Here is a 141,318-nt window from a genome sequence, read left to right on the forward strand (position 1 = left end):
TGTGTCTGGCTGCAGGAGAACCATCCGTATGTTCCCCCACTTGTGTATGTCAAACCAACAAACACAATGGCTATCAAACCATCTCAATTTGTGGATTCCAATGGAAAAGTTTACCATCCTTTTCTGCACGAGTGGACTTATGTATGTTCATTAGCATCAACTTTCATCATTTCTCTCTATAACTTATGGATTAACCCTGTAATTCCCAGGAGTGACCAACACTGAATTACTCCCTAAAAGATCAATACTATATATGAAGCAGACAGTGATGAGAATAAAGAAAAGTATCAATTGGGGAATTATTTGTTGATCCAATATTACTTCCTGCAAACTGACATTATAAGAATTGTTTGTAAAAATAATAGTAAGGAGAGTCATCAATAAGATCAGGAAATGATCAGGTTAGACTGCTGAAAATGCATGTTGCTTTTCTAGGATCATACATGGTGATAGGCTTGTTTTTTTTCTCAGGAATGATGATGACATGTAAGCATCTAACAGTAAGTTTTCTTCTCTTTCAGCCCAAATCTGATCTTGCTGCCTTGCTTCAGATTCTCTGTGGTATTTTTGCACAGCAGTCACCAGTTTATGCAAAAAGTGCACCAACACCACCACAACCTAGTAGTTACAATATGCCACAACAGCCAAGCTACCTCCCTCAGTATGGTGGTTACTCCCCCAATCCGGGGGCCATGCCACCATACCCTGTTGGAACATCTACAGGAATGCCAATGCCACAACCTGGGCCAGTCCCAGGCAAGTTTACACCAGTAGTTATGATAAAAATGTTATTTACTTATTTCATATTTAGCACTACATGATTACTGTTTCAAATGAATTACATATGTCAGTGATCATCTGTGAAAATATTCTGCATCATCCCTTGATCTTTATGGAGGAAGATTAAAACACTTCTCACTGTTATTCAACCTTAAATACAGAAGACTCAGTACTGAACTAGGACTCACACAACAAGACAATGGTGTCAAGAAAACCTATCCTGTCAATTGTATAGAATCAGTCATCTGAATGCAATTTAATACCACCTGAGTTTTATCAAATGGCTAACTGACAGCTCAGATAGACATTTGAATGGAGTGACTGAGCTCAGCTCAGCAATTATTCATTTACTGAATGACTGACTGGTCAACAGAGTACATGAAGCTACTCATACAGGAAACATTGTTTTTTTTTCTTTAGTGATTAGTTTCATTTGTCTTTGTTGCTTAGGAAGCAGCCCAGGTAGACCAAGTGGTGGCAGACCTCCATATCCCCCTTATCCTCCAGGAGGTGGGTCCAATATGGGACCATCTAATCCCCCATACCATGTGCCAAATCATGCAAGCTATCCCCCTAGTACACAACCATCTTATTCTGGTCCAGCTGCCAGTATTCCACATGTCACTCAGGCTAATTTGGACACAACTAACAGCACAACTGCAGTGAGCAGCACTTTGAAGGATGAAGAAATTAAGCTATCACTACGGTCTGCAGTGGAAGACAAAATAAGAAGAAGTACAAAGGCATTGTTTCAGCAAGCACAGGTATACATAATCAGATTTGTACTCACTGTAGACTGCTAATCAACATCAGGACCAAAAAGCTTTGGTGACAATTTTGCTCTGTTGTTGACTTATGTTACATTTCAGTTCATATGCATTGCAATCAGTTAGCCCACCTGTTGAGGACCACCTCAAAGTGCAAGTTTGTTTGGTAGAAAGTGTGTATTTATAAGACTACATGATTGGACCACAAGGAATCTTAGCACGATACAAATGCACTCACTAAAACCAGATCCTGGATAGGACAGGAATGTCCTCTATTCAGCTATAGCTTTTTAACCTTTTAACTCCCAAGATCTGATTGTCAATTCTCCCCTCCAGCTGCTACATATTTCCTTGTAAATTAGTTTTGAGAATTTGTTGTAAGATCAAGGCAACAAATTCTAACTGGTAAGTGTGAGTATTCTCATTACCTTTTTGCTGAAAAATGTACAGATGGTGAATGAAGAAGTCACCTGTCAATCTCTTCTGAGAGCTAAAGGGTTAACAGGTAGTACGGAAAAATTCGTCACCTATTTTCGGCTCACTTTTTTTTTGACAGATTGAATTAGATGAGTTGAACAGAACCCAGAATGAGTTAAAACGGGGAAGTGAAAAACTACAAGATATTTTACAGAAACTGGAAAGAGAACAGGTAACAGCTAGAAATATGTTAAAACTTTGTGGGGAGTAAATTCACTTTCCTTCTCTCTCTATTAGTTCAATAAGCTCATTTTCAATCGCTTTCGAGAGATTACTTCGATGAATAATCATGACAACTACCGGCATATACAGAGAGTATATGCATCAAGAATTGACTTCGTTATTAAAATGTGCAGAAAGGGACAATCTCTCAATTTGATTAAATCTTTGATTAACAGTGTCTAATCAAATTTCTTAAGTGATCATCCAGTGAAACTGAGAAATTAACGGATTGAGTTGTGGCTTATTTGCCATATTATCAATCACGCAAGGCAAGGCATATCGCTCCTCTTGCTCTGTGGATGTATAAAAGTCCACTGACATGCTGAAGCTGCGTACAAGGCTGGTACATGGCAATGTGAAAAAGGTAGAAATTGTCTTGCTCCAGAATTCAGCGCAGCTGTCCTCAGGATAAACTAGAATTTGGAAAGTAGGTGGGTAAGGGGGAGCACTTAAAAGAGCTTGGAGAGAAGGCTGAGGTTCCGCTGATGTCTTCCAACCCTGAGCCGGAAAGTAACGTATTAGATCAGAGTAGTAAACATTTGTCAGTACATTCCAAAGTAGAATGTACACGGTCAATATTCGCGTGCTTAACCCCTGTTAAAGCCTGAAGTGTTCGAATGACCGTTCCTTGCTGGGTAACACGTAATCGTTCAAGCAGAATGCTGGAGATCCTTTCTTTCCGCCCCCCGCCCCCCCCCTCCCTTCAATTTCATTCCTCTAGGACCTGAGTGCAACACAACCAGTTTTATGTCATAGATCACTTATTAGTTAAGATTTAAATTCTCGACCGATGTCTTTTCATTCGCTTCGCAGGCGGACGTGGACAACGACATCAAATTGTTAACACAAAAGAGTGAAGAGATTTCTGAGGTTGTCAGCAAGTTAGAATCGAATTCTGAAAATCTTGAAATCGACGAAGCAGTAGTGACTACAGCACCTCTTTATAATCAGTGAGTACACATATTGGTGGTTAGAATGATGCACTGTTTACTTGTGGAACTGTTGGCTCAAAAATTGTTCTCGCCAGAATTCTCAACCTATTTGCGGAGGAGAATGCAGTAGAGGATACAATATATTATCTCAGTGAATCTCTGCGTAAAGAAGCCATCGATTTAGAAGTTTTTCTTAAGGTAAGAAGCCTCCCGGTGATGATTGTGGCAATTTTCAGGGTAACCACAACAGACCAAAAAAATCAAAGGATAATGTCACAAGGAGTTAAAGGCGCCAGTAAGATCTTCAAGCTTTGCATCAGTGTGAGAATGATATAAAAAAAGGAATCGTATTTTTCGATTTGGAGCAGAAAATTTTCACGTAACTTCAGGGCGTGAAATTGCGCCTAATACAGGCGCAAATGCGACTAAATTTTTCACTTTGGCGACCAAATCCTGAAAATTAGTCGCCAAATTGGCGACTAGAATGTTTCATCTTAACCTTACCTAGAGATATAGTGAATTGAAAAGATTTGCAAAGACAAATCCGCCGCAAACTTCCTCGTTAAGTTTGTTTCCAAAACGCAGCAGATGCATCTCGATCGATAACTAGACGCCATCTTGGATTTAGGTGAGCTTAAACGTTGCATATCATCCATCCTAGTGTCCCCTTTGTAGCACGTTAAAGATCTTTTCCCTTACTTAATTTCTAGAACGATGACAGCGAAAAAAAAGGTTTTGTTTGTCTTTCAAAATGGCGACCAACTTTTTTTGAATTGGCTACCACTTTGATGAATTTAGGAGCCAAGTGGCTATCAGAAAAAAAAATTAATTTCACGCCCTGAACTTTGATTTGCCAGAGAAAGGCATAACTCCAGTTTAACGAGTGTTTTCGTGCACTTTTCGCGTGCAAATTTTCTGGCAGGACTACAAACCTTGACTGTGAACAGTCAATGCTAACCCTAAGCAAATATTTTAAAGCAAAGGATTCTGAAATTATTGTTCGGGCGTTTTCAATAAGAGTCCAAATTAAAACTATATAATTAAAGGTTATTTAAGGTGAAATATCAGGTAGTTTCTGTCTACCAATCAACTCTACGTTTCACTTAGTGGAACTTAACCTTGTCTAGAGAAATTGACAATTGATGAGTACTTCTATCATTCGTTCTTAGCCCCTTTTTTTTCTCTTTTTCTTTTGTCAGCACGTAAGGACATTATCAAGGAAACAGTTTATGTTGCGAGCCCTTCTATATAAGGCAAGGAAAACAGCTGGATTAACGGAAGTAGCAGGATAAAGTTTAATGTGTCTTTCTAGATATTTAGCCGTGTAAGCTCTGAATTTGCCCGCCTAAGGGCGTTACTTGAGGTTATTCTTTTCTTTTTGTATTTTAGGTGGAGTAATTCTCTTAGATTGCACTAAACAGGACGAGATTATTCCACAATTGAGGAATATTTTAAAGTGAAGTTTCGGTTATTATTCCACAAACCAAATCTTTCGAAGGGCTCCTACTGAGGCCTGTATGCAGCTCGTGAAAAAGTTTGTAGAAGTGAAAGATCACCTCACGTGCAGCTCAATAAAACTACAGCTAATGATCGTGAGACTATTATTTCGTTCTGCTCATGAGGAATTGGTTGGTTCTGCTTATGTAATGACTTGGACCAACTTTTCAATCTAATCTTCGATGCTTTTAGATATGATTTTTGCGGTGTATATGTGACTGAGAAGATGTTTGTAGAGCTATATGAAAACATACTGTACCCATTAAATAACAAAAATTGGACTTTTGGTAGTCGTTATCGCTTTGTATATTGATGTTGAGGAACCTTATTACATAATTACATATTACATACAATTATTTACCGAAGTTGTGGTAAATGTTCATCACTTTCACCAACACTTAGGTTGATAACTTTATTAGCATTTTTTACACAAGCTGAACAATTGACAGACCAAATTAAAACTCCACTCTTACAAAATAATCGCAATCAGTAAGATAATCATCCAGAGCGATGATCATTCCCGTGAACTGTCACACATCAAATCGAGTAGTTGAAGGATGTTCAAGTTGGACTAAGATCTGAGTCAAATTTTTCCCTGTTCCCTCTCATTATTTACTTGTTTCGAAGTATCGTTCTCTTTTTTCTGCTTTCATCTCGCCTACGTCCTACTAATTAACGCTTCTGCCCTGCTGGCGGAAACGCAGACAACACAAGCGTGAGAGAGAGAGAGCTTCGTCTGTGTCTGGGGCGTGTGACTTTTCGCCTTCGCGTACAGGTCCAAAGCACTTGGCGCCCGGTTGAGTAGAGTTCGTGCATGGCAAGCTGAACCTTTCGACCCAGACTGTAAGCTCACCCTAAACTCTTCAGAAAATTTAATTATACTAAGGCTCATGCAGGGATTTTACAATAAATGAGATTCAAATCGCGAAGGGAAGAAACGATATGAGACCCCACCTAGATTTGCTGACACGAATGAACATATCTTGAGTCTAAAATCAAATTTTAATATTAATGTCTGTGTCCTAATCCATCTCATCACGCAACGTACGTGCTCTGCTTAAGGAAACATTTAAATCAAAGAGCTCAGAACGAAGCAACTTCGAAGCTTACCTTGTGAATGCTTTTAATGGTGTACCTTCAATTCCCGGCAGAGCCAGTCAAACGTTTGGCTTACTCATTCAAGGAAAGGACATCATAAACCCTTATAAGCCACAGTTTTGAACTTTATTTTATCGCAATTTTATTGTAACTTTTGTATGACTTAAAGCATTTGTGAGTAAGAATGCCACAGTTAGCGAACTGTGGTTGGGGTCCTTTGAACTTCAGACGCTTCAGCTACCGTGGCAGGAAAGTCGAATCCCTTGTAGGGGACAGACAATAGTGACAATAGTCATAATTATTTCAACTGTCTCATTACTTTGAAGATTGTCTGAGGAAAAGTTGCTGCTTTTATCCAAAAAAAAAAAAGAAAAAAGAAAAAAAAAACCAACAACCAAAGACACTGATGGTAAGCAGTTGGCCCCCTCTACGTCTAAATTTGTCCGAGACATTCAAATTGGATCAAGTGAGTAAAACTATTGAGACCACGTGAAAACCTCCCTTTCGTACGTTAGTTGGCCTGTTCCACATAAAAGGAGATAAGTGTTTGGAATGTTTCACGAGGATGGTGTGATAAGTAAGTAATTCTTCGAATCTCAAAAATAACAAAAATAATAATATTAATATAAATTGATTAAAAAACAGGACATGTGGTAGACCTGTTTACAAAAATTGCCTCTCTAACCAAACGTAATCCGTTTGAGGGTCCATTTCCGTGTTCAGATGTCAAGATTTTATAGTGTGTTGGTCATATAATTTTCCGACTCTGTCAGTAGGGATGAATTCGATATTCATTTTTAAAGAAAAAAAGGCGATAAAATGAAATCTTTCCTGAAGATGAGATGGACCGTTTGCCATCTTGTCATTCAGTCAATCCATCTATTGATCCATCATTTTCAATCTTCTTTGGAAAGATGACAGCTAATTGCAAATCACTGTAATTTGTCATGTACAATAATCAGTTTAATCTAGAAAAGTTTCTGTTTTCTGTTTTTGATAGTTTTTTTTTATACCTGTCTGTGCACAACCCTCCAAAGCATCCCATAACTTGACTCTATATTGTGAGACAAACGAATAAACGTCCATTTATTTTAAAAACCACGATGATGCCAGCTCAGTAACATCGAACTTGCTGACCAGTGAAAAATCTCCTCAATTTCTTATTTCACAATTATTAAACACAAAGACGGGAGATTGATCATAATCAGGGAGCTTACTGTTTTCATGCTAGTAAAGACAAGATAACTCTACTAGCTCATTACGAGTTAACAAAGAAATTGTGTGCATCTCATTCTCACCCCCACCAATTCCTGCCCCTTTTCCACAAAATTTCAAAATCGAATCATTTTACCATGAACCATGAACGAATTCAGAGAATGTAAGCAGCAGTTAGTGATGGCGCTTATAAAGCCAAAATGTCACTTCGTTGTTGTGGTAACCCATTTTAACCAGTCATGAAACTTCTGTTTCATCCATGACATGCTTATTATTCGTTATCTCGAAGATATAGTCAAATCCTCTACAAAATTTCTACTCGCGTCTTACGTTCTTATAATCACCGCCTAACAGCAGACGTCCGCTAACTCTTATGATTAAAAATATGTAAACTCAGGCTAATTTGAATTAGCTTCCACTTTGTCAGTTAATTGTCTCTCAGACAGCTTTACTTAAATAGCGATTATCTCTGTGGCGGAAAAACTGCTGATCTTGTTTAAAATAGGTTTTCCCTGCCAATTCTAGATAAAATTTCAGCGCAAAACATGTGAAAAAATGAATTTAAGATTAAGATGCCGTGACTGAAGCCCATATGAAATATCAAATGATCGTGTGGATTTGTATCTGTCTCAAGACTGCACCTTTCTTTTGCCCCTATCTTTGGTCAAGTACTTCAATGAAAAAGGGAGTAAGCCTAAGAGTGATGAAAATTAAACGCAGTTCATAAGGCAGGCCTGTTAGTCTAACAATTTTCCAATTACGCACCGTGTAACTTTAAAAATTTGCAACAGCTTCAAAGGCGGATTGGCGGCTTTGGTGCTTTATTTGCGGAAATCTCAGGAACATATTTTGGCGATTTCTGGAGACTGAAACTCTGAAAGCTTAATATCAATGCATTAGTTAGAAAATGTAAAGTGTGAATAGTTTATTACCTTTTGAGTTGCAACACACTCTGCTTGGTATAGGCATTTCAATCAATTCCATTAAATGTTCGAGGACAACGTCTTCTTTTTGTCCAGGAGGACATCCACATGACCAAAAAGGTTACGCTTACCCCTGCTGTGTGCAACAAAACGCTGTTTCAGTTTTCAAGGGGCTTGTTTGAGTATTTCCTTTCGTGTTGGGAATTCCATACAATACTGCGCCCCTTATTCCAGGAGTAGTCTTTCAGAGAGACGAAAAGTTTTTACCTCTGACGTTCAATGCACGCTCATTAAGGGTAATACGTGCTCGTTTAATAGTGGATCGTTCGATACGAAAAAAAAAATTTTAAACTAGACAGTGACTAACAACTATTCTTAAGTTCACTTCGTCCCTACATCACAAACGGTTTTTGTTTTTTTCATTTTTCCCAGTATTTCGCCGCTTATAGAGTTACTAAATTAAATTGAAACAACTGTTTGATTTTTTTCTGTATGAGTGTTCCTTGACCTTTTGGACATTTGGACTTATAATCTTTCTTTGAAGTTTTTTTCCCATATAATGTAACTTCATCTCACTTTGAACTACCGCACAGAAAGTAACCTACCGCGCTATCATGCTGTTGATTCCAATTAGTTAATATTTCTGCCCCATCTGAGTCCATTCTGGGTTGCAATACTCCACTGAACGAAACATGTGTCTTTTCAAAACAAATACGGGCATGATTGATTCAACAGTAGCTTGTGCTTTACATGAAACGGAAAGTTTGAAAACCGTAGACGTTATGCAAAACTGATTCTATTTTTAGACTCTTAAAGTTGTTTCCATACCGTAAAATACTGCACGGTTCAGCGTTAATTCTTATCTCTGATACGTCTGTTAGCATTCGTATATATAATGACTTATATCTGTTCACACTTGTACTATTATTAGTATTGCTATTTGTGCAAATCTTATATGATAGAGCCATTCAGTGTCAAGAAAATCGGGCTAGATGCTCTGCATGTCGAACCAGTAAATCCCTTCAGTCGCCAATGGTCTTAGGATCGCAGAAATCGCCTTAGTTGTTTTTAAAATCCCACAGTCATTATGGATCGCTCTATGTCGACTTAAAACGCCCACAATTAGTGGCAACGTTTGGATCGCTTTAAGCTGACTGTAAGCCAGCAAATATGGAGCCCTTGGCGCCCACAGGAGTTCTGTCTTTTCTTCAGGACTTTCCTCATTAGATAGAGACCTCAATTATATAAATAACAGCGTTGAGCCCACATGTTTGCCAATAGCAGGGTGATCATACCATTCTCGTTTTTTACCTTGGGAGATTTGAATTTTTGTAACATTAATTAGTTTACATTCTGATCTAAATTATCCAATCGTCAATTAGCACTAGTTGCTGCAAACAAGAAACAACGCTCTACGGTTTACCTGTATACAAGCTGTAAATCAAGGAAAACTCATTGATCTTAAAGGAAACGAGGAAATTGGTGTTTTTACGCCACCATACTTTAGTTAAAATCTTTACGCCAGAGCATAAATATTCTCCCACTCTTTGATAAATTAACTAATGGAGAATTGTTCATGCCAATTCTGCTTCTCACTGTCGGCATATGTGACCAGCAGCCTAGTGTAGGTGAAGTTTATTTACCGAACACCAAGAACTAAGATGCATGAGCCAACAAGCTTCTGTAAGTCAACCGTCCATCCGACATCTTCCGACAACATCATCAAGCAAGTTGTGAGATAAAAAGACTCTCGAACATAGGATAGTCAAACGTGTAAATTTTGCTGGATACGTGTCAAATGGAAGATGGAGGTAAGCAAGGCGAATGCTGGAATGGGCGTGAATTTCCGCAGTTTCATGGGTGTGCTCCAGTTCATAAGATTAAAATTTAAATCGTTTCCTTAGAACAAGAATGTTTACATTCTCAGTTTTTCTAGAAGTATTTGATCCGCCGTTTCTTGTAGCTCCAGAGTTTTCTTTGATAATTAAACACGTTCGTTCTTACTGTAACTAGTGGGTTTCGATTGTAACTAATCATTCAAATATGAAAAAAGAAAAAAAAACTAACACTATGAAGCTGACTGAAAGCGAAATTTGTAACCTAGGTTAGTGTAAGTAAGAATTATTTAAGCTCCTCTGCAACGCAAATGAAAGCACGTAGTGTGTGTTGGGAAAAGTGGTCTCTGCCTAACGGGTATTCACTTCCATTGCCAGCAGACCTCTAAAAACAGGCGGATCTCATTAACAGGAAAGCAATTAAGATCGTTTTGTCTGATTGGCCACGATTTAAGTGTAGAATGGACCTTGATTCTTCTTGAAGCATATCCGGTTTAGCACGTTGATAAATAAAGACTCGTGGCATTGACAGCCGCCAATGTTGAAGATAAGCTCGAGCTAAACATCGCACCGCCATGAGGAGCATTTACATATCGATTTTGCTAATGCTTGCATTACTGAAGATTATCGCTATTGGCCATCCAATTAAGCAACAAGGAGACCCTGAAGCCATCATAATAATTATGACTGGGCAACGAGTAGAAAAACCAAATATTGAGTCGACTCTCGAGCAGACAGACCAGAAGCCGAAAGACCGATGGCTGAAGCACTGGGTAAAGAGGATATTAAGTAAGAAAGTATTTAAAAAAAGTGAACTTCTTTTTCGATTATTTTTTTCTTTTGTGTCAAAGCTTTGCTTCAAGCAACAATTATTACCGATAACCAATGTCGAATCGCAAGAGAAATCTCTCAGCGGAAAATTAATATTACAATTAATAGCCAGTCTTGTTTGATTTGATTTTTGACATGAGAGGGTGTTGACGGAAGACAGTTTTTAAGAAGATTTGACGTGGCTGATTTTACCATATCTTTCAGACACGTCCAAAAGCCGACTAAGTGACCTTACAGGCCAACTTTTAATCCTTAATAAAAATTTTGAGCATGATAGTATAGTAATAGTATTCCACAGATTTAAGACAATATTGAGACCACAGACAAAGAAAGGGCGGCGTAATGATCTGAAAAGTCACGACCACTGTTATTTTTCCATTGAGAGGGTTTAGACATTGATGAACCTAGAACTACGGAAAATTAAAAATCCCTTTTCAGGCGTTTTTGCAGCCTCCAATTAAATCTTTTATTATTATTGCGGATATGCTTAGCGAAGAAGCTTCTAGACTTTTACACGGTTGACCGACGAACGATCAATTTGCACAGCACCAAAACGACTTTTGTGTGTGTGTGTGTGTGTGTGGAACTAATGCATCTTACACTCTGCTTCCTTTGTTGCCAATAATAGAGAACAAAAATGGCAGATGACTCTCCCGATCGATACAGTGGACCTCGGTGAGAATGCAAGACTTGTGGTGATGAGGAAAATGCGGTGTTTTGGTCTGAAGAAATCCAAACAATATTTGTTTTGCCGACACTGGCGTAGGACACGTAAACAACTCTAGACTTAAAAAGTTTTAAACTTGAATTATAAATTTCATTAGAGGTGTAAATCTAAACTGTTATCGCATACGCTTTCGTCAAGATGATGTTAAAGTAAGCTATTTATAGAATTTTTTAGCCCGTTTGCTAAGCTCGTGTGAGATATTCTGTGCAAGGTCTACAACTACCGTTGTAAAGGGGCGTTCTGATACTGTACGACCGGAAAGAGTCCGAAAGTTATCTGAACCGCATTGCTCTTGTTGATTTATTTGTTTGACATCTTTACAGTTGAGATGAAAAAGAAGAACTGCAGAGAGTGAATTAAACTAAAACAGATGTGGGCCTGTAAAAGAAATAATCACCAACAGTCGCCATGGCCATTTAATATGTCATCAGCCGAAAGACGGCAAAATGCCAGAGCTAGCAGACAGGGCTATTAAAATAGAATTACGCAAACATGTTGTTTGAGTACATGTTATGACCAAGATAAACAGAGATCAGCAGTGTAGGTTAGTATAACATACAGGTCAGTCAAATCTTCTTATCACGCCTCTCCTTAGCACGGAGCATAACACCTCCGCGGAGATAGCAGGCGACTCAGGCAAATACGTTCCCTCCAGAAATTGTCTTCAAAGTGAAATTCAAGCTATCAGTGTCGGTCTGTTCTAAAGAACTCATAAACTGCAAACTCGGACAAAAAGCATGCTCTATTACAGTAGATGCATATCAGAGATTTTTTGCGCCTTTGAGATAGAGGAAAGTATGCGCTCCCTGTAGCTCTCCAACAGTTGAATAATACAGTCCGCTTGTCACAATAATACCAAATTTGGGCATACTGTAGGGCCAGATTTTGACTTTTAAGATTTCATGAGTCCAGCGTTAAGGTTCAGGATGTGGTTTACAAATCGACACTCAGTAATTTCCGTCTGGAAATAAAAAAAACTTTCGTATAGTAGCGCATGTTGTTTTTATTTTCCGGATGAAGCAGTCAAAGTCAGTTACACAACAAACACTCAGCTCGCATCTTTGGGGAAATTAAACCAAGTGTCTGAATTATTATATTATCAGGCACTAGAATGTGTTTGCAGAGAAGATTATTTAAAATTCTTTGCAGTATTTCATCTTCCTATCATCTGCCCCACGGTCAAGAAATAGGGAATTGTGAATTAGTTAATTGCATTATTACCAATCCGGATAAGTGGAATTTTCGGAATTATTTTAATTCACGAACAAAAGTTGCAACATTTACGTATCAGGAATTTATTGTCACAGTTTATGTACCAGAAATACATTCAAAAAATACTTCTCGCCCGATCCCTCACAATTTCACACATTTCAAGTGTTTGTCGTTGCCGAGGTATGGACAGCTCAGAGGGTTCTTTTATGGCAACTGAAAGTTTATTTCTCTTGCGGTTTTACCCACAAAGCAATCAGTGACCAGGGGAAAGAAGGCAAAGAGGCCACATCTTTTCTGTTGGAGTTTCGCGTTGAGAGGGAAAGTGAGAAAGACATGGGGTGATCCATTTTTGTTTCAAACGTCTTTCCCGCTTTCTGCTATCTGGAATGCACAGAACATAATCGATAGCGACCATGTGATCATGTCTCGTGTTCTATGACGACTGTTTTACCCGTGTTTATTTTCTTCCGTCATCAGCTTGTGCATCATCACACGTAGAACACATTTAAAGACCGGACGTATAATACTTAAAAATATAAATGATGATCAATCAGATCATAAGGCAAACAACTATCCGTATATTTCTGAAAATGAACGGCCGCCAGAACCACGAGTTCAAGTGAAATATATGAAGGTATCGCATTAACACGACAGAGCAACGATTCAGTGGATAATCATTTTATGAGCGACTTTCGCAATTAATCGGAGTAAAGTGAATTGGTATTTTTCTGATTTATTTCCTTCCACTAATTTGCTAAAGTCAATCATTACACCCCATCATCAAGCAATTATATTGAATAGCTCTAATGCATTCCTTAATCGTTGGGGAACGGATCTCTCCAAGATGGCATCAAAAGACGTTTAATTTACCGGCTACCCCGTTTTAGCAACGATGTCAAGTAGGCAAAAAGGTGCTTTGATTTTGTTTAATGTGCTTAAACTACTTTGTACCTAAGTTGTTTTGATAAGTGTTTGTTCTAAGACGAAGCTGAAATGGTCTGATATCATCCCAATTACCATGTCATTCTGTCGTCATACAACAGTCGTTTCCTTCATAAATAGCTTCCTTTTTATGATGAAATAAAACACGTAATGGCTATTTTTCTCAAGGTGTATTTTAAGAGATAAATAATCCATTACAGTCAATTACATCTTCGAGTCAAATAAGGCTTACAACTGGCATGAGGTAGCAAAAACAACGTCCTTGAACGAATATCAAAAGATGTATTTATTATAAATAGATAATCATTGTATAACTTCACTTTTTCCGTGTACAAATAAATAACATTCTGATGATGCAAGACTCTTCCTTTTTTCGAAAAGCGTCCCACTAATAAATAACATTTTATCCAGATCTTTCTTGAGCTGGCACTCTATTTTTCAGTTCCTCGCAAGAGTAAACATTGTCATCCTCTGAGTTCATAAATTTCACCAAGAATCTGCTCCAGAAAATCTGCCTTGTTTCGACTGTAAAAGCATAAAAAATCCGTATTAGATAAGAGCAAATAGTTTCGATCTTCTGCATGTGATTTCTTCACCGTCGGAGAGCCGAAATGTACGTGTAACAACTGCCAATTTATCAAACTGCTTCATAAGGAAACCCAGCCAATAACTTTAATTGTTTCATCTTCATTGCGGTTGCAGTTGTTGAACCAGAAACAAGCAACAGGAAGTGTCAGGAATGTGCTTTGCCCTCGTCACTTCAATTTTGCAAACATTTTGTTTTCCCATGTTTAAAATTTCGGTTTTACACAAATTGTGCAGTACAAGGGTGCTAAAGTTTCCCACTTCGTGCTGAGTAAGTTAATTCTTAAGCTTTCAAAACCTGTATATAACAAATTTAAGTTCTTGCTACTGGTCATGCTAAATTTACTGTAACAAATCTGTGAGCCTACTAGAGTTTGCGTTGCCAGCATAAACATAATGTAGAGAGATAACGCTCTGAGCACAGTAAAAGAAGATCAAGGTGTAAAGATTCTTACCTTAGATCTGTGCGTTGTTTTGTATTTTTGAACCCACTTCGATAACTCTGATACTTTTCTTTCCAGCTCCAGTTCTTTGTTCTTCAGTCTCTTAAGCTTTCTTCTCAGCCTGACGTCATCCGATGCTTGCTTTTTTTTGTTCCTCTTAAGTTCATCTCTTCTTGCAGTAAGTGATAAAGCAAACCCCTCACTGTTTCTGCAGAGGGTAGCCAGGACGAGGAATAATACAAAAGAAATCGTCAGCACTGTTGATGTTTTCATCTTTCTCTCAGCGTGTCTATGCAAATGTGTCTCACGATGCTTCTTGCAGCGGTCTTTTATACCTACTCACTTATAAGATAAATCAAATACTTCGTTAATGACTCAAATATGGATTGGAATGATCACGCCCCCATTCCTCGAAATAGAATGATCCAATGACATGGCAAGCTTGAAGTATCCATTCATTTGAATCCAAGCTGTTCTTGGACAACAACGCCTCAGGGCGCCTGGAAACTCCTATAAACTTCTCGCCTCGAATAGCCAAACAACCTCAATTGTAACATAAACAAACAGTTGTCCTAAAAACTTGGGCCTACAGTGATGTTTCATTCAGTCTTGTTACACCCCGTGGCGCTCAGCTCAGTAAGAAAATGCAGACAAATAATGGAGTGGTTGTTAAGGAATATTTAATGACCCATAACGAACAGTTCGAGCGTTTTGACAAGCGGAATGATAGCCACTAAGTCGAGAGGCTACTGAACAAAATAGCAATTCTATCTTAATTACACATCCCGCCTGCTGAAGGGCACTTGCATTTGCACATTAACTCTTAAAAGGACACTCTTCGGATCACAACTAGACATAAACCGTTTATAAGAATGATGAATGGAAAATTCGAAAAATGCAATTTGGAAGCCTTTTATCATGGCGGTAACCCATGGCTGTCGTTTTTACGCCGATGGCATACTGTGCTGCAACCACATAGCCGAGATTCATTCATAGCGTTTGAAGTCATATCATGGATAGTCAAATGATCTTGGTAATTCAGGGTTGGCTACGTTGGCTGAACATGATAATGCGATTTTATGGGGAAACTTCTTTCATTGGGCTTCTTTTTGAACTAAGTTACTGTTTTATCTATTGTCTTGAAGAATTTTCAACGGTATTTTGATGTCGTGATGCAAGGTCTTTGTTGGTCACAAAAGTGTAATAAGACTTTCAAAATTGCCTAAAACATTAACTTTGAAATGAGAGTCATCTACCAAGGATCCACTATTGTTATGTTTGAGAGGTTTTGTTATTATTCTCGCGAATTCTGTGCAACAATACCCTACTCCACTATTTATAAAACAAATGATGCTGACGTTTTTTTATGGTTTAATGTTCCCACAGTGTCTCTTCCTTTGGCCAAACCGAATTGTCGAGATTTCAATGAACTAGACAAGAGGAATTTTAGGTATTTAACAGAAAGTTAAATTACAACACGAACACTTTGTCGTAAGTTCCTCTATTTACCAGGAGCAATGACGATATGACAGTTTTCCTCTTTAATTTTAATTTCAAGGTATCTATCGGCAAAAAATCCAGAATCCAACGGAAACTTTCTTACGCATTTTTAAAATGTTCGGTTTCCGGTATAGAAGGACTTTGGTGCGTTAAGCGAACAAAAGGCACAAACTGATATTATAATTTCATGCTCTGAAGAACTGCGAGCTGAAAAACAACTATCACTTTAAGTAATTTAGGTTAAAATATTTCCAAATAACTTGTTTTTTAATGATTTTCTACCTACTCGGAAGCTCATATTTTATCAATACATTTAGATTATCAACATAAAGAGGGTTTTATCCAAACAGATACCTCGGTAAAATCTCTTAAGAAATTAACGAGATATTTTTTGCAATGATGTAAAAACCACGTTTTCCAAATAACATTCTAAATCTATAAAAATCGATTTTAGAAAACCGGGAAATTTCTTTCACAACTTTATATTAGCCTTCTTAAACATTGTCAGCGTGTAATAGCTTTAATCCCAATTTAGCTGATAGAATACTTGAAGTTTCTATGCATGTCTATATCTGGTCAATAGGTAAGCATAGTCCTAAAGTTTGTGCGTTCGAGATATTGTCAATTTTGTCCTGTTTGTAATCTTTGTGTGAGACTCGTGGGCCTCTTAACTATCGCAGTGCGTGTGCCTCTCTATATAACCAGGATCATGCAAGGGACACCAAAAACTTGCCAGGAAAACGTAGGAAGACGTAAGAGCGAAGATAGCCCATGATAGACCGACATGATAAGGAGTAATAATAACTGCTGTCCAAGAGAAAGCGGTATAGGTTCCATGTAGCATTCACGGCGATTCTGACTCAGGGTGCAGACTTCAACTACAGATTTTAACACTTTTCTGCTCAGTCAAGAATTCCTTGGTGAAAAGCCACAACCTTGGTCACTACGTAGGATTGGAAAATGTTTCAGTCATTTATGACTTTTGTCTCTCTCTGTATCTTTGCAAAATTGAATGAACAATTTGCAAATTTGAGCAATATCTGATTTTGAAAGGGAGAATAGGGGTGTCGAGAACTTATTTTTGAAGGTCGTTATTCAAAATTCGCTTTATTTTTACGAATTTTCTGCCACAATTTTCCAAAGATTGTCGGGGCTCAATGTGGCAGTTTCCACATTTTTGGCAGATTTCTATTATGCCCCAGCATATCGTGGACATCGATTTGTAAGACAAGTAGCGCAAACTTTAACGCAGCCTAAGGAAATGATTCGCGCCTTAGAAAACACTATTCTAGGAAAAGGCTTTTTTTTATGCATGAAGTAATGCCACTTTCGGCCAAGAAAGGGGGTTAAGAAGCGATTTACATGCATATTTGGGGACCTAATTCGCCCAATCTCTAAGAAACTTTTTACCACTGCTCTATTGAGATAATAAATTTTTGACTATTGATATCATTCTATGTTCAACTAAAATTGTGTTTTTTTGCCCAACCATTGCTCGGTGGAAGGGAAACTAGTGTGAGAAATAAAGCATGGCAGCTGTACCATTCGATCCAGGGTGCAAGTTGCGATTTATTGGATAGCAGCAGCCAGCAGGGAGCGTTCCGACCCCCATCTTTGAAACCAAGGTTTGAACCTTGCCTCATGATGTAGCCTACGTATTGTCAGCAGTTTTGTGTGCGCTTTGAAGGGATCTTGTAGCCACAGTTTGAACCTTGTCTCATGATCCAGCCCACGTATAGTTAGCGGTTTTGTGTGCGCTATGAAGCGTTGAGTGCCGGAGCTGCAAATCGAGCGGCGAAGCCACGAGAGGTTCGAGAATCCAAAATACCACCAGCTATACAAGCTAATGAGTTTGTTGTTGTGAGTTTGCTTCCTCGCTCCAAAAGTTTTTCTGAGTTTTCCGGTTTTTCTCGTACGTTAAATCACACTCTTAATCACAATTCGACCACAAAAGACGACCAAGAGCCACGTAAAACAATAAACTTGCCACTGCCAAAACCCACTTTATGATGTATTACATCATTCAGTAATTATGCCTGTGACTAAACTTGTCTTGTAAGTAAAAATGTTTCCTTTTATTTGACCAAATTCTTAGGAAATGACATAACGAGCTCGAATTTCTCTACTGCCACACCTCTGAGTAACAAATCCTTTATCCTCTCATAGATGTTGTAAATTACACAAGGAGGTCGAGAGGAAGTCGCAAAGTATATTCCTAACTAAAAATAGTTTCCATCGAATGTACTGTTTACAGAAGCCTGTCACTGTGTACTTATGAATCGTAGCTGAGAGTCAAACTTGAGACACTCGAACATGTTTCAATCTGCAGTAGTTTTATTAATGATTAGGTCCAGCTCGAGGTGGAGCCCAAATGTCGACAATAATCAATTTGCGCACGCTATAATTTAAAACGAGCATACAAACCTAAAAAAAAAACTCAGTTATTTTCCACAAATATGTTATGTTAAGCGCTTAACTGGTACATAAAGTTTCTAATGAAATTACATAAAAAGGAATAAATAAATAGAAGTTGAAATCTCAACAGCCGATTTGCATCATTTTCACAAATGTACCAACGAGCAAGCATTTTCATTGCTCGTCATTATTTCAACATTTAATGCTGGACGAAGTTAATGAGGCTGATATAATTAAGTCTTGGCAATTTATTTCAGTCTTTTCGAGTGTGTGAATTTACCCTGTTCGAAGAATGCATCATTTATAAATATGACTTTTAACTTAGTTCGCACCAATCTTGTGTTGGATCTTAGTCTTATGTTCGTTGAAGGTGGGAGGAAGTTTACAATCCAACGTTGTGTCTCAACAACATGGCGCATGTTTTCCATGCTTTTCTTGCAGTGTCATTCGTGGATCACCAAATGGGCTTCTTTCTTACGCCCCGATCTCCAACATCGAAACTTTTGCTCTACAAAACAACGACATTTTTAAATTTAGACTACGTGTATAGGCCACCACGTTGTACCATCAGGTTTCCAAGATTACACGCAGTGCATTCACCTCCGTGATTTATTTTTAAACTTTTTGTTTGTTCTTCTCAGTCAGCGAACCGCAAAGAGAAAAGTCAATTTTAAAACGTGCCTTACTTTTCCTTTATCATGACTGAATCTTTCCACCGACTGCTTGTGATGGATTAAGCTTTTCACTGATAATGCTTTGATTGTTTCAGACTCAAGTGCTTCTTCTACAACGACCGAGAGATGTACAAGATACGCTTTTTTTATTTACTGCATGGCGTGTGTTTGCTAATGACGATGTTTACTTCTAATTTGCTTTTTTCTCTCTATCAATAAATTTCATCTCATTCACGACGAAAGTGCTAAGTGTTTGTCTCAGACTCCACTATTCCCACATTCTTAGGATAATCAAGTCGATTTGGTTTCAAATGTTGTCATTATTTAACGCGTGTAGAAGTATCTACAAAATTTCCATAATTTCGAATGCGTAGAGATTACAGTGGATTACACTCACGTTTACACTCACGTTTTCGTTTTCGTTTTCAAAACATCCGCGTCGACCGGTTACAAAATCGCCAAATCAAACGAGGTTGTTACTTCTGCTCCAGCCCCAAACGCATTAAGCATTTCATTGACAATGCTTAAAGACGGAACACTCACTTACTTGTATTAGCCTTGTAGCACTGAATTAATTATTTCGTTATTATATCATAAGTCTTGTGTCTACAAACCAGACTCGCTACTCACCTTCTTGGAGAATCGTGTCAGCCAGCGCCTCATTTCCTTGAGTTTTCGTTTATTTTCTTGTCTCTTTCTTTTCCTCCGATTTTTGTTTCTTAGGCGTGCTTTTCGTCGTTTCTTCTTTCGTTCTTGTTCCCTCTTTTGAACCTTCCTTACTCTGCCATTTGTAAGAACAAAAACAACCCCGTGACTTTCCTCTGGAAACGAGAGCAATATCAGTGTGAGTGTCGTGAGGATGACAAGAAGCGTGAACGTCTTCATTGCGTGGACCACACGAATTACTTCAGGCACTGTCTTCAAGCGCGCTGTTGAATAGAGGCAAGTGCCCAACCACTTCTTTGCTTTGTGATTTAAGCTGTGATTTCGTCTTAATGGGTGGCTATTAAGAATATTGCAGCAAGTGGTAAGAGTGTTTGTTGACCGCTGGGAACGTTCGCTACAGTGCTACGATAGCCTGCTTGGACTGATGTATGCAGTGGGAACCGAGGCATTGTAGCGTCATAAGTGAAATTACCGAGGAATTCCAGGTATGCTGTGAAGAGTCTGAAAGTATAATATATTTGAGAGCCTTGAGGCAAACAACACTATTTGCAGCGTTTATTCTAATGTTGTTCTCAGTTCAACTCTTAGTTCAAACACCCGTGTAATTTTGGTAAATTTTCTGATTGCATTTTTGTGAAATATTGTCAACACCTTGTTAAAGGGATCATAAATCTCTAAGTAATCGCCAATGAACAATGTTGTGATGTGTGATGTTTACAAAGGGTTAATAAAGCTAAGAACGTGAGTTTGCCGAAGCATGACTTAAAATTACGTATTTTTATCTAGGCCGACTTTTTTTCTCACGAAGCAAATATGACAGGGAAATTTCGAAAAAATGCGGTAATCGCCATCACTTATTTCCCTAACAGCTGTGATTTCACAAAACTTGTCTGGTTAGGCAAAAGTGATTTTCTTTGTTATTTGTGGCTCCTACAAGACAATCACACATCCCCTGAGAATCCTAGCTTCTGATCATCTTTCAGGAAAACAGGCTTATCCAGCTGATTGCGTAATATAATGATTGTCTTCGGGAGAGATTTGAAGGATTGTTTGCTTAGTGTGAAATCTTTGCCATCTCGGCACACGGATTGCGGAAATGGCGGCGACTGGCTCGAACACATCAGACAAACTGGTGCGGTTCAACAGGGTGTGGACAAGTAGGTTTAGTAAATGCACAAAAGATTATAGCCACTTAATGTCCTGATCACCATCATTGTCTTAGCCATCTTTTTGTTTGTTTGAATGTGATAAAACACTTTAACTTCGCTTTTGGGAAAAATGCAATTAAATTTGCTTTTGGAGTGGAGCAGGTTAAAGGGCACCACAAAAACTAGTCTTCGAACACGAATTTTGCAGCACCTTAAAAAACTACTTAAAATGATCGTTATAAACCGTCAACCCTTTCCTTCCTCAATTCTCGTTGTAATTTCATCTCCAGTAAAAGTTCTCTTCGTCAATTTCCTTATAGTCTTTAAAAACAGGTTAATATTGTTTTCCTTAAGTTATTGTTAGGATAGATTCTAATTGGAATCCCCCACAAGCTCACATCAACAGGTTATGCGAGGAGATTTCGGAGAAAGTCAGCGCGCGCAAGATTTCGTATGAACGTCTTTTGCTTTTAAGTTAAGGTATAGAGTTATGCTTCTATCAAAGAAAAATTATATAATTGCAATTCCTAGAAAGTGCAATTAAAATTCTCTATCGTCTTTGAACAAAAGAGAATTCGGTAATAGCGACTTCAAGTTGAAAAAGATGGATAAGTGTTCCTTTGTCCATTCTGCATTCTACATATTTTCACCTTCATAAATCAAAAATCTTCTATCTAGACAAACTGTGGTGTTTAAATGAGGTGGAACGAGTGTTCTTGGAATCTGTACCAAGTCACGAAAGCCTTTTATACTCTAGCTCGACTATCGTCATTACCATTCTCAGCCTATATTTTCACGAGATGTTCAAATATTTTGAAAAACCACAATGACGTTTGCAAGGTAGTCAGCGTAAATAATGACGAAAGCCTTTGACTCTTTGGTACATTTCATTCTCTTACACAGTAGGTAGGATCTAAGATCCCGAGGAAAGAAACTTCGATATAAACCACCCATTTACGCAGATCAGTTTAGTATTGCTCTTTATTTTCACGACGTGGGAGAAAAAGGTGGCACCCTATCGATGCCCGGTACTTCGGCAGTATCCAGGCATGCATTCAGAATACTGCTCACAGAAACATCAATGCGTTGTTAGAAACTCTCAAGTTTAGTGTTAGTATTATCACGATAGCCTATAAACGTTCACGCGAACACGATTCCCTTGCTTAAAGATGCTATTGAAATAAAAATGAAGTTAAACAGAAAGATAATTTGTTATGTATTCTAAACAAAATCAAAATCTGTAAGATAGTCCAATTTACCCGAGGCATTAGTTTGAACTTCTCTGCGACAACTAGAGAAGAGCTTGTTCCTTTTCTGGCGACAACATTATGTTTTTCAGACGGACCCCTCATTATTTTGAAAGAGACTACTTAGCTTACGGAAAGAACAGTGAAAGCAAGTCTATAAAACCCATTCATCTCTTCGAATGTTTGGAAGCGACTCGCGACGACACTGAGATAGAAAGACTTGGCACTCTTCTGACGTGTGAAATATACTTTAATTAATAGTGAACCGACAATTTTTTATCTTGAAATAATAGATTGTTGGCGGCGGGAACAGATTCAATTCAGACTTGCCTGATATACAGTTAAACTTTCTGGGCGATTGAGCTCCACATTTCACTAGCAGAGAGACTGAGTGATAAGATAATTTTCCAGGAACATCAGTAATAATTGGAAATGATCGAATGAAAAAGCTTGAAAAAAATTCAGAGCTTCGACGAGATCTGCTCATCTGTGGCCATATAGATACCGTTGCTAAGCTAAAAAGCTGTGTTTTGATGCCACATATTGGAAGTAAGGTCAGGTGTGAGTGTCTTATTAATTTCCACACTCAAAAATAATGAAATCAAGTATGGAAAAAATGGGAAGAGAACATCTCTTATGAGATGGCCCATATTTCACATATTTACACTTTTCATAAATAACCTCCTTATCCTTTAAATTGAAGATTTCTCCTTCGAAAAAGTCCTGGCACCCTCGTGCTTTTCATAGCTCAAGCTTACAGCAGAACTAATTTTGTTTCCCTTTCCCTGGGTTCAAAACGACCAGCCGTTCGGGCTAATTAAAAAAATCAATTATCAGTAACGTCTATCCAAGGCTACCGATTGTGAACAGACATTACTACGACTTTCAGCAGAATTGCAAAGAGATTAATTTGATTTATTTTCGTTTGTTGAGTTCCTAGTTATTCGTTATTTTATCTCGTAATAAGCTATTCGCAAGCTTCTCCAGTTTGCCAAGAATAAACAAAATAATTCAGGCTGATCATTTCCTTCCTCTTTGTTATTGGACTGCAAAATAGTGTCACAGCATTAAGTTCTAACATTGGAAGAGCAAACCAACTTACTTTTCTCGAAGATTTTTTCTCGCAGTTGGCACGCACTTATATTTCCCTCCATATTTAAAGATAGCAATTTCGACTGGTTGAGGTTCACTGATTCAACAGGGGTAGGGATGGGGCGTGGTCTTTTTATTTCTGTTTCGAAACAGAATTCGTTTAATGATCACTACGCTATCCTCTTTATAAAGCTAGACAGCTGTCCTTACCGTACAGTTAGTACCTTACATCACTATACTGTAAAGTAACGCACTTTTAGGCAACCCCATAAATAACCAGAGCCAATCTAGCGGAGTGGAAGAGTCTTGAAATACAATAAGACAGGGATACCTATATAAATCACAATCAGAAATAGAAAAATCAGAAAATAATAGCGCACTACTATTATAAACAAAACGTCTGTCACAGTATTATCTCGATAAATTAATGATATTGTCAATATTAGCAGCAATGCTTCCCGGTCTCTCTTAGTTTTTTCGGATATTGTACTCGACTCTTTCTATTATTTCGGGATCTCTAAAAGTGCGAAGAAGCGAAGGATAACAAAATAGTTTACAGAATTTGTTTAGGAAATTTAAACATTTTCCATCCACAAATAAATGCCGTTGAGAAATTCAATGTCCTGGTGTCTCAAGCCTTTTTCTCGAACTTAATCAGTGGGAAAATTGTTCTTGAGAGGGTAATCTTGCAAAATGGCACCCTGCGTCCCTGCCCGCCCCCCTACGGAGGTAATATCCTACGCTGCTCTCTTCAAAACAATTACATTGCTTTGTCTTAATACCGACATCTATCTAAGTCTTTGTTGGTATCAGCCAGAGAAGCTTTTTGAAAGATTATTCTTGAAAAACAAGGTGTTTTAAATGTGTTTACCGTCAGTGCTGACCACCTGAGGTTGCAAATCGAAATAAATTTGCACTTATTAGACCGATGGAGGGAGACCAAAATTCTAATTTTAGTACATTGCTTCAAGGTAGACAGTTAATGAAACTATTTTGAGAAAGATGCTCATTCTTGACTCATCCTTGACCTTGGCAACGATCGACATTTCGAGATTAAACAAATGATTCTGAGAAATGTCAGAGCTTTTGATCGTTTTGAGGGCAGAACATTCCTCGAAGTTTATAACAAACTTATGCGTCGGGTTTTTTTTTATTAAGTTTTAGGATCAGACAGTTGTATCTATTTACATCAGACCTTATTCCTGGGTAAAGTTCTACTAAATTTAATTAGATGAAGTGTTTGAAAACATTATGAGATATGATCAAACCTGAAGGGCAGAAATGGGCGTTTGGAGTCAGTATTCCTAGACAGCGGTTTAGGAAGAGAAAAGAGCATGTAATTGACACCGACCTGCAACACCAATATCGCATATAATTGAATTGTCTTTATTTACGTAATAGCTAAGATACGGTGATTGCTATTAAGTAACGCACTGTTTCATTTTGCATTAATATAGCGTAGTTGAATTGAACTACGATATAACTTGACAGTTATATGACTTCCTTCCGTTTGTTTGATGCCTGTTCATGGTTGCTATGGAATTTAATTGATCGGGAAGCCTGTCAATACATCTTTTTCTACAATGCGTAAAAATGTCAAACGCGGAATGGTCCTATCCCAGTCTTAACAATGTGAGCATCATTTTTTTCACAAAAGATTTTGGCCCTGGACGTCATTTATGTGTCAAAAAGGCAACCAACGATGGCATCGAAGCGTGAAATATGAGCAAATAACGTAATAAAATCAACAAATAACATCTCCGCGTTTACAAAGAATCAGCACGATTGAAAGTACGTGTGTTTGAAAACGTTTCTGTTTCAAAAGTTGACACCGTTTTTAACGACATATCATGCGTTTAATCACGTTCGTGGCGCTGTTTGCGAAGCAGTAATTCCATCTCTTAAGTTTCCTTTAGTATTAATCTATTGATACGCTCTCAACTCTGCCATTTGAAGCCGGATTCCTTTTGCTTTGTCACTATAGTGATGACTTAGCAATTTAAGAAGGGGAATGGTATTTCAACTGTAGTATACACAACTAAACCAGGTATGAAGTTGGATTCGTTAGCATTTGATCCTCCGTTACTCTCCTCTATTAATGAGATGAAGCTATGTCCTCTCCAACCACAACGATAATGTGCGCACATGAATATTTCTAAGTACTTGAGATTGTATCACTCTCCATCTGAACGGAATTGATTCTCACGCCTCCAACTACTCTTCTGTGATCATTGCGTATATAGCCATTTTTCCGCCTATAAACATGTACGTCAAAGTTTTAAGACTAACAAATATTGAATTTCGCTTCGATCTGGCAGATCCGCTGGAAACTGTCGAAGCCCCTTCTCATATGTCGGCATGGACCGCTTTGGATTAAAGCCCGATACCTTTTAGTCGATAGTAGGCGTATTATTATCACTTATCTCCAACTTCAACTCACAATTTGTGCGCTGCTTGTGGAACGCACAGTCCAGCTACTCATCATTGTCAATTTAGTTTTCAGTCCAGCGATTATCTTGTCTCGCTTCTCAAGCCGCTCTCTTAGGACTTGGTTCCTGTTTTGGACCTCAAGTTTCAGCTTAACATATTTCTCGATCTGCTCCCTGACTTGTGAGATGATGTCCTGCTTGACCCGAAGGCGATCCATCATTTCCTGCATAACACTGTCGCATCTTTGACTTATCTGCTCTTTTTCGTACCTTAGTTTCTCTGCCTGAAGTAAGAGAGTGTCCTGAAAGTCGTGAGAGTTCTTTATTTGACTGTTTTTCTTGGCGAGCTTTGCTTTCAATTCCTCAATTTCGTGATACGCCCTCGCAACTTCGTTCATAATGTCAATTTTACTCCTCTCGAGCGAGAGCAGTGCGTCATTATTGACTTGAATTGTTCTCTCTTGATGACAAATTGTTGCCCTTCTCATGATTATAAAGAGACGACAGAGCGCAATACTATTTTTCCTGATTGGAGAAAAGGACTTGATATATTTCCTTCGAAATACTTTCGAAACGTTCGTCTTCTTCTTCTTTATCAATATATTGTGCCTCGACGTTGTAATTTCGTAGATCTCGAACGACTGATTATAAAAATTCGCTCCCGCCACTGGGTTGCAGCTGCAATTACTTGTTAACAATCAAGTACCAAAATCTTCCTAATGGCATTGATCATTCGCTGAAAGAAAATTTGCGTAGTGCTTATTCCCCAGAGGAAAGTTCTTGTTTTTGTCTTTCAGTAGCTCTAAGACGCCATTGTAATTTTGTTACGTCAAATAGCACCAGAAAGTTGAAGAAACAATATAGTTGATGTGTTTGCTGAGTTTGCCTTCTCTGGCTGTGCAGAAAGATGTTCGAATCAATATGTGCAGCCTTATATACTTTAGCCCCGGTGCAATGAAAATGTTATCCGCTCTTGCAAATATAGCTTACCATTATTCCTAATGTTAATAATGTTTGCCCGCGTAGATTTCTTTTGTTTTTCGTTTGTCTCTCAGCATTGGAAAACAAAAGCGTCAGTTATTGGAAGTCAATTAACATTTGGTTGAAGTTTTAGCTTAATACACGCGAATAACAATTGCTGAGGGAATCATTGTTTGAGAAGATGGTAACGAGCTTTTAAGTTTTTGTACACGGCAGACTATAATTGTACAAAATTGACTGTAGGACAAACTACTTTATAACTTTTGTTCGACGAATGGATAGTAGCTCGTTTAGCCAGTATCTATTCTGCTGTGGTGATATCGTCATCTTAATAAATAATCGTTTACTGTTTAGTGGTAGTCCATGAGTATCCGTCTAAGCATGACGACTTATTTGCAATTGTGTTATCAGTCTGTCCACTGTTGATATGTTCATTGGGTCGTTTTGCAGGCCTTGTCGATATCACCAGAAGTTAAGCACATTATTGACCCCAACCAAACTGAAGTGCAGTGACATGTTAGACTTCCGCTCTAAAGACGCTGGAGCAGTAGACCTGTTAAACAAGACATTCGTCCATAAATGCTAATTACTGACATTTGTGCCTTGCCCTTAATAAAGCAGTGATAGTAATTAAGTCAAACGTGACATGCGTTTTGTTAACTCTACAACCCGGTGACGCATGATTTTGAGTTGGGTGACTTTTGAGTCTCGCCGATTTCCTCAGTAACACTCAGTGTTCATTACATATCATCATATCATCTGAGCTATCTCGTTAGCATCCGTCTAAGGTACTTACATGAAGTGAAATTGACGCCTTTGTTATGACACTTGACGTCTGCGTTAATTATATGCGACGTCGTGGTAACAAGTAAACATTATTTTTTCTCTGGCGTTGGTTAGGCAGAACTAAATTTAATTTGATTTCCTGCCCCTGTCACGAAAAGGGTCGAACAATAACGGTGTGCTGAGTCATAGGATTGAACATCACGATACATGTACTGACTTGAAGGCGACTTTCGACTCTTCAGCCAGGACAGACAACTTTTGAAAAGCCGTAAACTTGAAAAGATTAAATATGGCAGCGGATGGTTTAGTCGCTTCGCTGCCCTCAATTGATCCTGACAACGATTTCGATGGTAGCGAATTCTCGCCTGTAGACGAGAAAACTGAAAGTAAGACTTGCTTTGACCAAAGTCTGATCTGGGAAGTTGCGGTACACCAGGAGTTCCTTGAACCAGAGATTGTAAGAGCGAAGAGTGTTAGTCCACACCGCAAAGTCAAAGTTCCAAGTACATCAACACAGACCGGCAAAACCAGGCGGGGTGAAGATAAACATCTGAGTACAGAACACACTGAACTTCGGCAACAGAATATGAACAGATCTGGAGTACCAAACCGTATGTCTTTAAAAACTCCTTGTCGAGATTCAGGTAATTTGTCAAGGAACGGTGAATTCGAGCTTCCATCCATCCCAGTTCAATCAAAACGACAAAGGGCCCTGACTGAACCTTATCTGTTGTCTTCTTTGAATGAAGGAGTTGACTTCGTAGAAGGCGATGTGTTTCGTAAGAACCTGAGTTTAATGTATCGTCAAGGTAGAGAAGTGAGAAAACTGGAGTATGATAACACGGCATCGAGAAGAACTTTACAGGAAGCACACGACATGATAGGAGATCTCAAAGCCAAGATTGAAAAGAGAAATAAATTCATCAGAGAGAGGAACAAGAAAGAAGGAGACATCGCTCATGTTGTTGAAACTTTAAAACGGGAAAAGGACGAAAAGCTCTTAGAATACAAAACGATACAAAAACGAATGACTGAGGCACTGGCGCTCAAAGACAAAAATCTTGAAGATATTGAGGCAGAGAGGACACAGGCTGAGAGTCTTTATCAAAAACAGTTAAAAGACAACACTGAACTGATGAGAAAAATTGAAGCAAGGGAGAAACAAATCAAGCAACTGAAAGACAAGACAGAAAAAGCAAAAAAATGGAAAGATAACGCTAGAAGCTAACTTAATTACAGTGAATGAAACAGCTGCTCCAATCATTTGGGTGGTTAAGGTTTTCAATGATTTAAAGAGCAGTTCGAGACGGTCACCAGTTCATCAAATTGGAATTAGGGTTTTTTTTTTAAAGGAACAATCAAGTTCGAGTCAGCAATTTGCAATCCTTCGCATGGCCAGAAATCTGTGACAGTCAGCGGTTTGAAACGGGGGCTCGTGTATCGAAAAAAATTCCTACTACGCATGCGTTCTTGCATCAGATTACATACAGCAAATTATGGCGAGCGGCGTAAGGGATTCGAGCAAGAATAGCCGCGGTTTATTTCTTCAATTACACAATGTTTCTTCTGCGGACCTTCTTTGGGATGAAAAAAAAAGTAGAAAAAGGAAAGCTAATGTTTCTTCTGATTATTTTGCCGTGGAAAGGTTAATCTCGAGGAGGACATCACATGGAACGGTGAGTTCACAATTTGCCCTGGTCTACGATGTATGTCATTAATTTTCTTACATGCTAAAGTTTTATAATTAAAATCTTCAGGTTCAATATTTGGTGAAATGGAAGGGATACAGCGCGTTTCATAATAGTTGGGAAGATGAAGATAACTTGACTACCGATCTTATTAGGTATTTATTGTTGTATCATTTTTTCAAACTGTACTTAAATTACCATTACAATTGAACATGCTGAAATACGGAATTAGCAAGAGAGATGCACTCGTATAAGCTCATTCATAGAAAGGTTTATACTTAACTAATTTTTTTCACCAATAATACACGCAGTGATTGCTGCTTTTCTTTTTCTTCTGCCTTTGCATTGCTTTGAGTATTACTTGTTCATAGACAACCCCTCTTACAATGTTTCCATTTTCATTATTTTTCTTACAGAACTTATGACAAGCCAATTGTTGATAAAGAGAGGCTAACTCGAAACGTTGATAATCTGAGATTATCAGTCCTCTTTAAATTAAGAAGCAAATCAAGGTCTAATGCTATTTTGGACTTTGATCATGATTGTTTTCGTTTTTTGTTTTATGGTAAAGGAAGGGAGGGAAGGGAGAAGGGGTATACTTTGTTAGATAAGGATGATTTAAAAAAATGTGATTTACCAGAAAACTGGGATAGGGTTATTGATTGTAATGGGGATGGGGTAAGGGTTAAATATCCATTTAAAATTAGATTGTTTTTAGCAAAATCACCAAAAACATATTCTATTATAAATGGGAAAATTCAAGAAGATCAGAGAATGTTAATTGAGAAACTATCAATTGATTTCAGTCGCCAACCTGTAACTATTCAATCATAGATATTATAAACAGAAAGTGAAATTGAAATTAACTGTAATGGCTTTAGGGACTGTAAGGGGTTCCACCTGAACGCAAAAGCTGATAAGAATATGACCAACAAGTGAGTTGAATGTACAAAATATACATGGCCCCTATCTAATAACCCTAGGCTTAATCCGCAGTATGAATTTGCTTGAAATTGCTTTTATTTACAAAGTTAATTATAATTTTGTTGAGTTGATGTGTTTTCACTGCACTCTTTGCTTGTCATGTAGCTTTTCATGTGAGTTTGTTTATATAATTTTGAATGTGTAAGGGAGTCCCCCCTTAGAGTAACTAAAGCCATTTCATGCTCCCAGAATACTAAATATTCCATATTTTCTCATTGACAAATTTCCTCCAGTTGTTTAATTAGTTCAGCCTTGGTTTTGTTGCTGAATCCTCTTGCATTTCTCTTCTTTAATTCTTCTTTCAATTGCTTCACTGTCATATGAGAACAGCTAGTGTCAGTGGTAGTGGACTCAGGGAGGGGATGTTCATTTTGAGCTTCAATAGATTGCTGGAGAGGATCTTGACTTAAATTTACTCGTGCCTTTTTTCGGTTTTCTTTAATTTCAACATCCCAGTAGCTCTCCTTGCGCTTCATGTAATTGCGTACTTCCCGCTCGTGTTCTTTAAGCTCCCACTGACGTTGCTCTTGTCGCAGAACATCTCCTGCAGAATCCCACTTGTTGGACTTTCTCAGAATTATTGCACGTGCTACATCATTGTTCTTTTCAACTCCTTGCCCTGTAAATATTTTGACTGAGTGGTGGAGCTCAAAGAACTTGGGAATGTGTGCTACCATAATGTGCATGTATGGGGTAACTCTGGCTTTCTCATACCCTTCTCTTTTGCCATTTAGACTGACAAAAAGAGAAATCCACTCTTTGGCTTTCATGAAAAATTCTGTGGGGTCTTTCTCAGGGTTCCAGTCATTGACAACTTTGTAAATTTCTGCAAACTCTGTCCAGACTGCAACCACAGTTGATGCTGTTTCTGGGTGGAGAATGCTATGTAGCTTACTGGGAAGGTCAGCTAAAAGGATCTTTTTGTCTTTTCCAAGGAGACTTGTCCAGTCATGTTTCCCGCTACCTTTCCCATCTGCATTTCTTAGTTCCCACACATCAAAAGAAACACCACAAGATTTGATTACCCTAATAAGGCTTTTTAGGTGTAATCCTGTTGCTGCCCCCTTTTTATGGTCTAAGTCATCATCTTTATCCCAGTCAAGGCACTCCTGCACTAGATTTCCAATCAAAATATCTGTGATTCTCAGCATTAAGTGCAGCTCGTCTACCACTATACGATCCAGTGGTATATTTAGTATAGGTTGTTTATCACAACAGTAATTATCTCTGGATTTTTTAGACATTTCAAACATTTCTTTCAGTGTTCTTGCTAAGGGGGGAGTGTTATAACTTGTATAGTCATTGTTGATTCTCCAGCGATCATTTTTGTGTGTTTTACACCAGGCACAAGCATAATTAGATGTTGCCCCCTTCAGTCCAAGCATCAGTAAAATAAATTTATAATCACCACCAAGATATAATTCAGTTTGAATCTCTTGGCCATCCACATTCATTTTACCTTTGGCAGTCAAGTCATTTACCTCATTGAATAAACTCTGGAATGACTCTTTTATTGTGTGGTAACTCTCGGTTCCATTGACTATGCCAAGAGTTCTGTTTCCTTTTGCAGACATTACGGACTCCTCTGTTTGCAGAATGGAAAATGAAAGTAAAATAAAATTTGAATTTCTTGTCATTCTGGCACCATCACCATTGATTTTGATTTTTATTTTATCATTGATGGGGTCAAAGTCACTGTTTTGCTTCAGGAAATCAGAGATATGTATTTTAAACACTGTTTCAGCGGAAGTTACTTTGGCCCCTTCAAACTTAGCATTTAGAGGTTCAATTTTGCTCATTTTGTTCAGTTGATCACGGCATTGTTTGACCAAGTAGGACCTTGGTAGACTATCAGTGATCATGGAAATTTCATGGTAAAATGAATCCCCCACACAAAATTTGTCCAGTAAGAAAAGGATTTTTTCAACATTCTCTTTTTCATGTGTGGACAAGGTACTATACTTTCTTTCTCCTGCTTGAGTGGGTAAATCTTGACAGTTGGGTTTACTTGTTATGTTGTGAACCACATCACTGTCTGATTCTTTGACAGTTAACCCAACTAGTTCAACACCAAAGGAAGAGCAGAACCAGAGAGCAGCTTCGGCTCGTGAAATAAAAGTTTTCAAGGTCCTGAACTTATTTTTCATAGTTGAAAGAGGTTTTCCCTGGTATGAACTAACTCCCACAGAATTTTCCAATGATGCAATATAATCTTCAAGCTCTTTGTTTGTCTTCTGCAAAACTTGGGTTTCATTTTCCTTTTGGTTCACTGCCAGCACCATTTCCTCATAGATTCTTTCCTTCTCCAACTCTAAATCTTCATAGGCCTTTTTCCAATCTTGTAGCTCATTTTGTATGTTTTCAATTTCTTGATAGAGTTCATGTACAGGTTTTGTTTGACCCTCCATAACATGAAACTTTCGGACTCGATTATCCAACTCTTTTCTTGCCCTGCCCTTAGTTTTTTTGTAATCTAATGAAATTTTATAAGCAATATTTAACAAAGCTTCATCGATTCCATCTCGTATATTTTCATCATCGCTAAAGGCAAAGCATTGCCCGAATGTGCACTTTTCCACCAAATCTATGTAGCTGAACCTTTTTGCCGTGGGTGAATTTTCTGCTGCGCTTGTAGAAGGAGAATTTGCCTCTATCTCTTCACATCCGCTTGACAAATCTTGACCGGAAGTGTCACGCGACAGAACGTTTCGTTCTTGAACAGTTTTATGCCATTCTCTAAAAAGAGGATAAGGAATTTCCAAAGTAAAAAGCACTCTTTTCTCTTTTTCCCTCGCCTCATATCTTAATTCCGGTTGAGTGAATTTGATTGCATCCTTAAAACGCGAGCAACATTGACTAAATTCGTCGCTCATTTTACTTGCAAATTTTCGGATATTGTGTAACGCCATTGCACAATTTATTAAAGGCACGGTTACATAGGTCAAGTAAAGCATTTTGGGATTCAAGATGGAGGACGAAGGGGCTAGAAACTACGGTTGACGGTCGACTAAAAACATGGCGTTTTCCCGAAATTTTTCTTGGGTTTTAAAAATGGCGTCACATTGAGAACTATTTAGCAGTATTTGGGCCGTTTTTCCACCAAGTTTGGAACCGATTTAGTGGCTTCAATGGCTCCTATTTTTGCACTATAAATGAAGTTTAGCATGTGAACAAACCAGTTCGATCTGGAAGAACATTCCTGTGAACCCGTGAAGTGGGTTGATTTTCGACAATTTATGCTACCTTCGGACAGTTATTAAGGAAATGTATGGCGGAGTGCGAGGATTTCTACGTCCAACAAAAATTGCTTCGGGAACCGCTTTAACACATGCAAATGCACACAGAGCACGCAGCGAAAGGTTGTACATATAATCCACTTTATTTTGCGATCTGGAAGAACTTGTCTCCTCTGGCGGTTGTAACACAGGAGCAATTATTAAAAGAAGGTTAGCTGAAAGCGCACTGTTTTCCTTGTAGTGATTTTGCGACTCGTTTGTAACCTAAGACCGAGTTCGACATCGATGCGCATGCGTGGCGGCCATGCTGTCACGGATTTCTGGCCATGTAATTCTCTCCAAACTAAGCCATCCTTGTTCCTTCTCGGTGAATGATTTCTTCTGTTATATTCCTATCTTACTGAACTGATATTTTAGTGGTCTCGGCCATCATGTTGGAGGGTATAGGTAGCTCTGAACGTTGCAAAGAATGACTGAAAATATTGTGACACTGGTTCCTAATAATCGATGATTTATGCATAACTGTTCCGCAAAATAACAAATGGTAAGCAACCAAGTAAGAATGTGTTTCGTGAAGTTATGATTGCATCTGTAATGTGATTTTGTCACTTAGGATAGATCTAACTGTGAGCTGGTACCATCACACCAAAGTTGCTCATGTTAAGCAACCCAACACCTCAAACAATTGGAAAGAGATCCTCTTCTCCTTCGCCAGCACAATGAACGTGATCTCATTCCAATTAGGTTATTCACAGCCTCTATTCCTCTTCACTTCTAACTAACTGAACGCGATGTGAGATTCCAATAAGGGTAGAGCCCTGTTGATAAATTCATCAGTTGGGGGCCTGAGACAAGGCGTGGGGTAGGGTTAGGGTTTTAGGGTTAGAGCATGCACTCGCTCAGATAGACGATAGACCGATAGAAATGATAGATCTTGGGTCCATTGGGCCCAGGTCTATCGTTTAGCCGGAAGAAGAGGCTGTGGATATCGTGGTACCCTTGTGAGATAATTTTCTGATGACAAATTGATGATAGGTGAAAGCCCCTGAATGGACATCAGGGAGCCAATGGTAGTGACATTAGGCCTTGACTCGCGAAGGAAGGCGAGATAGCCGGCATCGAGAAAGCAGCAACGTATAGGCCACGTTAGGCCTCGTTGATTTAGCATAACAAACATAAAATGCCTCTGTGCACCAACTATCCTGGATAGTAGAAGTTTGGCAATGTGACCGTAAGCTATCTGACAGGCGCAGAAAGAAGATACGTTTACTTCTTTCTAGTGGCACGGTTCCTCATGAGATCCTGTTCATTAACAACCCCAAACAAAGTTTGTAAAATTTAATTAACAAAAGGTTTTTTTAGGCTTTGAGCTTATCTGAGGAATGTATATTCTAACAGTTTCTGTCGAGGCCCGTTTTAGCTCGACTGCTTCAGTAAAAGTTGTTTCCGTGCCTCTTATTAAAACGAAACCCCAGAGAGGATACAGTGAAAATGCCGCATTCTGAATCTAATGATTACCTCTTGTTTCAACTGATACCAAATACATATATTGTATGGGCTCAAGTCTCAACTTGAGCTGTTAGCTGTCATGGCTCTCTAAAACCATGGCGACACGGGAACAGGAATTCTGGGAATTCTGCTTTGGGTCGGTACGTAGGTAAAATGGAATCGTGACACTCACTTCCGTACACCCCTCCCCCTCCTCTTTTACTCTGTCTTGCCTTGTTAGCCACTTCATTGTATCGTAGCTCTTCTCGCTTGAAAATTTTTTATCAAATTCCTCTTACTAACCGTTTTTTCTGCTCATATTTATGGCCCAGGTGTAGAGCTCATGGGCCATAATTACATAATTCTATACAAAGGAATATAATATGTATTAATACGAATTAAAGACTAAAAAGATTATTGCGCGCCGGTCCGGTAGCGCTCCCTAGGAATAGCTAACGTTTGCCTGCCAAGAGACTTAAAATTACTACAAGGTCTAAAATTTGCTGACAAAGAATTGAAAAGGGCTGACGCGCTATCCTGGAAAGTGTCAGAGGCCATTGCCTACGTTCTTTCATAGGCAACCAGCCTAATTTGAGAATAGTGTCAATACTGTTTACACAGTGTCCGCAGACAAAACTGGCTGCAGCAATCTGAATGCGCTGTATATCCTTTATAAAAGACAGTCAGTAATTGGACAAAATATTATATCATTAAAGGCAAGGCGGGAAATAACTAAACTTTAAACTAATTTTTTTCTAAGATGAAAGTTAGTAAAGTTCTTGATTGGATTCCGGATAGAGGGGGGAGGTTTCGATTCCTTTAACTTTTAAGTTTGGTGGGCCGTACAGTGAAATACGGCCTGCTACTGATAAACATAATCATCAAAATTTACTTATATATTGGTTTAGTATACAGAAAGTAGTTCATCTACACGCATTAAAACTGCATCAAAGATTTAATTTGAGTGCGTCAAAAGTATTACATAAAATTTTTTTTGTATTTTTATTGTTATTGTACTTGACAAACAATAACAATACGCTTTCGTGGGCTAGAGAGATAAAAGCTTTTAGTCAAAAAATCTCTCTAAATTTTGTTCGATGAAGACATACAATGCAAAAATGTACTAAAAGTTTAAAGGACACGAGTGAAACCAACACCTTCTAGCAAAAGGATAGTTGATGATAATTATATTTTTAAAAAAAAATTGGAAATATTTGGACGTCAGTTTATCGAAGAGGAAAGAAAAATCAATGGACATTTTGGTTATTTCAGGTTCCAAAGTAAATAACGAGAAGGCCAGCAGGATTGGAATATTAACTGTTTTATTATTGCAATTAAATGACGATAGTTGTTCTTAATGATGAAAACAACCAGCGAGAGAAACGGTCAGAATGTTTGCCGACAAAACGTTTAAATAGAAAGGAGTCGTCTGAATGAATTATACGGAAATAAAATTCAATCAGAATTGAAAAAAAAAAAATTTAAAGCAGTTTTAAAAATTATTTTTCAAGTGATGTCAAATAAACATTTGAACTTTTTATTACTTGTTCATTACATATCTTGTGTAAAAAGGATTGACGACTTTGGCCGCGCGAAAACGTTCAAGAAAATTTTTTGTTTAAGCTTTATCCTCTATTCTCCAATACAAGGTTTCCAACGAATATCTTGAGGAAAAGAGCTCAAAACATGAAGTATGATATTCACGAGTAAAATATCTGGCACAACTACATTTATTGAAGCAAAAACTTATGTTAGAAGTTGACTGTGTCAAAGAAGCTAACCTCTCTCAAAAGTATACTTTCCTTTTTCTAAGGAGACCGCCGAGCAAGATTATTGTAAACTATGACCAACATTGTTCTCGTCTTAAAATAACAAACAGCTTTAGAACTGGTGCCGTTTGTCCCTAAATTTATTTGCAATATACCATCAAACCAATCGCGAACCAAAACAATTAAAAACACATTTTTTGATCATCTGTCGCTGTTTTCTTTTCCTTTTTACTGAGCCGATAAATTAACTTGACCGTTCACGTTTCTTTTATGTTTCATATTCTTTTCCCAAAAGAGAATAAAATAATTCAAGACACGTTAATTAAGACTTTGCTATCAACATTCTAGCCGGTGGCAAGTAACCGTAGGTTATCGGTTTAAATTCTCGTTTGCTCTCCTCAAAGTGCGCCGATATCAGGAGAGACGATTATCAACACACATGCAGGTACATGAATACTGCTTTGTTTCTCGAACACAAAAGTTTCTTGAATGTGATCTTAGTTGAGAGATCTAACTTCGGTTTAATAATATGGTAATCACGACTTTTAAAAGACCGAAAACAAAAACCTCTATTTAGGGGAGCCATTAGCATGAATTTATGATCATGAGGTCGCCTTTGTGTCATCAAAGAGAAGCTGGACAAACATCAATTGAAGAATCAGCTGGCCATTGTCTTGAGTCATACGTGCAGGCCAAGAAATTTTGCGATCAAAATTCAAGCCTTAAGCGCACGTCCTTCGCCGTTCCTTCTTTCAACAATAACGAAAAAAAAATTTTGAGTAAAGTTCTCAAATCTTGGCAGAGAAGTCTCCGTCTTATTTCAAACGGTTGCAATAGACAATTCTCTCTGCTTTCTTGAGCTATAGCACACTGAGAGAAAATCATCGCTATGAGTAAACTTATGTTATTTCTATCAACGACACTTTTTAGGGCTGTGACGTATTCTTAACATCAGCCAAGAAATAACAGATAAAATAACAATAAACCGCATGGAAAAACTGGCCCTTTCATTATTTTCATTTCCTCCAGCCGTAACAAAAAAAAAATGATAATAAAAAATCAACGGCTTAGCATAGTTGCTTTCAATATGTAAAGAAACCGCCCACAAAAAAAAATTCAAATTGAAGTTTAGAAATTAAAATTTAATAAAAAGTAGAAATGAATCAGGTCTTTAAACTCGAAACGAAACCGTTTATTTGGTTTTTTTTTCAGGCGATAGTGGAAAGGTGTTGAGAAGTGTTTACCGAGAAAGGTTATTATCATACGTTCATTACAGTTTAAATTTGTCAAGGTTTGAAATAAAAAATTGGATAAGAAAACTTACAACAGAAAAGGAATCAGTTCATTCTCTCTTAATTGAGAAATAGTACAAACTTCAGGACACAATTGGTAGTATCTCAGGTCAACCGAGCGAAAACATTGAATGCGCTTTTTTGGGAAGTTAAAACAAAACAAGAAGGTGCTTTAACTAAAAATACTCTTTCACAAACCAAGTGGAACACTGGCTAGAACATGTTTGATATCATTGTGGTAAAAGTCAAAATTTAATTTCACCAAGTTCTTTAACTAAAGTTTAAAACTTCAGCACATCTCTTCCCTGCTCTCCTTCAGTGCATCCCTTAAATACAGCGCGTGAATATCACTTATACAGGTGGCAATCATAGAGGAATATTAATGACTTTACAGGAAAGTGGTATCTTAAAATAGATCTTTATCGTCGCGCGCGTTAAAGGGTAATGGCGTACGATTTAAAAGATTTAAGCAACACGCGACACTCGTATCGCAAAACAACGGCGCGCGTCGAAAAGGTAAACGGGATGCGCGAAAGACTAAATTGTACATTCAATATGCCTTTTTTGCTCGCTTAGAAGTCAGCTTAAGTCGCGTAGTTTGTATACTTAATTACTAAACGCTTGAAATATGCAAGGACAAGGTGGTACAAGCAAAATTACAATGACAAGATTTTTAAAAGTCAAATAATTTTAGAAATTCGGTGTGATATTTAAAACTTAAGGGGGTCAGTCGACTATAAGAAAAACAACAAAAGAAAAAAAAATTTCGTTCGCGTTTACCAATGACAAGGAAATAAAATAAACAGATTTCAAGGTAAATTTACTTTTTTCCAATGTTGTGTGTTTTTATCCTAACCCAATCTGGTTGACCCTTGGCAAGTTTTTCGCCGAATCGTCTCAATTCTTGTTCTACGATGAGCGTTGCTAAATGCCCTGAAATTAACCACAGTAAGCTTTGTGAATATTCATGTCACACCGCTGTTTCAGTAAAACTCGTAGGACAAAACACTAAGAAGCTTCTCTGGCGTGTCAATAAGATGAGCGGGACAGATAGGATTTTGTAATTCCAAAAACGTCGCAAACTCCGAGAACGAGTCTAAAACGTCCCACTCAACGGTTAAGTTCATATGGCAAGTCGCTATGGACTGTTGAGTCATCAAACTGCCTAATGGTGATCGGTTTGAAACGGCCTCCAGACTGTACCCACAATTGCCACTGTTTTGTAAGATTTCGCTTTTTAGTTCTGTAGGTTGCGCAATTCCATCTTGTCGAGATTTTTTAGTGTTCTCTTTTTCATGTTTTCTGCGGATCTTAACATTAACTTTTGATGTTTTATGACTGGGATTTCCTTGCGGAGATTGTTTCAACTCATGTTGCGTCTCTGGCATTGTTTGCTCCCAAGTCTGTGCCCCACTTTCTGTACAAGGTTTGGGGAAGTCAATGTGATGAAGTCTTGTAGTGTTTCCAAATCGAAGAGCCATGCGATCCAAGTTGTGCTTTAAATTTCCGGTTATCAGCAAAAAACTCAAAATGAGTACTTTGTAGAAGTGTTCTAATCTTTTTGCTTGATCTGATACGGTTATCGCACAGTTCCCTTTCGCCGCTCTTTACAAAACGTGCTTTACAAAATAAGTTCTAAAGTTAGGCCACAAAACATTCAAGGCCAAATGTTTACGACTGGGCGACAAGATCGACACTTAAAAAAGGTATGAAGTCACCAGTTCTTGACTTGCGGTCGAGTTCCCCGGGAATTTCCTCTGACGGATCGCTCAACCCAGAACTGTGGCGTAGTTCGTTGTTTCTCTTCTACAAATCCGTTCGCGTGTGTCGTATCGGGCATAGCTAGCACGTTGTTATCGTTGACTTCCATGAGAAAGAGTAACCGCGAAACATATGGTACCTGTTTGAAACACAACAAGGAAAGTCGAATCGAGTCATTAGTCAAACATCTGCTTGAAGAGACAGTGTTATTGGCTAGCGATTTCTATTGTTTGGAACTCACTTTCTTGCCGTCTTTGTCTAATGCTTGCTAACCGAGTATCAGAAATAAATTAGCTTCTTAAGGACTGTGTAAATGGCGATTTACGCAGTGTTGATCATTTCTTTTGAATGTATTGACTGCAAGCTTCGGGAGCATGACTCGTGGTACAGAGAGAAAGAGAGTCAGCTACTCTAAGACACTCAGGTTGCCCACGTTTTTGCATGCGAAATTATTAACGTCTGTTTGTTTTTCATGATTGTAACTCATTTATTATTCACACAAATTAACCATCACATGGAGAAATTTTCAATTCAGTTTAGCAGCGCTAAATGGAAGAACACTAGAGAGTGCTTGTGATTGTCAGTAACCGCACTGACAATGGCCAAACAGTTATGAAGCGGAGAGATTTAAGCATATGCTCTTCAGCGGGTGCAGAGGTAACCCCGGCCCTTTTCTTCTAGAGCTAGTGACTCATTAGTTGTGTGACAAAGTATATATTTTTTTTCTCTTGTGAATTTTCCCTGAAAAAGAATAACTGGTTATTGTGTGGATTCACCTGCTTTAAATGTTTTCTTGTTGTGACGAATTTACTGAATAAACACTCGCTAACTGTCGTTTATCATCTTATGAGACTTGCGCATAAAGAAAGATGCAAATTTTCGTTCACCTCAGCAGAGAATCTCTAATGTTCAGTTGAACAAATTCGCATCAATCGTTGAGATTTCAACAATGGATGCTAAGCTTTGTTTCTTTGTTGCTGTCACTCCCTTAGCTGAAAATTTCGAACTGTTCAATTTCACCTGGATAACAAAAGTCATGGAGATGCAAGTCGTTTTTTTTTTTTTTTGTGGTTAACATTGTTGGTGTTTGAAATTGTATTGACTTTAGAAAAAGACGGCAGCTCCCTTTGCTGCCTTTAGTTAAAAATAATAATAATAAAAAAAAAAACATCAAATCAAATTATCTTTGTCGACTGTCCTACGGAACCTCGCAAGTTTCATTTTATTTCAATCTGCTTCCAGCCACTTAATTGCAAAAGTTCTGTGCCTTCGTGAGTTAGATTTATAGTATTTCTATTATCTCTTTTGCTATCAAATCACATTTATATGTAAATATTTTCTCGATATCTTCCCTGATCCTCACCTTGAAAATCATCAGAATGGAAATGCTCAAAACGGAATCCATCTAAGCGCTACTTTTCGAGGTTATAAAGATATTCCAACGATAAGTATTTTTATCTCATTTACGCCTCAGGGTTTAAACATAGGAAAAGTCTTTCTGTAAGAAATATTTTAAAGAAGTCCTATTTTCGATAAATCCAGCCATTTTGTAATTTATCAGGCTAATTCGTCAAACGATAATCCAAAGAGTCAGACGTAAACGTGACTTTGTATACCAAGCGATTAATCGCTGTTTTGTCTTATCCGCATTTTTATATAACTCGCTGTCTGCATGACGTGACATCATTTTAGGGCATATATAAGTCGTTCACGTTTCATACTTATCACCGCATCGTTCTTTGAAGTTAATCTTTCAACGTTTATTTACTTTTTAGAGTCGATGTATGAATTAAAATTGAAAACCTAAAATTTTGAGAGGTAGGAGATTAAAAGAACGGCTAAAATCTTCGTTGGTAATATAAACTTGACCTTTAATTTTTGTTTAAAAATATACAGTTTAGATAGATCGTGATTCTTACGATTTTTTCTTTGTAATTTATTTGTTTTTTATCTTTTTTTGGAAATCGCTTTGATTATATAGGAATAGACAACCGCTCTCTCTGCTTAATTTTCTTGATTTATTAGTTTCCCACTAAATAATTCAGAGTAAATGTCTGCAGACCCTTTGAAGACCTGAGACACAAATAATTTTTATTCATGCTTTTCGTCACTTTAATGCGGAAGGGTATGGCTCACTAACTTTTCACGTCTACAAATCATCAATAAAACATCTTTGAATAATGCTTTAGAGTCTTCATATTTTTAATAAGCATGCACTTTCTATCAAATTCAAATGAATATTTTGCACAAGGCCTGACGAACAGGTGCTAAATTATGTATGAAGGACCTTCAAGTCCGCTAAATCTACAATATAATTACAAGTGAATCGGTCAAGGTCGCTGAATCGATTTACTTCTCGCTGTGTTCCTCTGACAAGAACAAAAGGAACTACTTCGGTTACTTCTAAAGCTACAAGCTGGCCATCGCCAGAAAGGTTCATTGATGATACTTTTGCATCTGGTGTGAACACAGTAAACAGCGTGAGTTTACTTTTGCACAGTCTCCAGAAACGAATCGACCGATCTTTCGAATCTAATCCTCCTGCGGTTGTCATCGCAACAGAGCCATCGTTGGTTGTGTAAATCCGATGAATAGCACCGAGGTGCGCATGCTTAAGCCTTTGAACACACGTTCCTTTTCCTACGTCATAGAGCTCCATTGTGCCATCAAACAAACCCAAAATCAAGGTTCTGGTTTCCGCGATTATGGCAACTGAATGAACATGGTGTTCCGTTTTTGATTTAAACAGGAGCCTTCCTGTATGCACTTCATACACAACTGCACTGTAGAGCTGGGTAGCAAGATTGTAGACTATATCTGAAAGGAGATTCCCATCTGCAGCCAATTGCATTTCTACAAAAGCAGGAAATCATTAAAATGTTGTCCATATGAGCAGTAAAGGGCACGATATTATCAATTACTTGTTGAAATTAATAGTGTTCGCAGGGTACTGCAATTGATCACTACTCCCTCTGAACGTGCCACTACTCATATAAAGATCTAATTTAGTCGCGATAAGCTTAAAAACTTGGAATGACCAATCTTACGTGGAGTATAACATTTGGGGGAAGACACCGATGTTTTCATGTAATATGTACCCATTGAACGCAACATTTTAAGCCATTGAACTCATTGACTAATTGTGGAGATTTTCTTAGTCCTATGTACACGTACATAAACGCTTGGTTAACGCTTGCTTGAATTTAGTATCGCCTTGTTCTGATACTTATTCGCTACCCGTGTTTTTATTATCAGTCAAAAATAATTGAAATCACCCAGGCCATCATTGGTTGACTATTTGACACTTGAAATCACTCAGACTCACCACTGAAATCTGCCTGTGATTCTTCCAGGGTAATTCTTTGGATACATGTCTTCTCATTCATATCCCACACAGAGTAGCTATACCACGACCTAGCCTCATCATCATTTACGACGCTGTGCCCAGAGACACAGATTTCGCCATCTTGGGAATGGACAAGTCTTAACATAAAGACAACAATAAATTTTTAAGATTCATATATTTTAATATTATATTTAAGGCTGTCATTCGGTACTAAAATATGAAATGTCAAGAGACCGGTCGATTCACGAGAAATCTGTTTCATATTTGTGTCGGTTTACAGTCAACTCGCCACCACGAAGACTCGCTAACAGCTGGGTCGCCACCATCTAGTCGCCACCAGTAAACTCGCCACCAAGGTCGTTAGCTAATTTGGTCTAAATCCAAAGCTTTTGGCGACTCCTAAGTTTGAGCTTGAGTCTCGCGAGCATCGCCATAACAATGCCATGGGCAATACTATAGAGCCATGCTGAAGGCCTAATTGTTTTCTCAAGATGGGGGAAGGCGTCAAATGCGCGCAATGATCGAAAGCCACCAATTTGATCTGATCAAAGAAGATATCAAACGGAATATCGAACGAAGTCTAACCTTTAAATATTTGGAACGTTCATCAAGTCTTCCTGGTGGTGAGGTGACTGGGTACCTTGGTAAAGGTAAAAAAATTTAACGCTGTTAAAGAGCAAGAAATAATCCTAAGTTATCGTTTCCACTGACCTTCTAATATGTTCACATTCCAGCTGATCTATCCTCTTGCCATCACTGATGTCGAACACACATAGAGACCGCTGATCGTCAGATATGGCAATCACCTGAGCCTGTTTGTAAACAAAACAGCTGTTTGGTAGTCCTCCTTGACAGGTATCCCTATCAAATTGATGGATAAATTGTCTCTCGTTCATGTCAAATAAGTACATCTTTCCAGATGACACCAGAATGACTTCACTGTCGCTAACACAAACCACTTGAGGTTGTATTCCGTTTATAAACTGGATAAAATTTCCTTCTTGAAAGTCTATCAGACGTACTCCATTTTTCTCCCAACAGATCGCTCGGTACCCAAAGACACTGACGACTTCTACTTCGCCCTCCTCATCATTCTCGTCTTCCGGTGATGAAACGTTCCTTTCTAAATCCCACAGTCGAACGATCTTGTCCCGAGATGCCGTAATGACGTGATTAAAATCAACAAACTCCACTAGGTGAATAGTGCTTGGGTAAGTCAACATCTGTGCGGTAATGTCGCCAGATTCCAAGTCAAACACTTTTAATTCAGCCCGGAAAACGTTAGCATTTGGTAAAAACCTTGAGTTTCCCAATGTCAAAGCTTTTGATTTGTCGGACGATAATGCATAGCATCGTACTTTCTCTGACAGGTCTACAAGCTTACGAATTAAAACCTTCTTCGAAACATTCCAAAGTTCCAAAATGAAAAATTTGGTCTGAACGGCGGATCCCTTCCTCGAATCCGGTTCTCCTTCACACATCACTAAAAGTAACGTGTCAAAGGCTGTGACACCAATAAATTGTACCGTAAAGCCAGGACCGATCTGCATCTTCACCTCTACTTTACCGGTGTCCAAATTAGCAGCTCTGATCCAACTTCTTGAGGAAGCAACTCCGGATAATGTGCCCCTGCTCGTGTAGAGAACATTGTGATCATCAAGAGAACACAAAATAACCGGTAATGACATTGCACTTTCCTTTGGTAGCATATCGTCATAAATTTCTTTAATCTGATTGCCTGTATGCAAGTCAAATAGCTTGATGTGTTGGTTAAAAATCGTCACCAACACAACTGTATTATAGCCTTTAAAAACACAAATTGGCGCCACAACTGTAAGCTTCTCTAAGAGAAACACCCTTTGGCCGGTAGAAAGCCTCCAAGCAGATATGGAACCGGGCTTTGAGGTCACAACTGTTGAATTATCAGGGGTTATCGTCACAAACCAGACATCATCACCTAAAAGGCCACAGGAATAAAAAGAGGAACGACTTGAATGAACTATAAAATGTGATAATGACAAGCTAGTGATCCTTGTCGAAAGGCGTTGCGGATTAGAAAAACTACAACGCTGCTGCTTTTGTATCATCATTTCTTCGAAAAACCGGAAATGTCTTTAAATTATTGTAGACCCAATCCAAAATAACTTCAGTTTCTGCAATTTTAATTTTAATTTTCGGGTAAAATATATTTCCAGTTGATGAAGAAAGGGTAAATGAATCTGGATGAAGTTCTTAAGACTAACTCTTACCCCGTCCTCAAGTATGAGTTCTAGGACCTTGGTCATTAACATAGAATCACTTTGTTGCGGTGGCAAGGAAATGCAATGGTAAATGTTTGTCTAGCCTGCAGAGCAGGCCTAATTTTGGCGAGTAAGTGCGCAGCATTTTCTTAGCGAAAGTTATGACCGCCATCTGTTATCTTAATGAGAGCGGAAGGCTGGGGAGAGAAAGAATTTTGTACCAAGGGGGTGGTCGACAGTCAGAAATAAAGAGAGGGGTAGGGGTAGGGGGATGAAGTTTACGCCTGCCCGAGGTCATTGATATTTTTGCAAAACTGCGTTCGCCCACGAATGGAGTTTCTGATTAGTGCGGTTAAGCTCCAGCCGTCAATCACAAGCCAAATGTGTTATTTGGATATTTCGCTCTTGGAGGAAAAAGAGAAAGATTGCGAACTCTGTCGATGAAAAAGTTGTTAGTTTCGATTCGGTTTTTGATGAGGCACCTAATTATGTCTTTCGGAATTTGGTATTTCTCGCGCATTAAAATCGGAACAAAAAGAAGCAATTTCTACACTGGTTTCTGGAAAGGATCTACTGGCCGTGTTGCCAGCTAGCTTTAGGGAAAGCCTATGTTCCAGGTGTTGGTTCGTATGAAAAAATTTATGAGGGAAAAAACGTTGTCGTTTGTCTACTTCGAAGCACCTTATACGACCAAATGGAAGAAAAATCGTCAAACGGATAAACGTACACTCAAGGATTGTCGTTTCGAAAATATAGATTATAGCAAATATCAGCTCATATTTGTGACTGCGGAGGAGGTTTTTTCGATGCCATTTCTTTCCCGGCTGAAACAACTGCCACACCTGTTCAATCATCGGCTCTACGTGTGTTTGTTTTTGTCGGAAGACAGTGCTTCCGGTTTTTTTATTTAACTCATTTTGTTTGGTTACCTGCTACTTTCCGGAATGCAGTGACGCGCAACTTATCAGAGGGTGTCTTGCTATTCAGCAGCCTCCTCGGGCAGGCATCTTTTCGCCTTCCCCGCCCCCCTCCCCCCACCGCCTCTATCTTCAAACAGGCATGGGGGGCTAGATAAACCATCGCGAGCTCTTAACGCTTACTCGCTCTCATAAGACGCCTGCACTGCAGGCTAATGTTTGTCATTTGTTATATTTGTCATATCAATCTAACTCAAGTCAAAAAGGGAATATTGAGACCTTACCTACTCCTTCCAACGCCCGAATCAATCTTCCTGACTTAATATCCCAGACCGAACAAGTTGTATCAACAGAGGCACTCGCTATAAGCTTTCCATCCGCACTTGCACTGATAGCTGATGATGGCTTTAGTTGCCCAGGCATCGAATGAACTAATGGTCCACCAGGTGATGTTAAGCACACAGAAGTGGGTAAAAGACAGGGTTGCCATGGGTGTCGGGCCTGGTCCAGCAAAGCTTTTACATAATTCGATTCTGATGTTTTAATGCGTCCGAGTAGCTGTGTGGCCAGCTGCGCTGGATGTTGTACTAGAGCAAAATTGGAAAGTTGTAAGGTTTCCTTCACAAGTTGGATGTCGTCGTCGACAATTTTCTCAAGGGCAAAATCAAAGTCATCCATAAGGTCCCGGAGGGAACTTGATTCTAAACAGGTAAGAAGGAATGTGAAGTTACAAAGTACTTCTCGTTTTAATGCTTCGACGTTGTTGCACAACACCAAATGATAGGGGAGCTCGTTTATCTTGCGAAAATTGAAATTCTTTGACTCTTTGTTTCCCTCAAATGTCCACGGCTGATGAGAAACAAAACGGTCAGCTTCAAGGACTTGTCCTTTACTCGTCTGGTACGGCTTCCTTTTTCCGTTTGCCCACACACCCAAGAAATATTCACCTAAAGCCTGATGAGTAAATGTCCATTCCTCTTCTTCAGACAAGTATCTAGCTCTTGCGGCCTCGATAAATTGTCTGTGATACCAAGTGATAACACTTGCACCGTCTGCACCTCTGTCCACAAGGTAACCTGCCAAATCACTCCGTATACGGACCCAAAGCAACGGAGGGATACGTCTGATAGGTGGTGTCCAGTACTGATAAACGTCATTCAAAACGCGATCATCACAGGATAGTAAGTCCTCTATTTCAGTTCCAGTCAATCCGCTCTTTGCAGCAGTAATGTAAGCGAGGGCTTGCCGCACCAATACTCTTCCGTGCTGAAGCTCAATCCTCTCAAACAAAGCATTTACAGCGCCTATTTCGGCCAATATAATAGAAAAATCATGACTTGCACTGAATACGTGTTAACTCACCGAAACATCATTTAATGACATCTAGATTGTGGCCTTTAATTGATACCAATATTAGGTTTCGTCTAACAGTTAAGTTGTTATGAAGTCCATTGATACACGTGGGTTTGTCGTGGCTCTACCGAGATTGAAGTAGGTTCAGTTTTAAACACAGTAACATAACTAACGTTTGTTTACCTCTGACTGTGTCTTGAAGTACAGTCTCGCTGGGCGAGGAGTAGGACTTCCATCTCAGGGCTTCATCAAACGCGACTCTGATAAAGATTGGGAGAGAACACTTTTGAAGAGATTCTTTAACAATGACTTCCTGGTTGGAAGAGAGAATTCTGCCACCACCATTAAGCCAATTGCTGAGAATCTGGAATGCGTCTTCTTCCGGTAGCTTTGGGACCTCTATAAAGTTCTCTTCTTTGAGTAAGGACTAGAAATGAAACGAGGTAACATATATGTTATATACCACGCGGGAGATCCTTATGGGAAACAACTGCGCTCGATGCCCAGAGTACAGCCCGTAATTAATCCGTAAGTTTTTGGCCTTCTTACCCTCAACTGACGCATTCCTTTTAAAACACCTCTATGATGTAGGTTACTGCTACAGTACTGGATGAAGAACAGTATTTTGAGCGTGCTTCCCCTTGCTTTAGATATGGTAGCAATTAAGCAGAGTTTAACTTTGAAGATTTCACTTTGGGCCGAATTGATCGTAGAAACCACTGAAGTAAGAATGTTCGTGTTACCTTTCGTTTTACATGATCAGTTGGAAATGACAAACCTCTAAAATTGGAAAGCACTCGTATTGGCCGTCAGGTAAAGTAGACACAACGAGTTTAACGTGGCCTGGGAGAACTGTAGGTAACCAAGTCAGTTGTCTTGCGTTATCTTCTGGTCCAAACTGATCCAAAGAATCAAGGAAAACGAAAAGCGGTTCGTCCGAGTTGGCAAAGCTAAGGCAGGTTATGAAATCTTCCTGCAGCTCTTTCATGTCCTGTGAAAAAAATGGGACAGAAATTTTAATTCGATAATCCATATCGCAGTGAATCGTTATCCGTACATCCATCTTTTAACTGCAATCTTGATATCTTGGCAACCAATCTTTTGAGTCACGAGATTATATTCTCTTGTTTAAGTATAATGTTGTTTTCGCACGCTAGTCAAGACTCAGAAGAATTAACAAAAAGGTCTTGATAAGCAATATGGGGCACGATCAAATTTGAAACACGTCAATCCAAAAAAAGCGCGCCTCTCCAAATTAAATATACACACCTGTCTGATTTTGGTTGGGTCTCGGCCGTAGATAAAGCAAATTTGTTGGCAGACACTGTAAAGCAGAAGACGAACTTGAGAAGAATTTGGCGTTGTTCCAATGTATCGAATGACAATGTTCGATTGACTGAAACAATTCCAGACTTCTTTGGCTGCCATAGAAACCACTGAGGTCTTGCCACACCCTGACTGACCGTGAATCACGAGCGGGTCACATCTATCATCCTAAAAAGTATATATTGTAAAGACCTGGTACGCAATTTTAAGAATGCTGATTGTTGAATTTCTTTGTACTTTTGTTTCCACAAAATTATTGTTGAATACAGTGAAAGGATTAGATGTAATGTAGCGCCAATGCTAGCGCAAAATGTTTACCTGGAGATAAGCTTTGTATCGATCTAGGATTTCTTTCCGTCCGTAAAACGCCTCGCACTTGGTCTGGCAAAACTTTAAATGTTGCACAACTTCCTCGTACAGCGGATCACTAACATCCTCTCTGATTCTCTTGTTTATGGAGTGAATGATCTTTTCTTTCATCAAATATTCCACTTCTCTGCACAAGTTGTTTATATATTCTTGGTGCTCGGGTATCGTGGAGGGAGAAATCCCTTCAGAGTTCCAGTCAACTTCAAATCTCCTGATATTTAAGGCAGGTACGGCCAATGTCACAACGTCCTTAAGATGCTGCAAACGAATTCAAAGGATGGCGTCAAGACTCTTCGACAAAACAGGTCCATGATATACAAGCTATCAAACTCGTATAAAACGAGTATAAAATGAGTGTAACTGCGGCCGTTTTCCTTTAAGATCAATTTTTTGAGGGATGTTACAGGACTTTTCCTTGATGTTCCCCTCCTAGTGTCATATTTCTCCTTCCACGATAGTTAATAGAATCTGGTATAAATTGGAATAACACGCTCCAGTACTCTCATCACCTCTTTGCTTGCATATGTTAACGTTAAAAGTAGAAGGAACAATTTCATCACTTCGGGGAAAAAGATATAAATGATCAATTTTGGGTCTTCTCTACTCTGTTGTTATTAAAAGGCTCAGCCGATGCGCAAACTGTTTACCTGTAACATTTCCTGCGCATCAGTGTCGATCTCCTTTGTATCATACTTGATGTCAATGAAGTAATGGGCATTTTCACTCTGCAAGTTATACTCGAGGTCCTGGATATTTCTATTTATCCACAAGCAATTTTCATCCGGGTTTGGCCCGCATAGAACACCACTGCGAATCTCGCTTTCGGTCACTACAAATAAAATGGGGGCTTTAAGTAAGACACACTCCTTACCATCGAGATATGATCCTCATTCGTGATTCCTTTGTGTATAATCCTCTTAACTGAGATGCAAATTATTCATCTTATGGCCAATGCAAAAAGCCGTTTTAACTGTAAACAAATCCGGAGCCTTCATTCCACGTAAAGCAGTCAGGAATTTTGTGAAATGAAGGGACGTTAAAAGTAGTTAAATAGCCTTAAATGAGATCAATCTCGGAGTGGCTCGAACGAAACTATTCTTTTGAAAGGTTGCCATCGCAGAGAAAGTAATCAAAAAAGGGCCAATAACAAGCTCACTTCCGAAAAGACAGAATTTTAATTTTTTTAACATTTAATTTTTATTGATAGAGCCTCGGGTGAAACTTATTAAATTTTGCCATTTCCACATTGTAGAAACACACATTCCTCTCCTCTAGTCCCACATTTCCACCGCGTCATTATTTCTTATCTAAATTACCTAAACAAAAATCATGATTTCTGCTCCTTCAAACCCTTTTCAATTTGAAGTATTCCCTTTAAAAATGTCGAATTTGCGGATAATCTCCGTTTATCGTCCACTTGACCATAAAGGTTTCTTACCCGACATGAAATACTTGTGCAATTCGCCAATACTTGCAGCTCCATGCAACTTTTTTGCCTCTCGTCTGAGAATGTCCTGAATCTGAGAAAAAACCTGACTCCAATTCTGTAAAGCGACTTTCCTCTGATCAGCATCGTGACAGAGGCTATTAGGAATGTGATAGCTGATTGGCTGCAGAACGTACATCGGTGGTACTGCGTTCATGTCACATTTAAACCACTTTTCCAGCAGCGCTTTCTCCTCTTTGTCTTTCATTTGACTGAGGAGCTCTTCAAATTCTTTTAAAGGTATTTTGGATGGAATCGGGCGGAAACCGTACTTTTGGCCTAGAAATGCCTAATGTTAAGAAAACGGGAAATTAGCAAGGAGTTTGTCAGTCAGTTCAGTACGATTTGTTGGTAAGATTCTGTTGTAAGATGTAGTCGTTAGCACATAGGCACAGACCGAGCGTTTGGTGCGTGCCATGCCAATTTCTATACAATCACGATAGAACCATTTCGCTCAGCATGGCGCCGTCTCAGTGTTCCGAAACAACACTGGAGACTTCACGTATAGGCACATAATGGAATGTAGTTATATTTACCATAAAATTAGGTCCAGTTGAAAGGTCCTGACAGGCCTTAAGTTCCTTTAAGCACAGTTCCAGTGTGGAGTGATCATCAGTGGACTCGTCACGGACACCCCAACGCATATCAACGACCTGAAGACAATAGAGGTTATTATTAGCATTTGTTGAAGACTGAGTATAGAAGCAGTAGCTGTCTCCTCCAAGATTCTAATGGCTCTTGGTCGAGCGCTTAAATTTGACAAACCTGAAACTCGTAACCCTTCTCCTGAGCAAACTCCTTTAATTTTGGATAGATTCTCTCCATCAGGGCGTTCCTTTCAGCCGCCATGTCTAATCAAAGACAGAAGCATTGGAAAAAATTGTGCTAAATATATCAGGGAAACTCTTCGTATAACCATTATAACTCGTCCTCATAAGGATATGGGAAGTTCGTATACTACAGGTCTCTCACATTATTTCCGTTAGGATAGGGTTTGAGCCTGGAACGGTTGATCTGAGCCCTAAAGCACAACTAATCTCTCTACTGCGCCAACTAATCAACATTTTTTAATGCAAACTACCATAATTTCACTAATCGGTTAAAGAAAAAATCTATACGATCCTCGTGGTTTAGTTGAAATGCTTATAACTGCTAAGAGCCAAAAAGAGGTCGTATCACACTGCAAAAAAACAGCGACAACGACAGTATCAATAGTGGTAATGATACCATTCAATTAGTTGATCACGAAAATATAATAGCAATGGCAATGGTAACGACTACGATGATGAAATATTTTACTTTAATGACAACAGTAATAACCTGTAAATGTAGAACTGGTAAAGATGCGGATAATCTTGGCCCTAGCGGTCAAACTTTGTTCCAAGTCTCCACTCATGACTCTTTTATATCGTGCCAAAAGCTCAGGAGACTGGTGCAAAGTACTCCTTGTGGCTGCTGACGAAGCCCTGGACTCTGAGGATGTAGGGTCAAATATGACAGAGCCAGGTGACAAGATCGACATTGCATTCGTTTTGCTGCCAGAATCATTTGATGCCCTGCATAATCAAATTTAATTTATGATCAAGAAACGTTCTTAAACAGTAACCTGCTTACTGAATTTCGGACTCTGCCTACCGTCCTCCCTCTGGTTTCTTTTGCAAACGTTTTTGTGGGTTGGCACGCAACATTCTCCGGCAGCATTGCGTGACATTCCAAAAAAACATTTGCTCGCTGAGGAGAATATCATTTCCCAGATCGAGTCTCCCTTCTCCTAATGCTACGGTCCTTCTTATTTGTCCATTCTGGCAGAAATACGTGCATCAAAATTGCTAGTAAGGATGGAAGGTTTGGATATATGCAGAGGTGGTCCAGATCTCCTTCAGAAGCCTCTTTTATCAAGGATTCTAGAAAAATCAACCATAAGAAGGGCCTTTCCTCATCATGGATAGGCTGTTTAATTGGTGTAAATGTCTTGCGTCAGACTATGAGTTTATTTACCTTGTTGAAGAGGGAGATGCATTTTTATGCTTGATTTGTTTCAGCGAACTTGAGCAAGCTGCACCCATGTGGAGCACTTCTTACGTTAGGCAAGAACTCCTTGACTTATCCAAAATGACCACTAGATTGGATTAGGAAGTGATGGTTTAACTTTCATGAATAATCATCATAAAGAACAACTGTATATTCATGTCTCAAAATCAAACCCCAATGACAGTCTATTTTTCTGCAAATCATTCTCTTGCCCCTACAGTTTTTTGCCAAGCTCAATTTTTTTTTGGCAAGAGAACAGTCCAAGTTATTGTTTAAAAACTAATTAAATTTCTTTTTGAGTTCGGTATCTTCAAAGCTTTGAATTAACGTGGAAATTAACCGTGGTTTGCTTCTGCACACATACTGACAGTAGAATACAACACGTGAGTATGAAAGCGATCTTCGCAATAATGAACACTACTTGAGCAGTACTAGGCCTGAAAAAAATGTTCAGGCCTGTACGGGATTTGAACCCATGACCTCTACGATACCAGTGCAGCGCTCTACAAGCTGATCTAACATGCCAACCGGGAGCTGGTCATTGTGTTGGTTGCAAATAAATCCGTGAGGTGGTGAATAAACGGCTGTGAATATATGAAAGTCATATTTGAATTGCGGATAATGGCGTGAATATGAAAGCGATCTTCGCAGTCATGAGCACTACTTGAGAAGTAGGGAAAACAAGGCCTGAAAAAAAGTTTAGGCCAGTACGGTTCAAATCCCGAACAGGCCTGAACTTTTTTTATCACAGAAGTGATGGGTTCAAATCCCATACAGGCCTTATCGCTCTCATATTCACGTTTTTATCCGCGGTTCAAATATATGACTTTCATATGTCGACAGCACGTTTGAATCTCTAATGCTAGCCATGCATGACACACATTTGGTCCTATGCGGAATTTTCAGATGAATTATGTTTTATCATATATCTTTTCCGTAATCACTCAGTGAATTCATTGCTACTGGTTGCTGCAGTAACGATAAATTGTTCAAATTACCGGTGAAAAGGAGGAAAGGACTGACAATGCTAGACGCCTGCTCCTTACATATAATAAAAGTGAACTACTTGCTCAGTAGTCACATCTAAATCAACAACGGGTATATTATAACTTGAGAGCGATAAAATCACACACATACGCATCATTACTTGTTTAACTACTCTAAAATTCAAGTTCTGAGCTCCTGGACAAACGCAAAAAACTGTTAGAATTCACGTATTTTATTTGAGTAGGAAGAGCATGATATAAGCTATGTTTTGATCGTGAATTGTCTTTTGTGTCGACCGCCTGAAGACCCGTAACTTATCTAACTTACCAGCAGTAACTATTACGGTTTCGTACGCAATCACTAACACCGTTGAAGTGAGAGTAATCGCTGTTTGGAACTATGAATAAAAATCGTTTCTAACTGTTTAACCAGACTGCCTATAGAAATCCCGTTATCTCTCACATGTCCCATGCAGCGCCACTCAATTTATTCCATTGTTCAACATATAAATCCAAAATGTAAACACTTCTGAAGCGTTCTTCTAACAATTAGTCGTGATAATGAGCGAACAATCTAGTTTTTAGATTTAAGTCTTACCAGAAGCTAATGTATCTCTTCATCTTTTCCCACATTGTTGCATTTTAACCACCCAAGCTTTCCACCGGAGTGCATTCCTCAAGCACTTACGATACACAGTGTTCGAAGCGTGAGGCACGCAATTCCGATGGTGCAAATACTGGACACAAGGATTGTTGCTTAGCAATTTCAAGTGTGATGATCAATTGTGCGTGAAAGTGAATTCACAAAAGAGACCTGCTGAGCATAAAAAATGTATATGATCATAACGATCACTGGTAAGCATACCACATCAGTAACGGAGAAAATACAATTTGTTGTGTGGTCAATAATGTAAGAACTGCAGTTGAATCCCAGTAACTCGAATTGTCAAGGAAAATTGATATCGGGGTTTCGAGCTACAGGGGTTTAAACAAATAGACCAGAAACACTTGATTAAAGGTTTTATGCTTCGACATGTTTCAGTGTAAGATTTCTAGGAATGTAAAAGTATAAAAACGACAAAACAAAACAAAACAAAACAAAAAAAGCATGAAAACCACAAGTACTTTAAAGTAGCTGCTTTTCAGAATGTTTAGCGCTAAATCTCACTTTAACGTGTGATGTCGACAAAGGTCAATTTGTCATAATATATAAATGAGATTAAATTGTGATCTTCCGGTGCAAACTGATGTTATGCGGGCTCATTAGTTCACAAAAGTGAAAATCGAGGGTACAATTACTGAGACAAGTACCTGAAGGGGAGTAAAGATCGCTTCGAGTTAGCGGGGTTTTAAGTTATAGAGTTAAAATTACAGTAAATATGCGAGGCAAATCCAAGGGAAATCAGTTTTGTTTCAAGCTAGCGGGGAATTCGAGTTACCAAGGGTTCAAGTTATCGGGGTTCAACTGTAGTCCATTCGTCTCTGTTAAGCCGGTGTATGGCTTTGCGTCTGTTTTTTTCCTTCTTACGTTTTCTTCCCTTATCTGTAAAGAACTTTGATTTTTAGCACAAAAAAAAGCTGTCTTTGAACCGATTTCCTAAACTTGTGCTCTATCGAGAAGTTTTTAATTACTTGAGAGCTACACGCTGAGAACTCACTTCGAGGATGATATCATCTAGCACTGAGTATAAGAACAACTTTCTAATCATCGCCTGATAGAAGTTTAACAACACCACCTTACCAATTATTTCCCCTATTTTGAGTCACAATAAGGTAGGACTGTCTTTAATTGCGACCCTCTTTCTTTCATTTCAATTCATATTTCATTCATCGCCCCTTGCATCTAACAAAGTCAGCAGCCTCCGCTTTAATTTGGTTTGGCAGCATGCGGATCGTTCCACGTTTTTAAAGCTTCAAGCAAAAAGCGAAAGGATTTCCGTATGACCCCACTCTTAAAGAAAAACCCCAATTGATTGGGGTTACACGGAAACCTTTCCCAGAAAAGTACTTGGAGAAAAGAAAATAGTAAGATGTTTGCGCTCAGGTTTCCGTACGTCGAAACAAATCGCCAAGCCACCGAGTAACGGACCAATCCTAGTATGACGGAGCAATACAAAAAGCCATACTGTGTGATATCTATCCAACAGAAGCAAGTGGGTGTGTGGCGTGATATACATAAGTTATTGAGAAAAACACCGACAAGCCTTTTGAAAGAAAAGAAAAAAGGCAATGTTAACTCAAAATCCAGCAAATAAACTTACGCTTTTTCCAACGATCTTTTGTAAGTCGTATTCCTTGTATTATTCCTGCATAGTGGTATGTAAATGGTTTTACCGCACCATCATATCTATTTAGTCTACAACAGGTAGCGTTCGAACGTATCGTCTGTTTAGAAAAGCCTGAATTCGAATCCACTGTGATTATCTAGGAAATGTATATCCAATTCTATATTTATCAAGGCAGTGCCACACTTCAAAAGAAAAACACGGACACACCTTTTATCTTGAATGAGCTTTTGATAAACCTCCCCTCTCTGACAAGTTCCACCAACACTAACCCCCTTTCCCCCCTCCCAGTCTGGCACCCCTCGAAATAAGGCAGTACTGGACGTTTTATCATTGAAACATTTCAATTCTGAACGCAGATGACGTAACACAAGAGCAACGTAACCCCCCCCCCCTCCCAAACTCCACCACCACCACCACCACTACCAACACACGGTTTGAAAATTGAATGATAATAGATTTCACAGAAAAATAGAGACCACAAAAGAAAAGCAACCAACATCAAAACGCTAGATTCTACTTTGTGTGAAGAAATGTAAATGATATAAAACCGAAATGAATAAGCAGACCGGCTTCATGTGCATGAAATACCACAACAAGTGAAGCAAGATCTTTTCTTTTACTAATAAAACTTTTGGGAATTACAAAAGATTTCAACTTCACCGCGAAAACATGTCGAAAATTGGTACTTCCAGTAACGGACGAGGTTTCAATTGGAGTCAAAATAGTGCTATGATGAGGATATCGTTTGACGCGGTTTAAAACACCGACGATTTTCCTTTTTTTTTATCATTACTTCATTGCCCATCTGTGGACGAGATGTACAATATGCTTAGTGAAAATTATTTTGTAATTATTTTAACATTAGGATTCGTGTTGCTCAGCGATAAAAAAATAATAAGACAGTGAAAAAATGCTCATCGTAATACCGGTGAATTAACAATTCACGAAAATGACTGCAGACATTTGTTGCGGTGTAGTCAAGGGATCTTCAATATTCTGTAGAACTGTTTAGATGCTTTAAAAAACTTAAGCTCAAAAATTCAGTCATCTGTAGCCGTCTACCATAAAGTATGCCAGTAATCGCTTTAACTTTCATATTTTTGTTATTTTAAGAAATCCTAATTCAGTTTCGTAGCAAAAATCACCACCAATGAAAGTTATACTGTTCTGGATTACTCTTCTTGCGTACAGAATCAGTGTTTCGGAGCGACGGAGTTCATTAATTCATTTCTACATAATTGGACGGAAACAGTCCCCGACTTCCGTTACATGTTCCCATCCACCATCCTTCATCCACTTCCTCAATGTCAGTGATGACGTCACCAGGGTCAAATGATATCTCATCCTCAGCAGCTAGAAATGAATTGTGGGAGTTAATGGCGGCGTCTTAAGTCCAGACGGTTTGCAGAATGGAAAATCTTGTAAGTTGCGGACAGCTTAGTGAGGAGAAAGACATTGAACAGAAGAGCACTGCACTAAGGTAACCATTTAAACGACCAAGAGTTCAGCTACTAACTTTAAATGCTATTCATGCCAAATTCTAATTAGCTTCAAATTTCGCTTTGCACAAGTTGCCGAAAAAGGTGAACATTTCACTGAGATTTAGGAATTGTGCATTTCAGAGCTTGGCAAAGTGCTCCCTTGTGTGGCGAGAAAAAGTAATAATATCTCAGAAAGAAAAACTTACTTGCTTGATAATCATACAGAGCTGTCGCATTCTTTCCTTCGCCTCCTTCGCTAACCTTCAACGGGTACAAAAAGAAATATTACGCTAATAGTGGATGTGGGAACAACGCGAGTTCTGTCATTCCTTAATTGTAACCGCCTGGGTGGTAATAGTACTGAAAACACTCGCAACTAACAATAGTCCCTTTTACGGCCGCATTCACTCGGGTATTATCAAACTACAGGTTCTCGTAACTTTGCGCTTTTCCGAAATTTGCACCAACTACGTGATCAATTCCTCTTCCATTGAGCCACCTTTGGCTGAACAGTGCAAACTGTAGGGGTAAACTATACTTTTAGCTGTGGTATCTATGTTTCCTTGTACCTCTTCCTGTGTTGTTTGCTGTTCTTGGGTAACTTCTTCGTAGAAATCTGTAGGTTCTGATTCATATCTTGGTTCCCCTGTCTCTTCATAGGTCGCTTCAGCTTCAGTTTCTTCATACTCTTGCTGTGCTTCAGCTTCTTGTTGTTGCCTGGCCGCTTCTTCCTCTCGCCAAGCTTCTTCCTCGGCCTGACGTTGGGCTTCCTCCTCCGCCTGACGACGGGCTTCCTCCTCTGCCTGACGACGGGCTTCTTCCTCAGCCTCCTCTTTGTCGCGTGCCTCTTGCTGAAAATGACAACATACATGTAACACGAATCATAATATTGTACACTCGCCGCATGAGAGCCTTGCTCGACGGCCAGTTCTCTTTAGCACAGTTGGTAGCTACATGCCACAACCTCCGAGGAGTTACTGTAGAATCCTAATGGAGGACTACGATTACATTCGCCCTTTGTTGGTTTTCAAATCTACGATCAGATCTAAAGTCAGACTCATATAGTTAGCCACTTTGCCACATGTACCCAAAGTCGAAATAAGGCTTGGTTGATTACCTCTGCATGCCTTTTTTCGTTGATCTCTTTCTCTCTTTGTTCTCTCGCCTGTCGCCGAGCTCTCTCTTCTTCTGCCCGTCTCTTGTTTTCCTGTAATAGAAAAATTATTGGCATTTTGGGGAAACGGAAAATAATTAAAAGGAACTCAAAATGACGAGAAAACGTAACAGTTCTTTAGTACGGTAATCGTCAACAGACCTCCTCTTGCTCTCGGGCTAAGTTCTCAAACTTTGATTTCAAGTTGCCTGCTGCTCCAGACCCTGTCGAATGCAAATATTGAATCATATATCGAAACAAAAACAAACAAAAAAAAAAAACGGGCCCATAATTGGGACAGTGGTCATATCTTTTCTGCTCCAGCTTTATCGCGATTGCAGTTTTCCCCATTCATATATTTTCTGAACAGGATGGAGTTTATTTGAACTAATACTTTTTCAGTAGGACGGAAGAATTCTCTCTGGCTTTGGCTTTCACAAAGAAATAAAATTGGATAATCTGAAAGCTTTAAGAGTCAACCATCGCCATGATTATTCTTGAAAGGAGGAAGAGTAAAAACCACTAAAACATATTTTTTGCCATGGCTGTCCCCTTCCCCTCCCCCCCCCCCAAAAAAAAAAAAAATTAAATCTTTGGATAAACAACGATACAGCAAAAATTCTTCGTGTTTTTAGTTCATGTCTCCATTCCCCACAAAGAAGAGAGGCGGTTCTTATATGGCTAATGTATTTCCCATAATGTAAGGGGACCTTGTCAGGGGCTTTACTCTGTGGACAAGAGGGTGCCACTAGACCTGGGTGAATTAATTTGGACTTGAGTAGGGAGTTAAAGTTCACACAGCTGAATTGATCGTATTTTTGAAAATCAAAGTATGCTTAGCTAGTTTAAAGTTTCTAAGACAAAGCCTTGTAAACAGAACCAACCTGCACGTGGTTTTGCTGTCTGGTAAGTTGATTTTACTTCTTGCATTTCATCAAAACCTCCAGCAGACTGAAGAGTAAAGATATAAATTAGCACAGGTCACTTGCAAAAAGTTTTGCTTATCTGTAAGATCGCGTTACTCCTCTGAAAAACTTCAAACTAACTTCTATGCTTAGGGATGGAGCGAGACAGTTTCAAACAGTAAAGCTGAGCTAGGATGTTGGAAATATTCAAGGAAAACGAACGTATCAGTATTCATTGATCACACTTACTGCATCTTGTCTATCAGTCTGGACACCAAATTTACCACCGAAACCTTTAGAGTGATCTGAAGTACAGTGGAAGGGAAATTAGCTGTGTTCATGGAAAACAAAGTAGTTAAACTTCCCTTCGTTCACCACTTGTGGGCATACAAATACAAAGCTGTTGTAGAGAGGTGACCATCTAAAGAAGTTTTAATACCAGGGAGGATTGTTTTAGGTAGTGTAAAGACAAAGTCTCAGGTGACTCATGGGGGAGAACTTCACGTGTAGCGGCACTAAGGTACAAATGCATTCACTTTTTCAATCCCCGGGGTGACTAAAAGTAATTCCTCCAAACAATCGGTAGATTTTCAAGCAGAAAGGTGACGAAAAGTACTAAAATAACCACTGGGAACAACATTTAATTTCACACCAAATTCTCAGGTCTAGAGCAACACGACATGCATGGCAGACAAGATGGGAAGTTAATATTTAGATCTTGAGTGTGAAGGGGTTATTAAGCAACACGTAGTTGTTGTGCCGAACTTCGACCTAAATAGTCTGCTCATATGATTTGCTTATTAGAGCGCTTTATGACAGTGTCGTAAAACCATACTCAAAGTAATCACAATGGCCAGTCAGAAGAGAGTAAAATATCTTTAAGAGGCAATGCGAGCTCAAAGTAAGAACAACCAAACAACCTAAAGCGTGGGAAAGTGCGGCCGACCAAGTCGTGATTGGTTTTAATTTTGCATCTGATTGGTTAAGAGAGTAGCATGGGGTTTCTAGACTGATCACAGAGCGAAGAGCGAAGATACTTTATTGAAAATTGCTCTATTTATTCTTGACTTGAAAACACTTCTACATGTACGTAATGCCTCATAAAGGCAGAAGCAAGACTATGACTAACCTTTCTGAGAGGCATGTTCCTCAGTTTTGCCTTGGTATTCAAAGCCCATAGCAGACTGAGGAAATAAAATAAACATGTAAGGTACTAAATCTGGTGTAAATTAAAGTGGATTTTCATTCTAAAAGAAAAATGTTCAGTAAATTGACCTTGTCAACTCTGTCTGTTTGTACTCCATATTTTCCTCCAAAGCCTTTTGAATGATCTGAAAAAAATAAAATAGTGAATAGTGACAGACACACTGCTTCCTACAAGCTAGTCACAAATTGCTTTCAAAGTTGCATCACTGATTAAGAGCCATTTTTAAAGGTACATGTGTACATGTGTATGTTGAGAAGAATTGTTTTGCAACAAAGAAGAATTCACCTCTGTCAAGAGAAAATATCTTTGATAAGGTGAAAGCCCTTAAAGGTGAGATTTAAAAAAAAATTAAAACACACCTTTTTGTGAAGCATGTTCTTCTGTCTTTCCTTGGTATTCAAAGCCAACAGCTGCCTGAGGAGAGATTAAAAGAACAAAAAATTGTCATCATAAAAAATGTTATATTAATTTTTTGCATCATGCTTAAGTTTCAAATAGCATCTAAAAGTCCATGAAGAACTCAAATCTAAAAGTACTAAATAAACAGGAGTTATCTGAGTCATAGGGACACAGGTGTCAGATCATTTGAGAAGAAAAAATATCTTCAATTACACCATATTCATTAAGTTTATCAAGTGACCTTTTTACAATAGTTTTAACAGTGTTAAATCAGACAATAAGGCAATGTCTAAAATTATCAAATTTGTGCTCTGGATTTTTTGACAATCTTACTATGCCAATGAAGGCTTAGAATATTGTTAGGGAATGCTGGGGAAAATGATGGATACGTCGTCTCACAAAGACTAAATCAAGATATTTAAGAGTCCTTTTTCGTCTTGTTGCAAAAGTTGGTATGAAGCCATACAAAATTTTATACCACTTACTTTCTCAAAGCTAAACAATTAGAAACACAGGAATAATGGGCGCAATTTTAACATGATCAAGGCAAGTGCCAGTTAAAATATAAATTAAATCACTTATAATTAAATGGAAACAAAAACACTTTTAGAAACATGTTTTCCTTTTTCATCTAGCTACATTTGATTTCATGACAATCAAAAGATTACAAACACAATGACAATTAGAATGAACTTCCACTTCATGAAGTCATTTTGTTAAATCAGTTTTAATAGGCAATATCAATTCCTGTACAAGTTACAATCACATCTAAAAGCTAAAAGAAAATATGATTTGATTGGAAGGTGTGAAGAGAAAAAACTCAGAGGCTGTTCCTTGCTCCTCCAGCTGGTTCATTCAGCTTCAGGCTGTTTGGGGATAAAACAAATTTTATATCAATAAAACTCTAAATTTAAAGTACTTAGTTATATACCAACATGTACCTAAGTATGTTTGTCTAACTAACTAAAGTGTAACAACCTATTTCTAAGTCTGTTTTCCTATTTATCTATCTATGGTACCATTATTCCATTTTTCAATATTTTAAGGAAATGCAACAGAAATTATTTGTTTTTTCGAGTGGATGGTGAACTTGTGATATTTTATTTTATCTTTTATTGGTTGTTGTTCTCTAAGTATAACAAAACTTGATGCAAACAGCAGTCAGTTAGTTTTCTACTACACAATGTTAAAAGAATACAGTCATGTACATGTTATCTCAGATTTGAAGGAGGTTAGGTTAAAGCTGGATGAAACATACAATGTATCTGGTTGATTAAGAATTATGATGTAGATTTAAAATAACTTTAAGGTAACTTTTTCTTCAGGTTGCCCTGTACAACTCTTGGTCTTGTCCCTGTGCAACTTGCTTCGTGGTTCATCTCTTTATGCTACATGTATGCCCTCCACACTACTTTATTGTTGTTTCAAAGTCAACTCCTTCCTATTTTGTAGTTCACTGCCATTCACATGTAAATGTAACATGGTGAATATACTTTCTCCAGGACAAACATTGTTAATTGCTAACTATAGCCATAATTTTAGGTCACTGGGTATGATAGAGTCACTTGGCAATTTCATCCATCACTATATATTGCACTTTGCTCTTCTCAACAAAAACATGGTTTTAGATAACCTCTTATTAATAATATCATGTTGATGAAAACAGAGAGAGAGGGGGGATTGCTATGTCCTTGATGTAGAAGAATCTGAAATGATTGTCTTTGAATGAGGTCTACTACAACACACTATCAGTATTTCAACTGCTTAACCATAGTGAGTGTCATCAACATACAGTTGACTAAATGATGTCATTTGCACTTTAAATCAACCATACTACATGGCTTCTAACTACTCTAAATTCCATTTCACTGGGCTGGCTTATCTATTGCTGAGTTTCCTCCAAGGTTATGGACACAACATAGGCTCGATTACCAGCCACTGTTCAGGAATATGAGCCTGCCCTCCTACCCTTGAACCCTCAGGAAGGAACAGATACCATACACAAAAGAGAGATGGAAATCAAGCCTAGATGCAACAGTATTCTTACTAGAAATACTGAGTATACAATGGAACATGCTGCATATCACAACCCATTCCTTTTAATTCCTTAATTAAAAAAGGATCTCATTCCTCTCTTTCCTGGCAGCATTCATTTTAGTTAGATGCTCATGGAAGTTCCTTTTCACTTCAAAGTTGACTTCCATGGAGCAAACATGTACTGTACATGTACAGCACTGTCAGAGGCTAAAAACATTCCTCTACAAACCAATTACTGACCTAAAAAAAAACAGCAAACCTGACTGCCTCAACATTACTAAGAGTTTCAGCAACTGCCTGCCCTTCTTCCAAACTTTTATCTCTCTATTTGTTGGCCACTGGCTTAAACATCAACACCACCAGACAAATACTGACATTTGTAAACAGAAATTGCTCTGTTTCACTTACACAAGATGCAGACAAAGTTTCAAACTTGTCAAGGATTGACTTGTCTCCCAACAGAATTTGGCTTAAAAATTCCTTCAGCTTCTTCAAAGTTTAAAAACTTGCTTCCATATTATCACCCCATTTTAATAGGACATGCTTGTTTCACTTGATTTTGAAATGGATAGTCAATGAAACACAAACTGTCGATGCTCAACTCCTCTCTGATCTGGTATGAATCTGGTGTTCTGCTTGCTTGGCTCCTGGCTCTTGACTTTCAAAGTAGTGGATGGTGAACCAAACTTGCTGATATGCACCCAGGTGTCCAATAAACCCGTGAACATACTCATGACTATATATATGCTTCTGGATATCTTAGTATCCATTTTTTTTCTCAAAACTAGATTCTCTAAAAGGTAAAAACTCCTTTTTTAAGTTCAAAATTCTTATTCTTTAATTAGAACATTCATTTTTATATAGTTTACATCAACTGCTGCAGCTGGTGTCCAAAGATTAGGTAAACCTTAATTACCCTGTTTGCATTATGCAAAGTTTTCAATTGTGTCATTTGGCCTTAAGGTGGTTGCAATTTTGGGTTCTGCCTCACAATGCAGAGTAGGTTCACTATAACATGTGGCAATTCATGGGCAGAGGTGCATACAGACTAATGTTTTAAAGTAGTTTCCTCCACACCCACCATTACTAACAAAATACCCCCATAGAATAGAATTTTCAAAGTGTCAAGTATCTGTAAATTCACTTAAGATTAAGAAAGCTGAATTAACTTACTATTAAGAATGCTGGACATACTATTAATAATAAATTATTATAAAATCAATTATAATTTATGAAGCAACCCCATGGAGAAAAAAGATTTCCCCTCCTTTGAGCCAACAATTGCTTTAAACTACACCTCTGCCTTTCTGGAAAAGGCCTCATTCCTGTCTATTCATCATAAATGCACTTAGAATTGCTTAACAGTTATCATAATTTTGATAAACAATATACCTTGTCTACTCTGTCCTTCTGGACTCCATACTTTCCACCAAACCCTTTGGAATGATCTAATGAGAAAAAATAACAAAAAAAAAAAACCAAACAAAACATGACATCTCACAGGCATCACCACCAATTGAGGCTTAAAATATGGCTTCATCTACTGTTGGTGAGAAATTTATTTTTACAAAATTAATGCACAAAAATTTCTTCAAAAACAAGTAAACAATAAAACTACAAACAATTTTTTTTTCTTATTTACAGTGTACAGTACAAGGTAGAATATTTTCTTCAAGTTTGGTTGAAAATATATTATGTAGAATGAGGTACCTTTCTGGGAAGCATGTGCTTCTGTTTTCCCTTCATAATCAAAACCAACAGCTGCCTGAAGAAGGAAACAGTTATCATGGTTTATTGTTGGTAATAGTGAACAATGGTTACCATTTTCGACTGTCGGTAACCTGTCGGTTAACTGTTGGCCGACAGGTTACCGACGCATTATCAACACATTACTGACAGTCGGCCAACAGTGTTAAGTAGACCAAAAATTGACTGAAAACAGAGTCCAAACTTTTCCAGTTGAAAACAGTAAATAGAAACACATGACAATTGCATTGTTTGTACCTATCTACTTGATTCTATTTAAATGGTAAAATAAGCTTGTTTAACCCATCTCCTGACTGTAAGTACCAAAATACCTATTTCTTATATCCTGGTTTGTACACAAAATGGTTCCTTTTCTACATTTTGCAAGTGAATGAACCAACAGGTCAAATAGTTCTAACCAAATAAAGACTTTCTTAAAACGGTTTCAGAGGCAGTGCATTTAGGGATTGGGAACTAGAAAAACTTTTCAATATGGCAGATAAATGAAATTGAACCAGTTTGGGAAAGTTTTGCTAGCCAATGCAAAACAGTGGGCAAAAGCCACAGTAGCTACTGAGAGTAAAGTGCAAGGTATCTTTTTGAAATGACTTTTCCCTTTTTCTATGTAGTTTTAGAAGCAGTTGATAGGTAAATGTTTGGGATCATTTCAGTTTACAACCCACCACCAGGTTACCGACAGGTTGCCAACAGGCTGCAGACTGTCGGCCATGTATGTGTACATTCATTTGTAATTTTGCTCACCTTATCAACTCTGTCTTTTTGGACTCCATACTTGCCACCAAAGCCTTTGGAGTGATCTACATAAAGGAAAAAAATGAAAATTTACAATACATTTTGTTCATAACCATGAAACAAAGGAAACTTTAAATTTATAAATTTATACTGTCATATTCATTATTAAACCCTTGCAAAACATAGACAATGTCTTTCTCCTAATGACATAAAACATAGTTTTTAACAAAAATGATGTGACAAACCTTTTGTGGAAACATGTGCTGCAGTTTTGCCTTCATAGTCATAGCCAACCGCTGCCTGCCATGTGAGCAGGGTGAAGAAATAAACTCTCATAAGAATATATGAACTTACATTAAATTGCTGTTAATTTTAAAACTTAATAAGGAAATTAAATGCACGCACATGAGAAACCAGTACTAATCAGAAAGTAGAAGTTGAAATATTAAGAAGAGTACACCATTCATTTTAAATAAAGGAGACTCAGAGCTTGCATCTCAATTACTGCTACATTTTGAAACAATTTTTGGAAGTTAATGTTTTCTTGTGTATCCTTATATTCAGCATGATCAGTTCCCAACATGTATTTCAAGTAAAGAAAGATGTTTTTTGTCTTTTCACAAGCATGGGACAAAGAAAAAATTCTGAGTCTCCATGAGGAATCCCCATGAGAAACCTCAGACCTTCAGATTCCACACTCTGATGCTCTACCACTAGGCCACAGACTCCGCAGTGAGCGAGGTCTATTAACAAGTTCATATGACATGCATCCTGCATACTGCTAGGATCAGCAATGTTGATAGCATAATGTTTGTAGATGAAAATAGGAGAGATGGTAAGTTTTTGAGCTTGGTAAAGAAATAAAGAAAGATGTTTAAGTGTTTTTGGTTAGAAATAAATAACTAAAAATAAAGAAAAATGTTGAAGTGTTTGTGGTTTTGTGAGTTTCAAAGTGTAGAACAGAACACAGGGAAGGTTACCACCAGAATCGCTGTATAATTATACAGTACACAACGACTGTCATGTATTCACAGACAAATTGACTGGTCTTCTATTGTTTTTACTACATAACTTAGAATCTATCCAGGAAGTGAAATCTATATTATATGCAGATCTACTGAGTTTATTTTGTATTATTCAGTAACTTTCCTTCTACTGTTCCATTCATTCAAGGAGTATTCAGTAACTTCATGCACAGTTACATGATAAAAATAACACTGTCGAGTACCTGGTCAACTCTGTCCTTTTGAACACCATATTTACCACCAAATCCTTTAGAGTAATCTAAATAAGCAGAGATACAGTCAAAGATGAGAATTATACTGGTACATGAATCCTAATGTGATGTAAGCTTTGTGAACACCTCTCAATACATCATTTATTAGAAACAGACAATGAAGCATAGGATTGCAGGCTGGACTGACAAATCAATCCGTTGAAAGTTAAAATCCCTATTTATCACCTACCTATTTATGGGATTTAATTGGCTGCTTTATGTCATATACAAAATATTCATTTTTCAGTCAATCTTTCACTGTGGACATTATTGGCTGACATACTAACACCCTGGAGGGTTTATTTTACTAAAGAATACACACCCTGTTGTGAAGCATGCTTCTCAGTTTTGCCTTCATATTCAAATCCAACAGCAGCCTAAAATGGGAGTACAAAATGATGTAGAACCAATAATAGATTATTTATTTATTTATTTATTTATTTAACAGCTTTATTGGGTACGTCTACATGGATAGACATACACCAAAAGGGTCAGTGCGAACGGGACATGGAGTCCCATGCGGGGCACTACCCTTAACACTAAAATCCACCCAACCCAACCCAGGGGAGGACATCCATCACACAGTAATCTCGTGCGTGGGAAATTAACGTCTCCTACCCCAAACCCTGCAGGAGACGGGATCTCCGGCTTAACGTCTTATCCGAGAAGACGAAGCAAGGTGAGTGAAGCGACTTGCTTAAGGCCACAACGTAGTGCCCCATCCAGGACACGAACCCGGGCTGTCCGACCCAGAGTCCAGCGCTCTGACCACTGGGCCACTCAAGCCTCACAAAATATATAGATTAAAATATATATTAAGTAACTACAATATATTGATTAATAAAATAAATCACTAAAATTAAATTTAAAAATACATTTATTTGCTAATAAAAGACAATTAAAGTCAGTCAGTCAGTGAAACATAGTTATCTGTAACTAATACTTGGATGAATGTCAGTGCACACCTGCCTTACAGCCATAGACAGTATTAAAGTTCTGGAAAAGCTTAGTACAGCACTTGTGTGTACACTTTTTTAAAAAAGGCACATGATAATGCTAGATAGTATTACATTGTTGTAAATACAAATCTGAAAGAATGAACTTAAAGTATCAACCTGGTCAACTCTGTCCTTCTGAACACCATATTTGCCACCAAATCCAGTAGAATAGTCTATCAAGATAAACAATAGAAGCCACTAAGACAATTTCATGGTTCTTTTGTAGATACATGTACCATTACAAATCCTAGAAGTGATCCCTTGAAAGAAAGGACTCCCAAAGGTGTTTGCTCAAGAGTGATTTAGCCCTTTTAGAAAAACTTTGTTTGTGAGTGTAACATTGATTACTATAGCTGCAAGAACACTTCTTGCTTTTTTAACAACTGTGTCTGTTTAACAAATTGGTTTCTTTAAAAGAATTACAGTCAAGTTGCCGACAGTTCAACTCGCCAACACCGACTCGCTGACATATAAAATCGAGACGTCGGCGAGTTGGTCTTCAATCCAGTACAACTTATTAAAAGTTAAAAGTTAAACATACAGAAAAGTAAAAGATATTTAGTAAAAAAAAAAAACAGTTTTGTTTTCTTCCAACAAAGTTTATAAGGATCTCATGGTGAATAAAGCAATGTAAACGTCGTCAATGAATGTAAAAGCTTCAGAAGCGGATGAGTTATTGTGTGACAACAACACTGTGGAGATTCTTCATGTCAATCGGTCAGATTTTTTTAAAAAAACTTGGCTCTCTAGACACGATCTTTAGTAAAAAAACAATTCTTTTTATTTCCAACAAAGTTTATGAGGATCTCAAGGCGAATAAAGCAAGGTGAACATCGCCAATAACCAAGAAAGCTTTAAGAATTGAAGAATTGTGTTTTCTACTAAAGATCTTGACTAGAAAGCCAAGTTTTCTTAAAATAATCTGATCGACTGACATGATGAGTCTTTACAGTATTGTCACACAACTCGTTCGCGCCTGAAGCTTTTATATTCATTGGTGATGTTTACCTTGCTTTATTCGCCATGAAATCCTTAAAAACTTTGTTGGAAGAAAACAAAATTGCTTTTTCCCTAAATCTCTTTCACTTTTCTATGTCTGTCTTCTAATAAGTTGTACTGGATTGAAGACCAACTCGCCGACGTCTCTACTCGATTTTACATGTTGGCGAGTTGGCGTTGGCGAGTTGAACCGTAGGCAACTTGACTGGATACCCTTTAAAAAGCCCATTCATTTTCATTTAATTATGTGATTAATTATGAATGCAAGTCATGTAAAAAATTAATAGTTATCTGAAGGTGACAACCATGTGAATTTTGCAGTAAATTAATTTACTAAGTTTAATTTACTGCTGTATGAAAACAAAAACCCTCTATACTTTCAAACCTTTTAATAGAACCAAAAGATCAAATTGATACCCACTACTGGTGGGTATCAACCAGCAACCTGAAGGTGTTGCCTGAATTTCACACAGTTATGGTTATTGCAATGGATCTTACTTCATTTTAACTGAGGGTTGGATGTGAATGGAGACTCAAAAGTCTGGATTTTACCTCCCCATTGACCAAGGAGGATATCACTTTAAACACACTTACCAGTTTGTGATACATGCTTTTCCACCTTCCCCTCATAATCAAATCCAACGACAGACTACAAAAAGAATAAGTTATCATATATCCTCAAATCTATGATACACATAGTTAGCAACTAGAAGGAAAAGTAACATGGATCACAGAAGAGTACTTAAATGTGCAATTATTTTTACATGCAAACAATGTTTGCTGAACATGTATTGCATGTTTTCAGATATACAGTCTTCACACTCCTAATTGCATGGATTATAATGAGACTAATAAAGCTGAAAGTTTTAACTGCTTTGAAAAATTCACCACAAGAAATCACCAAAAGCAATATTCAATAGAAATACTAAGAAGCAAAACATGACTCTCACAGCAAAATCCTTCTGACCCATACCTGATCCATTCTGTCTTTTTGCACTCCAAACTTCCCACCATAACCATAGGAAGCTTTAGGACTATTCCATTAGTCAAGGAAAGAATTTTCTGCCCAATCGTTTATCATTCATGTACAGATATATAATATAATACATGTAATACAAAGATATTGAGTATAAATCTGAGACTTTTCCAAAGGAGCTAATTGTCATAATGTATGTCATGCATGCACACTGGGAACCAACACAACAGGAACTTATCCCAGTTTCCTTAGCATGAAACGACTAGGAGTATTATTACTCCCCACTAGATGGAATGCCAGTGCATCACAAGGTTACCCACAGCATTTGAACAGGCTTCCCTGCAAATTTGCTGGTGCCCATTTATACTCCTAGGTGGAAAGAAGCATTGTGAATGTAGAATGTTTAGCCCAAGAACACAACAGAATAGCCTGACCAGGGCTTGAAACTAGACCTCTTGACCCAGAGTTCAGCACACCAAACATTAAGCCCCTGCATCTCCCACTCTTGCTACATGTAGCTCCCTAAAATAAACATAAACAAAGCTGTCCTCTTGTTTGCTTGTCCTCAGTTATTCAATCATGTACAGTACAAACTATTGTTAATAATGGATGTATAACTTACAGTTGTTTCATTGCCAGTTTTGCACAGATCTGTGAATTATAACTGTTATCAAAAGGATACCCTCTCTCACTTTCATCTGTAAAAGGAAAAAAGAAATGGAGGCAGACTTTAATGAGAAGCTTACTGATTATGGTATTCTCTTAAGAAGACTCTTTAATAAAACATTACAAGTAAATAGATGTTTTACTGCAGACAAGCTCTCTTAATCAATCACAATACAGAAACACTAGGAACTATACTGATGTGAGACATGTTGCACCTCAAAATGTATAGTTAGAGCCAACACATCCTCTTTGGAAAGGTCACTTGGTTTTGAAAGAGTAAGGGGAACATGACCATCACCACAACAATTACCTAGTAACAAGTTCCTCACCTTGTTTAATCTTTGCATGGTCCTGTGCTACACCTTTTCGAAGATCCTTTATACTAACAAGAAGGTAGATGCATATTATTTTCAGGTTATGTTACACTCAACTGAACTAGCATCATTGACGTCTTTAAGTATTGCTTGCTCCTGCATGCACCTTACATGTAATTGGACACCAGTACCCTTATTTCCATGCACCAAACCTCCAATCAAGAATGGTGTGGGTTTTACGTCAAATACAGTTTGATATCATTTAAGCCATTTCCATATCATCTCCTACATGTAGATCATATTACACTCTAATATATACTTTATAATTTGTTATTCTAGTCTTTAATATTTTTCTAGCTTGTTGGAAACATGATTAAGCTGACTCTAGGTAAGTGTAAATTATTTTGTTTGGTTTTGCAGTTTTAATTGACAGTTTTATAATTGAATATGAAAGCAATCTTTGCAGTAATGAACACTACTTAGGCAGTAGTGAAATAAGGCCTGGAAAAAATTCAGGCCTGTAATGCCCTGAACCCTGTAAAGCCCCCGAAGATAACTTTCATATGCACGTCTTTATGAGCAGTTCACATATATGACTTTCATATATTCACAGTCATTTTTATGATTGAAAGTTAATTTCCTTCTACTTTTCCTTGCAGTAAAATAAAAAGCCAGCACCAATATTTGCATTACACATTATCAATTGAAACCAAGTTTAACTTTTACTTCTAAATTAGCACCAGCATCCTTTCAAATATCCAATGCCTGCTCCCTTGGTCTAAGCCAAGGATGTACCAAAACGTGGTATCCCAATTGGTAGTGCACAAGACCCCACTTTAAGGGTCCAAAATTAAGCCCTGGCTTGGAAAAATTTGTTGGATAATTAAGCGAGACACTTCTCTCCTTCCCCCCTCTTCCACCCCCTGTTCTTCTCTCGTCCAAGGAGTATAAATATTAAGTACTAACAAGTTGAACAAAGTATTTCTATAAAAATTACATTAATCAACATAGATTGGGGATAAAGATCACTTCTTGCTTGCCAGCTGGCTGGCTGAATTAATAGTAACAGTTTAACATGTGACCTGTATGACCCTAAGTGCGCTTTCATAGAAACACAAAAAAATCCCAGTATGAGGAAGGTTTAAGATGACTTGGGCAAGTGTGGCAATATAGAAGGCCTTGTGATGTGCAAAAAGAAAGGAAGAAAGAGAAACAACAGTGATAAAATGACTTGTGCTAATCTACTCAGTTTGGTAGAGCTGGACATGAAAATAGACATGCTTGGACCTTGGTTATCATGTATAGACCTCACTCTACTAACACCGTGTGTTGTGCTGTCAACATTTTCACATCTGGCCCTTACTCAGTCAATGAGTAGAAAGTAACTCAAGTGATCTTATATACAGTTGAAGCTCAATTATTTGGACTTGCTCTTATGGTCCAATTTTTTTACAAATAGTAATTAGTCACATTCAAAATTTATGCTTTTCCTAGATGCAGCTTCAGAGAATGATGAAATAAGCAGCATGCACATGCTGTAGCAGCTTGAAACAAACTGATTTATATCAGCAATCCAGGTAGTAAATTATCTATGTCAATACTTGGGCAGATTTTGACTATGGTGCACAACGATTTGAGAATGTCCTTTAATTCTTGCATGATATCGATTAAATGACAAGCATTCAATTTTATTTTTGACTCATTAATATTCATATTATGATTTTTAGGACTCTTAATTATCTGGAATACAGTATTCCCCACAAGTCTGAATAATCGAGGTTCAACTGAACTGCCTCACACTTTTTCAACTACACTGTATATCCACAATTAAATTAATTATTATATACTTACTTCAGAGACTCCTGATGTCCAGATCCTTCAATTGTCTTGGCTCCCCATCTTTGTTCTTGTTCAGAAACATCATTCTACCAAAATAAATCATGCTGCCATAAGAAACTTACTTCTGGATAGCAAGCATGCCATGACTTAATGAAAGGTCTTCATTAAAAACTGTCATCTAATACCTGTATTGCATCTAGAACTTAATTCTACCATCTGTTGCAAAAGACCAAATAGGAAATGATATAAATAAAAATATCATGACAAAATTGGATATCTTCCCTGAAGCCATCACTACTTGGCTGGAGTAATGTTTATTTATTTGGGATTTTCTGTTAGACCAATTAATGAAGCAATCGCTGTTGTATCTAAAGGGGACATATGTGCAATCATAAACGAGATTAAACAATATTAAAAGATTTGATCTGCTGAAATATTTCTTCTTTTAATCTCGTATGACGTAAATAAATATCCCTGGAAACTGAACATGTCAGAAAATGAGCAAGTGAGTGTTTTGTGGAGATTAGTAATTCTAAAATTAAGCTCTTACAGAGCTGAAAGAGTAAATCGACTCGTTGGGCTGAAGATACTAATAGATCACTTTATATGAATCAAATTGAAACTGGAAGCTTAAGTTGAAAGGTACCTTGCCATAGTCAACTGAAAGTCGTGTATAAAAGTGATTAAATATTGAAATAATTCAAACACGAAGAGGAAGTCACTCTCGGTTCGGCACCCACCACAAAGTCAGGATCTGTTTCCCAGTCATCATCATCTCCAGCACTACCTACATTCATCTTGGTGTCAACCCCTGCTCTCCACATTATTCTGGCCGATAAATCTAGGGACTTATCTATGTGAAAGAATGCTGAACGTAACGAGCTTGATATGGACAGGAAACTTCCTTGCTCACTCCCCTTCAAGTCACGTGATGTTTTGTGACACCGCTGATCGCTTAGACAGCAAACTGCCTTGCTAACAACCCTTCAAGTCACGTGATATTTTGTGAAACCGCTGATCGCTAGCGGCAGTCCAGTGTTCGATTTTGTCGACAGGCGTGTCCAATTTTAGCCAACCATGTTTGATTTTGGAAGTTATTTAAGTGTTCGATTTCAGACTAGAGTCCGATTTCAGAAACTAGTACGATATCCAATTATTCTAGTGTCTGATTTTAGACATTTGTGTTCGAGTTTGGTTTATTGTGACCGATTTTGGACACCAGTGACCGAGTTTAGCCACGAGTGTCCGATTTCAGACACTAGTGTCTGATTTAAGACAAAAGTGTCCGATTTTAAACACTAGTGCTCGATTTTGGGCATCAGTGTTTGAAATCTGATTTTGGGCAAGAGTGTCCGACTTCAGATACTAGTGTGCGATTTTAGATGCTGTTTTCCAATTTCAGACAATAAAGTCTGATTTTAGATTTTAGTACCCACTTTCGGAGAATAGTGGGCACCAGTTTCCGCATTTGGACACTAGCATTTAAGTAGAACACAAGTGTCCGACGTTTGAGACTATATATATTAGTGTCCGATCATGGACTCTACTGCCCGATTTTAGACAGTGGTGTCCGGTTTTTAACACTGCTGTCTGATTTTTGACACTCGTGTCCGATTTTTGACAGTAGGACCCGATTTCGGCTCTAAACTGGTCCAAATTTAGACACCAGTGTTTGACTAAATGAATCTGCAAACATACCGGAATTAAAGTTAACGAGAACGAGAGTGTCGCATTTTATTCGTCACGAACAGAAAATTGGCTAGTTGGGAAGTGAATAGCTCTTACAAATCACCTCCTAGCAGCGTTGAAACAAAATTGCGCGTCAAAAGATTGTTTTCCATTCTTCGGTCGGTGAAACCACCACTATCCACCACCACTTCGTTGGATAGTTCTCAACTGTTGCGAAGTAAAATTCATGTTACCGGTATTTTGTTATGCAGTTTTGAAACTGTGTACTTGATACTTTAACTCCAAATATCTGACTGTTCATTCTTCTCTCTAGCTGCAACACATTTCCTTGCAAATTAGTTGCGATAATTTGGAAAGGAGCAAGATAACTTCTTCCTGATAAATTTGAGTATTCTCATTACCTGTTTGCTGGATAATGTAGGGATATAATAGAGAGAGTCTAATAACATTAACTGAGGACGTACTTCGATACAGGTGGGCTTACTGAAAGATATCATCCATTGCGGTTGAGACCACGTTTACATTAAAATTTCGAGACCAGTGCTTTGATCTGTACAAGTGAACAGGTGATCATGATTAGCTGTTTGACTATCAACTCTTTCGATCCGTTTCTTCTACATCTCCCTAAATGGAAGCTAAGGTAAGGTAGAACTTCCAAGAATAGATAAAGTAAGGAACGTGGATGGGAAAGAAATTCCTTTCGTCGACCATTTTACGAATTATAAACTGAATTGGGCATTTGAACGTAACCTAATGAAGTATCACTAGAAGAGGCTGGGTCGAGCTTCACTACAGAGACAGACACACTCTGTCTAGTCCGCGTTTCGTCTCAATCTCTCCTCTCCTAACGTTTCCGTTCTTTATCCATGCAGAGAAATGTTCACAATGCGATGAGAAGAGTACTCGTTCTTCTTTGAATGAAAATCAGCAGTCTGTCAAAAGCCACCACGCCACAAACATAATTTGCCCCTGCGACCTTACGCGAAGTCATCATTCCTGACCACCTGTCCAACTACCCACATTGAGTACATTGTTACGGACTAAGACTCTACAGAATTGTAATAGGCGAAGCACGCAAAATACGGCAAGTTGGCTAATGGTGTCAAGGGGGTAAGTTTCTAAAGAAACTGTGGTGCTGCGTCGGTGGGATAGTATAACAGGGTAATTTGGCATTATCAACTAGTTAATAACGTAAATTGAACACCGCAAGAATTGCAAAGCCAACGCTTCGAGTATTAGCCCTTCGTCAGTGCGAAAACTAATTCGTCAGAGCGAAAACTAATGGTGTCAGTGAGTTACTGCCTATCCAGAATAAATAGCAAGCCAATCAAGAATTAATTCACAGTAGAGAAATACAGGACCATGCATGCCCCCAGACCCCCCTGGCGGATCACGCCTTCAGCGCTCGAAACTTGACTCGTCTTGTTCTGAAGTGCGGCCCTGATTTCTCGCCCCTCAGGCTGCTAACTTGTTTTCACTTGGGTTCCTCATCAGTCCCTTGTGATAGCATCATTTATTCTGCTTGGTGCCTATCAAAAACTAAGTTTGGATTTAGTTTTGCAGCACTCAATCGAAAAGCGCTCTATGGCCCAATTTGATTTATATGCGGATATGTGGGTCGAGTTGAACCATCGTTTGCAGTTGTCAAGGAAACGGCTCTGTTGCTTTAGCAGATGATGTTAGCTGGACTCTCCCACCCCTAATCCTGATAAATTGGCATTACCACAAGTTTAGATATTTTTATCCAAGTAAAAGAAGTGATCCTTGCAGGTGAACTGCAATTTAACCCTTTAACTCTAAGGGTGATTGGCATCCAATTTCTCCTTAAAAGAATCACCCCTGAATCAAACATTCAGGTCACAAGAATAAAGGAAACGATCACCAACTGAAGGAGTTCTCGATTGATAACTAAATTCTCCATAAGCACTTTAGCAAATACACAGGAAACAGTATGGAGAACATGCATTCTAATATTAGGGTGTAAAGGGTTTAGAGATTACAGAAAAGAAGAGGCTCGACAAATTCAGGTTTCGTGGGTTTTGAGCCTGTGCCTCTCAGATACTAGTTCGGTTCTTGGCCAAATGAACTAGTGAACCACAACTTATGAGGGAGCCAAATTTTAGTAAGTTCTTTGTTCCTTCTTCATAAAGGAATCTGATCAAAATCAAATGAAATAAATCACATTTTGACTTGCAGATAATAATTAACTAAAAAAATGATACTTGCAGGTCAGCTACAATTCAATTTATTTTCCAACAACAACAACAACAACAATCAGTGATAGGAGCAATATTCAAAACACTGATAGACTATTTGGAGAGTTTGCCCTTCTCTACCGTATAGCTCTTTACAAAAGGTCTTAAATAAACTAAACTTGGCTGTCCAAATCTTCTTCCTTTGCTGCTATCTCTATTTGATTTGGCATCACTGCTACATTGTGTATCATCAGGATTACCTTGTGAATTGCTAATACAATTGCCACTACAATGCAATTTGGAATTACTGTCTGTACAGACATCTGATGAGTTGAGAACCGTATTGTCACTACATGCTGGGCTTCCATCAGCGAGTGATATATTAACATTAGCATCTTGCAAACTTACAAAGGAAGCACTTGTCCCAGGTAAAATTCTGTTGGCCTCATCATTGCTTGAGATATTACCACTGGAATCTCCAGCACCTTGCAAAATTGTTGATTTGCTTTCACCTGTGGGCAAATTTCCATTTTTGCCATCATCATTATATTCTCCCATTTCAAACTCCATATCCTGGATACCTGGAAATTGTTTTTTGTCAGAATCCGCTCCCTCAGCAGTGTATATGGCAGTAGGAGTTTCTCTTTGCTCTTCACTTGAGAGAAGCCAAGGTACATCAAGAGGCAGAATTTTAGTTGTGATATAATCAACCAAACCATCATATATTGTTGGAACATCAGTGTTCTTAAAAGGAGAAAGAGATATCAAAGAATCCTTGCACAAAATTATTACAGGATGAACTACAAATCAAATAAATTATCCAGTAGAAAATTTGGCTTCATCATGCAGAGATATAAATGATGAAATTACCTGTGGACATTGAGTCAGACTTAACCTTTCTTTTGCCAAGGACAAAAGATAGCATACATTGGGTGTAAATTAAACCGCACAATTAGCAAAGTATAAATCAAAACGAAAGTTAGAAAACCAATCCAGAATTTTGAAGTAGACCTTTTCTTTTAATTTCACCTGACACTTGCAAACTCTTGGAGGACAAATCATGGAAAATCAAATGAAGGGGGCCATGCTAAGCTCACAATTGACTTCCTAGCTAACCAACCTTAAAAGCAAAAGCTGCCAACTTGCGCACCCCAAGCACATGTGGAACTCTTGAGTTACTCATACCAAATATGGCACCAGCAGGAACCTTCCTTGTCGTACACAGGAGGAGAATATGCTGAAGAAGAGCAGGTGGCTCAATATGGTGATCAACCTTGAAATTAAGGAGAACCTAGTCCATAAAAGTATCCAGTTTCCACTTCTTACAGGAAGGCTAAACCAACCTCATAAACATTTACACAGAAACAACAATCAATTACACAGAAAAGATTTCAGTTTCAAATAGCCTTTTTTGGTTATTTGCAAAGAAAAGGTAATTGGGGACAATCAAGAAATATTGATCTACCAGTGGCAAGCAGATAAATTACGTATTTGTTGAAGCTGAAGGTTGGGCAATATATTTGATCAGTCATGCGGTGACAGGTTACACTATTTGGAAATAATTGAAGGGATAATGTGCAGTCAGTAGTAAATAAACCTATCATGCACTTATACACATACAATCTTCATATTCTGACAGCCAACATATTAACTTCAAAATATAATTTTATAACTTTAGGCCACCAGCATTGGAGAGCAAGACAATATAAATGCCATTTAGAAAAGCCTGTTCCAAAAACTTCCTCATTCATAGTCACACAATGGTAATGAAAAATGGTAATAGAAATGTTTTTTGTCTTACCAACACTAATCTGACAGTTCCTCTTTCCAAAGCTTTTATAACATTGGAGAGGCCCAAGAGAAGGCCTGATCTCAGATGCTTTACTTTATCTTTCTCATTTTGCTCCGAGGCTTTCCTTGATTTAGTGCACAGTTGTTCAAACTGAAGTGGTTCAAGTACCCTGTAAAGGGAAAATGCTGTTTTTTTATAGAGGAAGGTTTCTTGAAATGTCTCTTCATTATGGGTAGACTTGACTTGACCCTTCTTGGTATTTAATTTCGCAAGTACTTAGTTTTGGCATGACAGTATTTAGTGAGGGTTTCATTTTGACAATTTCAATAGGCAAATATGAAAGAAGGGCATTTTCTTTAGTTCTAAACTTCATTTTATTCTTAAAAATGTCTTAACTTTGGACAACTGCATGAAAGATCAAGAGAATTTGTTTGAGTCTGGCAATTCAAACAAAAATGATACAGCTGTAACTAGATACTCTACTTATATAAGAAATCTTTGCAAATTGACTTCATTTCTCAAAAGAGAATACAAAACAGAACTTACAAGTACAACCAGTTAACAATTTGTGTATTTGTCTATATATCCTGTATATGTTGTTGTTGTTACATGTTGATCTTTTTTTCTGTGATTTGAATATTCCATAGGGGAGTAAATTTTGTAAGGGTTTCTATTTGCTGGTCTTTAATTTCAGGATTATTTTGCAATCGCAAAAGACACAAAATTGAAGAAATTTGAAATATTGCTTGTGTTAGTGTTACAGTATGATCTAACTAACAGAAAAACACTACAATCCCACAAACTCAACTACTTTATTAAACAGGTAGTAATGTTCTTTACAAGGAGCAACTCCTCAAAGCAGTACAATACTTATCATTAATACAATTAATTAAGCCCACCACAGTCTATATCCTAGTTCACCATTGACACAATCTCACTGCTGTCTCCAAAGTTCCTTGAAGTGAGCAATCTTCTGCTGCAGTAACTCTCTCTCAGTATAGCTTTCGAAACAGTCGTCGCTCCAACAACAACTGCTCTTACTACTACATAAGTGAGTCTTTACATATATTCACAAAGTTCTGGAACACTCCAGAAGCTTACATAAGAACTATTTTGGTAGTTTTACATAATAAATGTGTGACCCGATGAAATGTTCTGGAAAGTTCTATGGTATGCAAGTCAGCATGACTCAGCAGTCTGGAGATTTCTAAAAGCAACAACAATTACCCATAACATTAGGTACATGACATCATGTCTTCTAATATTTCAAAATAATTATGTGGAAGACTTCTTAACAAGATAAAGATGTATTTTCTCTCATGAATATAACTAAATGGGGAATGGTTGAAGAAGAAATTCATCATCATGATCTTGTGGATTTAATTGTGTTTGGCTTTAACCCCTTAAAGTGCTACTATGATTGAAGTTTCACATTTTCCTTTATTTTGTTTTTTTTTTCACTCCTGGAGACTAGAAGTAAGAAACACTTACCATGCCAAGTTTTAATCCAATATTTGCACGGGAAGTTCAATTATTTAAACCATGTTTTTTTGATGTTGGTTGCCTGTCATTACTCAATTCAAGAATAGCTGTGTACAGTAAAAAGAGTTGGCACCAATTCAAGCTTTTCCATAGTGATATCACACGTGCATCTCAACAAACCAACATTTCCTATGCCATTTATAAGAAGCAAAAATTGGCCATCTATTTCAAGGCTTATTTTGCGTTCATCGACCTTAAAACTAGGGTTTTGTAGAAGTCTAAACATTTTTACCAAATCATTGTTCAAAGATGACAAAAAGAAAAGCAAAATTTTTTGTCATAGTAGCACCTTAACTATTCAAAGTAATTAAAATGTAATTTCTTCCCATGACAGCCTTATTTTATCCAGCAAACAGAAAATAAGAATACTCAGGTAAAGGTTGCTATCTTGATCTAATACCAAATTCTCATGACTATTTAACATAGAAATGTGCATCAGCTTGAGGGAAGACCTCACAATCAGATCTTGAGAGTTGAAGGGTCAAAATACAATGCCTTAATATCGATTTTTACTTTTCTACTTGAAATGCAACACAAAAAGGCAAAAAACCTCGCACTACTTAACTGGCAACACTAAAAAATAATATCAATGTAAGCGTCGAGTTCAATACAGACATTATTCAGTAATTTTCTAGACTAAGTGCAAACATCGAACACATTTCACATTATACGAGTCGGTATGATACTCACCTAATAATTTCATTTATAATGGCCGTGCTGCCTCCTCTTTTCAATGCAGGCCTTTGAAATAATGATGATGCAGTAATGTTGATTTTAAAAATAGCAGTTTAATGATAATGACAATACCAGAGATCGAGGAGCAATCGTATATGAAGCGGATTTTCGTATAAAACGAATATATAAAGTTCAAACAAAAACTATAGCTTGAAATCTGTATTTTTCCGTTTCCAGAGACAATCCAATTTAGCTTCATTCACTTCGTGCTGAAATCTATTTAAAATCAACTTGCAATATTTCATCCTCTTAAATTGCTTCGAGAAATTGTTACGTTTTAGTTGCCCCATTAAAGAAAACTCTTACCATTCGAGATGATAGGGTGAAGCTAAAGCATGCCTCGTGGCGCTTTGCGGAAAACGTCTCTTACGAATTCCATGTTTCTTCACGGTAGCCGCCATTTCGGAGTTTGCTGAGAAGCAGTCTTCCCCGTCCTCCACAGCAAACACGTGTTTGGAATCTGGGAACGAGTCAATAGCTAAGCTGTGGCCCTTAGCGACTGTTAGCTGTAATTCTACCTGTAATTATATGTACGCGACGTAAATTGACCTATCCCCTCTTTTCCTTTTGGCTTTTCCACGTTTAAAACGAGATAATGAATTATAAGATTAAAAATAAACTGAGACGCCCCCAAATTCCGAGTGAAGCGCTTAAAATTTTCTCCATGGTGCAGGTGTTTCAAGGAAGCAACGGAGTTGTACCACTTTATGGAGAACCCACAAGTAATCTTAACCCCGTAAAAAATCATGACTTGATCAACATCCCTTTCTTTGCCAACCGCTTAAATCTAGGAGAAACAGTTTTTAAACCTTAACATTTCATGTAGAAACCAGATACGTCATTTGACGAACTGGTAGAGGTCTTTCCATATCACTGTCAACAGAACGTAAAGCCGGCAGCTTCTTTTTGACACTTACTGTATTTTTCATTTCCCGTCGTGTTCCATCTACACTTGTGTGGAATAAATGTGTTTATTTTAAACAGGCTGTAAACATATCGAGTTAAAGCTTATCTATAAACTAAAAGCCATATTTTTGAGTGAGCATTCCTAACGGGCTTTGCGATCTACTTTTTCCGGAGGGGGCATGAAAATCCTCGTGATATGAGCAAGAAAGTTATGTCGACGAACATGAGCAATTTGGCTGCCTTCCTTCTAGTTATACTTTGTTCCTTCTTTGAAACAGTAAATGAGCTAAGAAGGCCATAAAGACCAAGGATACGGGAGTTTCTGTCTTTACCGACGGCAGGTTAAATTCTATGTAATTACACTTGTCAGTAAGCTGTAAATCCTGTTAGTACGAAATAGAATTAGTTTTGCGAAGAGAGGATTAAGAGATTAAACCAGTACATTATAAGACATATATTTAATTAGTAGTCGTATATTAGTCACTGCTCAATACTCTTTTATTTCAGGAATACTTCAATTCAATGCTGAATTAACTTATTTAAAAATACAAAAATTACAGCATCAAAACTCGTTTAGGCAACCCTTTTAGTGAGAACTTTCGCTTAGCTGTATAGTGAGGGTTTTCTAAAACTTTCAAGGGTTATTGATGATACTCAGGGCTGTCCATCAATTCATTTTAAGCCGTAACAACTGCCCCACAATCAACCAAGATTTTAATTAAAGTTTGGAAATAGGCACTCGTTTTGTGTTTACAAATTGCCTAAAATAATGGCCAAAGTTTACAATGACCAGAAAACAATAAAACGCATTAAGGTCTCATTAGTTAGTAAATTTCTGCAACCACTTAAGTTTAATAACGACCGTGTAAAATTTCAAAGTTTAATTGAGTGCATGCGTTTTTAAGAAAATAAGCAAATTGATGATCATCGACAAAAACTTCCATTGAAGAGTATTCTTTGGCCACGGGTGATGTTTAGAGAGCGTTTTAGTATTGCAAAAGTGTTAACAAGTTACTGTAAGCCGGAAAATCTGCGTGCTTAAGGCTTTCCTTTAATTGATGCAAATATAACAACATTACGGCATCTTTTTTTGATGATCACAATTAAACCACTAGACATTTTTGGTTTAGAAATGGAGGGAAAGGGGCCTTATGGTACCCGTTGAAAATGAGAACAGCTCAGAACTGGCTAGGAGAACTACCAGAAAATCAGCGACGTCGTCGTCACAGATTGCACGGGTCACGGTCAAGAGGCGATTGCAGTCTTCCTGCACAATCTGTGAATAACCGTATAGTCCAAGAGGTTCAGTTACAAAACAGATCTTTGTGCTTAAAGCAAATTATTGGCGAGCTGGAACAAGACTTCAAGACAAGACCATCACTTGAGTTACAACAAAATCGTTTCAGCAGAAGTTTACCAAACATTTGTGACTTACGTTTGACTGAAGTAGCACTTCAGAATGCTACAGCATACAAGCAAAACAGTCAACCATTGACACTTTCGAATTCATTTCCAGCAATAGAAAGAATCTTGAAGGAGAAAATAAATTATTCGCGATGGAAATGGAGGCATTATACAGAGCCAAAGATATATAACCAAATGTGGCGATCGTTAGGCAAAGATATCCATGAACGTGATAGGAATAGCAAGCGAGAGAAAGCACTCTGTAGCGGTCTTGCCACGCACAGCAACGAACACAGGAAACGACAACAGTCAGAAAACAAACCGAATCTGTCCACACAGATATCAAGGCCAGAAGGAAAATCAAACAAAAGCTCTTGGCATAGGTCGAAACGTCACGTACTACCAAGAATTCTGTTAACTGACTGAAATGGAAAGGAAAGTCTGAAAACAAACAAATGTTATTGCAATAACTACTGAATTGACATAGGCACTGTTGGGGTTATTTTTTTTTCGAATAATCTTTACAAAATTACTTAATGACAACGCTTTTCCGGGAAGTTTGGCTAATATGGAGGGTATAAAACTACTAGGGAAAACAAGGTATGCTGTGTGAGTCGCGTGGCGGGGAAAAATGCAATTTCACATAACTTTCATAGCTTGAACTTGTGTTGAATGAAGTCAGCTGATAATTAATTAATGGTGATGTGATAACAGACCATCGCATATATGATAATTAGTTATTGTTAATGAATCTGTCTCTCCCACTTCAGCAGCAAAACAAGTCATATAAAAGTAACCAAGTTGTAAAATAGCTATGAGAAAAAAAATTAAGTTATAATTCGTTGAAATATTTCGCAGTGTAAAGTTTGAGTCGAAGCTTTTCATCAAAAATCTTCATGCTGTGTGATGTAAATTACCACCGGTCAACAAATTGTGCAGATGCGAAGAAAGAGAGTTTATTTTTAGTCATTCCGATCGTATATTTTGCGTTGCAGGAGATACGGACTTGCTGAAATGTGCGCCATTAAGAGATGATAAACATACGCAATTTGAGTCGTCTGAGGCTAACAGAATATTCTGGTACCTTAAACCTCAATGACTTGTTTTGATTCCGATGAATAAGTTATAATAAGTTTCCTTTATATATTCGATGTTTCGAAAACCTTTCAATCTTAAAACAGGGTTGAGTAGACTAACTAGGAGTCATACAACTAATGTCACTTTTATTTGACAATAATCTTTTTCAACAAGTAAGTTATTATGATCCTGCGATCCATCTCAGACTGAAAAAAAAGCTCAAATATATATTACAGCTGCTGCCGTTGATATAGCTTACAACGACGAAGGCTCAACAAATGAAAAAGCGTGGGAATTACATGCAATCAGGCGTGAAATGGTACTTACTATATACACAGTCAACTCATGGGTACGATTCTACTGCTCTTTTGATCGCCTGGTCATTGGCAATTGTTTAAAACTACATGATGAACTTGATGTACAATTCAACTGGTTGTACGCCTTGCTTTGAAAGCTTTATCATAGTGTAATCAGCTTTACCTCTTGAGGACAGTTAATCCTATTATAGCAGCAGGCAGATCTTGGGCGAAAACTGACCACTGGAATTCTCCGTAGGCCTTTATGTCGAATTGAGGCAAATAACTCGTGAAGTAAACAATTGCAAAATATTATGTTCTAAAAGTACTATTTTACTAAAATCGGATGATTAATTTATGATAGCGTTCATGTATAGTCGGACTCGTGTAAGTATAAAAAACGAAAACCAGTCTCTCAACTGCATCTTGACTTCTTGTTTGTCGACGCATAAAACTTGCATCTCAACTGAAGAGCGATGTTCAGTCACTCGGTCATCCAGTTTGGAGACTCGTGCCATCTGGTGTATTTCTAAACAAGTAAAAAAGAATTGTTTTTGACTCAGTGCATTTCCTATTTTTGTAAGCTAGCACAACTAGTAAATTTTGTTTAAAAAGTATTATCCTCTTGATCTTATATAAAAGAAAACAAAAAACTTTAAGATAATATCCTACTTTCTGAGTTCGGTATCCGGCATGCTTAGTATGATTTCCACCCTTCTGATTTGCTTTTGGTTGACCCTTTTTCTCCGTTCGTCTCCGCTTTTTCTGAAGGCTTCTAATGCGACCATGATGTAGAACTGTGGTAACTTTTCCGTCACTCTCCTCAACAATAAAAGAAAGTAAGATAGCTGCTACGACGAGAAAAGTTGTTGTTTTCATCTTGTTGATCTTCTCTTATCCTAACAAGGTCCTCTGAGATGCACCATGAAATCGCACTATGAACTAGTGGTAAACCTGGACGCAATTTATATCACGACGATTCTCGAAGATTAGGAAATGTGGTTTCTCCTGCCCATCAATGAGCTGTCACTGTCAACAGGTCTTGGCACTATTTTTCATCTGTTCTCCAACGTTTAAGTTCCCTTTTATAACCAGTGGGAGGAAATATTGACATCAATACCCCTTTTGGCCGGCCTCTTTGTAGTACCCGCGACAGCTCGGACAAGAAATGTTAGCTACGAGCAAAATGTTCAACATTTTAATTCCACTCTCTCAGAGTAGATGTTAATTCCGTCTGGCATGCTGAAATTCTCGGCTAGTGCAATTTTTTGAAGCTGTTGAGTGTCTAAGATGTATTTCCGTAAGCTAAAGCGTATCCAACGTTATGAACGGGCCCCTTTTAGTTCAAGCGAGGTAAAGCATTTTGCCTTTGACTACAAACAGATTCCAATCGAGGTTTTTGGCCGGAAATTTAGCCAAAAGAGAAGCATTTTTTTAATTAGTGGTTCGGAAATGTTGCTTCGAGGGAAATATTTTAAGTAAGGGTCGGTAGCAATGAACACTGGCCGACTTTTATTGTCGCAGGGCTCAGTAGCACACATATTGAATTGTTTTGTTTCACTCAAACCGTATTATGAGTGTCTTCCATTACGCAAATCTGGATAAAGATTTTCAAGTTTAATTCGACTAACCACCTCTAACAAGCTGATATAAAGTGATAGATTGGCAAACAAGCTTAAAAGTGCGAGTGCTTTCGCCTATTTATCGCTTGTAAGGTTGCCTAATCAATGACTGTCAACAGAATTTAGCACGCCTCCACCAAATTAATCAACAAATTGAGTGCCGATAAATCTGTAGATATGGCAATACTGCTCGATAAAAATAGAGTTCGAGTACACTTGAATTCAAAGTATTTTAAAGGTTGAGAGACAAGTTTAAAAAAAGCTTTTGGCAACACTTGTTAGTTCTATAAACATGCCACAGATGTTTCCTTGTTTAATAGTTGTTTCAGTTGTTGGTTCTTTCATAGTTAAGTGTTATTCAGTTTTTAGCCATGTTCTTGATGGTCATTAAAGTTCAAGGTCGATCGTTTTAATCAACTTCTCACTCAATACAATTGAAATACGAAACGTAATCTGCTAAACACTAACAAGATTTTTATTAAGCCTGTTATAGTAAGGGAAGATTTATTGTTAATCTCTTTGCAGTTATTGCGAGATATAAAAGTAGTCATGTGCCATGATTCCGTTGTCACGTCTACTATCTACATGGCCTAAATACACTGCATGGTCTCCTAATTTTTTCTTCTCCAGTTGTCTTGGCACGCCTGTCGTAAACATTTCTGGTCTCAATTTAAGTTCAACTGATTTCCTTTTTTGGCTGGTTTTTATCAGCAAAACGTTTCACTTTTAGATCACGGCTTGAGGCAATTTTAGCAGTTTGAAGGTCAGAAACTTAGATTTCAACACATATTTGATTATATTTTTAGCTCTTTGTATGAATACAAGAGTTAGGAATTTTGCGGTTTTTCCAAAGATCTTACCGTATGTATTATAGTTATTTCCGGCAACCTTCTTTCTGTCAACAGTTTCGCTTTAGGAACACTCATCTACATCATCAACCCTAACTTAAAGACCCACCGAGATATTGAATTTTTCCCCTTCGCAGGTTAGAGAAAAAATCTTCGTCAAGTAATGCCGTTAGTGAGATCACAGATGATCTCTTACGGTTTTCAAAAGAGAGCCATGGGGATTATCTCGGATGGAGACTGAACATCCACCTCACCATTTCTCCTTCACGTGTCGTCACTAAGAGCAAACATTCTGACGCATGCCCTCCATATCAGTGTTAAGTTAAATCCGAGATATTAATAGAGTCCAAACGGTTACATAAGAGAGGATTCAATTGATGTACGTGGAAGGAATACCGCTGTTATCTGATCTGTCAAGAAAGTCAGGCCTTGCGATAGTTGGCAGCTAAGTCCACTAGTATTTAGAAACAGACTCTAGCTGCAATAATCGGCTATGGTTGTAGCCTACGTGTAGCCGTACCCTCCCCCTTCAAGGTTTCACCTCGGCGGAAGGAGGGTACGGCCACATGTAGGCTACCATGGCTGTGACAGTCTTGAATGAGACCTTGTGGCTTTTGAGGGAGAGGGGCTGGGGGGGGAGGGGAAGTGGGTCGCCCGAGCACCTTGTAAGAGATGTACGTAGTGGTGCAACCACCAGTCGGCCAGTGTTCATTGCTACGCATGCTTTAGACCATAATTGAGACAATTCACTTTTACACAAGAAAGCTGCAAGAGATAATGACCATAAAAGTCTTTTCTGGAATCGCTTAGCTAAGAAACTCATTGTACAAATAATAATGTTAGTAATTTTAGAGCAGAAGTTAAAATATTTTTAATGGTATCTAGATTAAAGGGGTGGGAAGTGTAATTTTTCTCATAAAAGTAATTTTGTTTTTTCTAACATCTCGGAATTCTAACTTGGGTATGTTTTCATTCTGTTCTATTATTTAGCATAGTTATCTGTCCTCAGTGGCTCGTCTTCGATTTCCGAAATAGTCACCATGTTGTAACGTCACGTTGTTATCAAATTTGATAACTATCCCTGACTGTTTTCGGAAAATCCATGTATAGTTGCCGATTGTTTTCTTGTTACTCTCAGTACTGTTATGTTCCATTTAGATTAGCTATTAAATTAAAATAAATGAATAAATAGATTGAATTTGCTGTACAACACGAGGTCTACTGGAATGTAAGCTAAGTTTTGTTTGGGAAGATGTTTCTTCTTAAGTAAAGAGTAATTTTGAGAGATTCAACTCTTTAATGCTTTCTCTAGCTGAAGTATACTTTTGCTTTGACTCATGGCATATGTTTACAAAGCGTCGCTTTAGCGGCCAAAAACGTGAAAATATCATTGGCGCTAAGTTATGGTTGATTTCGACGTAAAAAACACTCCTCAGGGACTGAAGTATGACACCTTTTACAAGCTGAGACCCACCAAAATGAGAAAGGGAAAGGCATGGGTTATAAATTTCACAAATAAGAAGATGGGTTGATAGTGATGATGCTTTCGATCAAGCTTTAAAAAATATTTTTGACCTTTAACTTAATTGTGAATAGTGCATCACAAAAAAAAAAAAAGAAAAAAATCATCAACCACCAATGGCTCCCTCAAAAAGGTGTTGCAAAGACAGAACAGTCAATTGAGCTCCTACAGAAAGAAATTGATCACCTCCTAGGTAATTAACTTTGGCAGGAGCCCATCACTTGATCCTGACTTTGGTCACTTAGGAAGATTGAGCTGGATCCTAGGCTGGACTCCGGGATAGTACCTGGACTTTCTTCAATGTCAATTTTCTTTTAATTGGTAAATACGCTCATCACCTTTTGTAAATTATTTACTACAACTCACTAACTATTATCTGATATTGGAGGGTTGGTCATACCATCAGACGAGTAGCCTGCAGAACACCCCGTAATTTTTTGAGTTTTATTGAACGCAGTCAAAAGCTAAGCGAGTGCGAGAGAGGAGCGCGAAAAAGTTATTCCTTATTTGGTTTTTTTTTTCCTTTTGCACTCCTCCCCTCGCGAGTGACTCGCACTTCGCGCCGCCTCGCGCTTGTTTCCGTGCGACTGAAAAAAGCAAAACAATTACGCCTAATCTGCAGGGTGTTACGCCTGACTTCGGGCTATTATTAGCAGTGTAACCGGAAAATATCATGCACCTGAATGAAAAACCAAGCTGATCCTTAGCCAGGCCAATTACCCCTTGGGACTTGAGAAACCTTAGACAGATGGTGTACGTGTGTAACCGCATCTAATGTTAATAAGCATGAATTGCTCATGCCTACAATCAACGAAATGTTGGCAGCCCATTTAACCATCCAAACAAGAGTGAAACACAACGAAAATCGAAAAATCACTTGACTGGAGTCTTTATGCCGGCCAAAATATCCCCCAGAATAGAGGAAACTTGAAATCGCACGTTGGACATCCCCGAATACTCCATGAAAGAGAGAAAAACCAAAACCTCCATACTCCAAAAGTTAACCTCCCGGGAGGATGAGATAAATCAGAAACAAGCAAGGGCCATCCTGTTATAAAATGCTTGAGTGATATAAACAGGGAAGTAATTGAATTCCGCGCGGAAAAAATATTCAAAAAATACAGAAAAATTTAACGAAATTATGTCCTTGATATCGGCGTACATTCAAATTTACTTGAACTCCTTAGTATACGAAACTCTCTTTAGACGTGACAGTCGCATCGGTAGTAAGAAAGAATAGACGCTCGGGGGCAGTCGTATTTCGGAATCGTTTTATTTGTGGTGATTGCTTCTTAATCGCGGGGCGGACTTGGAAAGAAGATGTGTGTGTAGACTTTACTAGAATTCTCATTACTTTTCAAACTTGCCCTCTTATGCACGAATATAATCATTAGACGTTTACCATTTCCTCAAGAGTTCTTACTGATTTATTTTTGTCTCCCTGATCTTTCAGCCAGGACTTCCTGTCTTTTTTCCCTTTCCTTTCCGAGCGCGGATGGGGAGGGGTCCTCCCATGCGGCTTTAATTGACAACGATGTCATGTCTAGCTTTGAACTACAAACAATAGACGTTAGTCATGTCCAGGTTGCCCGTATGCAACCGCGTGCCCGCGTCCTCCCCTCCAGGAAAGGGACATATCTCCACACAGACCAGACCTAGAGCGTTCAGGGCTAAAAGTCAAATCTAGAATATTTATCCATTGCCGAGTATCTTGAAAGACCGTACGCGAGGAAAGACTGTTCATTAGAAAGAAAGTTTGAGTTGTACCTTCAAGTATCATAGAAAATGACATGAGCTGATATCCTCTTGGACAAACAAACTTTCCATCACACCCACATGTTGAGCTAAGTATTAACTAAACATGTGAGATGGGTATCTGGAGACAAAGGTAAGCATTTTGCAGCACGTAACAGACAGTATTTATTATCAAATTTAAGTAGTTATTTTCCTGTTCCTTTATTAAACCAGCGGGCGCACTCAATCAATCAGTGCGTAAGTTAAAATTTTCTTCTGTGCAAGAAGATCTCAACCTGTCATCGGAATTCTTTTTATCTATACCACTGTAACCTATCCTGTCACATAAAAGGCTATAGAGGTCAGTTTATACGTGTTGAACCCGCACACCCATCCCTTTCTCATCATCAGAGAAGCGGAAATATCGTTTCTTATTTCTTACCAAATAAGTTGAAACAATGAATCGATAGCAACGTTAGCGTAAACTCTACTCACCTCTCCCCAATCAGGATGAGTTACATCATCTAAATGGCTTGTCAATCGGGCAACTGTCATACAAACGGAGAACTAAACTGGAAACCGGCCAAGTATACAATTTACTACGTTTCTACTATTGATCACACTCAAGTAAAAATCTGAGAATATGGACGACACTTTTATATTCTTTGAAACGCCATGTGTGAATTCGACCGCCCCAGCAATCCTTCCATTTATAACTGGAGGGGTGTCAGCGCTTCTGTGTCTCATCACTGTGCCGGGAAATCTTATCGTGGTTATGGCAGTTTTCGTTGATCCGAATAAAGACTTACGTTCCCCATTCATGTACTTGGTGGCGAATCTTGCGATGGCTGATTTGTTAGTGGGCCTTGTTACAGAACCAGTTTCAGCTTTTTACCACATAAAGAACGCTCTTGGAGTGATCGACTATGAAGTTCTCAGCGCTGCCGTCCATATGCCTTTCTTTATTTCGTGCACGGCCTCTGTTCTCAGTCTGGCGGCCCTCACAATGGATCGTTACGTCGCAATAACATCACCATTTCGATACAGAGCAAATTTGAGTCCTTTGCGGGCCCTATTTGCCTGTGTTATTGTATGGACGATATCACTGAGTTTCCCTTTTGCGTATCTGTACTTGGGTTTCTTTAGCTACGCATTTCTGTTCGCAAATACTGCAGTCGTGATGACATTTCTAGTTTTGCTATTTGCTTATGTGCGTATTTACAAGATATTTCGACGTCAAGTTCGGGAATGGGACAGTTTACATGATAGCACAGAGGATAATCGCGCCAAGAAAATCAGAATGCGCTGGGAACAAAAGATAACGAAGACATTACTTATTATGTTGGTGTTATTCATTTCTTGTTATCTGCCTGCCTGCGCCGGCATATATGTCATCAACTTATGCTCTACATGTGGTTGTGACCTTGTGCTATTCTCGCGTGACATTCAGTTTCTGCTCATTTTAGCAAACAGTTCTATGAACCCGTTTATTTATTCATGGCGTCTGAACAACTGCAGGAGAGCTTTTATTTGGATCGTTTCATGTGGGAAAAAAGGAAGAAAGGCTTACGGAAAAGTTTCGTTTGAAATGCAGACCATGAGACGATTGTCGACACGGGCCCGATCATTAACACTGACTAAACTGTAGTGTGGTGGCTTGCATTACCAACTAAACAACTAAACGTGGCACACTGTGATTAGACTGTAAAATGTGCATTCATTTTCTGCGCTCAAACATCTTTCTGCCGTCTCGCTCGATTGTTAATTATTCGGCTAGTTAATTAAGGTGAGAGAAGTGAATCTTGCTAGGGTGGGATGATGAAAAACCCCATATCAAGTCCCTTAGTCGTTCTTTACACGCTTTGCGTGACAATAGCTAAATTTTCCAATCACGGCTCCTTCTCAGCTCGCCTTAAAGTCTAAATACCAGTGATGATTTGTTGTCCGTCCATCGGACGAGACGACAAACTGATTTTAGAGAAAAATTCGACAACAAGCTGCCCGTTTTCTAGGATAATTGTCAGAAGCGCCCGAATGAAAAGCGGACTCGTGGAAGATGGCTGCCCAATAAGAGTTTCACCCTGTTTCCAGTTTTGGTCGGCGAACCTCTCTGTCCTCTTACCACGAAAACATTCGTCATATTTGTTTCTTGCTTTTTAAAAATTTAATGATTCCCTTAATTGTAACAGTACTTGCTACGGTAGACTGGGGATGTTTACGGACAATCTTTATTTTTTAATGACAAGGATGAAACTAACAGAATGTATCCCCTCCGGTAACAATTGGTATTGGTAAATTCATAGCAATGAATAAACCGTTTTATTTTCTTTAGTTCCAACTTGACGTGGTTTAAGGTTCTTCCTTTACCCTCCCGGCCCCTATCACGTACACGTTGGGGTGTTTTGTGTTCTGTCCCTGTGCCATCTGAGAACAATAAACAACATTTAATGAAATACTCAGCAAACTGAGTACAATAGGCATCATCGCACTATTCAGCCAAAGTTTTTTCTCAGCCTTTTATGGCTTACGCTCTCTTTAATTTCTCTATGATCAGAGAAAATATTGAAAACTGGATACTCTGAAATATAGAGTTGTTCTTGATTGTTCTTTGACAGGTTTGAGCTTTTTATTTGACGAGTGAAATCAAGGAAACTTCTACATCTAGCTTTTTTCCCTTCATTTAAGTAATGGAGAGGGCTTCAGCAAGATGCTGGCTTAATTGTTGTCTAGAGGTTATAAACAGTATATAATCTCTTGTTGTTGTCTAACCGTCAGATGAGGCCTATTAGTTCTTTACAAACTTTGACTCTCCAAAGATAGCGAAAGAAAGGTTTATGAGATGGTTTTTCTATTCTTCGGTGTGCAGAGATCTTTTGCTAAGGCACAATCCAGGAAACCAAGATCCCTCACTTTCAAGCTATGATCTCCAAACTGGCCCGAATTTTGTGATCTATCTAATAGATGCAAAATATTGTAGGTAATTTTCTTAATTCTCTGCACCTTCCTGAATGACGGTAAATGAAAACAGTAACGAGAATATACAAAGTGATCAATACTGCATGAAACCCAAAGTTCAAAGCCTTACGTTTCTTTCCTACTTACTACGGAACAAGCAAAACTATGAGAATACTGCTTCATGATAATTAGATCTGACGACTATTTGACATTTTGAATCTCATAAACGCAACGCAAAACGTATAGTTGGCTAGAGGGCTTGCACTTGTGTAAACAAAATGTCTGTGAGAAAAAAAGCAATCTCTTATCGAATACGCACTTTTTAGTACCGGGGCATCACAAATGGCACTAATGACCACGAAACAATTCCTTAGAGAAAGACAACAACTTCAATAAGGGTTTAATGGATTCTTTGAAATTACTCTCAGTTGTTTTGAAGGCTTTCTGTTCTGACGGCTTTATTGTATTCGGAATATTCAATAGTGACTGGTTTAGCGTCATCGAGATAACAATAAAGAGGATGTCAAGAACAAAACGCTCTCGACCAACCGTATCACTACACCCTGACACTAGCCAAGCAAACAAAGCATAAGTAATTTATTTAGTGTGAAATGATTACCAGGAAAATACGCCATAGGTTAAATTGACTAATTGCTTGAGCTTGGTAAGTCAAATGAACATAATAAGGGAGTTTTACTGATAAACAAACCAGTTCTAATAAATTTTGAGGTAAGACGGACGCAGAGCTAGAATTATCGTTGACCTACCGAAAGGATGATTCTCGACAAGTCACAAACTGAAAGTACCGGCAGCAGGTAAATAGCCCTCAAAAGCAATGAAGGATGACATTACCGTATAAGAAAAGTCATCAAGTATCTATTGTGTAGATGGTCGAACCTACATCAAATACTCGAATATATCTGGTTCAATAGGTGAATCAACATTTGAACTCACTTCAGCGATTCTTCCTGCTTATTTCTGATGGGCATAAAGTGAAGACTGATGATGATGCAAAAATATAGAGTTAAGTGGAGGTTACTTACCGAGTAGACAACCTTTAATTTCATCATACAAGATTGTTTCTTTCGTACTTTGAAATGCTTTGTGGACTTTGCATAACTACTCCAATCTGAGTCAGGTTTCGCTCAACCAAGTGTTCGCGAACTCACAGACGGATTGAAGGATTTCTCTGACGTTGAGTCTCTGGCAGTTAGAAATACTAAGAATCGAGTGTTACCCTAATCTCCATCGTTGTATATGGAAATTGGTAGTTTCTTTATTATTCGGATCAGCCATATAATTACAGACTAAAAGCGTTATACCCTCTAATCATATTGATTGAGAGTGAAGGCGACCGTAGCGTGTGTGAACGCGTCAAGAACTAAATTTGTGTGCGTCTGTAAAATACTGAGGACATCAAATGGAAGAGGCATCGTGGCAATATTATGCACGAGGCATGATGATACCTCTGTCACCTGTAGCAAAGAAATCTCGAGAAAGCAACTCGATCCTAGATGGAGGACCTGAGGAAAGCAAGGAAATCAACGCCGGCAAACCAGGGACATTTGCATTTACCAGTGAACACGACGACAATAACAAAATGGACTTTGGAGATGATATTGGACCTGATACCAATTTTCTTGGCGAAAATAACTTGCGAAGACAGAGTGATAGAAATGCGATGCTAAAACGTTTGGCAAACTGTTTCAACCACCGACAGAAGCGTGCAAACCTGGTAGCGAGAAGAAATAGAGTTATGGGCTTTTTTCCAAAGCTGTGCACCATACATGAAAATGCATCTGAACTTGTTCATGATTTAGAGGAAAACTACCAACTAGCAGAAGAACAAAACGAGTTCGATAGAGACTCGCTAGAACACGACTCGATCAAAACAAACGACCAAAAAATTGCAGCTTTACATCAAGACATCAAGGAACTTTGGAAGCGTCTTGAAAACGTAGAGAAAGAGTTTGCGTGGGCGAGAGGAACCCTGAAATTAGCGCAACATACAAAGTTAAAATAGATGTTTAACTCTAGAAAATAAGCTAAATATCCTAAAGCCTGAACCAAGAGAAAACGAGTCTCCCGATGAAATATTGGAGCATGAGAATATTTGACCTATGCCCCAGTGAAAGTTCTCTCTTCAAGAGAATCACGGCAAAGGAAAGTTTGTTAAAATAAGAGGCAGATTAAGCTTACCTGTTAAAAGCTTCGAAGTAACAGAAAAGTCACTAGCTTAAGTTGAACAATCGAAATGAAATGCGGGTCCTGTTACTGGAGAAAAACACAAGTATTGAGCCTTTGTAAAGTTTCCTCAGCAGTTACCTTCTTAGTTTCTACGCCCTTTTATCGAATTACAAACTTTCCTACTAACGAGAATCATTGTCTCACTAACAATTTCTCTTGCCTGAATCTATAACTAAGCTGGAAAAACGGCAGGACATTGTAATGTCAGCTGGAAATTAAAATCAAAAGGTAAAGAAACAGTGTGATATTCATGGGCACTTTTGGAACTAACAACAAAACCAACACATCATACAGACAAAAACAAAAATCAACAATTTGGCCCCCCCCCCTCTCCAATAGCTAAATTTAGTCTCTACAGCTCATAACGAAATGTGTCACGGGCATCACGGGGGTGCGTTACAAATCCGGCACTGACTGTACTCTCATCAACGATCTTTATGCCGCTCAGGGTGACCAGATTGATTTCAACTCAAGTCAATTTTACTCTTAGAAATCTCTCTTTATTGCTGGTTAAGAGAAATTCACAGCGCTTCATGATCAACCCAAAAGCCTTTGCTAGATAGATCAGCTAAGTATAGCTTCTCTTACTTTGGGAGAGTTTTGACACTGAGGTATTTCAGGACCCCGTTGGCTCAACAGATACATTTAGCGTCTGAGTCTTCAAACGGGCGAACTCTTAAAACTGTCCAACAAAATAATGAACTCATTTGTTTTTGTTCCACCGTATGGAAGGCAGAACCACGCGAGGTTGGTTTTGCTGCCGAATGATCTCAATCGACAGAGCATCAATGTCTGGAAAAATAGTTGACGATCGAATTGCGAGAGACGATTTGTATTGCAACCAAAACTCTTCGAAACCTTTTGGCATCATTTGTCGTACAGGAGTGATCTCTGACGATGATTCATAATGGATTTTCCTGTTTTCCCGCTTAAGATTGTTAGTAGGTGATCTGACGCGCTGACGTCTTTTGTTTCGAGCGTGAATGGCTGGCAGTCTGATTCTTTCTAATTTCTTCTTCGTATCATGAGAGCCATCAAAATGACGACGAAGCTGTTTTAAAGATAATCCCTTTTGGCTGCAATTTCCATCGTTTCTTGTTTGTCTTTCCACGTTGACTTTTGTACCTTTTATTAACTTTGAACGCGAGCTGTTAGGATCTTGTGCTTTTGCCATATTAATACAAAAGTACGAATAAACAGCAAGACAGGCTCGGAGTACTGATTACAATGTCTACCACAAACTCCACTTTGAAATGTCCTCGAATTTCATGTTGGCCGGGAGATGTATACACATAACTGCTCCTAGATCTCTTTGTTGATCAGAAATGATATGATCAGAGTCTCGATATTTGATTTTCACTCAAACGCTACATTCTCCGGTCTTCTCAGACGGTGCAGTACAAAACAAGTCTTCCAGTCAACGAGTCGCACTTAGCTTATGTTACCCCCGCTGACCTGCATGCTTTATAAATAGCTAACATGCCTTGTTCTTGCCGCGTACAACTTTAAACAAGTCTGACCTTTCTCTCACGAAGGAAGTGTCACAATAACGCCTTTGGATTGGATTCGGCGAGAATACCCTACAGAAAAGCCGCCATGTTCGTGTTGAAAGCAAACGCGAAGCGAGTGCCGAACGTCCTTTCACCTGCTACTGAAATGAAAGAAACATCCCAGCCGTTCGGTAGATTAGGGTAAAGACAGAATGGTTTGCTCTTTACAAAAAGCGTAACCTTTCTAGAGAATTACTGATTAAAAAGAGGCAATAAAGCAAAAAGCTGGACCTTAGGTCTTCGATTTCCATGATTGAGTATTTAAAAATGGTGTAGCTCTTGCCCTCGTGTGCTTTTCATAAAAACTAAAAATTGACCTTGAGCAGAAAGGGTTTTCATCTCCGTTATCGTCTTTTTCTTTCCTTCTCAATTTTCGCTCGGCGTATTCAATTCTCCTTTGTAACTACAACGTGGTGTTGACAATGGCACATTGTACTCTCCAACAAAGCATTTTAATCCGGCTCCTGTCAAGCGTGACCTCTTCGGCAATGGTCAGTCATGTTAGATTGATCGTAAATAATCGCCTTAGGCCTAAGTAGTGCATTGTAATTAGTCGGTAACTTAGGAGAAGTATTCTTGCGGGTTAGTAAACAAGAAAAGCGAGGAAATAAGGAAAAGCGCGATGTGGTCATCTTTCACTCGAAGTATTCGCTAATTTAATCACCCTCCTGTGTAAGAGGGGCTGAAACAACGCTTTTAAAACGCGAGGCGATTTATCAAGTAAACCAATTCAATTATAATCTGAATAATGATGGCAAACAACCAAGTGGTAATATCAAAAGCGAGTTGACAACATGCCTCACAGGCAATGCTTTCAACGTTCAACACTTCCAAAGCTTGTCGATGATCATCTTTCCTCTGGAAAAGGCAAAGAATGGATGCCAACGTCGTCGCAAGTCAACGCAAGAGAAAAACTCCGCTTCCAAACGCACTCTGATAAAATTTCAGGCGGTATTCAATATTGGCACAAACACAAACTTAAGCCAAGCGAGACACGAACACGAGACACCATTAAGGAGACGAAGAAAGTAAATAACCTTTCACATCAGCCTAAATGCACTGCTTGTGGTGGTTTGCTCTCTCATCGAATGAGCCTGAAAAGTATACACTCGAAATTTACTGAACGTCATTCGAAGTGCGCATTCGGACGTGAATATTGTGATGTAATTGGTCCATGTGCGGAATGCTGTTTGACGGAGCAACGTAATGCTATTGTCAAGAAACAGTCTGTGGAGTTTCCGGGATTGGAGGTTACACCAAGAAGACTTGTGGCACCAAACCTGGTCCAAGTTATGATGCAGCACAGTCAGATTGAGCTCGGAGATAATGCATCTGAACTTTCTCAAAGTCACCAGGGTAGGAGCGTCCTCGAACTGCCACTCATTCCTGTCGACACGCTGAGGTATATGAGGCGGGAAGCTGGGAGTAGCAAGCATAAACGAAATACTTTCATAACAGATCAGGAACCAACTTTTAAGAAGTACATAGAGATTCGCCTTCCAAAAATCTGACACAATAAGTTTTACTCGGAATTAGCTTAGAGACACAGGAACCTGTAAGGGTGATACTGAAAATCAAAAGTTCGCCTAAAGTTAACTTGAACTCAAGTGCTAATCCTATTCACCGAGTTAAATATGCATAATACAGTGTCTCTCTTTTGGCTGATGGACTGATTTGAATGACTAACGTGTGTGAATAAATCATTCGTCGAAGCAATTTACTGTTGGGTTTTGCAGCTTCTGTATATAAACATAACGCTGATAAAATTTTGTTTTTTGCTTTTTCTTTCTTCCTTTCTTTATGGTGACGAGATGTTGTAGTTTTCCCTTAAGAACATGTCACGTTAATTGGAGAAAAGTACCGCCCTTGTCTTCAGTCAAAATGTCATAGATACCAGGAGGACCATTATGGTATCTCGACAGTTCTCAGATAAAAGCCGATAATGCCCTCCGTACACTAGTACAATCGTAAAGGGGGAGATAGAACTCTTGCTTCGACGCCAAGTTCTAATTGTGGAAAATTTGAGAATCTTATAAAACCGTATATTATCGCATAACATAGCAGTCTTTTGAAGTCACGTATTGAGACTCTTCACACCCTGACCCTATGAATTTCTGATGGACCGAATGATCTCCATCTCAAAATGGTTATTAAACTGAAATTGTATCAGTTTTGTTTATATTCCGGAGATTGAAGAATGTGGGAGTGGAAATCAAACGCTACTGTATCTTAATATGTAACAATATAAAGATATTGAGCAGTTAGAAATTATCTAAAAATTGATATTGAGTAACGTTAGTAAATTCGAAATTCACTTGCAAGTCATTGATAGACGTGGATATAGTGATTTAAATTTGTGATTATAAATAGCATCATTTTTTTTAGGATGCGAGAGCTTAATCTTTCTCGAGCACAAGACGATCTAATAAGTCCAGTTTACCACAACGATTCCTTCCGCTGCGTTTAGCTATTGTAGCAGTACTTAGTCCACTTAACTTGTTTCAATTATGGGCATTAACCTCATTCAAAATGATAGCCATTTGAAGATAAAGGCCTTGTACACACAAAGTAACTGTAAAGTTGTTTCGTGCGCTTGGCGGGTCCATTAAGCATATGCTAATGAGAATTACAAGGCACGACATTTTAAAATGTGTCGTGACAGAAAAGACCGATTTAGATTGATATACTACAGCTCACGTGACTTTTGGAAATGTTTATTATGGTGGGCTTCAGTAGTAACAGTATCAGTTCGTCTCTCTTTTCACTGGAAACAGCTTGCACAATTCACACTTCAGTCTCCTATTTCGAGACAACCAAGTATGGCCGAACCTCCAAGAGTGGTGGGTCTTAATGTCGGTGGTCATATTTACACAACCACGCTTTACACTGTCACTCAGTATTCCGACTCAAAACTAGGAAAGCTTTTTAGTTTAGAGAGCCAGGTACCTAGGGATCAAAAGGGAAACTACTTCTTAGACAGAGACGGTGTGCTGTTTAAACACGTCCTCAACTTCTTGCGCACGAAAAAATTGATCCTTCCGGACGACTTTCAGGATTTTGAACAGTTTGAGATTGAAGCCGCGTTCTATGGGATTAAACCGCTTGAAGAAGAGGTTCAAAATGCCAAGAAAAACAGGAAGCTCATTAGCTCCGGCCCAGAGATTCTACGGCTTTTCTACAGCTCGAAGACGCAGCTGGTGTTGGCTGGTGGGTTGGCGGTTATTCAGAGGCTCGTGCCCAATGTACGAATGTTGGGTGGAAATGTCCTGAGCGGCTCTGCCTACAACTTCAAAACGAATGACAAGATCGTGGAGGGAGGACAAGCTAAAGTTCCGATTAAATTGGAACAGTTAGATGCTTTTTTACAACATGTTGTCGACGAGGGTTTTGAGGTCAAGATGTCAACTTTCTTTTTAGATGGTCACGCAAGTCAGGCCTGGGTATTCGTTCGTAAGTAATGCTGCAAAGAACGACTCATGCCATGAACCTGTTTTAACAAAAGAACTCCTATTGAATGGTAGAATCATGAAATCTCTTAGCTTTTCTGAGGAAGACACATCTCGTCTTTTACTGCGTCTAACTATAAACATGAATATTGTCAAATCAATATACTGTGTAGCAATAGAAGTGCCATTAGCGCTATCTGGGAGTGGTTATTATTGTGCCTAAACAGATATTGCAGGTGAATGGGAAAGAAATGAAATACCTTATATTGAAATATAACACGTGGAATTGTAATTGTACTTTTACGTTAAAATGGCTCGAAAGTAAACATTAACAAATATGAAATTCAGGAATAAAATTGTCCATTGTCCGATAGCATAACGCGTTCTAATTTTCCTCTCGAATTGGTTTGCGTTCCCCTTGTTTAAAATATATTTGTTCAGGGAATTCATTTTAAAATTCGAAAGTTCGTGGTAGGTCTTACAACAGTGAGTGTTTTGACGGAGAACACAGTTTTCATCGTTACGCCCCTCTTACTTTTGTAGTTGTACAATATATTCCCAGTCGTCTCCGTCAATCTGTCAATTAACCCCCAATAATTGCCTAGGTACACGTAGGATTCTGCAGAAGTTGTGAGGTGATTGGTTTCCTTCTTCCCTTAACTTTTTTATTAAACATTTTGATAATAGCTCTTTTCCATGACAAAATGAGGGAGATCAGGCTAAGGTAGGAAATTATTTGCGCAATACACAATCCCTGGATTTTTTCTGTCACTCATCTGTTTATTTTTTTATGTCAACGGACAATTGCCCTGCTTGCTTAGGCTCTTTAATTGGGGCGGTGTTCATTGGTCCAATCAATATCCCTCTTGATCTCAGAGTATAGAAAAGTGGTCTGAAAATCTGATTTGCTTTCGCCAAAAGGTCTGGATAGCAGCAGATATGTCGCGAAGTTAAGAGGATATAAAACATTTTTATGATTTGTTTTTCCTTCACACCTTTTCTGGACCAGCTCGAGTGACGAGTGGCTTTTATTTCACACCGGATACGAGGATGGGACTAGCTGAGAAACTGATGAAGTCCTTTCCAATTCTGAAAGTGCTATATTAGAGTAATTAATTTTTAACGGATTTTTTATTCTAAATGGAGAAAAAGTATATTTCTAAACCTAATTCTATGCTGATAAGGGCAGTCAAATATCTAATTTAAATCTTAATTTATTCTTTCTTTTTCTCCTTAATTTTCTCTCTTTTGTTTTTTTCCCCGAAAATGTGAAATACGACTCCAGCAAAAGAAAACAAGAAGTGAAAACGGGGCACGTGCGTTAATAAAGCCTTGCATAGTAGCTGAATTGCTTAGAAAAGGGTACAATTTTTAATTCAGAAATCTTGCGTGACAAAACGCGAATGACACGCCACAATCGATGATCATTACATGACGTGTCTCGCAGTCGACATGCCGCCATATTATTAAGACGTGGCTACTTTTTCCGCTGGTCTTCGATACTGAGAATTTAAGGTATGTTCAAGATATTTTTTGATCGATTATGCAAGTTCTGTTTATTTTCCTAGCAAAAGGTAAACGAATGTCACGTTATTTACTCAGATTATTCAAATCTAACCACCACCACCGTCACCGAGGTTCTTTCGGGATGTAGATTCAGTAAAAATTTCAAGTTTTCACACTGCCTCTACTCTAAAAATTGTCCACCGCTATGTTTGATTATGTTGTCACCGTTTTGCCAATGTGTGGAGTTCTCAGATATCTTTCGAACGACAACTTACCACTGTGTTTACCTCAAATGAAGTTAGTTGACGTGCGTAGGGGTTTCGGTTTTCCTTTAACAGCACACGTTTGATGAGAATGGACGAAGTTCAAGAATTTCCATCCATAATAGACGTAAACGTTGGAGGCAATGTTTACACCACATCACTAGCAAGCCTTACAAGATTTCCAGACTCCATGTTGGGGGTCATGTTTAGTGGACGGCGGCCGGTGGCGAAAGATTCTCGAGGAAATTTCTTCATCGATCGTGACGGGCCGATGTTTCGGTATGTGTTAAATTTCTTGCGCTCTTCCAAGTTGAATCTACCTGACAATTTTCAGGAATTTGATCAGCTTGCTGAGGAGGCCGATTTTTATCAAATTCCTCGTCTCATTGAAGCCTTGAAAAAAATCAAATTAAGCAGTACTGTGGGAAGAAATCAAGTGATTCGAATAACTCTGGACAGAGATAAGCACGGATTAGAGACGTTGCTGACGGTTTTCGCCGAGAAGCTCATCTTACAGGAGATATTTAGAGGCTACGACTGCATCTGTAGCCCTCTCGTATTTTCGTTCGATAAAGAACAGGCGGACTCATCTACTACAGCGATTCTACAAGAAATCACTAATTATGGTTTTGAGGTGATGACAAGCCTCTCGCATCCTGAAGACAAATCTATTAATGAGTGGTTTTTCCTTCGCAAGCGCAAGACAAATGTACCAAATTCTTAATTTTAGTACCGAGTGACTGTTCTTTTGCTCTCTTTTGTAACGATTTTTGCCATTGCCATGACTAGTAAATTGAAGACTAATTCCTCCATTTTAATATCCAACATCAATATAAATACTTTATTTTCTAAAACATTTCGAGCTAAGTCAAGCTGCTGTGGAATTATTTAATTTTTGGTCGACCTGTCGCAAAACTAAATATCATCTGCTCACCTTTCCATCTTGCTAGACATTTTTGGAAACCTCTTTGTCACACATTGTAGTCTTTATTCGTCGGCAGAATAGGCGTTAGTCTTCATGCATATTGAGGCGAGGGGGTGGTGAGGTTTATGGTGCGAAGCTACCGAGAGGCGGGCGCGAGGTGGGCGCGAAGTGAGCGTGAGACGGGCGTGAGGCGAGGAGACACGCGCGTGACTCAATCCTCGCCCCCACCTCGTGCTTGCTTCCGCTCGGCATAAACGCACAGAAGTGACACCTGTTCTGCTGGCGAAGTCTGCTTATATATCATCCAAATCTTTCGCTGAGTTCCTTGGTGAAAAGAAGATTGCCTTATCTTTTTACGCACTTATTCTGTTATTGTTGCTGTTTATAGATATAAGGAAACAAAGTGGGTTTTGTTTCACGAATGATTGGGAATGATATGGAGGATTGCTCCCTCGTTTTCGTGAATTTATTCCGAAACTTACCGGAATTTGTCCACCATAACATCATTTACAGGTGTAGGGAATGCTTTTTATATTTTTATATTTTTTTATATTTAGCTCCGTAGGGAGAAATATTTGACGTAAATGACTGTATTTTTTTTGCGGCCCTTTTCCGTCCTACAAGGTGCCGTTGGAGGCTCCATCATTTTATTGGCAGCTGCAGAAACAGAACTTATCCCTTGGCGCGCTGAGCGTCTTTTAAACTGCCGCCGAAAATCCTGCTTAACAAATGCGTAAAGTAAAGGATTTGCTAAGGAAGAAAGTGCCACGGTATAAAGAGAAGCTTTTTGAAGAGCGTCAGGGGATAAGTTAAGCTTGTTCAAACTGGTAACTGTTGTCATATAAATGATCGGCAACCATGATAACACAAATATCATTACAATAGCGAGAAAAACTTTGGTGACTTTAGCCTCTGCTTTCATTCTTTTGCATTTATGAGAACCAGTGGCGTGAGAGTGTTTGCGAATTTTCTGTTGGTGTTTCCTCAAATTCTGACCAATTTTGTAGTAGGCAAGAAATATTGCTGCGTACGGGATGACAACAAAAAAGCCCATTAAGCAAAAGAGATACACTTTGTGAATGACGATATTGTAATCTGTCTTCCATGTCAGAGGTAAGAGAGCAACGAGTAAGGAAATTGCCCAAATCACGATAATCATCTTTGAGAAGTGTTTCTTCACTGTTTCCTTGTACTGGAACGGTTTGGTAACAGCAATATAGCGATCCCATGTGACCAAACAAATATTGCCAACACCAGCCAACAGAACGAAAGCAACCAAGTAGCCTTCTGTGAAAGCTACAGGCGAATATGGCCCACTAAGGTGAACGGGAAAGAAGAGTCCGCCCGTTAAAATGTCTGAAACGGCCAAAGATACGAGAAATCCGTTTGTGTAAGTGCGAAGTTGAGCGTTTGTTACTACAGATACGCAAACGATGATATTGGCAGCCACAATGAGGATTGACATAGAGGCTAAAATGACGAAGTGCAAAGTCACATCTACCATTTTAGTATTTCAACAATGGTGAAGAAATGATTTCTTGTTATCGAACTGTTTAACTTCCCTGTAATGTGTATTCCCGCCTTTGTGGTATTGAATACTGGTTGCCTCATCGCAAGTAAAGCCTAATAACATCTATTGAAATATTAAACAAATGTTAATTCTGTTATTTGCATAGGCGAGGAAATGATAGGAATATCAACACACATGCACCAATTAAAATGCTTAGCTCAGTGCCAAAAGGCTTTTGCTTCGCATTTGATTTTCCGGAACACTTTATGTTCATTTCCTGCCTAAAGGCAAATGTCTGTCACATTCAGAATCAATATTCCATTCTGCTGTTCCGTGATATTTTTAGTGACAATTGCGAGTGCAAACGAACGAGAAGCTTCTTCGCTTTCGCAATACCTATCAGTATACCGCTATCCTTTGTTCAGAGGCACAATAACACATTTCTGCAAATACGATGAAAGGTTGTCAAGAGGGAACGGATGAATAATACGTGAATCAATTTTCATGACGTGATGAATTATTCAATTTGAATGGATTAAACGTTTTTCAATGTTTTATCAGAGGCCACTGATGGCTGCAATGAGTCGGGTGCAATCTCTAAAAAGTTTTGCTTCCTGATTAAAAAAAAAAAATTTTTTTGGGGGGGAGGGGGGGTTATCGTTTGAATGATTTGCTAGTAAGAAGAAGAGATTAAAAAAAATTCACCGAACAATAAACACGAAAAAGGTAAAACTTAAAGGATTTGAATAATATAATTTTTTCTCGTTTTGTTTTGGTTAAGTGGCGAACTGAAAGTTACAAGTAAAATTATTTTCCTATAGGCAGCAAATTATCTGAAATTACCCAGTTTTATGCCACCGCCAATATAATTTACTAGGGGTGGTTTAAATATTCTTACTTTCCTTAAAAAACTTATATCCTCGTCTAAACTGCAATCATTTATGTGGAGATGTCATGCTTAGATTTCCTCACGGTAGCCGATAATTTGGTGAACTTTTTGTCGAAAGATATCTTAGTAAATTTGTAATAATGGGAAACTTTAAAAAATAAATGATGAACTGTTGTAATTGAATTTTACCTCTGTGAATCTGTTGTCAGTAATTTAACCATGTGTCTTATGAGAAGCTTTTCTTGGTCGATTTAAAGCAAGTTTAAGTTCCTCATATCAAGGCCATTTTTATCTGCACCAAGGGCTACTTGAAAGATAGGGCCTTTACCGTCTCCAGATATGAATCAGTGGTAATGGCTTTCAGATAAGTGTAGTTCATTTTCTCAACGTGTAAATTTTGTCAAAATGTGGAGGTCATCCTAAATGGAACTTTGCGGTGATAAGATCAAAAGGTGCGAAACTTTCGCTCAATTTGAAAGGTCGTCCAAGTTAATTTCAAGGGGATATGCAGGCCACGCTGGAATAACCTTCAGCTGATTACTTTTTAATCAAAGATGCACCTGGCGTGTTGAAATATTTTGTAGATCGCCGAGCAGTGGGTAGTAAAAGAAATTCATCTTAAAACAGGATTTAATGACATTTTTGTGATAAAAAAGAAACCAAAGCACTCTAATTCACCTTACAGTAACTCTGGAATCTCTTCAACCTGAATCAAGTTGTTTTCATGAAGCAGAAAGAGATGGATACTACCGCCAGAGAAGAGAAGTTTTGTCACCCCCGAGGGGATATGTATGTTGAATGTGTTTGTTTGATAGGTGGGTTTTCCAGAGCCTTTTTTGCATTTAGATGAGGTGTAGCGATGAAAAATATTGCGCAAGACTAAACAAGACTAGTACGACGCCACCTTTGAGCGAATTATTTTCTAATTTTGGATGATTACTGTGCCAGAAATAATTTCCTTTCTTTGCGCAATCTTTAGAAACATATTACATATTGGTGCTTATCTATAATGCAGTGGAACGGAGAATCTTGTTTTCCATGTCTTCGTCTGCGTTATCAAAAAAGTATAGGAAAAAATATCAGATTCAGGTCGATATGACAACTAAACTAAAACGAAGTCTATGGCAAAAATTTTCACTTACGGGTGAGAGATAATTTTTACAATTCAGGTGAATCTTTCACACGCCGTGATAGTGCCAGCGGGGTGAAATGAAAACAAAACAAAACAAAAAAACAGACAGTCGAATGTGATCAGTTCCTGAAGTTTAAAATATGATAATATCTGTTCATGGATTTTTCTAGATTACAGTGGAGTTTACATGGGAAATAATTCGTTGAAAGATATAAGAATTAAGAGAAAATCATGAAACGTAAAATTAGTCATAACATTTTGGTATCATAAATTATTCAAAGACTAAAGTTTGAAATATGTAGCGCAAGTTTACTCTTACTCTTAGGGTTAGGGTTTACATTTACCTGATTGGAGGTATGCCGAATGGTTCAGGTGTTCTTAACTGGCTGATAAATTACTCTACCATCCAGCCATGGGTTAAATATGCCTCTCTATTACCTGATCGATTGACTGTAATCGTCTTTGAGAGCGAATTATTGATTCCTGTCAGGGTATGACAAAGTGATTCAATAGACTGTTCCAGGCTCTTTGTATGTCAAAGAAAAGCGAAGGGGCAGGCGAGCGATAAACGATGGAGTGGTCTTCAGGGAACCACGCCATTTTGCGCGCGCCCACTCTTTGGCTCATTTCAGCTAACCACAAGCCTAGCACAGACTAGCGGTCGAACGATCGATTGACTAAGGATAAGTTGTTTCAGTCTTTGTTTTATTGAATGATCGTATTGTTCATTAATTTAATAAATTACTGTTTTTATTCACTGGTTCATGGATTCATATGAGTTGATTATTATTTCCAATTTGATGATCAAACTCTTCGGCGGTTACTCCCTTTATATTTTGCAAGCGGGAGTCTTCAATTTTTTCAAATTTTGTTTGATGAACTAGCACGGCCTCAATGTGAAGGAAACCAGTTATTCCTGTTCGTGCTGTCTACTGTGAGGTCGTTATAGGTGTGATTTTCCCTTTAGTATTGTTCAACCAATACGGTCCACTAAGTTGGGTGCTTTAACCTCCAACCCCTGAGAGTGATTCGCATCTAATCTCTCTCTCTAAAATATCACCCCTGGGTCACACATTCAGGTCACGAGAAAAAGGAAATGATCGCCAACTAAAGAAGCTCTTGATCGTTAAACAAGTTCTCCTTGTGAGCAAGTTAAAAAAAGGTGTAGAGAACAGTATGGAGAATATGCTTACTGATGTTAGGATGTAAAGGGTCAAGGATATCAAAGACACTGAGAGCTTCACAAATCAACTTGCTGTCAATGCCCGATTGACCACTGCAGGCACATGCAGTCCACCAATTTAGATTTCCCTTGAAAATCGTTTTCGCCGCTTCCATTTAGTCTCTGTACTTCTAAAAAGCAAAATAACCATCTCTCAGTCAGGTATGAAAGGACTGATGCAATTTTGATCACAGTGCGGCAGTGCATGAACAGTAATGGTTGGGATCTAATTCATTAATTGCGATACTTAGACACCAGTGGTAGGGTTTCTCAGCTGGAGAGCCGTGTCATGCGTAGTATTCCCTTTTTGTGTGATCTCTATATGATTCTTTAGACTAATCGGATGAATCTGTGCATTCATATTTTGCCTGAAAATCTTTCTCACAGCAGTTCTGAAATCCTCTTTCTTGAAAGTGTACAGTGCAGGGTTTATCAAGGACGACAGACCCAGTGTAAATATGGAAATATTGGGCAAAAGAACAGGCACGATGTCGGGTCTACCAAGCGCCGTTGCTGATGTCATGTAGATGATCGGCAGCCAACAGAGGACAAAAGTAGCGATCAGAATAAGGCAAACTTTGGCAACCTTTGCTTCTGATGAGAGCCTCTTCGCTTGTTCCCTCTTACTTGTCGATACCGTCATCTCCTGAACGATCTTGAAATGCTCGCGGAGCGTCGCAAAAATCAAGCAGTAAGCAACAAACATCAACATATAAGGAACAAAGATAAAAATCACGATTTCCACAAAGATGTAAACTTTGTGAATCAAAAGATGGGAATCAGCTTTCCAGCAGAGTGGTATTAGCGAAAATACAACTGCCACGACCCAGGCAGTCAGTAGCACTTTCGTAAAGTATTTCTGTATTAGATAAGAATACGAGAACGGATGGCGGATAGCAATGAGTCGGTCAAAGGTGATGCAGCAATGGCTGGTAACTCCTGACAACAGAATCACAGAGACAATATATCCGCTGGTGGCCGATTCCGGAATCGTTAGAAACACAGGAAACAGTACAGCACCGAGTAAAATATCGGATACTGCCAGAGAAACGAGGAATCCATTCGTGTAAGTTTGCAGAGATTTGTTGGCGACGACCAAGAGGCATATTGTTACGTTAGCAGCCACTACTATTACGGACAAAATAGTTATCATAACGTTTACGATGGAATTTTCAGCCATCTGTCATATCCCAAGATATGAAATTCTTGCTCTTCGTTATTCTCTGATCTTTCTGAAGTATTAACTTAGCGTCCGGCAGACCAGCATCCTGAAGGACACAGCTTTATATTGATGTAAGCAAAATTAATCTATCAAAGCCGATATTTCTTAAAGTGACAAAACTGAAAATATGTTTCTCAATCGAAGAGTCTCGACCCTTAAAATTGGTGTGTATATCGCTTTCAGTCACTGGGTAGTTAGTCTTACATCCTAACATCATCTTATAAACATATATCTTAAGGTGAGTTCTTATCCAGAAGACTTCACGCAGATTTAATGAAAGAGCAAGTTGAGCTCTCAGTAAGTTATCATTCAAATTCAAATTTAAATTGACATGTGAAATTATCTTTGTACCAATAAGGACGATGAACGAACACTTTTTGTTTGGTATGCACGCTTGCCCTGTCTATCTCGGCAATCTGTTATTACCCTTCGGCACTTAGCACCAACGTTTAGCACTTGGAGACAGCTCGTAACCATATGCTATTTTTTGTCTTTTTTCTCAGGAGAGGAATTTAAAAACGATTCTTTTTACAACAAAATTAACAGAGGAAGACAGTTTCCAATTTTCATCGCGTTGCCAGTTAACTTATCTATGATTTTCCTGATTCAATTTCGAAGGAATGGATTTTCTACGGCGTTTTTTATCGAGAACGTTTTACGAGGGTAAACAAAGAAAAAAATCATCAGGAAATCTTGACTGCAAAGACTGCGACTTTCTCAAAATGCATTGATGCGCAGCCTTTTCGCTTTAATTTGCTACAAGAAGCACTGATCAGAATTTCGGAACATTTCATTAATACGATCTTGGGCTGCAACAATCAGAGAGATTTCAACAGCTTGTCGAACTGAAAATGTAATTTTGGTATTATTCCTTTCACACGGTCCAATGTGGGACAACCGGTAACTATCATGAATTTTTCATTTCATTTTTGTTAGCGATATCGTGTTGCGGTGTATAAATTCAAACTAATTGACGAATCACGTTATGACGCACATCTAATACAACGCCAGAATCGAGGATTACGAATTTTTCCGAAATATCTTTACAAACAAACTCTTTTCTATTAAGACTTTTGCCACACGTTCAAATTAATAATGCTTCAACGCAAATGGCAGATCAGAATTTTCCGGAATTATTATTGGAATACAAATATGGGTTTCACCAGGGTAATTATTTTCATTCGCCGAAAATCTTGCCATGACCACAGAATTATTAGGATTTAAGCATTTCTAGGAATCAGCACTTAACTAATATCGGCCAAAGGGTCCGAAAAGTATTACTTTTCAGCCTACGGATAAACATAAGGTCTTCGAGAGTTGTTCACTCAGCATCGCGGCAAGCCTTGCAGAGAACAACTAAGCTTTCATAGGTATTAACGCCGTTTTAATTTAGGCTAGAGGCTTTGCAGATTATTATCTTTTTGCACACGGATAAAAACAGACTCCACGCGAGTAATTCATCGCGGCACATTTTGCAGAGCTCAAAGCAGTATTATGAGCTCAGCTTTCATGGTTATTAATGCCTTGGTCCGGCGAGAGACTCGTGACGAACATAAGTAGAGATCAGGGTTCATCTGTTCTCTTTCAATCGAAAAAATTTTCCAAAAAAAATTAAATACGGGAATCGAAACCTGGTACTGCTTTTGGTGACATGAAAGGTGTTGGGGAACGAATGTAGCGCTGTTCATGTGAAGACCTAAACTAGTTTCGTTTCCTAGAGGCCTTCAAAAATTAAATTGTCAATGGAGATTTACATTTACAACACACCTTGAGTTTCATTATTCAAAATGACCACATATTTGATCAAGTGATCTTCTTATTTGATAGGGTTACTCACCCCAGCTTTTATTATTGAAAAATGATGAACTTATCGAAATAATTTTCAGAAAAAAAATTATTGTTAATTGAGAGTTTCTTTTATTAATCACATTGATGTGCCCGCTTTCGATAGCACAGCAGGTAGAAGAAAGTTCGCAAGATTCGAATAGACCACTATGAGTAATATTATCGTTAGGTTTATACTCGTTCGTTCACTGAGAACCAAATCCCTTTTTTCAGTCAGTAGTAATCAGTATTGGGGGAGAACCCCGATAAATTCTGAAAATAATTTAGAGAAGGCGCATTGCTTTAAGGGCAAAATGAACTTTTTTGTCCTTCCTGTTATTTTCTAAAATCCTAACCATTATATAACTCAAGCCCAGTCATCCTGATACGTTAGTCATGTGATCTTGGAGCTGCTGGAGTCAAATGCACCGGACCTGGGGGGAGGGAAAGGGGGTTGTAGCCCCCCAGGCTTTGTTGGGGAAACTTTTCTAAGTGCACCACTCAATTAATTTTAACAAACACCTCGCCGCCTCTAATTAGCTTAGAAAAATATTTCAATGAGAAGATGTGATATGTTTTTTTGCAGGGAGTTCTATGCTAATTGATAACTGATCCGGGCATCCAACCTCGATTTATCGAAATGTAAGGAATTTAAATGAACAAACTTGAGTCTCTAAGTTAACCGTTTTAAAAAATACATTAAAAAGTTGTATTTTTCCTTAAAAATGCTGAACTTCAAAATTGTTTTATAAAAGTGACATTTTAGGCACGACAAGAATCTAGTAACGTCGGACATAAAAACTCATTTGCAATCCAGTGAAAACTGGGATAAATCTTCCATTGAATGTATTTTTCCTTGTTCTAAATTCCTTTGTTGGACATTCATTTTAGTTCGCATTCCTCCTTCTGAGGAGACACCACGCCCGTTTACCACCGTGTTTGTGGGAGAACGCGTCCGAAAGAAGTTGCAAATGGCCTTCTTGAAATCCGGTTTGAGAAAAGTGTACACGAGTGGATTCAACAGTGAACATGTCGCCACTGTAAACAAAGACGAAACAGAGAGGGCTTCTGGAATGACGTCATCCCTATTAACAATTTTTGCAGTTGTTATGTAGATGATTGGCAGCCAACAGAGAAGGAAAGCTAAAACAAATATGGCAAACACTTTTGCCACCTTAGCGTCCGAAGATAATCGTCTTCCTTCGTGATTGTGCACTCTAAAGGATTTCAGATGTTCGTTCCTTGTCAGACCCCTTCGAACCTCCATAAATATTCGCACGTATGCCAAAGTCATTAAAGTGTAAGGCACAATGATACCAAAAACCTGTAAACAAATCATGTAAACCTTATGCACTGTGAGGTTGACATCAGTGTTCCAAAACAGAGGCAGTAAAGAGTAAATCAATGAAAGTAACCAGGAAAGTAAAGGAGCCCTTCTTCGTATCTTAGGAGCTCGATACGGGTATTCCAATGGCTTGATCACTGCAACATATCGATCGTATGTGACAGCACATAGGTTTGCAACACCTGAGAGTAAAATTACGCTCACTAAATAACCTGTTACAATCGAAAATGGCTCGATGAGGTAAACAGGCAATAAAACTCCTCCTATTAATATGTCCGACACTGCAAGTGACACCATCAGCCAATTCGTGGTGGTTCGTAGAGCTTTCTTCGAGATGACCAAGAGGCAAACGCAGGAGTTTGATGTAACGATGAATAAAGAAAAGATGCTCAGAAAAACCATCACAAAAATATTCTGATCTGTAACAGCCATGTTTCAGCCAATTGCTCGAGATCTCTGTCAATGTGTGGTTTCCTTTACACGAAATCGTCTTCGCGTGAGTTATTCAATTCACCTCGGTACTGAAATTGTTATGTTTACTGAACCAAAGGAGTTCTACCGCTTTGTTACCTTTGTTCGTTGAAGGATCACGAGTTGTCGTCATTGATTAAATCTTGTAGTTCGCCTACAAAAATCTTGTTTGGTTGACTAATCCCTTGACGCGAATGGAATAAATTTCTCCTCGTCTTGTGAGTAATCATATTGTCACAATCTAGGAGAGTTTGAGACGACTGAGAACGAAACTCAGAGATCATTAAAAAAAAGCCATTAAGTCCGAAACATCCAGAAAAACCAGTGGGGGTAAAGTTTCACCTTTAAAATCGAACGAATAACGAAAATAATCTTTGAAAGCTTTTAACTCCAGTCGCGTCAATTCGTAAACGGATTGGATAGATATTAATCTGTCTTGGAGACATTATGATAATTGCACCTTTTGTCATATCCAAAAGTAATCGAAATAACAACTAAGAATACAGAAAAAGATATTATTTTTGCATCTCCTTGGAACTGATTTTAAGCAGGGACCGGAAACAGTTTCATCAACCAGGTCAGTTTTCATACATGAACTTGTTTACACAATTAACTTTCCATCTTCGAGTAAACAAACTGACTTCAGCTGTCAAAGGGTTCATGGAAAAGTGATAAGAATCGATACCAAGCCAAACAAACGCTTTGGAAATGTACATCATTTCCTTTTTGGGCGTTATTAGTAACGCCAAGCTGATAAGAAAAAAATAGAACAAAATCGAGCATTTAACCTCTTAAACGTAAGTTCAAATTTAGTTCTCATGGCTAGAATTATCTTTAAGCTATTAGATTTTAGTAAATCCCAAGAAATCAATGTTTTTCAGTGTCATGTGTTATAATAATTTAAATTGTCTCCATATATGCTGGTGAGGCAAGTCCAGTTACTTCTCTCGTCCAGTCTTACTTCATAGTGAAAATGTGATTCTCTGGAAATGCACGGCCTTCATATTTGCTCACAAACCATCACAAAGCATTACTTAGCATTACCAGTCGTTTAAGATAATTGCTCATTCTACGTTAATCGTCTCAATGCTTTGACCTCAAAATACCACTATAAATCATATTACAAGATAATATTTCAAGAGTTCACTTTCCGGCACATCTATCTCACGATTGTGAGTGAGAGGCACGACTATCAACTGTTACTTTTTTCCGAAACTTAAGCATTATACTGAAATTTGCATTTTTAAGTAAAGACGTTTTTCGTTCCTTTGAGGTCTTTTTCCTCCTGAATGTCTTTAAAATAAATGAAACAATTCTATGTTTTGTACAATAGCTTCAAAATTAACAAAAACGTAAAGGTAGGACTATACCCTACCAACAATAATATAGGCGGTCTTACGTTGTCTGGATACATCTTATACTTGTACCCAAATTTGTGGTCTTGACTCAAGTGAGCGGAAATGGCACTGAAATCATACCGCTTTGGAAAATCACGAAAATTTTACCAGTGTTTTCATTTCTTAAAAATAAATCAAGAGGTGGAGGTATTAAGGTGAAGATCTACTAACATAGAGCCTCCCCGAAAAGAGAAGAGACATTAGATTTAAAGAAATCATGACAGAAAATCGAGTTGAATCGTTTAAGATTGACTCGAGATGTTGAGGCTGACGAAAACTATAATAAAGGTATCTTTTTTTTAATTAAAAAAATTAGAATGAAAACCGAAAATAAGATAAACATGACTTTGTGACAAAGTCCCACTAACATACGCTAACCTACCTTGACTATATTACAAAAAAAAAACATTTATCCGAAACTTCCCCACTATTAATTTAGGGTTTAGGGTGGGGGGGTTTTAAACAATAACGTCAAGCTTCACTTTCGGGAGAACAACGATGGCCCCTTTGTTCTTCAATACTATGTTGCTCTCTAAAATGGTATTACAATGAAGTAAGAAAATTATTCATTTCAAAGAGGCGAAATTTGAAGAAGCATAATGTAATAATTGCGGGGACTAGAGAAACCTTAAGATTTAGGAGCTAAATATTAAAATTTCTCCTCAAGTCACATATTATACATGTTGTTCTCTGTTTACAATCTGTCAAACCTCGAGTTGATGGGTCTCATTTCTGCTTAATTAGTTGCTTAGACTCAGCGATAAACGAGCCGTCACTCTATATTAATCGGTATTTTCAGTAGATGTTCACAAAAAGAGACAGTTCAATCGCCCTAATTGAATATGTCGGTGCTGATAATAGCTGTCTCATGTAGAACCAAACTATAATCATGGCAAAAGTATTAGATGGGGGAGGCTAATTAGTCATTAATTTAAGGCGAGATAGACAACTGAAAAGAAGTACGTAGCCATTGATATTGTCTGGAAATTTTGGTGAGAGGTTAAAACTCACTCTGCTTTATGTTAGTTCCGCGTGATTGATACATATATGATTAATTAGGCGCGCGACTGAAAATTTGTTTACTATGTAAAGGAATAGACAGTGTAGTACTTTATTCCTTTGATTTTATTTCCGAAACAAATGAATTCATGGGGCATATCCTAACTTGTTGTGTGTTGCATCGCAAATTCGCTCAGACTGTCAAATAAAACGAAAATAAATACATTACCGGTAAATAGAGAATAACACATAGGTGCGCGTAGATATGGAATTTTCCTTTGAGTGTTCAACTCGATAGCTTGCTCGTAAGCCCGCGAACGAGTTGAGATATCGGTCTACAAGCAACCATGTATTATTTTGTTTATTATATTGACACAATAGCCTTTTACTGACAAGAAAAGCAGACTAGTTATAATGAATGAAACAAAACGATCGACAATTCCCGAACAAAAATCGTAAAGTGCGCTGTCGCTAAGGATCAGTATGAAAAAAAAGCGTTGAGTAATTACAAATACAACAATTCAAAGGGTGTAATTGCAATATACAAAATTCTCAGGTATTGACTTTGTCCTTACCCACAGACAAAATTAAATCTCTCAAGTACACAGCCAAATCGGCCTGCGGCAAATCTTCCGGTTGCCGATTTTCATTCTCAACCGCGAGAAATGTCACTATAAAAGCCAATGAATACGTAACTTTCGGTTTTTCTTTTTGCATCTGATTTTGTTCCCCTTCGGGGAAATTTTAACCTTGCTATCTGTAAGCGATACGGATATTTCTGTGTTTTTTTAGCAGCCATAATCCGAGAGAATTCCGACAAACGATTTTGGATTGAGATAGTGAAGGTTTTGCCGTTCATTCAACAACCTGACTGTGTGGCGCGAAAGGCGAGTGACGTGTCAGCAGCTGATTGGCGATATCAAACACGCGAGAAAAAAATATCGTTTTGTTTTTTCGTGTGCTGTTAAGGCCTTTCTCAGGGCTGGAAATCCTTCTACGACACCGTAGTATATATCGTGAATAAGAATATTTGCTAATATCATTCAGCTGTATTTCGCTTTGGACAGTGACCTTTTTTTCTTTTATAGCTCAAATCCAAAGCCTCATGCAGCTCCCTAGCACTCCTCCTTAGGGTCACTAATCCAAGTAATTTGCTGCTCTCTATATACATCGTCGTAAGGACTGGGCCGTTACAGTCAAAGGTTTCAACAGGTTTGTCAAACACAAAACTTTAGGGCTCTACAAAGAAGAAAACAGCAGAAAATGCTTTCGGTACCTATCAAAGCCACGGTTCAATGTTGATAGCAAGCAGTGAAGAGGCGTTAAAAGCTCACAATATAGATAACGGATGGGACAAGACAAAGGTTCCTGGGGCAACGACGATGAACTTGACTTTATGGCAGATCAGGCTCAATAAGGCACGAAATTTTAGTCCACTCTCGTATGTCGGCGGAGTTACCTATAAAGGACCAGAGCCTTTATCCAGCGGAGTATGTGGGATGGATTCCCGAAAAGTACTCGTATCGTAAAATTAAGCTTCACTGTCTGTCTTCTTTTTCTACAACGTTTTAGTCTGTCTTGGAAGCAACATTAAAATAGATAATGATCAAAAAACAACTAAAGCACGAACTATACTATTTCAGAGCAAACTGGTTAGGGGTACAATTTTCAATTTTCCATTGAAATAGACGGCGTTACCAAAAAGGCAGCTCAGATATATTCGCAGCTGTAAACCCTCTCTCTAGAAACATTCTACACACTACTTTGGTTGACACCAAGCCAACGTTTATTACAGTACAAGATCAAGTTCATTTGATCTCAAGGCACATGTCCAAAATCAAAACTCTCAAACTGGAGCTACTGTTGACTCCGGCGGTATTTACGCTACAGCCTGGTTAGAGCATGGTTCAACGACTGCGAAATACGGGTACCCTATTGTCGTGAAAACAGACTCTTACAAAAGCACTGCCACCACTATATGGAGGCGCAAACACAGGAATCAGTTGGTGCATGTACACGCTTCTGCAACAAGATGATAAGGCACCTGTGATAGAGTTTGGTATATCATCACAGTGCAACATACTTATAACTCCATTGTACGGCTACGTGATCTTTCAGCCTTCACCAAAACTCCTTCAAGGTGGTTTGATCATAGAAGTGATCAAGCAATGTCTCATCATGGTCGAGCAGAATTCCTATTCCGTCTTTTTAAGCATCAGCTACCCTGACCTGAATTTAAATGTCGACGGGGACATGAAAACATCCCATACGAAGTCAATAGGGAGGAGCTCCATGAACTAGAAAGTGGTGAACTCGAGCTCTAAGTCACTATATCAGTGGAGGTGAAAATGATCCTCCCTGATTCTACGGTGAAAGTACTTGCACCTTCAGCTGGCTATCGACCACGTGTTGAAGTAAAGCGCGTGCTTTCCTCTCCTCGTTCTCCCTCCTTACCTCCCTTAGGAAAATGAACATAATCGCGTTCAAAAATCTTAAGAACGGATTCATTGTTAGAGAAATAACCAGAATATTGTCTAAGGGGACAATAAATGGATTTCTTGGATCTTCATCGTCTTATATCTCTCTCTTTATGCTATAGAGAACTAATGTAACTCAGTGGGAATCACCAAATGTTAATCTACACTGAATTAAAGCAATCGTTAGTATTTAGGTGGGTGCGGAACATTACGTGAAAAAATAAATGGAGGTCTACACCTGTCTCTTTCTAGAATTTTTTCTATTCATTGCAGTTGTAGTTGTCAAACATGGTTTTAAGAGTTCATTACGATGGTTTCATATCTTAAAAATTAGTCTCTTGATATGAAAACACTCAAAAGGTTCATGTCAGTCTACATAAAAGTTAAATGGTTTAATGTCAATTGCTACGACATTCGAATTTATGTATTTTACAGGGAAGGAATTTTTTGGAAAGCTGTTAGAAGAAAAAGAAATTGCTATCCAAAATTCACTTAAAACCTGAATCGTTATCTAATTTCACAATTTATTGCAGAAGTCTCTTACGAGACTTTCTGCTTGCATCCCTTGAGGGTGCCAAAGTGTTTGACATACAGGTCAGTAAAAAACATATCCACATTATCCGTCCATCAAACAAGACGACACCTACAAACCTCCCACTCAAGAGATGGTGAATCGACCAAATCAATGCACAAACAATACAACTCTTCTCTCATCAAGTGAAGTGGGTTACTCTTTTTTTTTAATGGGGCGGTGGGGGCGGAGATTTTGTCCTGCATTAATTCATAATTTACCCCTGTCATTTCTCCAATTGACATCGTATACAGCGACTAATAAAAAAAGTCATGAAAGTGAATGTAGCTATAGATTCGTTAGCAGCCAAGTACTGAAAAATCGACTCTCTCGTTAGCCGAAACCCTCGAAAATTGGGAAAAAAAAGTGTCTGTTGGTAGAACTGACCGCCTATGAGAATGATTCCGACAAGCGGGCACCAAAGAAAATTAGAGTAATTGCCCGCTTACGGAAGAGTTAATCGGCGGGTGTTATAAGTACACCTTTTTTCGGAGAGCCAAAAATAGCAAATGAAACTATTTCTTGATGTCAAATGTTAAAACTCGAAAAATAAAAAGAATCGAAGCACAAAATACATCTATCTTATATTAAAAAAAAAGTTAAAGCGGGGCCCATACATTCGAATACTGTACATTGAAATTATGCATGGGGTGTTCCCTAATGAGAAGGCGTAAAATAAAGATTTATCAAATTTCACTTTAGAAAGTGCTTACAAGAGACCGTACGCTTATGGGATTGTGTAAATACAGAGTTTGGCTTCGAAAAGGGGAATTGAAAAAAAGTGTCTCTATGGAATTATAAGTAGAGTTGTCCACTTACGAGAGTGTCCGTCAGCGGAGAGTTAACTGTAGTTGCCTGGTTAAACAATGTTCGTAAAAGGAGGTCAAGTATTAAAAGAGTGTTATATGCAATAGAAACATGTACACCTTACTAAATAGTTTGACATGTAATACGCTCGGGTATTTTGCGAGTTGCGCTGTAGTTTTAAAAGCCCCGTAGAGGCGACCATGAATACGAACAACGAGACAAATGTTCACTGTCTTGTATTCAGTAGAACCGTCGAATAAGGGATTGATTATTCAACTATCATTTCATTTGTAGTATTTCGGCGTCTAGTTTTCTTAGTACTCTCTGGCTCGCGGCTTTATCAGAGCATCGTATCGATCAAGTACGGCGTGCGCAAAAGAACCAAACTACAAAAGCGAAAATTGCTAAGTGTTCTCTTTAACTAGCAAAAAAATCTGACGCGTTTAAATTTCGTTGATTGAAAATTCATGCCTGAAAAACGGGAATGCAAGTAGTATCAGAGTAAAAAGAGAAGGGACTGTAAAAATGTTGTCGCGATGATTACTCATAGCTAAATTCTCCTGTTAACAATCAGAAGCAGACAGCCAATCTTCACTTGAGAGACTTTCCTACATTTGAAGTACGATCTTCTGCCGACGTTTTGCAAGTTTGCAGTTATCCTCCTCAAAGACCGAACTATAGAAATGATAACTCGCAAACTAACCCATTTTTGAAAATTGTTCAGGTAATAAGATATTCCAAAGTCAACTTTTCTGTTAACAAAGAGCGAAAGTTTGTTTATCTTCCCTGGAAACTCATCTTTCTCTCGTTGTAGTAAAACTAAATAATTGCAGTAAAAATAAATAATGAATCGCCAAATTGCTAAAAATGGTTTTTGGGTAACATAACGCTATAGTCAATTTTTGAACAAAATTAGTGGGTGATCCGTTTTGGCGGAATTTCCCACATTTCAAAGAAAATATTTTTCGGCTTTCGTCTCTCCAGGGTACTATTGTCATCTTACAAACAGTCCTGTTGTAAGACATTTCTGTCAGCTTGAACTGCTGTCATGCTCCATGATTCCACTGTCCTCAAGCATTTTGGAAAGTGAAAGCAGATTTTCTAATCAGTTGTCGATAAGCCAATCAGAGACGCTCAAGATTTCCCATTACTGGATAGCAAAAATATTTTTCCTGGTAGCTTTCTGTAAATAGAACCCAGCTTCTGTGGAGACCAAAAAGGAGACGGTCACCAGATGGTTCCTTTATGCCACCAGAGGTATGTAGTTAATTTGTTAGTTGAACAGTTAATAGATATCAATGATTAACTTCGGTTTTAGTTACTTCCCTAATCCTTTTTACCTAATTTTGATACACATATTAGACTTTCACATTATGTTTCAGTTCAGTTTGAACAAGATTACTGCTCCTGAAGTATTCGAAAGAGAAAATAACTCAAAAACTTCATGTAAAGGTGCGTCTGTACGTCCATTCATTGAGCTTGTTTACTGACTTCAATTCCTTCAGTAGTCGGATATCACATATCGCTTAATTTGATCCTTTTTAATTAGGAAAATCAGCACTGTCTCGATGAAGACAAATTCTCGTTCTTTTATTCATGATTCATTTAATGTAACATCTTCATGAAAAAAAAGTGAGAAAAAGAGAAATATTAAATTATTGGGTTCGAAAAAAATTAATCCGCTGAAAGATTTCAAATCTTATGCTAAAGTGATTCGTGCAACAGGAACATCAACGTACACCAAGTGATGGACTCCTGCGTACACTAAGAGCAAATTTACTTGTCCAGCGCACTGAGAAAGACTTTTACCTTTCGTTGTTTCGGTGTTTCGTTGCTTTCTCTTCTCTACGATTGCACGGCATCCGCTTTTGCTGATAGCTATTCTCATAACAATACTTCAGTATCCAAGTGATGGGGAAAATGAACAGAATCTTTATCAAAAGCACTGTCTCTGTCTATTTACTCATTTTACTCTTGGTAGGAAAAAAAAAACATCAACAAGCGCAATGTGGTAGCCGCAGTACCTTAACTTTCCAGAAGAAGAGCAGCTTGGCATTCATCAGTTTCATACCCTTTTTTTACATTGTCGTACTACAATAAAAGCCCCATAGCATCACAATAATTAGTTAAAAACAGAAGAGTTGTAAACCGTAGACTTACAAGAAAAGTCAACGGATAACAACAATTTGCTTTCCCGGTAGTCTCTCAAATTTGACAGGCTCTTCCCAAATTAGATATCATTATTAAGACTCAAAGAGTTGATGATATTTCAAATTTAATCTGTACCCTGAAGATGTGAGAATCGTTTGAAAGAAATTGATTCTTCCACAGCTTCTTTTAATTTTCCCACAATTGAGACAAGACCAAGAAATGAAAGCTTCAACACCAGAATTTGTACCCCATATTTCCTCATAACCCATGAAAGGTGAATTCGTAGAGGCACAAATGAATGCGATTAAAAGAAAATAAAGTCTACTAGTAGCGTCTATACTAGATTAATTTTCAAGTTCGCTTACGGCATTTTTCCAAGTCTGTCATTCTCCGTTTTTCCATACAAACTAAAAAATATGTGTGGCTAGAATACTTTCTTTAACATATTTTAGGGATTAAACACTACATTTAGCTGAGTTATTTATCATATTTTTATTTTAGTTTTATTTCATTCGAGTAATTAGACATCCCTCGAATATCAAGGAGAACAATATAGGGGTAGACTCCTATTAATAGAGGTCAGTGAAACCTAATTCATAAAACACATAGAGTACACTGATTTAATTCATGCAACCCACCTATTGAAAATGCTTTCAACAAAGACAACTTAGGGTCAACCGACCATCATATGCGCATTGTTAAGGTTTGTTTTATGCACTGTTTGAAGTGATTATATATTAGGGTATTTCTGCAAAACGAATTACGAAATTGTTACCGTTTACCGTGATTAAATCAAGTTAAGATTTGTCTCTTGTATACTTTTGTTTAAGGAAAAATGTCTGTGAAGAGAAAAACTTCAGGATTTTCATTTCTCATTCTGACTGGTCTAGCCTTGTTGCTGATAGATCAGGCGGCTGGTATGTTACTTTAGCCGAGGATAATAATTTTGTTTTGAACACAGATAGTACTTGATACGCCAAATATCTACATTCTTGGTGTAAACAATGCGGTGAATGATTTTTTTTAGCCCACACAATCACACGACCTGGATTCTTTTGTTCGATAAGCAGAATCTTATGTACTTTACAGAATGAGTACTAAAAAGTTTGAGCACATCAAATTAAAAGGATTCATGCAATTATTCGTATATCAGTTAAATCAAATTAAAGCGTAAATCAATTTTACTGTAAGAATCGAATAATACGCTGGGTAAATTATTTTCATCTACCCATTTCTTCATGCAATGATTCCCATTTATTTTTTAACACAATTGACAGGAAAGCGTCCTGACAAGATACTAGATTTCGAAAACGCGACTGAGCAAAGCCGCCTCGTCACAGTGCCGAAAAAACAGGGAAAGATTTCTTTCTCGACATCAGTGGCCAAACACGGGACAACATCACTGAAATGGAAATCGAGTGCCAACGGAGAATCTAAATTAAGGTACGAGCTTCCTAAATCCGCTCACATCAACGGAAAGGAACTCAAAGGAGGAGGTGTTAAAATGTGGATCTACAAGGATACTCCTTCTAGTGGAAGTAAGATGGAAGTAAGGCTGGCAGAAAAAAAAAAGAAGAAAAAGGTTACGCGGGTAGGATCTTTTGAAATCAACCTGGGATTTTCAGGCTGGAGAGGAATATGGATGTCATTCGATGAATGCAAACAAAATAAAGACAGCCTCAAGGATTCATTATCGATCACAAGGATGGACTTTGTTGTAAACCATGAAGATACCATTTACATAGATTTACTTGGCTTTGTGGCAAAAATGTCCAAACAATCTCGCGATAAGATTGTTCCAACAATCACGAAATTTGGCTCAAAGTACGATTCCAGTAACTTTTGGCAGCAGACTTATCGCTGGAGTCAGCAGAAACCTTCTGCTCTTCCGACCTCTGTCGATTCTTCAAAGACTACTCACCTTGCTCACATTGAAAGTCGCTTACATAACTGGTATGCTGATGAGACACAAACCACTTATGATTTCATGGGAGAGATGAAGAGACGTTGGAATACCCTTCAGGAGAGCTTCAATGATGCCCATAAAGAATACGATAGACTAACATTTACAGTAAGTAAGCCCGATTCAAGTACTCCTGGCTCCACTAAAATTGTGATCACCGCTCCTCCATTATTTTGTCGTAACTGTAAAATGGGGACGAGGACATATTCAGCAACTGATCCAACCAGAAAGTTCAGCTTTCCTATTATGCGTATTATGTTGCCTCTAGCTCTCGAGTATTACCTTAAGTCCCGTTCCAACGAGATAACTAAGACAGTAAATAAAGAGACGTCCAAACTGTGTTCTGGAGATGCTGCCAAGGTGCAACGATCCGTCCAAAAGATTTGCGGAAAATGGAGAAAGAGACAGGATGAGTTCCGAAACTACCTCAGCACTTTAGCATGTACCAAAAACAACGTCCGTAAATCATTGCAGTTTATTAACAAAGCACGCCTTCAGAGAATCCTCAATCTACTTGACTATATTGAAGATCAAGGATGGGCAGATGGAAGTGGAATAGGCTCCCTTGATCATGAAATGAATCGAGATGGTGCTGGATACATGCACACTCTTTTTCTTCTAAAGAACTCTTTACACCAGGACCCAAGAAATAAAACCAGATTGGTGAATATGATAAACACTGCCAAATGGTACAATGATTTTGGAGAAGTTTATCAATCAAAATTCGAGTTCAAAGGAACGACGGCCGACAGAATGATCACAATATTGCTATTTCGACTGATGATTGTCTTGGCGATGCCTGCTACCACAGATAAGGAAAAAAAGGAAAGGCAGAGGGATATGGATGCTTTGAAAAAGTGGATGGATAATGCCCTGAGTATCAACAAAGCATTCGGAGGAGTCATCAAACCTGATTATACCGGTTTTCATCACAAAGCGTTCTATGCATCTGCCTACGCTCCACATGCTTTGCACACAGCAGCACAAGTGCAATATCTGTTAGAAGGAACAAACTTTGCTTTATCAGATGCATCTAAACGAAATTTACTGGAGGCTCTCAAAACAATGAGGCTTATATCCGTGAAGTACTCTACCCCAAGCAGTGTTGGAGGACGTTTTCCAGACTTTTCAAAGGAGGCTCTGATAAATATCCTCCCGGCATACGCGTACATCAGTGTCTCTTATTCATCCCAGTTAGTGGCATCGACTCCACCGAAAGGGATAACTATTCCAAACACCAAAAACGCAGGCATGTTTCTACGTTTGTATGAATTATCGGACAAAAATGTGAAAAAGTATTTGGAAGATGGAAAGGTTTACAGGGGTAAATCGTACATGAACAGTCTTGGATGCCTGAAAATAATGAATGAGGTAAGTTAATCAAGTTGATTGGGCAAAGTGAACAGCTTGATTTTCTGATACAAATACTCGCACAAAAAAGCGTGGTTAAAAAATAGGATGGTTTTTAGATAAAAGTTGTTCATCCTCTATTTTGTCTAACATTGGTGTATCAATAGATTATTGACAACAATAAAAAAAAAAGTAGTCAGAAAAAAATTTTGGAGAACGAATATCGCAAAACCATAGGAAATCGAAGAAAAATAATGATTAACAATTGGATAATTTGATTCGAGATTTTCAATTGCTTAGTCTCAATGGTTAATGAGCTGCTAATATATGACTAATCACACAGACTTAATTCGTGAAACACCATTACTGTCGATTCACTGGGATAAAGTTTACGGTTAATTCATGGGCAATTTGATTGGACGTTATATTTTTTTGTATATAATTTAGGGCTAATAAGGGCCAACATATATCAAACTGTACTCTTGAAAAGTGTTTAAAAGGGGCCAGGATATCTATTTGCATTAAGCGAGAATACATATTGATTTAATAATATAGTGAAAGTTACGAGTTAACTTACCGCCGTATTCTTTAAGGTCCCACACTTGCGAAAGATGAATCTGTTACCTTTTCATGTTGCATCGTTAATTCAAAAGATCTCTCAAATGAAGCTATTGACAGATATTTTTTCCATTACAGCTCAAGTCGAAAGCCTCAACCTATGAACCCTCTCCTGAAGGTCACTGGTCCAAGAACTTTGCTGCTCTCTCAATACATCGTCGTAAGGACTGGGCCGTTACAGTCAAAGGTTTCAACAGGTTTGTCTGGGACTTTGAGGGCTCCACAAAGAAGAAAACACCAGAAAATGCCTTTGGTACCTATCAAAGCCATGGTTCAATGTTGATAGCAAATAGTGAAGAGGCGCTAAAAGCTCACGATATAGATAACGGATGGGACTGGACAAAGGTTCCTGGAGCAACGACGATGACTTTGACACTATCGCAAATAAGGCTCAAAAAGGCACGAAATTTTAGTCCACTTTCCTATGCTGGCGGAGTTACCTATAAAGGACCACAGCCTTTATCCAGCGGAGTATTTGGAATGGACTTTCATCAACCAGAATATCAATTTTTTGAAGAGGATCATCCGCATCCTAAAGTTAGGCTTCACTTTAAGAAATCTGTCTTCTTTTTCCAAAATGTTTTAGTTTGTCTTGGAAGCGACATTAAAATAGATAATGGCGGAACAGCAACTAAGGCGCGAACGACACTGTTTCAAGACAAACTAGTTAGAGGTGCATCTAAATTTTCCATCAAAATGGACGGCGTGACCAAAGACAGCTCAGATCTATTCGAAGCTGTAAACCCCCTTTCTAAAAACAAGAAAGATGGCTATACTACTTTAGTCGACACCAAAGGCAACAGTTATTACATTCCAAGATCGAGTGCATCTGATCTCAAGGTACAAGTCCAGATTCAAAGTTCGCAAACTGTAGCTGCTGTCTGCTCCAGCGGTATTTATGCAACAGCCTGGCTAGAGCACAATTCCACGAATGCCAAGTACGAGTACGCTGTATTTGTAAAAACAGACTCTTACAGAAGCACTGCCACCGCTAACTGGGATCGCCTACACATGAATTCAAATCGGGTGCTGTACTCGGTTCTGCAACAAGACGATAAGGCACACGTGGTACAATTTGGTATATCACCACAACGTAATGCCATCATAACACCATTGTACGGTTACGTAATCTTTGATGCCAAGTCAAAACTCCCCAAGGGTGGTTTAATCACAAAAGTGACCAAGCAATGTCGCATCATGGTCGAGCAGAATTCCCGATTTGTCTTTTTAAGCATCAGCTACCCTGACTTGAATTTCAATGTCGACGGGGAGCTGAAAACGTCAGGCGACGTCAATAAGGAGGAACTCTATGAGCTAGAAAGTCGGGAGGTGGAAATTGAGGTCACCTTGTCAGTGGATGTGAAAACAACCCTCCCTGGTTCAGCGGTTATCGTACATGGATCTCCTGCCGGGTATCAACCGAGGGTTGAAGTAAAGCGTCCGGATTCCTCCCCTCTCCCAGGAAAAGGAAAGATAATTGTCTTTAAAAATCTCAAGAATGGATTCAGCGTTGAAGTGAAATTGGAGAAATAACCTGATATGGTCTAAAAAGACTTTCAAAAGATTGCCTTGGTCACAATTGGTTTGTTTACTTGCTCATATACTCATATATGTCCTTGCTCATTATATTCATGCTATAGAGAATTAATTTAGTTCAATGGCGATCGCCACAGATTGATCCGGATTGAAGTTATTGTATTAAGAATTACGTGGATACGTAATCTCACATAGTAAATAATAAACGGAGCGGTCTTAAAATTGTTTTGTATTCGTCTCGTTACTGCAGTTGCGTGTTTATAGGAATTGAATTTCATTACAAGAGTTCATCCACGATAGCGTTTTCCCTTGACCCAATTTTGGTGTTTTAGTGTTTAGTCGCAGTCGAATAAATTTTTGTTGCGAGCTATTGTTTATGAGAAAGAGGAAGCAAAACGAAATCAGCCGAAATTGCGTTCTGATGAAAGTGGGAAAACCTTTAAAGAAACAATCCGAAAGGTTTATGCATCTACAAAAGTTCAATTAAGTTTTAAGTGCTCACACATTTCAAATAATACATTTTGCAAGGCAGACAAAAGTTATTTACGATCTAATATTCAATTTTTAAATATTTCCGTAATTGCGGCAAATGTAACTCCAGCCTTTAAGCTGACGCCATGCATGGACTTCACTTACTTTGTTTTCAAAAAACAATAAACAGTACAATTTTTATTATTTGGGCAAATTATTGCACAGTCATATGCTCCCTACCAATCGGATAAACTGGATTATGCTGTCTCAAGTCATGAAGCTCCATTATGCTGCGAACAACTTCTAAGTCGTACTTCTGCCTCTATCCTATTTCCATGAAATTAACGTATCGCCTAAGAAAGCGATGATCACGATTTTGAAAAAAATGTTCACGAAAACTTAGAGTCAAAGTGCTCTAACCTGCTTTAGGTGACTTCAGTGATAAGAATGAATTATTGCAAGAGGAAAAATTTCCCAACAGGTCTGTAACCTTATCTCAAATACAGTTCACAGTGGTAACTCGCCAACTGACCAACTCTAACGTAAAACATTTTCAGTCAATAGACCATTCCAAAGTCAGTCTTTAAAATAAAAGTTCGTTGAATTTACCTGAAAAATTCAAGCTATCCTCATTTCAACTTTTGCAAAAAAAATTAGAAAGAGTTGTCTGTTTTTTCGGAAAATTAAAATTTCCTCCATATCAAACCAAATTCTCGTTCATTGTCTCCTCATTGCCATTTTACAAACAGACGTGGACAATAATGTATGGAATTATAAGTAGAGCTGTCCACTTACGAGAGTGACCGTAAGCAAAGAGTTGACTGTAATCGCCTGGTTAAACAATATCCGTAAAAGGAGGTCAAATATTAAAAGAGTGTCACACGCAGTAGAAACATATACACCTTATTAGATGGTTTAAGATGTAACACGCGCGAGTATTTTAAGAGTTGCGCAGTAATTTTCAAAGCCCCGTAGGGGTGACGATAAATGCGAACAATGAGACCAATAGTTACTGTCTTGTATTCTGTAGAACCGTCGAACAAAGGTTTCATTATTCTACTATCATTTCTAGTATTATGGCGTCTAGTTTCCTAAATACTTTCGCGGCTTTATCAGAGCATCGTATCGATCAAGTACGGCGTGGACTAAAGAGCTAAACTAGAAGAGCGAAAATTGCTAAGTGTTCTCTTTCACAAAAAAGAAAAATCTGACGCGTTTAAATTTCGTTGATTGAAAAGTCATGCCTGAAAAACGGGAATGCAAATAGTGTTAGAGTGAAAAGAGAAGGGACTGTAAGTAAAAGTTGTCGCGATGATTACTCATAGGTAAGTTCTCCTGCTAACAATCAGAAGCAGACAGCCAATCTTCACTTGAGAGACTTTCCTGCATTTGAAATACGATCATCTGCCGAGGTCTTGCAAGTGTGCACTTATCCTTCTCAAATAAAATTCAAAGACCGGACTACAGAAATGATAACTCACCAACCCAACTCGCTAACCCATTTTTGAAAACTTTTCAGGTAATAAGATATTCAAAGTCAACTTTTCTGTTAACAAAGAGCGAAAGTTTGTTGATATTCCCTGGAAACTCACCTTTCTCCCGTTTCAATAAAATTTTCTTCCGAGGAAGAAACAATGTTTTAAACACTTAAAAATAAATAATTATTTGTCAAATTGCTAAAAAAAAGGCTTTTGAGGTAACATGACGCCGTAGTCAATTTTTGAACGGAATTGGTAGGTTATCCATTGTGACGGAATTTCCCTCATATCAAAGAAAATTTTTTTCGGCTTTCGCCTCTCCAGGGTACTATTGTCATCTTACAAACAGTCCTGTTGTAAGACATTTTTGACAGCTTGAACTGCTGTCATGCTCCATGATTCCATTGTCCTCTAGCATTTTGGAAAGTGAAAGCAGATTTTTTAATCAATTGTTGATAGGCCAATCAGAGACGCTCAAGATTTCCCATTACTGGATAGCAAAAACATTTTTCCAAAAATCTTTCTATAAATGAACCCCAGCTTCTGTGGAGACCAAAAAGGACACAGTCACCAGATGGTTTCCTTCATGCCACCAGAGGTATGTAGTTAATTTGTCAGTTGAACAGTTAATAGATATCAATGATTAACTTCGGTTTTAGTTACTTCCCTAATCCTTTTTACCTAATTTTGATACACATATTAGACTTTCAAATTTTGCTTTAATTCAGTTTGAACAAGATCACTGCTCCTGAATTATACGAAAGGGAAAATAACTCAAAAACTTCATGTAAAGGTGCGTCTGTAGGCTTATTCAGTGAGCCTATTTACCGACTTAAATTCCTTCAGAAGTCGGATATCACATATCGCTTAATTTGATCCTTTTTAATTAGGAAAATCAGCACCGTCTTGATGAAGACAAATTCTCGTTTTTTTTTTTTGAAAAGTTCATTTAATTTAACATCTATATGAAAAAAAAAGTGAGAAAAGGAGAAATATCAAATTAAAAGGTTCGGAAGAAGCTGAACCAATAAAACAAAATTAATCCGGTGAAAGTTTTTAATCTTAAACTGAAGTGGTCCAGAGGGGGGCATTGGGATTTTCGGTTTTGCGGTTTTGGCTATTTTTTAGACCGGTTTTCGGTTTTTATGCCAACAACTTAGGTTTTTCGGTTTTGGTGTTCATTGTGGTTTGCAGATTTTCCGTTTCTTAGCATTTGGTTTTCGGTTATCGCGAAAAATACTAACGGGATTTCGGATTTGATATCCGATGCGGTTTTCGGTTTTTCCTATTTGACCTATTTGGGTTCCGGTTTCTCTTCGATCTGAGCGGCAATTACGCGCCTTCACTGACTTCGAATAGCCGCTAAACGCAAATGTTATCAAGAGGAATGCGTGACAAACAATTTAAATATCGCAGGGATCCCTAGGTAGCCTACGTGTAGCCGTACCCTCCCCCTCCCCTAAGGTGGGGGAGAGGGGAGGTTACGGCTACACGTAGGGTAAAGCTACATTACCAGAGTTTCTTTATCAACGCCACCTCGAAGTTGGTGACCAAGTTACAGGCCATACGTGCACGTGACTTATTGATTCAACAGTTTGCATACAGTTTTTCGGTTTTGATCCAATTTTTTTTCGGTTTTTCTGTTTTGGATAATTTTTTCTACGGTTTTGCGGTTTCTAGTGGGCCCCAATGCCCCCCTCCATCAGCAACATCAACGTTCACTAAGAGCAAATTTACTTGTCCAGTGCACTGAGAAAGACTTTTACCTTCCGTTGTCTCGGTGTTTCGTTGCTTTCCTTTCTTTACGATTACACGGCATCTGCTTTTGCTGATAGCTATTCTTATAATGATAGTTCAGTATGAAAATGAACAAAATTCTCTATAAAAAGCACTGTCTCTTTATATTTACTTATTTTACTCTTGGTAAAAAAAATTAAAAAAAAACCATCAATACGCACAATGTGGTAGCCTCAGTACCTTAACCTTCCAGGGCCCAGTTGTTCGAAGGCCGATTAGCGCTAACCCAGGGTTAAATTTTAATCTAGGTTTCTATATTTCTTTGTTCAAAAGCTGTTTGAGGGTAATTTTCTTCATTTATTTTTAGAGCATTCAATCAACAAATTGAAGACAAAAAGATTTAAGCTGAATTTTTTTTTTCAAGCTTTCAGATCTTAAATCAAATTTTATACTAACCCTGGGTTATCTTAACCCAGCTTTGAACAACCCGGCCCAGAAGAACAACAGCTTGGCATTCATCAGTTTCATAGTTTCATACCTTTTTTACAATGTCTTACTACAAATCAAAGACCCATAGCATCACAAGCATTAGTTATAAACAGAAGAGTTGTAAAGTGTAGACCTACAAGAAAAGTCCACGGATAACAACAATTTCTTTTGCCGGTAACCTCTCAAAATTTGACAGGCAAATACTTCCCAAATTAAATATCATTATCTAGAACTCAAAGAGTTGATGATATTTCAAATTTAATTTGTACCCTAAAGATGTGGGAATCGTTTAAAGGAAATCGATTCTTCCACAGTTTCCCCTAATTTCCCCACATTTGAGACAAGACTAAGAAATGAAAGCTTAAACACGGAAATTTTTACCCCATATTTCCTCAAAACCCATGAAAGGTGAATTCATAGAGGCGCAAATGAATGCTATTAAAAGAAAATAAGGTCTACTAGTAGCGTATATACAAGATTACTTTTAAAGTTCGCTTACGGCATTTTTCCAAGTTTGTCATTCTCCGTTTTTCCATACAAACTAAAAAAATATGTGTGGCTAGAATACTTTCTTTAACATATTTTAGGGATTAAACATCGCATTAAGCTGAGTTATTTATCATATTTTTATTTTAATTTTATTTCATTCGAGTAATTAGACATCCCTCGGATATCAAGGAGAAGAACATAGGCGTAGATTCCCATTGATAGAGGTCAGAAAAACCTAATTTATAAAACATATAGAACAAACTGATTTAATTCATTAATTAAGTCAACCGACCAACATATGCGCACTGTGAAGGTTTGTGTTACGCACTCTCTGAAATGATTATATATCAGGGTATATATTTCTGCAAAACGAATTACGAAATTGTTACGGTTTATCTTTGTTCAATGATTAAAATCAAGTTAAGATATTTCTCTTGTATACTTTTGTTTAAGGAAAAATGTCTGTGAAGAGAAGAACTTCAGGATTTTCATTTCTCATTCTGACTGGTCTAGCGTTGTTGCTGATAGATCAGGCGGCTGGTATGTTTCTTAAGCCGAGGATAATAAGTTTTTTTTAGCATCGATACTAAATCAAACGCCAAATATCCACGTTCTTGGAGTAAACAGTGCGGTCAGTAATTTTCTTTAATTCACACAATCACACAGTCTAGACTGTTTTGTTCGACAAGCAGAACCTTCTGTAGTTTACAGAATAAGTACTAAAAAGGTTTTGAGCACATTAAATTAAAGGGATTCATGCAATTATTCGTGTGGCAGTTAAATTGAAGCGTAAATCAAATTTATTGTAAGAATCGAATGATGCGCTAGGTGAATTATTTTCATCTACCCATTTTATTCATACAATGATTCCCATTTATTCTTTAACACAATTGACAGGAAAGCGTCCTGACAAGATACTAGATTTCGAAGACACAGTTGAGCAAAGCTGCCTCGTTACAGTGCCGAAAACACAAGGAAAGATTTCTTTCTCGACATCAGTGGCCAAACACGGGACAACATCACTTAAATGGGAATCGAGTGCTAACGGAGAATCTAAGTTAAGGTACAAGCTTCCAAAATCGGCTCACATCAAGGGCAAGAAACTCAGAGGAGGAGGTGTTAAAATGTGGATCTACAAGGATACTCCTTCTAGTGGAAGTAAGATGGAAGTAAGGCTGGCAGAAAAAAAAAAGAAGAAAATGGTTACGCGGGTAGGATCTTTTGAAATAAACCTGGGATTTTCAGGCTGGAGAGGAATATGGATGTCATTCGATGAATGCAAACAAACTAGAGACAGCCTCACAGGTTCCTCATCGATCACAAGGATGGACTTTGTTTTAAACCATGAAGATACCATTTACATAGATTTACTTGGCTTTGTGGCAAAAATGTCCAAACAATCTCGCGATAAGATTGTTACAACTATCACGAGATTTGGCTCAAAGTACGATTCCAGTAACTTTTGGCAGCAGACTTATCGCTGGAGTCAGCAGACACCCTCTGCTCTTCCGACCTCTGTTGATTCTTCAAAGACTACTCACCTTGCTCACATTGAAAGTCGCTTACATAACTGGTATGCTGATGAGACACAAACCACTTATGATTTCATGGGAGAGATGAAGAAACGTTGGAATACTCTTCAGGAGAGCTTCGATGATGCCCATAAAGAATACGATAGACTAACATTTACAAGTGAGCCCGATTCAAGTACTCCGGGCTCCAACAAAATCGTGATCACCGCTCCTCCATTATTTTGTCGTAACTGTAAAATGGGGACAAGGACATATTCAGCAACTGATCCAACCAGAAAGTTCAGCTTTCCTATTATGCGTATTATGTTGCCTCTAGCTCTCGAGTATTACCTTAAGTCCCGTTCCAACGAGATAACTAAGACAGTAAATAAAGAGACGTCCAAACTGTGTTCTGGAGATGCTGCCATGATGCAACGATCCGTCCAAAAGATTTGCGGAAAATGGACAAAGATACAGGATGAGTTCCGAAACTATCTCAGCACTTTAACTTGTACCGAAAACAACGTCCGTAAATCACTGCAGTTTATCAACAAAGCACGCCTTCAGAGAATCCTCAATCTACTTGATTATATTGAAGATCAAGGATGGGCAGATGGAAGTGGAATAGGCTCTCTGGATCACGAAATGAATCGAGATGGTGCTGGATACATGCACACTCTTTTTCTTCTAAAGAACTCTTTACACCAGGACCCAAGAAATAAAACCAGATTGGTGAATATGATAAACACTGCCAAATGGTACAATGATTTTGGAGAAGTTTATCAATCGAAATTCGAGTTCAAAGGAACGACGGCCGACAGAATGATCACAATATTGCTATTTCGACTGATGATTGTCTTGGCGATGCCTGCTACCACAGATATGGAAAAAAAGGAAAGGCAGAGGGATATGGATGCTTTGAAAAAGTGGATGGATAATGCCCTGAGTATCAACAAAGCATTTGGAGGGGTCATCAAACCTGATTATACCGGTTTTCATCACAAAGCGTTCTATGCATCTGCCTACGTTCCACATGCTTTGCACACAGCAGCACAAGTGCAATATCTGTTAGAAGGAACAAACTTTGCTTTATCAGATGCATCTAAACGAAATTTACTGGAGGCTCTCAAAACAATGAGGCTTATATCCGTGAAGTACTCTACCCCAAGCAGTGTTGGAGGACGTTTCCCAGACTTTTCAAAGGAGGCTCTAATAAATATCCTCCCGGCATACGCGTACATCAGTGTCTCCTATTCATCCCAGTCATTGGCATCGACTCCACCGAAAGGGATAACTATTCCAAACACCAAAGACGCAGGCATGTTTCTACGTTTGTATGAAACATCGGACAAAAATGTGAAAAAGTATATGGAAGATGGGAAGGTTTACAAGGGTAAATCGTACATGAACAGTCTTGGATGCCTGAAAATAATGAATGCGGTAAGTTAATCATGTTGGTTGGCCAAAGTGAACAGCATGATTATCTGATACAAATACTCACACAAAAAAGCGTGGTTAAAAAATAGGATGGTTTTTAGATAAAAGATGTTCATCCATTCTTTTGTCTAACTTTGGTGTATTAGTAGACTATTGACAACAATAAAGAAAAATGTAGGCAGAAAAAAAATTTTGGAGAACGAATATCGCAAAACTGTAGGAAATCGAAGAAAAATATTGATTTACAACTGGATGATTTGATTCGAGATTTTCAATTGCTTAGTCTCAATGGTTTATACGCTGCTAATATATGATTAATCACACAGACTTAATTTGTGAAACATCATTATTACTGTCGATCCATTGGAATATAATTTAGGGCTAATAAGGGCTAACATATATCAAACTGTACTCTTGAAAAGAGTATAAAGAAGGCCAGGATATCTATTCGCATTAAGCGAGAATACATATCGTTTTAATTATATAGTGAAAGTTACGAGTTAACTTACCGCCGTATTCTTTAAAGTCCCACTTGCGAAAGATGAATCTGTCTCCTTTTCATGTTGCATCGTTAATTCAAAAGATCTCTCAAATGAACAGATATTTTTCCATTACAGCTCAAATCTAAAGCCACAACCTATGAGCACTCTCCTGAAGGTCACTGGTCCAAGAACTTTGCTGCTCTCTCAATACATCGTCGTAAGGACTGGGCCGTTACAGTCAAAGGTTTCAACAGGTTTGTCTGGGACTTTGAGGGCTCCACAAAGAAGAAAACACCAGAAAATGCCTTTGGTACCTATCAAAGCCATGGTTCAATGTTGATAGCAAATAGTGAAGAGGCGCTAAAAGCTCACGATATAGATAACGGATGGGACTGGACAAAGGTTCCTGGAGCAACGACGATGACTTTGACGTTATCGCAAATAAGGCTCAAAAAGGCACGAAATTTTAGTCCTCTTTCCTATGCTGGCGGAGTTACCTATAAAGGGCCAGAGCCTCTATCCAGCGGAGTATTTGGAATGGACTTTCATCAACCAGAATATCAATTTTTTGACGAGGATCATCCGTATCGTAAAGTTAAGCTTCACTTTAAGAAATCTGTCTTCTTTTTCCAAAATGTTTTAGTCTGCCTTGGAAGTAATATTAAAATAGATAACGGTGGAACAACTAAGGCACAAACTACACTTTTTCAAGACAAACTGGTGAGAGGTGCATCTGAATTTTCCATTAAAATAAACGACAAGACCAAAGGTAGCTCAGATATAGGTAAAGCTGGAAACCCTCTTTCTGCAGACCCAAAAAGAGGCTATACTACTTTAGTCGACACCAAAGGCAACAGTTATTACATTCCAGGATCAAGTGCATCTGATCTCAAAGTACATATCCAAAATCAAAATTCTAAGACCACAGCTGTTGTCGACTCCAGCGGTATCTACGCTACAGCCTGGCTAGAGCACAGTTCCACGAATGCCAAGTACGAGTACGCTGTATTTGTAAAAACAGACTCTTACAGAAGCACTGCCACCGCTAACTGGGATCGCCTACATACGAATTCAAATCGGGTGCTGTACTCGGTTCTACAACAAGACGATAAGGCACACGTAGTACAATTTGGTATATCACCACAGCGTAATGCCATCATAACACCATTGTACGGCTATGTAATCTTTGATTCCACGTCAAAACTCCCTAAGGGTGGTTTAATCACAAAAGTGACCAAGCAATGTCGCATCATGGTCGAACAGAATTCCCGATTCGTCTTTTTAAGCATCAGCTACCCTGACTTGAATTTCAATGTCGACGGGGAGCTGAAAACCTCAGGCGACGTCAACAAGGAGGAACTCTATGAGCTAGAAAGTCGTGAAGTGGAAATTGAGGTCACCTTATCAGTGGATGTGAAAACAACCCTCCCTGATTCAGCGGTTATCGTACATGGATCTCCTGCCGGGTATCAACCGAGGATTGAAGTAAAGCGTCTGGCTTCCTCCCCTCCCCCAGGAAAAGGAAAGATAATTGCATTTAAAAATCTCAAGAATGGATTCAGCGTTGAAGTGAAATTGGAGAAATAACCTGATATGGTCTAAAAAGACTTCCAAAAGATTGCCTTGGTCACAATTGATTTATCTACTTGCTCATATTCTTAGATATATCCTTGCCTATTATATTCATGCTATAGAGAATTTATTTAGTTCAATGGCGATCACCATATGTTGATCCGGATTGAAGTACTTGCAATAAGAATTATGTGGATACATAATCTCACATGATAAATAATAAACGTAGCGGTCTGAAAACAGTCTTTGTATTTGTCTCGTTACTGCAGTTGCTTGTTTATAGGAATTGAATTTGATTACAAGAGTTCATCCACGATGGCATTATATCCGTTTTCCCTTGACCTAATTTTGGAGTTTTAGTGTTCAGTCGTAGTCCAATAAATTCAGTTTTTTGTTACGAGCTATTGTTTATGAGAAAGGGGAAACGAAACGAAATCAGCCGAAAATTCGTTTTGATCAAAGTAGGAAAACCTTTAAAGAAACAATCCGAAAGGTTTATGTCTCTACAAGAGTTCAATTGAGTCTTAAATGCTCACACATTTAAAATAAGATATTTTGCAAGGCATACAAAAGTTATTTACGATCCAATATTCAATTTTTCAATGTTTGTGTAATCGTACTTATGAATCGGAATTCGGAACTCCAGCCTTTAAGCTGACGCCATGCATGGACTTCCCTTACTTTGTTTTCAAATAACAATAAACAGTACAATTTTTATTATTTGGGGAAATTATTGCACATTTATAAGCTCCCTACCAACTGGATAAACTGGATTAAGCTGTCTCGAGTCATAAAGCTCCATTATGTTGCGAACAACTTCTAAGTCGCACCTCTACCTCTACGATCCTATTTCCATGAAATTAACGTATCGCCTAAGAAAGTGATGATCCCGATTTTGAAAAAATATTCGCGAATCTTAGAGTCAAAGTGCTCTAACCTGCTTTAGGTGACCTCAGTGAGAAGAATGAATTATTGCGAGAGGAAAAAACGTCCTTGAGACGAAAGCAAATGGCAAATAGTTTAATCAAAAAGCATAAAGGAGCGTACGAGATATTGAGCTCATTGTACTAGATTGAGAGTTTTTCATTTTCTTTAAACGCTTTTTTTTTCTCATTTTAAATTTTGACAACACGCAGTCTACCACTGTCAACTTATGTTTCAATTTTAACTTCAATAACAATGAACTTTAAAACCAAAATGTAATTTTTATGATTTGTCCTTAATAAGTCACATTCGTTACCTACCTCCAATATTTGATTGTCCTCTACCAAGATGTCTAACGGTGATGACACATTCAAATATGGTACCGTCAGTGATAGAACAACAAATTTTTCAATCAGAAAAGTAATCTTTTCTCAGGCCAGATAAGAGAGTGCAAGCTCGTTAGAGTCAGCCAGGCGAAAAAAAGTAACTGATGTGCTAACAATAAGATAAATTTATTTCGAACGAAACAGGTGGTTATGTTGACTCTTACGCGAATTATTTCCAATACTACTTTTTGCGGTCGTACATGGATGGTACCTTGGCCACTCTTGGTACTCTCGAAATAAACAAATCTCTGTTAATAAATAAATATCCAGTGTTTGCTAATAAATATCCAGCCGTCTTAAACTCTCGCTTGTCGATAATTATGTTATATATTTTAAGCTGAAAAAATATAAATCTCTTAACTAAGTTCTTTTCTTGACAATGAGAAGCATACTGTCAATTTTGACTAAGGCATTTCTCGCATTAAAAAGTTAGTCTTTTAGTGAAAGTGTGTCTTATCTCAAATACAGTTCACAGTGATAACTCGCCAACTGACCAACTCTAACGTAAAACTTTTTCCGTCAATAAACCATTCCAAAGTCAATCTTTAAAATAAAAGTTCGTTGAATTTATTTAAAAAATTCAAGCTAGCCTCATTTCAACTTTTGCACAAAAAATTAGTGAGATTTGTCCTTTTTTCGGAAAATAAAAATTTCCTCCATATCAAACCAAATTCTCGTTTATTATTTCCCCATTGCCGTTTTACAAACAGACATGGACAATAAATCTTGTGTGATCTTGAACTGCTTTGTCAATGAAAACAGATTACGTTATAAGTTGGTACTCAGCAAATCAGAGAACGTCACGATTTCCATGACTGGATTGCAAAAACATTTTCAAATAGTTTTATTTAAATAGAACGTCTTATCTTTGGATACCAAAAAGGATACATTACTAAAAGGTTTCCTTTATACCAACAAAGGTAGGATGTTCATTTTTTAACTGAATAATCAATCGGCTATCTTGGTTAAGTTCGGTAAGTTGGTCATCACCTAATCTCTTTATAAACAATTTTCATACGCAAATCAGCTTTTGAAATTTTTACATCCTCTTAATTTGAATTATATTTCTACCCCTACAGAGAACTGAAACAATACCTCACGGAAAATTCAATACTTTAAGCAAAGGTACGTGGGTCAATTTTACTGCACACCAGTTTTTATGTAATCGAATTGGTTTGATAACCAAAAATTTCCTCCAAGTCAGATACGACGATTGCCTTAGTCATCCACATTTTGAAAAGCTATATTTTTATAATGACAAATGAGTGATGGGATCAATTCAATGAATCCTTGTACGAAATGACGGTCTCTGTTTTTTTTTCGTCATTATTATTACTTTGCTTAAATAATAATGATTTAAAAATGGTAATTTTGCTATTTATTAAAAAAAAACTTAATATGCTTTATGGAATAGATCCCTTAATTCCACGAAGAAAAAATAATTTCGCATTCATCAAGTACATGTCTTTTCTAACAAATTGCAAATGGTAGCCACAACGTAACACAAACTGAGAAGACATACGAGAAAAGTCAATGAATAATGACAATGTTTCCGCCGGTGATCTCTCAAAATTTGACAGGAAAAATCCCACCTGTACTAATGGAGGTTCCCCCTTGAGAAAAGGTGCCAGTAAAGACCGCCAAGCGCTCACAAAGTGATCCGCAAGCACAAAGAGTTTGGAGTTGGTGTAAAATATTTTCAGAGGCGAGAATAACATCAAATATTTCCTAGAATTCAAAGTAAGGTAACATATTTATTCTATTAACACTTCCGTGTCCAAGAAATGGCACACCTTATATTAAGATATTATTGATGTCTAAGCTTCAATGAAAGTTGGGCAGGTGACTGCCTCGTGTAAAAGTAAATAACTGAGAAAAATTACCTTCCAGAAGAAAAACAGCTTGGCATTCATCAGTTTCATAGTTTCATACCCTTATTTACAATTTCGTACTACAAATCAAAGCCCCATAGCATCACAAGCATCAGCTATAAACAGAAGAGTTGTAAACTGTAGACCTACAAGAAAAGTCCACGGATAACAACAAATTCTTTTGCCGGTAACCTCTCAAAATTTGACAGGCGAATACTTCCCAAAGTAAGTATCATTATCTAGAACTCAAAGAGTTGATGATATTACAAATTTCATTTGTACCCTAAAGATGTGAGAATCGTTTGAAAGAAATTGATTCTTCCACAGCTTCTTTTAATTTTCCCACGCTTGAGACAAGACCAAGAAATGAAAGCTTCAACACTGAAATCTGTACCCCATATTTCCTCATAACCCATGAAAGGTGAATTCATAGAGGTACAAATGAATGCGATTAAAAGAAAATAAGGTCTACTAGTAGCGTATATACAAGATTACTTTTAAAGTTCGCTTACGGCGTTTTTCCAAGTCTGTCATTCTCCGTTTTTCCATACAAACTAAAAAATATGTGTGGCTAGAATACTTTCTTTAACATATTTTAGGGATTAAACATCGCATTAAGCTGAGTTATTTATCATATTTTTATTTTAATTTTATTTCATTCGAGTAATTAGACATCCCTCGGATATCAAGGAGAAGAACATAGGCGTAGATTCCCATTGATAGAGGTCAGAAAAACCTAATTTATAAAACATATAGAACAAACTGATTTAATTCATTAATTAAGTCAACCGACTAACATATGCGCACTGTGAAGGTTTGTTTTACGCACTCTCTGAAATGATTATATATCAGGGTATATATTTCTGCAAAACGAATTACGAAATTGTTACGGTTTATCTTTGTTCAATGATTAAAATCAAGTTAAGATATTTCTCTTGTATACTTTTGTTTAAGGAAAAATGTCTGTGAAGAGAAGAACTTCAGGATTTTCATTTCTCATTCTGACTGGTCTAGCGTTGTTGCTGATAGATCAGGCGGCTGGTATGTTTCTTAAGCCGAGAATAATAAGTTTCTTTTAGCATGGATACTACTTCAAACGCCAAATATCCACGTTCTTGGAGTAAACAGTGCGGTCAGTAATTTTCTTTAATTCACACAATCACACAGTCTAGACTCTATTGTTCGACAAGCGGAACCTTCTGTAGTTTACAGAATAAGTACTAAAAAGGTTTTGAGCACATTAAATTAAAGGGATTCATGCAATTATTCGTGTGGCAATTAAATTGAAGCGTAAATCAAATTTAATGTAGGAATCGAATAATGCGCTAGGTGAATTATTTTCATCTACCCATTTTATTCATAAAATGATTCCCATTTATTCTTTAACACAATTGACAGGAAAGCGTCCTGACAAGATACTAGATTTCGAAGACACAGTTGAGCAAAGCTGCCTCGTTGCAGTGCCGAAAACACAAGGAAAGATTTCTTTCTCGACATCAGTGGCCAAACACGGGACAACATCACTTAAATGGGAATCGATTGCTAACGGAGAATCTAAGTTAAGGTACAAGCTTCCAAAATCGGCTCACATCAAGGGAAAGAAACTTAGAGGAGGGGGTGTTAAAATGTGGATCTACAAGGATACTCCTTCTAGTGGAAGCAAGATGGAAGTAAGGCTGGCAGAAAAAAAAAAGAAGAAAAAGGTTACGCGGGTAGGATCTTTTGAAATAAACCTGGGATTTTCAGGCTGGAGAGGAATATGGATGTCATTCGATGAATGCAAACAAACTAGAGACAGCCTCACAGGTTCCTCATCGATCACAAGGATGGACTTTGTTTTAAACCATGAAGATACCATTTACATAGATTTACTTGGCTTTGTGGCAAAAATGTCCAAACAATCTCGCGATAAGATTGTTACAACTATCACGAGATTTGGCTCAAAGTACGATTCCAGTAACTTTTGGCAGCAGACTTATCGCTGGAGTCAGCAGACACCC

The 141,318-nt window shown here is 38.1% G+C and overlaps 17 protein-coding genes and 3 long non-coding RNA genes across 22 annotated transcripts in view; 9 read left to right on the top strand and 11 right to left on the bottom strand.

Moving 5' to 3' along the window:
* LOC131796689 (tumor susceptibility gene 101 protein-like) overlaps positions 1-4,956 on the top strand; it is a 7,208-nt gene extending 2,252 nt beyond the window's left edge. Inside the window, exons 4-10 of the mRNA XM_059114299.2 lie at positions 1-141; positions 522-760; positions 1,235-1,544; positions 2,104-2,196; positions 3,060-3,196; positions 3,274-3,376; positions 4,378-4,956. The exon at positions 1-141 is cut by the window's left edge and continues 23 nt beyond it. Of these exons, the coding sequence (XP_058970282.2) occupies positions 1-141; positions 522-760; positions 1,235-1,544; positions 2,104-2,196; positions 3,060-3,196; positions 3,274-3,376; positions 4,378-4,470 (1,116 nt within the window). The 3' untranslated portion in view covers positions 4,471-4,956. The remainder of the gene's footprint in view (positions 142-521; positions 761-1,234; positions 1,545-2,103; positions 2,197-3,059; positions 3,197-3,273; positions 3,377-4,377) is intronic.
* An 8,472-nt stretch (positions 4,957-13,428) lies between these two features.
* On the bottom strand, positions 13,429-15,690 carry LOC136282095 (uncharacterized). The gene is made up of 2 exons (XR_010718088.1): positions 14,499-15,690; positions 13,429-13,983 (listed from the first exon to the last, which is right to left on the bottom strand). It is a non-coding gene; the product is annotated as an uncharacterized lncRNA (long non-coding RNA).
* Positions 15,691-18,300: 2,610 nt separating this feature from the next.
* On the bottom strand, positions 18,301-20,387 carry LOC131796770 (uncharacterized). The gene is made up of 2 exons (XR_009341163.2): positions 19,706-20,387; positions 18,301-18,909 (listed from the first exon to the last, which is right to left on the bottom strand). It is a non-coding gene; the product is annotated as an uncharacterized lncRNA (long non-coding RNA).
* A 4,616-nt stretch (positions 20,388-25,003) lies between these two features.
* On the top strand, positions 25,004-31,732 carry LOC131796839 (lamin-like protein). The gene is made up of 4 exons (XM_066168784.1): positions 25,004-25,275; positions 27,089-29,100; positions 29,182-29,267; positions 29,529-31,732. Exon 2 carries the CDS (start codon positions 27,714-27,716, stop codon positions 28,650-28,652), a length of 939 nt encoding a protein of 312 aa, XP_066024881.1. The 5' UTR covers positions 25,004-25,275; positions 27,089-27,713; the 3' UTR covers positions 28,653-29,100; positions 29,182-29,267; positions 29,529-31,732.
* On the bottom strand, positions 25,267-27,096 carry LOC131796840 (spindle assembly abnormal protein 6 homolog). The gene has a single exon (XM_059114444.2). The coding sequence runs from the start codon at positions 26,143-26,145 to the stop codon at positions 25,660-25,662; it is 486 nt and encodes a 161-aa protein (XP_058970427.1). The 5' UTR covers positions 26,146-27,096; the 3' UTR covers positions 25,267-25,659.
* Positions 31,733-38,114: 6,382 nt separating the features above from the next.
* LOC131796792 (uncharacterized) lies at positions 38,115-40,055 on the bottom strand. Its single transcript, XM_059114394.2, has 2 exons — positions 39,884-40,055; positions 38,115-39,781 (listed from the first exon to the last, which is right to left on the bottom strand). Exon 2 carries the CDS (start codon positions 39,360-39,362, stop codon positions 38,865-38,867), a length of 498 nt encoding a protein of 165 aa, XP_058970377.1. The 5' UTR covers positions 39,363-39,781; positions 39,884-40,055; the 3' UTR covers positions 38,115-38,864.
* A 1,558-nt stretch (positions 40,056-41,613) lies between these two features.
* Positions 41,614-54,589, bottom strand: LOC131796844 (NACHT domain- and WD repeat-containing protein 1). Of its 3 annotated transcripts, none has more exons than XM_059114449.2 (15): positions 54,295-54,589; positions 52,678-52,798; positions 52,000-52,235; positions 51,445-51,530; positions 51,216-51,332; positions 50,632-50,968; positions 49,841-50,022; positions 49,143-49,451; positions 48,768-48,992; positions 48,277-48,489; positions 47,682-47,925; positions 46,430-47,449; positions 43,700-44,945; positions 42,968-43,125; positions 41,614-42,495 (listed from the first exon to the last, which is right to left on the bottom strand). In XM_059114449.2, the coding sequence occupies exons 2-15, from the start codon at positions 52,743-52,745 to the stop codon at positions 41,915-41,917; spliced, it is 5,022 nt and encodes a 1,673-aa protein (XP_058970432.2). In that variant the 5' UTR covers positions 52,746-52,798; positions 54,295-54,589; the 3' UTR covers positions 41,614-41,914. The 3 variants fall into 3 exon arrangements, with proteins under 3 accessions (XP_058970432.2, XP_058970431.2, XP_058970433.2); XM_059114448.2 differs by lacking the exon at positions 54,295-54,589 and adding an exon at positions 52,315-52,583 and having other exon boundaries at positions 52,678-52,777; XM_059114450.2 differs by lacking the exons at positions 51,445-51,530; positions 54,295-54,589 and adding an exon at positions 52,315-52,583 and having other exon boundaries at positions 52,678-52,777.
* Positions 54,590-56,581: 1,992 nt separating this feature from the next.
* LOC131796677 (src substrate protein p85-like) lies at positions 56,582-73,663 on the bottom strand. Its single transcript, XM_059114285.2, has 23 exons — positions 73,474-73,663; positions 72,746-72,819; positions 70,910-70,962; positions 70,597-70,612; positions 69,912-69,972; positions 69,533-69,587; positions 68,057-68,112; positions 67,264-67,318; positions 66,894-66,949; positions 65,911-65,965; positions 65,675-65,730; positions 64,877-64,931; positions 64,559-64,614; positions 61,090-61,144; positions 60,799-60,854; positions 60,653-60,707; positions 59,773-59,828; positions 59,503-59,569; positions 58,781-58,842; positions 58,583-58,672; positions 58,035-58,316; positions 57,672-57,726; positions 56,582-57,337 (listed from the first exon to the last, which is right to left on the bottom strand). The coding sequence occupies exons 1-23, from the start codon at positions 73,555-73,557 to the stop codon at positions 57,204-57,206; spliced, it is 1,644 nt and encodes a 547-aa protein (XP_058970268.1). The 5' UTR covers positions 73,558-73,663; the 3' UTR covers positions 56,582-57,203.
* Positions 73,664-76,661: 2,998 nt separating this feature from the next.
* On the bottom strand, positions 76,662-83,385 carry LOC131796814 (ribonuclease P protein subunit p38-like). The gene is made up of 6 exons (XM_066169619.1): positions 83,028-83,385; positions 80,993-81,146; positions 80,642-80,692; positions 78,419-78,578; positions 77,738-77,890; positions 76,662-77,361 (listed from the first exon to the last, which is right to left on the bottom strand). The coding sequence occupies exons 2-6, from the start codon at positions 81,085-81,087 to the stop codon at positions 76,732-76,734; spliced, it is 1,089 nt and encodes a 362-aa protein (XP_066025716.1). The 5' UTR covers positions 81,088-81,146; positions 83,028-83,385; the 3' UTR covers positions 76,662-76,731.
* An 821-nt stretch (positions 83,386-84,206) lies between these two features.
* LOC136282255 (uncharacterized) lies at positions 84,207-85,469 on the bottom strand. The gene is made up of 2 exons (XR_010718163.1): positions 85,042-85,469; positions 84,207-84,898 (listed from the first exon to the last, which is right to left on the bottom strand). It is a non-coding gene; the product is annotated as an uncharacterized lncRNA (long non-coding RNA).
* Positions 85,470-90,502: 5,033 nt separating this feature from the next.
* On the top strand, positions 90,503-92,543 carry LOC131774429 (histamine H2 receptor-like). The gene has a single exon (XM_059090442.2). It carries the CDS (start codon positions 90,739-90,741, stop codon positions 91,741-91,743), a length of 1,005 nt encoding a protein of 334 aa, XP_058946425.1. The 5' UTR covers positions 90,503-90,738; the 3' UTR covers positions 91,744-92,543.
* Positions 92,544-97,361: 4,818 nt separating this feature from the next.
* Positions 97,362-99,013, top strand: LOC131774411 (uncharacterized). Its single transcript, XM_059090423.2, has one exon. It carries the CDS (start codon positions 97,642-97,644, stop codon positions 98,356-98,358), a length of 717 nt encoding a protein of 238 aa, XP_058946406.1. The 5' UTR covers positions 97,362-97,641; the 3' UTR covers positions 98,359-99,013.
* A 553-nt stretch (positions 99,014-99,566) lies between these two features.
* Positions 99,567-100,661, top strand: LOC131774428 (BTB/POZ domain-containing protein KCTD6-like). Its single transcript, XM_059090441.2, has one exon. The coding sequence runs from the start codon at positions 99,667-99,669 to the stop codon at positions 100,303-100,305; it is 639 nt and encodes a 212-aa protein (XP_058946424.2). The 5' UTR covers positions 99,567-99,666; the 3' UTR covers positions 100,306-100,661.
* Positions 100,662-101,737: 1,076 nt separating this feature from the next.
* Positions 101,738-102,791, top strand: LOC131774432 (BTB/POZ domain-containing protein KCTD6-like). Its single transcript, XM_059090446.2, has 2 exons — positions 101,738-101,808; positions 102,138-102,791. The coding sequence occupies exon 2, from the start codon at positions 102,148-102,150 to the stop codon at positions 102,784-102,786; it is 639 nt and encodes a 212-aa protein (XP_058946429.1). The 5' UTR covers positions 101,738-101,808; positions 102,138-102,147; the 3' UTR covers positions 102,787-102,791.
* A 749-nt stretch (positions 102,792-103,540) lies between these two features.
* On the bottom strand, positions 103,541-105,832 carry LOC131774410 (beta-1 adrenergic receptor-like). The gene is made up of 2 exons (XM_059090422.2): positions 105,576-105,832; positions 103,541-104,620 (listed from the first exon to the last, which is right to left on the bottom strand). Exon 2 carries the CDS (start codon positions 104,489-104,491, stop codon positions 103,541-103,543), a length of 951 nt encoding a protein of 316 aa, XP_058946405.2. The 5' UTR covers positions 104,492-104,620; positions 105,576-105,832.
* A 2,155-nt stretch (positions 105,833-107,987) lies between these two features.
* LOC131774409 (adenosine receptor A2a-like) lies at positions 107,988-108,920 on the bottom strand. The gene has a single exon (XM_059090420.2). The coding sequence runs from the start codon at positions 108,918-108,920 to the stop codon at positions 107,988-107,990; it is 933 nt and encodes a 310-aa protein (XP_058946403.2).
* Positions 108,921-110,878: 1,958 nt separating this feature from the next.
* On the bottom strand, positions 110,879-112,852 carry LOC131774431 (histamine H2 receptor-like). Its single transcript, XM_059090445.2, has one exon. It carries the CDS (start codon positions 112,561-112,563, stop codon positions 111,589-111,591), a length of 975 nt encoding a protein of 324 aa, XP_058946428.2. The 5' UTR covers positions 112,564-112,852; the 3' UTR covers positions 110,879-111,588.
* A 3,441-nt stretch (positions 112,853-116,293) lies between these two features.
* LOC131774408 (chondroitin sulfate ABC exolyase-like) lies at positions 116,294-126,468 on the top strand. Its single transcript, XM_066162208.1, has 8 exons — positions 116,294-116,488; positions 116,822-117,000; positions 118,009-118,069; positions 120,033-120,110; positions 120,236-120,305; positions 121,835-121,921; positions 122,282-124,338; positions 124,996-126,468. The coding sequence occupies exons 1-8, from the start codon at positions 116,294-116,296 to the stop codon at positions 126,466-126,468; spliced, it is 4,200 nt and encodes a 1,399-aa protein (XP_066018305.1).
* Positions 126,469-131,593: 5,125 nt separating this feature from the next.
* Positions 131,594-136,152, top strand: LOC136278928 (chondroitin sulfate ABC exolyase-like). The gene is made up of 4 exons (XM_066162210.1): positions 131,594-131,675; positions 132,033-134,086; positions 134,701-135,334; positions 135,377-136,152. The coding sequence occupies exons 1-4, from the start codon at positions 131,594-131,596 to the stop codon at positions 136,150-136,152; spliced, it is 3,546 nt and encodes a 1,181-aa protein (XP_066018307.1).
* Positions 136,153-140,277: 4,125 nt separating this feature from the next.
* The window catches only part of LOC131774407 (chondroitin sulfate ABC exolyase), a 4,833-nt gene continuing 3,792 nt past the window's right edge, over positions 140,278-141,318 (top strand). Inside the window, exons 1-2 of the mRNA XM_066162214.1 lie at positions 140,278-140,359; positions 140,717-141,318. The exon at positions 140,717-141,318 is cut by the window's right edge and continues 1,452 nt beyond it. Of these exons, the coding sequence (XP_066018311.1) occupies positions 140,278-140,359; positions 140,717-141,318 (684 nt within the window). The remainder of the gene's footprint in view (positions 140,360-140,716) is intronic.

Source organism: Pocillopora verrucosa, chromosome 1 (genome assembly GCF_036669915.1).
Source record: "Pocillopora verrucosa isolate sample1 chromosome 1, ASM3666991v2, whole genome shotgun sequence".
Taxonomy (NCBI): domain Eukaryota; kingdom Metazoa; phylum Cnidaria; class Anthozoa; order Scleractinia; family Pocilloporidae; genus Pocillopora; species Pocillopora verrucosa.

Coding starts and splice junctions, on each gene's coding strand:
- LOC131796840 (XM_059114444.2), bottom strand. CDS start 26,145: ATGAGAAGGGCAACAATTTGTCATCAAGAGAGAACAATTCAAGTCAAT.
- LOC131796839 (XM_066168784.1), top strand. CDS start 27,714: ATGGCAGCGGATGGTTTAGTCGCTTCGCTGCCCTCAATTGATCCTGAC.
- LOC131796792 (XM_059114394.2), bottom strand. CDS start 39,362: ATGGCTCTTCGATTTGGAAACACTACAAGACTTCATCACATTGACTTC.
- LOC131796844 (XM_059114448.2), bottom strand. CDS start 52,403: ATGTTTTTTTGGAATGTCACGCAATGCTGCCGGAGAATGTTGCGTGCC. Junction 49,452..49,840: donor ATGCGCAGGAAATGTTACAG/GTAAACAGTTTG, acceptor ATTCGTTTGCAG/CATCTTAAGGACGTTGTGAC. Junction 48,993..49,142: donor GATACAAAGCTTATCTCCAG/GTAAACATTTTG, acceptor TATACTTTTTAG/GATGATAGATGTGACCCGCT.
- LOC131796677 (XM_059114285.2), bottom strand. CDS start 73,557: ATGTGGAGAGCAGGGGTTGACACCAAGATGAATGTAGGTAGTGCTGGA. Junction 70,963..72,745: donor GGACATCAGGAGTCTCTGAA/GTAAGTATATAA, acceptor CCTTCTTGTTAG/TATAAAGGATCTTCGAAAAG. Junction 68,113..69,532: donor AAAGCATGTATCACAAACTG/GTAAGTGTGTTT, acceptor TTATCTTGATAG/ACTATTCTACTGGATTTGGT.
- LOC131796814 (XM_066169619.1), bottom strand. CDS start 81,087: ATGGCGGCTACCGTGAAGAAACATGGAATTCGTAAGAGACGTTTTCCG. Junction 78,579..80,641: donor ATTATAAATGAAATTATTAG/GTGAGTATCATA, acceptor TTCCCTTTACAG/GGTACTTGAACCACTTCAGT. Junction 77,891..78,418: donor GAACTGTCAGATTAGTGTTG/GTAAGACAAAAA, acceptor CTTAATTTCAAG/GTTGATCACCATATTGAGCC.
- LOC131774429 (XM_059090442.2), top strand. CDS start 90,739: ATGGACGACACTTTTATATTCTTTGAAACGCCATGTGTGAATTCGACC.
- LOC131774411 (XM_059090423.2), top strand. CDS start 97,642: ATGCCTCACAGGCAATGCTTTCAACGTTCAACACTTCCAAAGCTTGTC.
- LOC131774428 (XM_059090441.2), top strand. CDS start 99,667: ATGGCCGAACCTCCAAGAGTGGTGGGTCTTAATGTCGGTGGTCATATT.
- LOC131774432 (XM_059090446.2), top strand. CDS start 102,148: ATGAGAATGGACGAAGTTCAAGAATTTCCATCCATAATAGACGTAAAC.
- LOC131774410 (XM_059090422.2), bottom strand. CDS start 104,491: ATGGTAGATGTGACTTTGCACTTCGTCATTTTAGCCTCTATGTCAATC.
- LOC131774409 (XM_059090420.2), bottom strand. CDS start 108,920: ATGGCTGAAAATTCCATCGTAAACGTTATGATAACTATTTTGTCCGTA.
- LOC131774431 (XM_059090445.2), bottom strand. CDS start 112,563: ATGGCTGTTACAGATCAGAATATTTTTGTGATGGTTTTTCTGAGCATC.
- LOC131774408 (XM_066162208.1), top strand. CDS start 116,294: ATGTTGATAGCAAGCAGTGAAGAGGCGTTAAAAGCTCACAATATAGAT. Junction 116,489..116,821: donor CAGAGCCTTTATCCAGCGGA/GTATGTGGGATG, acceptor TTTGATCTCAAG/GCACATGTCCAAAATCAAAA. Junction 118,070..120,032: donor CCAAAGTGTTTGACATACAG/GTCAGTAAAAAA, acceptor TTTTCCTGGTAG/CTTTCTGTAAATAGAACCCA.
- LOC136278928 (XM_066162210.1), top strand. CDS start 131,594: ATGTCTGTGAAGAGAAGAACTTCAGGATTTTCATTTCTCATTCTGACT. Junction 131,676..132,032: donor GCTGATAGATCAGGCGGCTG/GTATGTTTCTTA, acceptor CACAATTGACAG/GAAAGCGTCCTGACAAGATA. Junction 134,087..134,700: donor GCCTGAAAATAATGAATGCG/GTAAGTTAATCA, acceptor TTTCCATTACAG/CTCAAATCTAAAGCCACAAC.